The 144,179-nt window shown below is 43.4% G+C and overlaps 2 long non-coding RNA genes across 3 annotated transcripts; one reads left to right on the forward strand and one right to left on the reverse strand.

Moving 5' to 3' along the window:
- Positions 1-11,957: 11,957 nt before the first annotated feature.
- On the reverse strand, positions 11,958-112,388 carry LOC113628225 (uncharacterized). 2 transcript variants are annotated; one of them, XR_003435928.1, is made up of 3 exons: positions 112,235-112,388; positions 42,806-42,887; positions 11,958-12,986 (listed from the first exon to the last, which is right to left on the reverse strand). It is a non-coding gene; the product is annotated as an uncharacterized LOC113628225 (long non-coding RNA). The 2 variants fall into 2 exon arrangements; XR_003435927.1 differs by lacking the exon at positions 11,958-12,986 and adding an exon at positions 17,825-21,127.
- Positions 70,813-79,300, forward strand: LOC113628224 (uncharacterized). The gene is made up of 3 exons (XR_003435926.1): positions 70,813-71,224; positions 76,887-76,987; positions 77,617-79,300. It is a non-coding gene; the product is annotated as an uncharacterized LOC113628224 (long non-coding RNA).
- Positions 112,389-144,179: the final 31,791 nt, after the last annotated feature.

Consider the following 144,179-nt stretch of genomic DNA (forward strand, 5'->3'; position numbering starts at 1 on the left):
CAGGTCCTTTCTGCAGTGCCCATTGATCCAGCCCGTGAAAGGCTGTGCTTTCCCCACTGACAGGAGCAGTCATGCAGCATATGCAGAGTTTCCTGCAACGCCAGAATTACATGTAATTTGTCAACAGCTGACACTGCTAATAAAGGGTTTACACATATCATGTGCAACATCTACACACTGCTTAAATGCAAGCCAACTGTGTAAATTTAATGTTACAGCAATATATTTTGGAACTCTCCTTTGAGCTTTCCTGGGGTAAATTGGCCCTTAAATGAAAACATATGGACGGTAGAAATCCCAGGTGCTTTAGATCAACAGAGACTTGGCTAATCCCATGGATTTCGGCATATTTGACATAAGAAAGTTCATTAAACCTGGGGCCAACCTCATACCTGATGTCAGCAGGCTAACTGGAATATGTACTTATAATCCTCACACATGTCCACAACTGGCCCTCGACTGGGCTACTTTGATTTGTTCTCCTTCCTAAAATGCCTGGAATATCATGGGCTTCCAGGTTTACAGTCTTCAAGTTTTTCAGCTGGTAAGTTCAAATTCGGATCCAGCAAATGGAAAAAGAAACGTGTCCATTTTATGTATCAGGAATATATTTAGGTTCCTATGAATCTATATTAACAAAGACACACAATTTATTCTAATATGGTTGGATGTTTATTTTATGAGAGTCATTCCTGGAGATACAGTGAATGTAGGTTTGTTACGGTCAGCATCATTAAGTGGAAACCCTGAAACTACCAGGGAACTGGTGTTACAAACGAAGCTGTGAGATAAGAAGCAGCGAAAACAGAGACCTACAGCTTTTTCCTCACTAACTCAATGCTGTTTTTCCTGTTTCCTCTCAAAACATGAGAGGGTTTTTCTTTTCATGTATAATAGCTACAGTTAAATTTTGTTCCTATAGTGCCAATCTTGTAAAGCATCTCAGCGGATACCAAGTCTAAAGGAGACCACTTGATATTTTAAAGTGGGGAACCTAGATTCACATGGTATCAGAAAATCTACTCTTAGTATCCGAATCCTATGAAATTCATACATAATCCACACTTACAGTTCAGAATGCAGAAAATGTTTCTTAAATTAGAAATATATTCTGTAAATGCAGTAGTCTCTTCTTTTCCTTTCATTTTACTGGTAGGTTCTGCTTTAGTAATGCAAATTTAAAAATCAGGTTAAGGTGAAAAATCTAAATGAATGTTATTATGCACTGTGTATTATAGTTTTTTTCTTAAGAAAAAAATGAAATGAAAATGAAAATGCTTTCTCAAGAAAGTATCAGGCAAGAAAATCATCAGAATACATCTAAGTAAAAATCTAAATGAAAAAAAATATATATATATTCTTTATAGATATGGCAAAAGAATCACACAAATATTTATGTAAATGCTTTAAAGCAAGTTTTGGAAATGTTATTTTTTATAAAGATTTTTTAAAATTAATTTATTTTATTTTATTTATTTATTTTTGGCTGTGTTGGGTCTTTGTTGCTGCATGCAGGCTTTCTTCTATTGTGGCGAGCGTGGGCTACTCTTCGTTGCAGTGCGTGGATTTCTCATTGCGATGGCTTCTCTTGTGGAGCATGAGCCCTAGGCGCACGGGTTTCAGTAGTTGTGGCACGAGGACTTAGTTGCTCTGCAGCATGTGGGATCTTTCCGGACCAGGGCTCAAACCTGCGTCCCCTGCATTGGCAGGTGGATTCTTAACCACTGTGCCACCACGGAAGCCCAGGAAATGTTATTTTTTAAATTACGAAAACAACTGTTGTGCGTTATCCAAATGATGGACTTGCATATCACGACCTACAAAGATTCTGATTTAACATTTTTTCAATCGGAAGGAAATTGATGTAATTACTTTAAAAATACTGATGTTATATTGTAAGGCACAGCCATTTTAAACCTTATGTCTTGTAACTTCATTTCTCTTTAGGGCTTAATCTCAGCACTTCCACTGTAAGTAAATGCTTTGGAAGAAAAAGAAAACATTGCTCCCCAAATCCCATGACTCTTACATTCTTTTATTATTTCAAGTAATTTGAGGAAAAACCCAAAATCTTCCTTCTAACCTTGGTGGACCGTAACTCATTTTTTGTTCCAAATTCTTCTACTGATCCCCTTTCCTCACTGGTCTTTTTTGGAAAGGCAAAGATGAGGAAGAGAGGAAGAAGGAAATCCGCATCCAGTGGGGGTTTTGGAGAGCACCCATTCCAACACCTTCAATGGACCTAAACAAACTGTGTTTGCAGAGGGTAAGTGGACCTTGGAAAGGCAATGGCGAGAGAAGCGGGGGCCCAGGGTGGTTCTGCCCGGTGGGAGCTGCACCTCCCTGTGGACGTGAGCTGTGTGTGTGTGCCATGTGAGTTGGGCACATTGCTACATCTGCCTGCTCACTTCCCCAGCTCTATGGTGAGCATAACATGACCTGCTCAGAGGCTGCATGAGAGGACAGGCGAGACAAGACGTCATATGGTATCTATTTGTGGTCGCTCAGATTTCTAAGGAGGAGAAAACCTGAAGACAGGTTTGTGTGAGCTTAGGAAAGAGGGAATGAAGAAAAAACCACTAAACAACTGAAAATATCCTTGTTCTACCTCTCTGATCCTTCAAACACCCCCATATCATGCCTCAAATACTGAAATTAGGAGGGTGCCAAGGGAGTGAGGAGTGAGTGGGGCCGACCGGTCACCCCAGGAATTTGCAGAGCTCTGGAAGGAGGCTCAGACATGAGAGGAGTCCAGTGGGACAGGGATTTTTCTGGGGCCAGGTTGAACCAGCCAGGAAAGAGAATAAACAGTCATTGCCTGAATTTCCACTTTTAGAGACTCAACACCTTAGCTTAGGGTTTAATCTTTGACATAAATCGTAGCAATATTTTATTGGATCTGTCTCATAAGGCAAAAGAAATAAAAGCAAAAAGGAACAAATGAGACCTAATTAAACTTAAAAGCTTTTGACAGCAAAGAAAACCACCGATAAAATGAAAAGACAACCTATGGAATAGGAGTAAATATTTGCAAATGATGCAACCAACAAGGGATTAATATCCAAAATATACAAACAGATTATACAAATCAATAAAAAAACCCTGAACAATCCAATCAAAAACGGGCAGAAGACTTCAATAGACATTTTTCCAAAGAGGACACACAGATAGCCAACAGTCACATGAAAAGATGCTCAACGTCATTAATTATTAGAGAAATGCGAACCAAAGCTACAATGAGGTATTACCTCACACCTGTCTGAATGGCCATCATCAAAAAGCCTATAAATAACAAGTGTGGGGGAGGACGTGGAGAAAAGGGAGCCCTCCTGCACTGCTGGTGGGAATGTAAATTGGTTCAGCCACTATGGAGAACAATCCCGAAGTTTCTTAAAATACTAAAATTAGAACCATCTTACAACCCAGCAATTCCACTCCTGGGTTTACATCCAAAAAAAAAAAAAAACAAAACACACTAATTTGAAAAAATATATGCACCCCAACCCCAATGTTCATAGCAGTATTATTTACAATACCTAAGACATGGAAGCAACCCGAGTGTTCATCAATAGACGAATGGATAAAGAAGATGTTGTATATATACACGATGGAATATTACTCAGCCATAAGAAGAAAGAAATTCTGTCATTTGCAGCAATGTGGATGGACCTAGAGAATATTATGCTTAGTGAAATAAGTCAGTATGCTCTCTCTTATATGTGGAATCTAAAAAATAATACAAATGAATGTATATGCAAAACAGAAACAGACTCAACAGATATAGAAAACAAACTTACGGTTACCAAAAGGAAGAGGGATGGGGGAGGGACAAATTAGGGGTATGGGATTAACAGATACAAGCCACTATGTATAAAATAGATAAGTACACTGTATAGCACAGGATGTATTACCAGTACCTATAATAACCTATAATGGAATATAATCTGCAAAAATACTGAATCACTAACTGAATACTGAAATTAACATAATATTGTGAATCAACTATACTTCCATTAAGAAAAAAAGTCTTGTCTTTCAAAGTCTTAAGTCTGGTTCTTATCCTATCCGTGCAAGTTTTGTACATCTTCCTGACAGCAGCCCTCCTCTGGTTTTCCTGTTTCTGCTTCCTCTGCTCAGCACATCTGAGCATCTGGAGCTTTTGCTCTCCTCCTTCCCCCTTTGAATAACCTTCTCAATCCAACTCATTATTCAAGGATCAGCCCACACCCTGGGCAAACATTCTATCTTCTTGAAATCTTCAACAACTCCAGTCCAAACCTCTCTCTCATCTCTTACATACTGTTGGTATTTATTTTATGCACAATTTAGCATTGTATGTGGAAATATGAGGGGATTGATGACTCCAAAGAAAAAGGCCGTCTCATTTGCTCCTCTAGGTTTAGCTGTTGGTCTATGAACTGCGGAAGTCACATGCTAAAGTTGAAAAAGCAATTAGATTTTTTTTCTGTTTCCTGAGCACAAAAAATATGTTAGACCCTTAATAAATACTTCATTAGAAAAGAAAAAAAAATGAATGGATGGATAAGTGAATGAATGTAAGGCCTGTACCTAGGTACTCTGATTAATTAATTAAATCCAGTTCTTGTCTCAAGGAACTTGCATTATGAAAAGGAAGATAAACTCTTTGCAATTTTCTCTAATACAAAATAGAATGGCCACAATATCATAACTAATCTGGGAGATGACAGAAGAGAAAGACTAATTATGACAGCTTCAGAAAAGCCCTCATAAACAAGACAGAACTTGAGTTCATTTAGAAAGGAGTTAAAAGGTAGAGACAGTCTTGAAGAACATTCCAGAAGGACATTCTGGGAGGATACAAGTATGGGACTGAAGCAAAGACAAGGAGGGCTGGGAGTTCCCTGAAGTCTGAGTCTGTGTCCTCATGCTCACCTCAGTGCCTGGTGTGCCTGGAGCTGCTACACAAGCTGGCTCTATGTACGTGGGAGTGTTCTGAAAGGCAGGGGTTTGGTTATTAGAGCACTGGGGAGGTGGGGGTGAGTCTCAAACAGTAGGCTGAGGGCACAAGGTCTGGGATGCTCGTCTCAGGAAAACAAGACCTGATATGGTGGGAAGAGCACTGACTGACTCTGTTCAGGCTGCCATAACACAACACCGGGCAGCTTATAAACAATAGACATTTATTTCTCACAGTTCTGGAGGCTGGGAGGTCAAGATCAAGGCACCTGAATATTCAGTGTCTGGTGAGGACCTGCTTCCTGGTTCACAGACAGCATCTTCTCCCTGTGTCCTCATGTGGAGGAAGGGGTGAGGGAGTTCTCTGGGGTCTCCTTTAAAAGGGCACTGATCCCATCATGGGGTCTCCACCCTCATGGCCCCATCACCTTCCAAAGCCCCCACCTCCTGACACCATTCCCTTGGGGGTTAGGACTCAACATGTGAATTTGAGGGGGACACAGACACTCAGACCACAGCTGGCAGCTTTTCAATGTACACTTCACTGCATCTGATGTCTCGAGCTCCTGACTGCTTGAGCTCCTCTTGTAAACTGTTTATGTGCTGGCCATACGGGGCTGAAAGAGCATAGTTATGGCACCTGCTTTTAAGGAACTTATATCTGAATACACGAAGCTATGTTATGTGATTTACTGAGTAAATAGGCAAAGCACGAGACACATGCATAACTTCTGGAATGAGCAGGGTGTAACTGTAGAACTTCGAAGACTCTTGAGTTATTTGTTTCGGGGGAATGGCATGGCACCTGACAAGCAAAGGTAGACTGATGCTCAGGCAGCCCTGCTGAACCACCAATCCCAGTGGGAGGGTGTAGCTCCCACTGGCTTCAGTAAACTCATCCAAGCTGTGTGCATGTAGGGACGTGATGCAGCACCCAACTTACTGAGTCTGCTCCTTGGGCACATTTCTGCTTAAAATGTATTTTGGAAAATAAACGGTTGAGGCCCATGTGATTAGAGGTTTAGGAGGTGCCATAGGCAGCGAACGGTACAAACCAGATTTTAGAGAATCTGCTCCAAGTGTGACTATTCCACCTCATTTGTGCCCCTCAGTTGGGTTATACAAAATCAAGAGCTATTCTTTATCAAGTGACTCCTCTTAAGAGGGTGCAAGAGGAAAATGTTGCCTTTTGCATAAAAGCACTGGTGCTTCCAACTTATGGCAAATGCTGCTAAAAGCAGAGGTTCTATTTTTATTCCTCACATTCTGGCCACTGTGGTGTCATTTCCGCTGCCGAAACTGGGAGATGGGCGCCACATCTACACAGACACCCACCCCCAGCTGGAGGGTCTCAGCGCCCTTCCACGGGCATTTTCTCTATTGCTTTCTATCAGGTTATCCTTCCCCATAGAGGGTGTACAAAGGGCTTTTTTTTAATTCTGTGAAAATGTGCCTAACATACAATTTACCATTTTAAGTGTAAACTCCAGTTGCACACATTCACGGTGTTGTGTAGCATCACCACCATCCATCTCCAGAACTTTTTCATTTCCCAAGTGAAACTCCACGCTCATTAAACAACACCTCCCCACCCCCTCTCTCAGCCCCTGGCAACCCCCCTTCTACTTTCTGTCTCTATAGATTAGAATACTCTGGGTACCTCACGTAAGTGGAATCATATGGCATTTGTCCTTTGGTGACTGGCTTACTTCACTCAGCATAATGTCCTCAAGATTCATCCACACTGTAGCCTGTGTCAGAATCTCTTTCTTCTTTAAGGCTGAATAACATGCCACTGTATGGATGGACCACATTCTGTTTATCCATTCACCCACCTGTGGATACCTGGGTTGTTTCCATCTTTTGGCTGTTGTGAATCATGCTGCTATGAAATGGGGGTATAAATACCATCTTGAGATGCTGCTTTCAGTTCTTTTGGGCATCTACCCAGGAGTGGAGTTGCTGGATCATATGGTAGTTCTGTTTAGTTTTTGAGGAACCTCTGTACGGTTTCCCACAGCAGCTGCACCATTTTACATTCTCACCAACAGCACACAGTGGTTCCAATTTTCTACATCCTCACCAAAACTTATTATTTTCTATGTTTTTGATACTAGCCATCCTAATGGGTATGAGGTGGTATCTCACTGCAGTTTTGATTTGCATTTCCCCAGTGAGCAATTATGTGTGTCAGGATTTTTAACTCTGAGTCTCTGGTTTGAAAGTGGCCTTTTCCTGGACAGTTGAGGGTGGGCTGACATCCCGATGTGGAGCTGCAACCACACCCGGCCCGAGGAGCCCTGTCTCAGCTGCGGGGCAGGGTTCATCCCCCTGAGTTAAGGCCTCTTACAGCTGTGCTCACACTGTTTACCGGTGACCTCTCTGACGTGCTCTGCCCATGCAGGAAGTGGGTCAGAACCCCAGTCCTCTGAGGACTCTGATTAGGATCCCTGTGCTGTGGCAGCAATGTGCCATCATAACTGTAACATGCACGCCAGGAGCTGAGGGACTGGGGTCACCTAGACCATGGTTTGCGGACCTTCCAATCTTCTGTGCAAGCATCTTTCTAAATGAGATGGTGGCAGGACTGTGCTGGGTGGAGCAGGGATGGGACAGCTCTGCCGTGGTGAGGCTGGGGCTGGTTTGCTCCCTGCCTGCCGGCCACCGGGGCCCCAGGATGAGCTCCAGGGTCTCCATCAGGGAACCGCACTGCTGGAAACCACACCGCTGGACTACCTTTACAGATGGGCACCATCCTAGGCTAAGGTGACATGGCCCGTTAGTGACAGAGGGAGGACCAGAATCCACCTCCCAAATTCCCTCAGCTGTCAGCACCCAGGGCGACAAGAGTTGGCGGAGAGAGAGGGATTGCTACATTGTCCGTATTTTGAGAACAGGATCTACACAGCTGGTGATGCTGAAATGGTCTCCAGATGAAACCTGAATGAATCTGATGTTTATTTAGAAAGAACTAAGCACTAGGTATTCTGGAGAATATAAATGTTAATGAAATATAGATCTAACTGCATACATACTCACAGCAGGGGAAGGAAAACCGTATGTGAGTTCATAAAGGCTTGGGAGTATGGAGTGGAGTGGGCTCAGCGGGCCCTGGTGCACATGGCAACAGGGGCGCCTGGGAGGCTTCTGGGAGGAAAACGGCAGAGAACTCAAACCACCTGGGCTAACTGTTGAAGAAGGCCATGGTCTGCAGCGACAGGTGGTTGGAGTGAGAACAGAGGGGAATCTTGAGGCAGGAAGACCCGCCAAGACCTGATGAAGGTGGAGACTGAGGCAGGGGTGGGCACAAGGGATGTGGCCCCACCTGTGGGGAGAAAGACAAAAGTTCAAGACGAGAGTACTGCCAACTCGCTAAAAAATTCTCTACTAATATTACCAGTAATATTCTCTAGTAAACTAGGACTGCAGCCAAATGTCTCAGGCACCGGGCCATGGAGCAGATTACATTTACACACAGTTGACGGAGCTACTGCGCTGACTCCAGATCTGAGTTATGAAAACCCAAATGCTAGGACGAGCTCACATTCAAACAGCAGCACGGTTTCCCTGAAAACTGTCTCGCTAACGAACGGGATGGGGCTTGCTTCCTCCCCAACATCCTCTCTCCCTTCCCTCCAGCCTCCTCCAGGGTGGAAATCTTTAGTAGGGTGGAATTCTAAACAACCAGAAGTCTCCAGGGAAGTGTTAGGTTGGTGTTTACAATATCTGTGCTGCTCCTGTAGCATGGAGCCAGGATCAAGATCAGAGATGTAGAGATGAACTTCAAGGGACCCTGGGGTGAGAGAGGAGAGACCCCTTGACATCCACATGGAGTGAATTCTGAATGGACCAGTGGGTGATCAACGGAGAAAAGTGGAGAACATCTGTGCGTTGTGATCTGAACGCTCTGTGTACTCACGATGGTCCAGTAACAAGATTTTCCTGCTGGAAAAGGAGGTGCTTACATACCTTCCCAGGTGCTTATGGATGTTTTGAGTAAGTTCTAAGATACAATGGAGTGATTTGGGGCATTCCTGGCCAACGAACCAAGGAGAAGCAGTGATGGTCCAGGAAATGACAGTATCAGCATCCTACACCCAGTCATGACTATCGTAGAGAAATGTAATGTTTGACAGGGAAGAAAGTTTAAAAATCCTTTAACCCTATCCACCCCTCTGAAAGATGGAAAATCCCCACTATTCTGACAGATGAAAAGAGGGTTGTTTCTTGCTCCGGATCAAAGAGCTATCTACGGGCAGAGCTCCTGTTAAAATCCAGGCCACTGGAAATCCAGGCCATGACTCTTAGCCATTGCCTTTCCACTGTGCCACCGCTCGGTGGCCCGCCAGTGGGGTCAAGAAGCCTGTCTCCTCCTGTGATCGGTCAGCTCACGCCATGTTCCCTCCACATGAAGCACGCTTGAACCAGGCACCATCGGCTCTGCGTGATGTGGGGAAATGAATTAAGCACCACCAGCGCCTAGCCATCATTTACAAAAAAAATCACTGTTCAGATTTTGGGGTTCTCTAGGTGACCATGAATATATCTCAGTGCAGCTTATATTGGGTGATAATTTTCTTCTTGCACATTCAATGGTTCCTCCTAGATTCGCTTTACAATCTGGTGGATGTTAAGTTGTTATTACAGCAGGGCTTCCTCCACTTCATTTTATTTCACTACCATGGTTATGGGCTCAGTGTTGTAGTTACATTTAATTTCACTCACAATCAGAGTCTGTTTTGGTCATTTGTTGGCATCCTCCAGCTTTGCAGACCGGCTTCTTTACACAGGGCCAAGAGAGGACAGGCTGGCGTGCGGTAGCAGGCTCCGTGCCGTCTTTCCAGTGGAGGCGGCTCTCTGCTATTTCAGCAGTTCCCTGATACTCAGACCTACTAAAGGTGGACTAGTTATGTTCATACAGTCATCTTGCCTTGTTCCTTTCTCCGTACTCCCTAACAGCCGAGTGTCGATGCCATTGTGTTAACCGCGTGTCTAGCATTTGTCAACTTGGTGTTTTGACATCTGCCTTTAAAAAGCCTGATACTAAAAAGTTACTAGAAATTAAGAGGGAGTATTGGGTTTACTAGAAATGCATGTTTCCATCTACTGCAGGTTTGCTGTAAGAGGCGTACGCCCAATTTAGTGTGGAAACCTCTGCATTACAATGTGACGTCCAAAGCATATTCACCTACAGATCCGTGCATACGGGGCTTGTTCTGATGGACGTCGTGTCCCAATAGAATGTACACTCCACACTACAAAACTCAGATCAGTGAAATAAAAAACTTACTCCAAGGATTTCACTTTCTCCAAATATAGGTCTTGTTTAAAACAAGCCTTTTTAGAAGCACACGAAAGGAACATTTACAATTGGAGCACAGCAAATGCAGCCTTTTGTCTTGTTAGCAGCAACGGGGAGTGATGCCAAGGCTCTTGCCACAGAGACTTACCCACGAGGAACAGAGTATTTTACACCAGGTGAACTCCCACTGAAGTGGCAGTTCCCCTCTGCTCATTTACTTTCGGCTGCATTTGCTTGGGGAGGCTGCCCAGTGTCATCGTCTCCTGCATGTCAGTGAACTAACCAGCTAGACCAGTTCCTCCCCCTTTTCTCCTGAATCCTGATTTGGGACTAATGGCTGACCCAGAACATCCTGCGCACAGGGACATCACCATGTGGCTGGTCACGGGAGAGTAATGTGAATCCAGCAACCCTCCTCCAGCTCTTGCCCCTTTCTTTCCTTGCTGTGAAAAACCCCCATTTCCTCCACCAACTCAGCATCACCTGGAGCTACAGACACTGTGTGGGTCACCAGACCACCTCTAACGCGACCCACTCGGCGGACTCCACGTTCAGTCTGTCACGACAGCACACACCCCATAGCCTCTGAGATACTCCTCCATACATTCACGAGACAGTGAGAGTGAAAAGACAAAAGGAGTCTTGGGATCATTGTAAAAATGGTTTTAACCTGACAGGCCTCGTGAACATGTCTGAGGGATACCCAGGGGTCCCCACTGCTCCAGTCCAAGTCCCAAACTGACCAGCAAGTCATGGAGCAGTAGACTCAACACAGATTCCATCTCTCTGAGTCCCACCTCTAACCGGGTACCTTCCCCTCCATTACTCTGGGTGACAGACTAGAAGACACTCAGCAAATTCAGTTGATTTGTCCAACTGGTAAAAAGTTGGAGTTCAAAGACAGATTCTCTGAATCTCAGTCCTACCTCGTAGAGTTATAGGGATTATTTGTAAACTCTAAGTTGATAAAGTGCTTTAACATAACTGCCAAGTATTGCTATGTATAGTGTCTTAAAAATTCTTACCAGCTAGTCAGTTTAAAATGACAGACTCCACTGTGAAGGGCTGAGCAGAAAGAAAGGCACAGCCCTGCAAGAACTCGATGGAGAAGGATTGTGTTTTAATTCGCTGGGAGCACGTAAGACCCTGGGTAAGTGCCTGGAGCAAAGAGAACCCATGCCTGTACCTGAACCAGCACTGCAGGGGGAGACACGGCGATGGTCCGGCTGCTGGAGAGGGCAAAGCGTGGTAGAAAATCGGCTCTGGCCATGGAAGTAGAAAGCATGATGTTTTGGTTTTAGTAAAATTGAAGAATGTGAAATTTTGTTGGTTTGAAGCAAGATTATTCAGTTTATTATTCCAAAGCCAACTCTGGAATCAACACAGAGACCAAATCAGGAGAAATGGTAGCCAAGGTGCGGGTCATGGCTGTTCCAGGGAGCTTCTGCGTGAAGTCACTGCATAGTCAGGTGCCGTGGGGCAGCATGAGTGCAGCTGAGCCATAGCCCATTGGGCGGGCACACCTCTCCCTGGGTCACAGTTCATGCTCTTTGACTCCTTTGCTACAACTCTCTTTGGCTTAAGAGCTGGCTTCTTCCTCTCCCTTTCAATAAGTCTGCTTTGCCAAAGGGTAATGATTAACCCACCCTGTCTACTGGTGCATCAGACAGTCCTTCCAAAAGGAGAGAGTGAGGAAAGGTTTCAGATATGTCAAGCTAAATGGAAGGTGTAAGAATCATTTTAAAATTGTCAGACCCTGTGCTATGCTGTGTGTTAAATACCCAACAGAAGATTTCACCTCAAGGTTTCACACCCAGAACATGTCGAAATGACTGTTATGTTTCCAGAGCAACTAAAATTTAGGTTTGGCTATAATAGATATGTAAACACGTGATGTCACTGGTGATTTTGTCAGCTCTTGTTTGTGGTATTTTAACGATTTACCTTTCATTGGCACATATGGTCTATAACACAAGGTCTCCTGAAAAGTGGGACAGCTGTTTGAGTCAGAAAAGATAAATATATCCTGAAATGACTATTGTTTCCAGCCCCTGAATCATTTCAAAGGACATTTCCAGTGCAAATAGATGATGTAACTCCATGTGCCCTCAGTAATACACCTGCAAGTCATGTGATTTCCCAGGATCATATTAAGTCTGCAAACAATACTGTAAATGAGATCCAAATAGTCCATGTCCTATGAAAAGAACATTCACCTGTGTTTTGAGCTACAGTAATGTTTTCTTGAGGGAACACACCTCATTTTATTTCACTAAAGCTTTTATCACAAACTTCCCACACATAAAATGCACTAGTAAAAATTCTTTTGGTATACCAGCAGCCTGCATTACATAAAACCGATAAAAAATAGATTAAAAATTAAACATTTATGACCCAAGGAACTGCTGAACAGACTACAGTGAGAAGAACATCTGTAACCATAAAACCCAGAGTCTTGAAATCTGAAGTTGCCTGTTATGCTTACTTAATTATGGTGCAGAGTAACTTGTTGGGTCCCGATAGGGCAATGACTGGGCTGTGGAAATTATTATTCTCTCAGGGATCTTCCTGTGCAAATTCTAGAGGGAAAAATTCTCTTTCCAATATCCAAGAGTGACTCCCATTACTATTATATGGAGTTGTGTACACTCTGCACAAATCGTGAATCCCAGAGTAGAGAGACAAAACGACGGTACTAACCTCATGTATCATGTCAGTAGTATTCTTTAACTTTTAACTTCTTAACCTGCGAAAAAAGAACAAAACTTGATTCTACTAAGTGAATAATGCAGTTTGTAGGTACCTTCATTAATAGGAATGTAAATTTATGACTTGATGATAAGGTAGGGCTTCTTCCTCCCCAAACCCATCCCATCCACCCAGAATGCAAGTGTCTAGCAATTAGAAACCATGTTTCAGTCATTTCTGTGTCCCCCACGGCTTGGCACAGCAGGGAGCAGACTCTCAATACATGCTTACTAAAATGAACTGTGGAAGATTACCCAGCTTTTGCTTGATTCTGTTAGAATGTTTATGATTTCACTTCCCAGTGGCATATTCAAAATATTCAAGGATTGAAACTGCAAGTTTACCTAAGTTCTTGATTAGAGACAATGTAAGTCTTCCACATGTAAGTTTCCAGATGGCTGCCTTTAGTGGGTTTCTGGGCTCAGTGGGAAAAAGAAACCATCGTGATGGAAGAATAAGGAACAATGAGCCAGAAAAGCAGGTTTTAGTTCCACTCCTGACACCAAATATCTGCATTATCTCAAGTTCTCGACTGCAGTTCATTTTACTCATCTTGGGATTAAAATACTTATCTCAGAGGGTGTCATGAAGATGAAACAAGACAATAGGTACAAAACTGTTTTCAAAAGTTTAGTGCAGACTGCACACATTTGTAACATCTTTATTATTTGCATAAAGAAATATTTTCTTGTTGCTGAATTATGCATAAATTATATGAAATGCATCTGAGATAACAAATCTTATTCAGAGGTTGGAAATGACAGTCAAATAGTTCTCCTAGATTTGTTTCCAGAAATAAACAGAACTTCGCAAATAATATTAATACACTAAATAATAACCTGCCACATCAGTATAGTAACACAGGGACAGTAAAGTGAGTCAATCTCTAGTGCGAAGATAATGAAGATCATCATGAAATGGTACAGGGTAAGTTATTGGAATCTTACATAGAGCTGAATATGGAACATTATTAAACACCTTTACATTTATTCTCTCACTCCATCACGGAAACCACACTGGATTGTACAAGCTATTATTTGGAGTTATATACTGTTTTGTCCCATTCTCATTCATCAGAAAGTGGCATACTAATAATGGCATTTGATAGAGTAATTCCTGATTAAGCAGAGAGTACCTAGTTGATATAATTAGCTTATTTGTCCATCTTGCTCCATAACTGAGAGGTGCCTTTCAGGAAAGTTTCAGATGTGCTACAGGCTGCCACAATTCAGAATCGACTACAGGTAATCTGAGTTTGGGCCATATTGTACACTCATGAAATCTGGAGATTCAAGAAAAGCAGGGAAACCTTGTGAGGATGGCAGCCGTGGCCAACATGCCCGAAAAGATTGTGGGTGAAGTCATCTCAACTCTGGTTGCTAGAGAGCTAAACATAATGATCACCATTGTCCATGCAGAGATCATTATTCTTAGTCCATATTTATGCTCAAATTGGCTTTCATCATGTATGGTGTGTTATTTTGGACTCTTTCCCCTTATAGCCATCAACTGGATCACCTGAGGGGAAAACCAATGTGTTCTTTGAGGGCAGTGGTACTCCCAGAGCAACATCAGCACCACAGGGGGGCCTGCTAGACATGCAGATCCTGGTCCAGCCCAGATCTACTGAATCAGCGTTGTTCAGCAAGTTCTCCAGGTGATTCTGATGTAACATCAAGTTCAAATGATCTACTTGAGGTGACAGAAATGAGCAGTCTTCCTCCCTTCCCACCTTAGGAATGCATAGGACACTCCCTTTTTTCTTTCTGTGAAAATCAGAGAAGTGCAGGTAGGGAAAAAGAGAGGAAATCAAAACGAAATCAAACTCAAGTTCCTCAAAATCAATTTTTTTCTTTCATCAATGCTTCTCGAACATGCAACAGCATTAGAACCACCTGGAGGGGTTGTTGAAATATAGCTCCTGGGCTCCAGTTCACAGTATCTGATGCAGGCCTGGGTGGGGCCTGAGAATGTGCGTTTCTAGTAAGTTCTCATGTGAGGCTGGTCCAGGGAGCACACTTTGAGAACAAAAGTGTCTGGGAAGAATATGAAACTTTTAACTCAGCTCTTCTTAACTTCAGGATTGGGGAACACACTTTAATCAACAAACACAAAATGTGCTAAATGGTCTTATCAGGTGGGGAGCAATGGCTGGTGGAAAAAGGAGCAGAAATCTGAGAGGTGGGAGAGGGAAAGTAAACATCCTCAGGAGACAGAAGTGTGTGGAGAGTGAGAGTGCAGGCAGGACAGCTTTTCCTGAAGAAAGAGCATAAAAAAAAAAAGAAAGAAAAAGCAAAACTTCTGAGGGGCTAGAGAGCAGAGGTTTGGGGTTAGAAATGAGAGCAGGTGGAAATGTGAAAGCTGTTCATCAGGGGGTATCGGCCCTTTGAAATGTTGACTGGAGCCATGGACTGAATGTTTGTGTCCCCCCAAAATCCACATGTTGAAGAACTGACCCCCCAGTGGGATGATGTTTGGAGGTGGGGTCTTTGGGAGGTGATGAGGTTTAGATACGGTCATGAGGGTGGGGCCCCTAGATGGTATTAGTACACTTATAAGAAGAGGAAGAGACCAGAGCTCCCTCTCCCTCCACCAGGTGAGAACACAGGAGAAGATGCCATGTATGGACCAGGAGGGGGCCTCACCAGACAGTGTCAGTGCCTTGATCTCAGAATACTGCAGCCTCCAGAACTGTGAGGAATAAATATCTGTTGTTTAAGCTCCCGTCTGTGGTGTTTTGTTGCAGCCTGAACAGACTAAGATAAATGGTTTATTAACCATTATTCACAGATCAACCTGCTAATTCTTAATCTTTATAAATTGAGAATAAAGTTTTTGCTTAATCTTCCTCTTTAAAAAATAAAATGGACAGTGCCAGAGTGCACATAAAAAAGTATATTTTTATATGTATTTTTTTTCTATAAACCCTCCACACTAAAAGTGATTTAGATCATTTAAACTGTTTTTATACATTTATTTGTTTTCTATCAGGTCCTTAAATTCACACAGATTTTTACTTAGCAGAAAACAGATGTGACCACATTTTCCAATAAAATCTATTTCTATGAATATTGAGACATAATGAAGACACATACTTAGTGTGTATTTTATTGGCCTGTTGGAAACGCTCATCCAAAAAGTTCTCATCACTGACCCTGTACATTTCAATAGTTCTCTTTAGCTTCAATTGGTTCATGGAATTTTTCAATAGACAGGCTTAAGTCAGTTACTATATTCTATGTTAAAGTTGAAAAAATATATATTTATGTCTTGAATAAAGGAACAATTTGGGTGCTTCATGTTTCCACACTGGCCCTAGTATCAAAGGCGGGAACTGTCATTTAATGAAAAGAAACAACTATTGAACTACTGAAGAAAATGCATGCTATTCCAAACAAAATGCTTCCATCTGATATATACAGACAGGTTTTAATATTGTATTTTTTGCTTATTTAAATATTGACATGGCTGCTGCTGGCCTGGGTTGGTGCAGCCATCAGGGGTGGAGCCGTGGGCCAGAGGCCTCATGGCCTGGTCCAGGCACGGGCTAGAGGGACAAGCCACGGTTACTCGGGCTCCATTCTCCTGTCTGGGGCACTCACCTCACAGGGATGCCACCAGGACAAGTGTGCACATAGCACTGAGCGCACGAGTGATATGGGTGATGGAGACCACAGTGGTGATCAGTCACCAAGGCTGCCCTGTACCTTTAGGAGTCACGTACACCTGCATGGGTCTGGGTAACATCACCTGAGTCAGAAGGACAGCACCAGGCACAGAGCGGTGGAAAGGGTGACGGAAGCTTAGATCTGAGGTCTCACTTTGGCTGTGTAACCTTGTGCCTGGTGCCAAGGGTTACACTTGGTGGGGAGCGGCCATGTGTTGGGTTTAGATCCTGGGTCCTGCATTTGAGTTTCAGCTCTCATGAAACTGAAACTTGACGCCCATGACCTTGGGAAGTTTTGTAGGTGGGGGGGAAAGAGTTCCCTCTACCCTCCTATGTGTCTATGAAATAAACTGACAACAGGTAATTAACAGGAGAAATGTTATATGCAGTTATTCGTTTTTAGTATTATGTGCTTAGGGGCATCACAGGAAAAAACAAGTAAATATCCAAATGGTGGTAAAATTTGAGAGCTTATATACCATCTTAACAGGGGAAGGGGAGGGGGTGCCTCTCTGGGGATAGTACATGTTTTCCAGGGAAGATGAGTGGCCCTTAGAGGATGAATGGGAGGGTGGCAGTTGGTGACTGTCTGTCTGGGGGTGGGTTCCACTTCTAGGCTCCTCTCCTGGGACAAGAGTCAGTCTTCCTGGTGGTGAAGCTCCCAGGAGGGGACCTAAGACCCCGAGTTCCTGTGGAGGCTCTGTGTTCAGGCAGTTGAGGGGGTTGAGGGGAAGCTCCCCCTGCATCTGCTGCCCTTCAAATGCCTTCAGCTCAAAGTAATCAGTACATCTGAAATGGAACAGGACCCTATGGTCCCCACCCCCGCCCCAGCCATGTCCTCTGCCAGCCTTTTACCTGTGGAAAAACTTTAGCCAAAGAATAAGTTTAATCAAGAAGTGAGAAAATGCAGAAGCAGAGAAAAGCAGTCAAACAGGACAAAACAATAATAGTTTAGTCAGTAAGCAAAGTCAAGGACCTTTAGTTCCTTCTCAAGGGCTATAGATAATGTTCTGAGCCATATCCTGTGAGCTGTCTTATAGATACTGTAACCCCCACCAGGTGGAAGCAGTTAACTACATGATGACCAGATTGTAGCCGTGACATAAGCTGCCACAATTCTGAGAATTGGCTTCAAGAAAAATGGGAACAAACTGACCCTGGAACTGAAGATGAACTACACTTAAAACAATCAGGATGACGCTGATCAGACCACTGCATGACCAACATCAAGATGACTGTCAGAGCTGACTGGCCCTGCAGTAGCTCTGACCACTCTCCAAGTAGCCTGTGCTCCCAGGGCCCAGCAGTTTCCATCCTCTCTGCCCAGCTGGCTCAGCCCGTTTGCACCTTCACAAGAAATTACCGTAGACAGTGCAGCTTATGAACAGCAAGTATCTCTCACAGTTCTGGAGGCTGGAAGTCCAAGATTAAGGTGCCGGCAGATTGGGTGTCTGGTGAGGGCTCCTCCTGGTTCTTAGAAGGCATCTTCTCCCTGTGTCCCCACGTGGAGGAAGGGGCAAGGGAGCTCTCTGGAATCTCTTCTATAAGGACACTGATCCCATCGTGGGGGCTCCACCCTCATGACCTCATCACCTCCCAAAGGCCCCACCTCCTGACACCATCCCCTTGGGGGTTAGGACTCAACACAGGAATCTGGCGGGGCACACAGACATTCAGTCCATAGCACCTCCTTAGTCATCCATGCTTTCTTCCTGCCCTCTGGAGGCCATGATGCCTCTCCTGCTTCAACGGCTCTGCCCTGAAACAGGAAGATGAGCTGTCTCATCAGGGGGATGCCTGTTTCCAGTCAACACTACCCTCCCCAGTCCCTCCCCAATCCTTGGAAAGCAGGCACAGCTTAAGGCTCCTTGGAAAATTTGGGCAAAGTAGGAAAGTATATTTCCTAGTTACTGGGTAAAAGTTTGAGATAGAAGAAGAGTGATATTCACCCAAAATATAATCAGGGCTATTTTTCTTTCTCCCTTTTCCCTCCCCTCAGTCCCTGCTGCAAGGATCATATCCATCTGATCCTCAACTGCACCTTCTCTCTCACTGGAGCGGGGGCGTGGAGCCCTGAACTGGGGAGCTGAGTCCACGTCCCCACCTTTGTCTGCCTTTGCAAAGCATCGGTTGCCAGCACCCAAAATAAAAAACACTTTTGCTTCCACGAACCTTGCCTCTTTATTGGCTTTTGAGCGGTGAGCAGCCAGAACCCACTTTCGGTTACACAACAAAGTGGCACATTTGGGGTTGGCAGGTCCTGAACCCCTTCATTTACTTATCTCCTCCTTACTTCCCTCATCTCACAAATGACTATTAGATTAAATGACCTGAAGATCCCTTCCTGCTCTAAAATAAACATTTTAAAGGCACCATTCAACCAAATAATGAGAGTAAGTTCATAGCCTTTTAACTCTCCATAGATACAAATGGGAGCATGTCATGGAATGAAAAAACTCTAATAACTAAGTAGCCATCCAATATAAAAATTGTTTCCAGTGTCTTATTTTTTTAGAAGCGATATATGCCCAAGTGAAAAGAGTAACACAATACTCTTCTATATTTTTTTCTATGAAATAGATGGCAAATGTAAATAAAAGTGTTCTATATATTTTAAAAATAAATGGGAAAATCTCATCATAAAAAGAATATCCTCTCTCAGGCCAAGATCTTTTGAGATCTTTTTATGCTGATGTTGTCCTCAGCTGGTTCAAATATGCTTTACAGCTGATCACTTATGAGACATTTGTAATGGGGATGCTGAAAGCTCCATAAATGCTGTGATCCTGGTTGGCACTGCTGAAATCAAGGAGCCTTTAATCACTACCCGTGTAGAGATGCAAAGAGAAGGCTCTGCTGGTGTTTGGGATAGACAGACAGTATGGAAAATCCCTGGAGGAGAAACAAGCATTTTGGGGATATTGGCGAAGTATTTCACCAGTGACCTTTAGTCAGTACAGCCGTGTCCACAAAAACAAGAAGTCTGTTTTACGTGCGATAAATGGAGACCTGTTCTATACAGGTACATCTGTATTGCAGCAATTATTCCATACTGCATTAGTCCACACTTGTTAAGTTTACTGAGATAACAGTACTTTGTTATTTAATATGGATTTTCCTAATTGCAAAACACCTTATGATTTATATGCAGTCTATGATTAGACGAGGCTGAACCAGTCGATATTCTATTAATTACCAGTCGCTGTTTTACATGCGCTCTAAAAATACCTGACTTCAGAAAGCTGTTAAGTTATCTCAGCCAATGGCCAAAATTATACACATTTTTCTCAAGTACAAAAGGCTCATTTCATCTACAGAGGAAGCCATTATGCCAAGAAAAATTGAATGCTGTTTACACGAGAGCAGACAGATTACTCTGTGTTAAAGAGAAAATCATTCACTTTGCTGATCACATCCTGTTCTTGAGGAGCTTGGACAGAAACTGTTTGTGAGACCAGCACTTGCTCCCAGTAGATAATATTTCATAAAAATAAGCAGGGCCCGCTTTTCCTGAAGATGTCATTATTCAGTTGAACACCAATGTCTTCCAACTGATAAAACCAATACCAATAGGTCCCCTAGAATCGGACATGTGCATTCTGGTGGTCATATTAAATTATGCCCTCACTAGACAGGAGCAACTTGAGTCTTAGGAGTTTTAAAACAAATCTCTTTTAAGACAGATTATCCCCCCTAATGAGGCCAACTACAGTGGTGGGGATGGAGGGTTTTGTAGCTGTGAACTAATAATTCGACTTGCACTCAATTAAGCTAAGTGTCCGACTGGACAAATGAGGGGTGTGAGCTGCACTGCGTCTCTGGGAGGCTTTTGTAGGGGAGCCAATTTTGCCACCTGAAAGTGTGTCTCTTGGGCATATTAATTATTTTAAGCTGCCTATTTTCTAAGAAACAGCATACATGGGAAAAACTCTGAAAACCAAGCAGGAATTACTCTTTTGTAAGAAACATTTGCATTTAGAAGGGAAGGCTCTGTTTGTAAGGATATCTCCCCCTCCGCAGCAGGAAGAAGAGGATGTCCAAGCCTCTAGAAACTCTCATCACTGGAGAAGGCAGGACTTCAATCTGCATAAGAACCTCACCCAGTCGCCTCCCAAAACTGACTCTCCCCACCCTCAGCATCCTCTTCTGTCTTTAGCAGAAGGTGGTAGGTAAGGTGAGGGCTTCATGCATTTTGGTGATTTACTCAGTTTTCCTGGATCACTCCCATGTATATGTGTTATTAAACTTTTGTTTGCTTTTCTCCTGTTCATCTGTCTCATGTCAGTGCAATTCTTAGACCAGCCAGAAGAACCCGGAAGGCAGAGGAAAACGCCTTCCTCTCCGACACTTTGCAAAGGCAGACAAAGGTGGGGACGTGGACTCAGCTCCCCAGTTCAGGGCTCCACGCCCCTGCTCCAGTGAGAGAGAAGGTGCAGTTGAGGATCAGATGGATATGATCCTTGCAGCAGGGACTGAGGGGAGGGAAAAGGGAGAAAGAAAAGTAGTCCTGATTATATTTTGGGTGAATATCACTCTTCTTCTATCTCAAACTTTTACCCAGTAACTAGGAAATATACTTTCCTACTTTGCCCAAATTTTCCAAGGAGCCTTAAGCTGTGCCTGCTTTCCAAGGATTGGGGAGGGACTGGGGAGGGTAGTGTTGACTGGAAACAGGCATCCCCCTGATGAGACAGCTCATCTTCCTGTTTCAGGGCAGAGCCGTTGAAGCAGGAGAGGCATCATGGCCTCCAGAGGGCAGGAAGAAAGCATGGATGACTAAGGAGGTGCTATGGACTGAATGTCTGTGTGCCCCGCCAGATTCCTGTGTTGAGTCCTAACCCCCAAGGGGATGGTGTCAGGAGGTGGGGCCTTTGGGAGGTGATGAGGTCATGAGGGTGGAGCCCCCACGATGGGATCAGTGTCCTTATAGAAGAGATTCCAGAGAGCTCCCTTGCCCCTTTCTCCACGTGGGGACACAGGGAGAAGATGCCTTCTAGGAACCAGGAGGAGCCCTCACCAGACACCCAATCTGCTGGCACCTTAATCTTGGACTTCCAGCCTCCAGAACTGTGAGAGATACTTGCTGTTCATAAGCTGCACCGTCTACGGTAATTTCTTGTGAAGGTGCAAACGGGCTGAGCCAGCTGGGTAGAGAGGATGGAAACTGCTGGGCCCTGGGAGCACAGGTTACTTTGAGAGTGGTCAGAGCTATGCAAGGGGCAGTGCTCTCCAAGCTGGTTCAAGGTCCTTACTTTTGATGTTTCAGAAGGAGCTGAAAATGTAGATTTTCAGATGAAATTGTACGCTTTTAAAATGCTGTGTGAACCCAGTAAAATAAAACTACTGTGTTTACATGACCTATGGCTTCCTGGTTTTGAAACTGAGCAGGACTCTGTGGGGCCCTCCCAGGTACAAAAGCCTTTCCATGTCCCGCATTTCTTGTTTGTAGGCCTTCCCTGAGTTCCAAAGGTTACTTATTAGGAAAGTGAGGGAATGCTGAAACAAAGGAAAAGCAGTCAAGAAACAATAATGCAGCAATAAAGCAGAATCCTAGTTCCTCCCCAGTGGATATACATATTAATCTGATACAGGTCTCTGAGTTCTTCTACGGGAACTAAGGCCCCCACCCGGTGGAGGGTGGTAACTTCAGGCTGAACGCAAGATTCCTGAAACATCACCCTGTTACCTCACCACCAATCAGAAGAAAGCATGCATCCTGCAGCCCTCCGCCTAAAATTTACATTAAAAACTCTTCCCTGAAAACCATCAGGGAGTTTGGGTCCTTACAGCATGAGCTGCCTATACTCCTTGCTTGACCCTTGCAATAAAACTTTTCTCTGCTCCAAACTCTGAGGTTTCGGTTTGTTTGTCCTCACTGTGTGAGGGGCATAAGAACTTGGGTTCAACAACAGTTTTGCCATTCTTCAGCCACTATTATTATAGAACAATTCCACAGGTAGAGCCATAAAGGTATCAAATGCCTTACAATGATGAGGCATCTTGACTCCAGGAAAATGTATCTTCCCAACCCAGGACGTATTTCCATTCCCATGGCTTTGGGCCATCTGTCTCAGGAGACGGTGTACGGTTAACCCAGTGCTGCCCCTGCACCTGGCCAATGCTCTCTCTGCTGTTGCTGTCTTGAGATTCTTTATGATTCTTGAACAAAGGCCCTCCATTTTAATTTTACATTGGGCCCCACAAGATCTGTAGCTGGTCCTGGGTTAACAGGCTCACCAGTTAAAGGAAGCAGCATGGTGGCAGCCCACCACACTGAGAATATGAAAAAGGAGATCTTATCAGGTGACTCCCAACTTTTGGCCATGGGACCTGGACCTTCCTGGACAGCAGTGCCCAAGATTCCCAGAGTCAGTGAAGGGAATTCCGACCCCTGGAGACTCTGGTCCCTGTGGTGTCTCACAAGAGAATGAGAAGAAAGTGTATGCTGGGAGGCTGGAAGGAGGCTCCTGGGGTCACAGAGCTGCCTGGGCCTCAGGTCTCGGGTCTTGAGGAGGCCAGTGAGGTGGAAGGTGTGGCCTGCCTCTCATAGGTACAGCACAATCAGAAATGCAATGCCTGTGCTTTAGCCCTTTGCGGCTGGGAGAGGTTTGCTTGTTACACAGCCAGGACTCACCTACAGTGACCTGCGGGGATGGAAGGGTTTGCCCCACCCTGCTCCCCCCAGTGGTTGTGTGGACCAGTCTGCTGGCCCCGCAGCAGCCGGCTATGCCGCGCGTGTGTGGTGGGTGGCGTTGACCCTGGGCAGGGCGCCCGGGAGGTGAGCACAGAAGACAGTGGTTCCAAAGCTCCTGCTTGTTGCCAGAAGAAGCTGCCTCTGAGACAGAAGCAGGGAAGCAGGGACGTGCTGGCATCCGAGTGACGGTCCAGCAGGGACAGAAGAGAGAGATGGGGGATGCTGGGGCCTGTTCTCAGCTGGAGGGCATCCTCACAGCCTTCTGAAAGCAAGCCATGGCCTGCACCCTTCCCACATCCTCCCCCTCAAGAGGGGTCTCCCCGTGAGAGCAAACCCAAATCTCTAACAAAGCAGATGCCTAAGTCTTCTATTAATATTTTTCAAATGACCATAAAGCATACCAGTTTTTTTTTTTAACAGAAACATCTGGGAAAATAGATAAACTTGACTGTATTTTTTTTTTAACAGAATTTGAGGATAAGCATCAAGAAATGGGACCTTCAATGACTTGTTAATTATTAAGATTTAAGTAACCACAGTTTTTTTGGGTGGGAGTCTGCTTTTCAGTTTAATCACTTGGCTCTAAAATAGTTCTTTTTAAGTTTAAATTCTCTTAGAAAAAGAAAAAAAACCTCAAACCTTTAAATTATGTTTGCCTAACAGATTGAGTTATGGTTACGGGTGCCAAACAGAAGCATCATTTTCTATGAGAAAGTGTTTTTAGAGAATATTTTAGGCATTGCCATTCTCCAACTCCTCGTCCTCAGAACCTTGATATCATTGTTTAAATAAAGCACTGACTAGGGTGCTAATTTTAAGCTTAGAAAAGATTATGGTAAATGTGTCTTTTTTCTCAAAAATTATGCAGTCTTGTTGGTGAGCCTGATAACTAGTACTCTCCCGGGGAAAAGACCTAAAGTTTTGCTGGGAGATACATGCCAGAGAATATACAGAATTCTGTTAGGAAAGTTCATAAAACCCCAGAAGTGCTGGACTGCCCTGTGGGAATGAATATCCGAGCCCATCCCCTGGCAAGACCTGACCTGAGATGTGACCACACAGAAGGACCCTGGAGAGAAATAGCCCTGGGCCACCTGGACAGTGAGATGGGAAGACTGAGAGCAGGTTTTTTTGTTTGTTTGTTTTTTTAGTGTTTATTTATTTTTACTTGTTGACAGTTTGCTTTATTTATTTATTTATTTATGGTTGTGTTGGGTCTTCGTTTCTGTGTGAGGGCTTTCTCTAGTTGTGGCAAGCGGGGGCCACTCTTCATCGCGGTGCGCGGGCCTCTCACTATCGTGGCCTCTCTTGTTGCGGAGCACAGGCTCCAGACGCGCAGGCTCAGTAATTGTGGCTCACGGGCCTAGTTGCTCTGCGGCATGTGGGATCCTCCCAGACCAGGGCTTGAACCTGTGTGCCCTGCATTGGCAGGCAGATTCTCAACCACTGCACCACCAGGGAAGCCCCTGAGAGCAGGTTTGAGAATCCAGTGAGCACCAGCTGTTAACAGATGGGAAAAGCCGGGAGAGACAGGGGAGCCACAGGTGACAAGGATTGGGAGGGACCCGTGTGACTGGCGGCTGCCTGGGTAAGTGACTGGGCTCCTCGTGCCCAAAGGATCCTGCAGAGAGTCTGAGGGTAACTCAGCTCTGATCTCACAATTCTGTGTTTCCCTATATATTGTTTCAAATGAGTAAAGACATTTTTAGACCAAAAAAGAGAAAAGAAAAGAAAGACAAGGCAGGAAAGAAGGAAAGACAGACAGAAGATGTTCTACAACTCATAGACCTTTGCTGAAAGAACTACCAAAGGGAAAGCAATTGATTCCAGGAGAAAGAATAGGAATGAAAGGAAAAAAAAAAATGGTGATCAAAGATACTGCAAATACGTGACTAGAATTGAAATAAATATACTTTGACTCTTGTAAAAACAGTAAGTTCTGTTTCTGGGAGTTCTGCAATCAAGGTGGAAGCAAAATATGACCCAATCATAACATGTAAGAAAGGAGGAGGTAATTTTCTGAAGTCAGTCTATTTTAAGACTCTTGCATTGTTTTCTAAAAATGTAGGTAAACTGATTAAGGTTACATATTATTAAGTCAAGTGTGCATGGAGAAGGTTTAAGGGTACAGAAAATTAAAGCACTCATACGTTTTCGGTGGAATATAAAATGGTGGAGGTGCTTTGGAAAAGTTTTCATTTCCCCAAAATGTTAAGAGTTATGCTATGAGTCAGCAGTCATGCTCCTAGGTGTTTACACAAGAGAAATAAGAACATACGTCCACAGAAAAACTTGTAGACAAATGCTTTAGCAGAATTACTTGTAATGGTCCCCAAAGTGGAAACAATACAAATGCCCATCAATCTATGAATGGGTAAATAAAATATGGTATTTCCACATAGTGGAATGTAATTTGTCAATAAAAAGGAATGAGGGCTTCCCTGGTGGCGCAGTGGTTAAGAATCTGCCTGCCAATGCAGGGAACACGGGTTCGATCCCTGGTCCGGGAAGATCCCATACGCTGCTGAGCAACAGAGCCCGTGAGCCACAACTACTGTAGCCTGTGAGCCTAGAGCCCGTGCTCTGCACCAAGAGAAGCCACCGCAATGAGAAGCCCGTGCACGACAAGGAAGAGTAGCCTCCACTCGCCGAAACTAGAGAAAGCTCACGTGCAGCAATGAAGACCCAACGCACCCAAAGATAAATAAATGAAAAAAAAAAAAAAGGAATGAAGTACTGATACACACTACAACACAAATGAACTCTGAACACATGCTATGTGTAAAGAGCCAGACACAAAAGACCATGTGTTTTTATGTAATCCCATGTATGTGAAATGTCCAGGACAGGCAAATTTATAGAGACAGCAGGAAGGTAAGTAGTAACCTAGGGCTGCAGGAGGTGGAATGGGGAGTGACTGCTCATAGGAACAGGCTTTCTTTTGGGAGAAATAAAAATATTCTAAATTTAGATTGTGGTGATGGTTGCTCAACTCTGTGAATATAAGTTTAAAAACATTGCGCACTTTCAACCGGTAAGCTGAATGGTATGTGAATTACATTTCAGTAAAGCTCTTAAAGTGTTTGCTTTCTCAGCATATTCTTTCAACCCTCTTACTACATAACCTTTTGTGTCACGCCTGCGGTGTGTGCCTGGTGGACGGCAGGGCTGCGGGCTGCCTCTAGGAGCATGCTCCACTCTGGTCTCTGAGCAGTGGCTCTGAGACCCATCTGCTACTCCCTGCTCCCTGCGGGGCAGGTGCACCAGGGCAGGTCCATGCTGGGTGCTGGGGGTTGGTTGGGACGGAGGAATGCCCACAACCAGACTCCCCCAGAGCTGCGGTCTAAGATGCATTCCCCCAACCTCCCTCCTGCTTCCCTCACCTGCTGTCAGACCTGCCCCCAGAGCAGCTCTGCCAGCGCCACCCCTCCACCCAGCTCCTTCCTCCTTCCCCTTCATAGTCGTGGCCCCTGATGAATCTCTTCGTGGCTAACCCTGTCTCACCGCATGCTTTTAGGAGGTCCCCAACAAAACACGTACATAGGCAGATTTTTTTAATGTAACCTGAGAATGAATGTGATACATCTATTATAACTATACGGTTCTCTTCATATCTAACATCTATTTGAGGTTGCCTACCTATCATTTACAATGATCTATTCATGGTGATTTTTCTTTTTTTCTGCTTTTCTGCCTTTTTATGGATTGATGAAATATTCTTCATTTTCCTGTTTAATTCACACTGATTTGGAAGTTACATAATCTAATTCTTCGCTTTTTTTTGGCCAGGAGCAACTGGACCTAGTTAGTGAGAAGTGGCAAATGGTCTAGACTTTCTGGTAAGACATTTGCATGTCAGAGGATGGGAAATAAATCCAACAAAAATCCAGCAGCCTTGTACTTCAGTAAAATTTCTAGAGGCCCAGCGGCGTGGGGGCATGTCAAGATATCCCTTCGAAAGTGAAGGATCTGCTGCGGCATTCAATCACATTTCAGTGGTTGAATACTTTGAGTAGACATAGTACCTACCTGCGGGTAGGTAATGACCACCATTTGGGCAGTGTTCATTATTTAAATAGGCTTGGACCAAAATAAGGTTTGGCACAGGTATTGAGAAAGATGAGAGATAACACACCTGCTCCCGGGATATGTTAGGTTTCTCTCCAAACTTCTTATGAATTAATTCTTTGGTACATGCCATAGGTGACGGGGGTTAAAGAAAAATAGCCTGCTCAGGTCAGTTTAAGTGTCATGTTATAGTGAATTCAGCTGTCTGTAAACGGAGCCTCTGCTTTTGCTCAGCCATATGTTTTTGGCTCACTCCTACTGCATTTATCTGTTTCTAATACTGCATTTTCCCTCCAGCTCTCTATTGCTGCCAGGATACTGACAGTGGCTCCCTCTCCCAGGCTCTCTGTACTCACTCAGGCATTAACAGACTGTACATGTCAGTTTCCAGTGAGAAGGCGGGAGCCGCCCGCTGCTGGACCTGACACCCGAGCAAGGACTGTGTCTGCAACCAGGCCCTGCTGATCTAAGAAACGAGGACTTGCCTTTCCTCCTTTCAGACCTTGGGGCTGACTTTCTGTTCCTGGAAGTCTGGGTTACAAAAACAACACAGTTTTTGCTTGATGTTCTTTTAAATGAAGCAGAGAAAACAGATGAATAAGTTATAGGATATTTCCTGAGACAGTCTACGAACCTGTGGTTATCCTGCCTCTTCACCATTCTCCACGCTGACACACCCACACACACCCTTACACATACACACATGCACCCACCCTATACACATACTCACTCTCATAATTCAGAGGAGGTTTTCTTTGCAAATGAGCTCCTAAATCATACAAATAACAAGTCAACTTGCCCCTCCATTCTTTGGAGAGCTTGAAATAGATCATTTGAAAGGTTCTTCTTTAAAATAAGAATATAAAATTGCAAATAAAAATTAAGTATACATACAAATATAATCAATTAATAACAAATATAAATATATAAATATAATAAATTAAAAATGAAAAAGAATATATAATTAGTAATTTCTTAGCAATAAGAAAAAAAGACCCAGATCAAAATGGTCAAAAGACTGTAGACATTTCACAACAGAAGATCTATGAATGGCTAACAAACACATGGAAGATGCTTGGCATCACTGGTTATCAGAGAAATGCAAATGAAACCCCTAAGGAGATGCTGCTGTGCCCACTGAAACGGCTAAACATGAAAAGAATGGCAAATCCAAGTGCTGGTGAAGATGTGGAATAAATGTTAACACCCACTCATTGATGGTGGAAATGCAAAATGGTGTGGCTATTTGGAAAGAAGTGAGGCAGAATATTGTAAAGATAAATATGCACTTACTTACTTATGACCCAGCAATCTCACTCCTAGGTCTCTCCCCACGAGAAATGGAACACATGTCTACATAAAGCGTTACTCCTAATAGCCACATACTGGAAGCAACCCAAATACCCTTGGGCTGATGAATGGATAAGCACACTGTAATATCCATGCTACCACAGAATACTGTTCGGCCACAGAAAGGAGCAATATAGTAATACACACCACAACATGGATGAAAAATCAAACGGAAAACACTACAGACTGTATTGTTTCGTTCATACGAAACTCCATGAACAGCAAAGTGACAGTGACAGGAAGCAGGTCATTGTTGGTCTGGGGCAGGGGTTGGGGGAGGGAATCAGCCGCAAAAGGAAACAGGAAACATTTGGAACAATGGGACTGTTCTAGATCTTGACTGTGGTGGTGGTTATACAGCTGTATTCAATTACCCAAATATATCCAATCACGCACTTAAAAAAGCATAGTTGAGATTAAACCATTCAGAGGTATAACAATAGAATTCAAAAATATGCATAGAAGTCAGTTAGTCTTGGATACTAGCGGTTTCCTGAGTAACATTTTCTATCTCTAGGTCAGTCTAATGCTTTATAATATCATTCACATTATATTTTGGTTTGGAGAAAACACTGACCTTTGACAGGAGCTACAAATGCACCAAATCTTAAATCATAAACCACTAAGGAAGAATATAAGCTATTGACAATTGTCCTATTGGGGAGCAGTACACTTACTCTAAAAAATGAGTCAAAATATTTTGGAACTATTTTTTGAAACTGCTTTTAGGACTCTGAGTACATCTTCTGTTTCTTCTGAAGAATAGAAAGTCTTTGTATTGGAAATTGAGTTTAGTTTTTGCAAATAATTAAAAGTTATTTGGAGTTTAGTCTATTGAATGAAGTGGGTACTGACTATTTTAAGAGTGACACTCATCTGGAGGCTCAGGCTCTGAGATGCCTGTGATCAGCAGCCTCAGACTTTAGAGTTCCTCCTCATCTCCATGAGCTCCAGGTGTCCTCAAGATGCAGGCAGAGACAGGACGGCGTGCCCACACCTGTCCGTGGTATCTGTCTTTGCTTTGTTCATTGTGCACATATTTTCAGTGTGTACAGAGGAAGGACTGTTAGAGCAATGGTGAGTAACTGGATGTGGAAAGGGAACATCATTTAGGGGTTTTGAGGCTTTTGAAGATGATGCCATTGATAAACGGGGAATTTTAGGGTGAGACTTGGGTTCTGGAGATTAATCTTGAGTTTGGCTGTAGTCACTTTAGTAAAGTTCAATGGAAGAGTCAGGAAGGTGGTTAGAACCTGGATGTGATCTGGAATGAATTCAGTTCTGAAAATAGACATTTACCACATAGTAGTAAGAGCAGAGTAACTCTTCAAGGGAAAAGGCCATACAAAAAGAAAGAGGGTGCACACCGGATTCTAGGGAGACCCCCCACATTGCTCAGCCATCCTATTACCTGTCCTACCCAACAGCCCTAAAGTGGCAGCTGGAATTTGAAATAAAAACACTTTGATTTCATTTATATATTTTCTGGGAGAAAGGATGTTTATCTACCTAGGGACCACGTGAAAGTACAGTAAGAAAGATTGCCTTTGTCGGGTATTTGCCGCACACCCCTTGCTAGACTACAGACCGACTGCCTCATGTACAAAGTTGTCTATAGAGAGGACTACCCAACAGAGCTCTTACTATGGAGAAGCCCATGTCTGTGATCAGACACTAGACTCACATTTGGACCAAGTTAGTTTAAGACAGGAACCACAGGGATGCAATCAGCCAAACCCGGAGTGTGGGAAATTCCACAGGACAAATGAGCCAGTTTCTTCAAATGACCCAGCAAACAGATGCCAGGAAAATAAGGTGGGAGGGTCATGGGAGTGTTACAGACTAAAAGAGATAAAGGAAACCCACCAACCAAATGCACAGTGTGGTCTGTCTTTGGATCATGGTATAAACAAACCAACAATAAAAGGACATTCATTTGGACAATCAGTGAAAACTGAGCCCAGAATGGGCATTAGATATTAGTAAGGAATTATGGCCAAATTTATTGGGAGTGATAATGGAATTGCGGTTAAATACAAAAAATAAATAGTAAAGCGTTTATGGACGAAATGATGGGTTGAGACTTGCTTTAACGTTTTATAGTTAAAAAATGGTAGAGATTGAGGAAATAAGAAAATTGTCATAAATGGGTTAAGAGTGAATGGAAAATTACTACATTACTTTCCCTAATATATGTATCTTTAAAATGGTCTATAATAATGTGTTCTTTAAAATGGCAAATAAATCAAATGACGTCTGTCTGGTAACCGTAGTGCTCGGATGTGGTGGGAACCATTGCTCCAGGAGAGTGGGGACCAAGGGCAAGACCTTGGCGTCGGACTGACAGGAGGTCTAATCTCGGCTCTTCCAGGACAAGTTGCTGGGCCCGAATTGCGTTTCCTAACATCTCTGAACTTCTCCCAGCACCTCAAACCATGCCCAGAACACGGCAGGCACTCTGTACTTGTTGAATGAATGCATGAAGGAATGAATGTATAAAGGGATGGCTGAAATAATAGATAAAAGCTTTCAGCAAAATACTGGCAATAGTAGTATTTTGTAAATATTCACTTAGAACAAAAAAATGACAAAGGTGTGGAGCTAGGCTGGCCCTCTACACTCACGCCTCCGCCCTCACCGGCAAACCTTTATGTGAAAGCAGTCTGGGGTGAGTGGGAGATGAGGGGCAGGGTTCACCCCATATTCAATGAGACCTCCACGTGCCGATTACTGTTTAGACTGGGGAAATTGGGCCACATTTACATTAAGTGTATATTTTGAGCGTAAGGAAGGCCCTTCCCATTTGAAATTGACAGCAGGTGTCAGATATCCTCTGCAGGTGTCTGCGATATTTAGCTCAGTGCCTGGTGTTTAGTTGTCACAAAATACTGAACAGACCTTTTCTAATCCCTCTGATCGAAGATCCTCGGATTGCAGTTTGCTTCCAAGAAAGGTTCTCAAGGGGAGTGGGAGCTGCAAATCACTTGGGGGGCTTTTCAAAAGGCACCCCCATCATGATATACACACATGCATGCACACACACACATGCGGACACACACACAGGAACACGCATGGCTGACCTGGTGAACCACAATCGCTGAGAAACAGGCGCTCCACCCTCTGGAGCATCAGCCCATGAGGAAGGTTGGAGGCACAGCTTGTAGGGATTCCAGCTGAGGAACTCCCACTTCTATGTCACAAAACCTTGCACTGCTTCATTCCAGCCTTATGGCTCAAGAGCAAAGTCTGTGCAACACTTTTGAAGGCAGGCTGGATGTGTTAACGGTCTCTACGCCGATGCTTAACAAACACTGCTGCTCTGGGGGTTCAAACTTCTCAATGGTCCAGTGCTGAGGGCTCACGCTTGCTGGCTTCAGGAACACCATGACACCCACCCTGCCAGGTGCCCTGGCCTCCTGCTTTAGGTGTATGGGGAGAGCATCCACTTGGGGTTTATATGAGACCTAGGGGCACCCTAATGTGCCACCAGGAGGCATGGGGCACAATTCTACTCTTAAGGGTGGGAGTGGTAACTGGTAAGGTAGGCTGGGGTGTGTGTCCGGGATTCTAGAAGCTGCTGGGCATTTGAGCAAAGGTCGCCACCTCTGCCCTTCTGCCTGCATTTCCTTAGTATTTCCAGGTAGTGGCTTGTGCCGCCATTGCCATCTTCCTCAACACCAGCACCAGACTCTCTAAGACTCCACCTGGTCATTCCCTCACTTGCTCAGCCTGGCCTCTCCTGGTCCCGTCTCTGCTTACTCTATACCTCACTCAAGAAGTACCCTATTCCCTTCCTTCCTAATCCTTGACAGTGCAAAGTTAATGGCCCATAAAAGTTAGAGCTTCATACAACTCATTACCAAAAACAAACAATCCAACCAAAAAATGGGCAGAAGGCTTGAATAAACTTTCTTCCAAAGAAGACATACAGATGGCTAACAGGCACATGAGAAGATATTCAACATCACTAATTATTAGAGAAATGCAAATCAAAACCACAACGAGGTATCACCTCACACTTGTCAGAATGGCCATCGACAAAAAGTCTACAAAGAAAACCCAAATGTTGGACAGGATGTGGAGAAAAGGAAACCCTCATACACTGTTTGTGGTACTGTAAGTTGGTGCAGCCACTACGGAAAACAGTATGGAGGTTCCTTAAAAAAATAAAAATAGAGTTACCATATGATCTAGCAATCCTACTCCTGGGTTTATATCGGGAAAAAACAATACACTAATTTGAAAAGACACATGCACTCCAATGTTCATAGCAGCACTATTTACAATAGCCAAGACATGGAAGCAACCTAAGTGTCCATCAACAGATGAATGGATAAAGAAGATGTGGTACATATATACAATGGAATATTACTCAGCCATAAAAAGAAATGAAATAATGTCATTTGCAGCCATGTGGATGGACCTATAGATTATCATACTAAGCCAAGTAAGTCAGACGGAAAAAGATAAATATCATATGGTATCACTTATATGTGGAATCTAAAAATAATACAAATGAATGTATATGCAAAACAGAAACAGACTCACAGATATAGAAAACAAACCTACGGTTACCAAAGGGGAGGGGTGAAGGAGGGACAAATTAGGAGTATGGGATTAACAGATACAAATTACTACACATAAAATAGATAAGCAACAAGGATTTACTGTATAACACAGGGAATTATACCCAATATCTTGTAATAACCTATAATGGAATATAATCTGCAAAAAAACTGAATCACCACACTATACACCTGAAACAAACACATACTGTAAATAAATTATACTTCAATAGAAAAAGTCAGAGCTTAAATCTCCCATCAACAAGAGGAAAGGTTTCCCTTTCCCTAGAAGGCAGGCAGTCTGACCCCCTGAATTTTAGAAGAGGGAGGAAGAGCTGGGAGCCGATGGAGTGTGGGAATGGGGGTGGACTTTCCCAATCAAATAGGTTGACAACTTGCTCAAGGAACAGGAAGAAAGATGGTGGCATCCCTGGTACACTACTGCTTGCACAGCATGCTGAACTGAGCTTTTACCATCAACCTTCCCCAACTCATGGAGAGGCAGCTATACACGTGGAAAGCTCTGGCTCTCGTGCAAGTGAGAGGGGTAGAGAGGTAGCCAAAGGTGTTCAGGGGTGAGAGCACGACTACTTGAGGAGAGATTCCCTCATCTGGGTGCTGCCCTGATATCTCCAATGAGACTGTGTTTGCTGTCCCCCTGAATGATGCCAGACCACGTCCTAAAGAGGTTTCTGGAAGCCGTAAAGGGAACGGGTAACGGTGTGCTCTGTAGGGTCAGGCAGTCCTGGATTAAAATCCAGCTTCATTACCTTTTACATGTGGAACAATAGGTAAGTTATTTAACTTCTAAAAACCTCATTTTCCTCATCTTAAAAATGGCATTAACAACAGTATTTACTTTGTTCATAGTAATTGCTCCATATATGTTAAAGGAAGGAAGGGAGGGAAGGAGGGAAGGAGGAAGAAAAAAGAAAAGGGAATCAAAGCGAAGTCCACTACTGGCCTCCACGTGGGCCACACTTGGCAGGCAGTGAGCGTCTCCTGGTAAAATGCAACATGCAGAAGACACGTTCTCTCCAGCCTGTTATCAGAGAACATTTTGCGAGCAATCTTACAAGCATTCAGAGGGAAAGACTGGGCTCCATATTTCTACCACTCTGTAGAGCAACAATGGAAAATGATGCTTGTAAAGTGGGGAGATGGTAAACACTAAATATTGCTCATTAAATCTAGAGAGAGTGGAATGTGTACCAACAAATGCTTTACAAAGGCTATTCAGTGGCTCTCATTCACCTGCCTGATAATATAAGGACAAAAGGCAGCTGATTAGATGAGAAGGCATCCCATTTCGAACAGATAAAGGCAACATTGTATTGCTCACTCACCCCATAATTATCTTGTACAAGTTTTCACTACAGGACACTATTGTGACAGATAGTTTCAACTAAGGATTAGGCATTTATAATAAGGAGAACGTGCATCTTTACAATGTTCAAAGAGAACTGTAAGCCTGATCAAGCTGTAGGCTGCTGCATGGAAGTTGGGAAAGAAACTGGAAGAAGTGGGGAACACTTCCCAGACAAACCAAAGTCTGAGACTCCCCCGCTACTGTCCCCCAAACACTCATAGCTTAACTTCTGATGTGCAAGAAAAAATGTTTTGCTTGTGTGTGTTTTATTTTTTCTGTCCTGGATTATTTCCATTATGCGAAAACATAGGATTATATTCAGATGCAATCTTTCCCTAAGATTTTTGGCTAAATTAATTAATTCATGGGAGAACTGACAGCAGATAGCACAGTATGCATTAAACATGATCAAGCACTGTTGTATTGGTCACAGAATTGGATAATTTACTGTCCTAAGTACTTTGGTGGTAGTGAATGTTCCAGATTGATTGTTACTAAACTGCTATTTCTCCTTTTCTCATGTGGTACAGCCAGTAGAAATCGTATGCTTTCCTCTAAAACATCTGGATCTAGGTTTTATTAGGGATATGATGAAGCATTAGCCTATACTGGCTGACAGTTGGAATAAACATTTTTTCCCTGTAGTTTGCCTATAAACGATGCCAAAGTGGTGAGAATTTTAATCAGACCAGTTGCTTGACATTATAAAAACCACAGCAGTAACAGGCAAAATCCCAAATATTTGTTTTTGTAGAACTCAAGTCTGTTACACTCAATTAAATTAGTCAAAGCCCTTTGTAAATGTAGCTATAACTTCACCAAGCCTGGTATTCCTAAATCTTTGCATAAGTGCCTTATGTCAAGCAATAAAGTACCTTATTCGGAAAGAGCTTATGTAGTTGTGAATGGGAAATTTAAATGTACATATATAAATGTATTTGTTACGAAGTATAAATTTGCATGGTTCCTTCAAATCTAGTTTTAATATTGACCAAATGAAAATAGCATCTTTTTATCAGAAAGTTAATACCTTGCATTGCTATTTGAACATTGTTTTCCCTGTTAAATTGCATATAAACTAATTTCAAACAGTCACAGAAATAAACTGATTTTTTAAAAATTTAACACATTTTAAGTTGGCTCTATATCTTTAGGAATTGTGTTGGCTCTATAAGTGAACGGTTTGTCATGGATAAAATATTCTTTTTGTTTTCACAGATTTCAGAGAGGGAAAAGAACGAGAAAGCACTGTATTTCTATACTGGTTCAGCGAATATTTCTGAGTGGATTTAAAGCACTGCATTCTACCAGCTTTTTGGGGAATCACGGCTAACTTGAAGGACACACACACACGCACACACAATGCCTGACCCAGCGTGCTGCTCTCTGACACCAACAGGGGGGCATTCGTGGAGGTGAGAGGGCTGCTACCCCTTTATCAGTCTCTCCTGGCACTGAGTTCCAGTTGTCCTTCAAACTTGTCACTTCATTCTCAGGCTCATTCTTATCCTATTTGGGCAACTAATGTTGACTAAACTTCCAACCTTGAATCTTCTCCAGTTTTGCTTTGAAAGAAATGCAAATCCTACTAGACGAGGGACACAGAGAGGAACCTCGTGAATAGGCCTAGCTGTCCCACCAGTGCACCACCCTGAACTCAGACTCTTTGCCTATCACATCTTTCCATGACCCTCTACTCTTATCACACCCAGAATAAAAATTCTCTGGTTTAACCATTTCTTCAGGTCATCATTTCCTTATGAGTCACATAAAACTTATGTTAGACAAACATGTCTGCATTTTGTCTTTTGTTGCTGGGGTCCCAGCCCAACTCAACTGCAGCCCTGCTGTGGAGAACACTGACTATGACAAAGAAACAGGGAAAACAGTTGAAAGGATGCTCTTCATAAAGAGAATAGATGTAAGAGACACTGTCTGTCTAGAAACCCGTCTGTGTGAGGCTGTGCTGATCCGAGACTCACGAAGGTGCCTGATGCAAACCTCACACTGGATTCACTGCACAGACCGCCACCCAAGCACCCAAGTACACTGTGTACTTCCATGTAGAGTACTGGCCACCAAGATTCATAAACGATAAAGCAAATTCAGAAGTGCCACAAGGAAGGAAAGTACCAGAACCGCAGAGGCAAGTTCACAGAGTTCTCCAATGGTGATCACTTTTCAGGACACATCACTGCACCAATCCCACCCCTGGCAGGGATGGGGTAAATGTCGAAGAGCTCTGAAATCGTGTTCAGAGGAATGAGAGCTCATCTTTGAAAAGAAGTTCTTTCTTTTCATTAAAAATGTTCACACCAGTGGAAAGAGTTTATTCAAATACATCTCATTACGTCACCTCCAAAGCATCTCTGTCTGGCCAGCAAAGCCCTGTGAGCAGAAGCAGTTCAGTGTTGTAAACAAAGCGGTTTCCTGTTAGCGCCATTCAGAGCTGTGTGTGATCCAGACCCCTTGCGTGTTCAGGCCCATCCAGCAAGGGGAGGGGGCAGTGGAGGCAGGCAGAGGCACTGGGCTGCTTTGGGCTGTGCCTCCCTCTCTTTATTTTTGGTTTGCTAGGTTCAGAGATATGAGGCAAAGAGACTGTTCTTACCCTTGACCCCCAATTACACACTGAGGGAACTAAATTCCAACCACAGTGGATGTTAAGGTAGCAGGCCACTGCCCTGGGGACCAGATCCACTGATCCCTGGATCCCGTGGCTGCCCTTTACCTCACAGGCTCCACACCTCTCAAGGAGAGAGCCCATGGGGTGACTGTCCTTGGATTCATTTGAGTTGACAGTTACATCTCAGACAATTAAGTAACATCTCCTTCCAAACCCCAACCAAAAAAGTCACATTCACAACAAAAGTTGTAAGAAATTGGGCTTTGGTATCCACGCACTAAGAGTCTACATTTGTCCTTCAAAAATAACACCTAAGAAATACCATTTTTGAAAGAGATTCTATACTGTCTCTTGGGGAAAAGTTTAGATTACCAAATGGAAGTCCATTTGTCATCCTTCAGTTTAGCTGGAGCACACATATTTGGGGGACAGGGGGAGGGGTGGCTTGTAAACGTGGGCTTTATCCCCTCGTTCTGTAATCTCAGGCCCACCCAATGATACGTCTTCTTCCTCAGCCTTTGTAACCTTTGGAATCCTAAACTCTTTCTCCTCTTTACCTCACAAATCCTGCCTCAAGCTCAACTGGGGCATCCTAGATCTGGATGGCTGAAAGAGAAACCTGTTTGGCATTATTATTCTGTTATCCAAATAGAGGTTATAACATATGAATACACAACTCCTGAGCGAGTCTCATATATGACACACGATTATCCAAAGGAGAGTGGCCTCTGAGTGTGGGCTGCGTAGGGTGCCCCTCTGGAATGAGACTCTGGATCCTTCCGGTCTCCACTCTTGTGAGAGAACCTCCAGGGAAGGGTGACCGTACAGGGTGGGTGAGCCCTTCACTAATCATGGAAAGAAACTAGGCAGGAATCCCTTAGAGAGTATGCTATGTTCCACAGGGGTTTCCTTGGCTATGATTCTTTACGACACATAATAATGGGGTGACGATGATGGGAGTTTAAAAAGAAACATCTGTGAGATGTGAGAAAAGTACTCGGATGAGCTGAACCATAAAAAAGGAGGCAGCAGCCGTGTCCCCAGGAGCAGGATTTAGCTGTTCTTCAGGATCAGTTCTGAGTAGTGCCCTTGGGGAGGTCATGTAGCTTATCAATGCCTCAGGTTAGCATATAAAGAAACTCACCTCTCAGAGCTAGGATAAAGCTAAATAATTTAGCTTCTGTAAAGCCCTCAGAAATGAAAGGCACCATAGAAATGCAAATTATTACTTTATTAGGAGACACCATCAATAGAAGGGAAAGTAAAATTTTCCCTTTGATGGAAATCCACATCAGCGGACCGAGAGCTCTGTGCTTCTAGCCAGGGACCAGGGCATCTGACTGCCCAGATAACCGCTCACCCTCCCACTTGGTCTCATCTGTTCTACCTAAGAATTGTCCTTGGTAGTTTCTCTTTGGGGTTACCCCTCCTTTCAGTCTCACATTCCTCAGCAAATTGAACAAAATAAGTCGCCATAAATCCCCAAAGAGAAGCAATGCATCTTCATTACAGTAATTATGCTTTATGAGCAGACTTGTTCATAAAAAGAAATAGGCATCAACATTTTAATTTAAGTTCAAAAGGCAGTAAATTGCTTGTGGCAGTAACTTTAGCTGAAGCCCAGTTGTTAGGAAGGGAACTTGTCTTTTAACCTAGGACAACTTTTTCCGCAGGCTGACCTCTCTGGCAAACAAGATCAGAACCCCACAATGCAGTCCCCCCAACCAGGAAGCAGGTCCTTCAAATCAGCTGCAGGTCCACAGGCTCTGGTCAGCCAGTTACCAAATTAGGGAGAAAACCCAAGTGCTTTTCCACCTTTGAATGTGACCAAGTGGGAATCGACTTCACAACTTCTGCAGCTCGTAATTCTCACCTCTATCAATGATCACATTTTCTTTAAATCTGGATGATGGCTCGACAAAGAATCTTGATGATATTTCCTATACTAGGTAGTCTAGGGGAAAAATTTTACTTTTTTAAAATTGAATTTTCTGGATTATTTTTATTTATTTGGACAATAGAATAAATGTTTATTTTAGGACTATTTGGGAAAAAATATATGTGGCCCCATATATATAAGAATCCCAGGGAAAAAAACGATGAAGGTAACCCTGACAAGCATACTGAATAATACAAATTGTTTTAGTCTATTAAGGCTACTACAAAACAGGGCCACAGACTGACTGGCTTATAGACAATAGGAATTTCTCTCTCACAGCTCTGGAGGAGGGAAGTCCGAGACGCCAGGACCACATGGTCAGCTCTGCTGAGAGCCCTCCTCTGAGTTGCAGATGGTCACCTTGTCCTATGTCCTCTGTGTCCTCACATGCTGAAGAGCTCTTTGGGGTCCCCTTTATAAGGACACTAATCCCATCACGGGGGCTCCACCCTCATGACCTCATCACCTCCCAAACACCCACCTCCTGATAACCTCACATTGGGGTTTAGATTTCCATATATGAATTCTGGGCAGGGTGGAGGGCACACAGACATTTGGTCCATTACACAAATGCTATGACCCTGTGTAAATACTTGCTATTTTATGACATATATACTACTATGTATAAAATAGAGAACCTACTATATAGCTCAGGGAACTCTACTCAGTACTCTGTGGTGACCTAAATGAGAAGGAAATCCGAAAAAGAGGGGATATATGTATACATATAGCTGATTCACTTTGCTGTACAGCAGAAACTAACACAACATTGTAAAGCACCTATACTCCGATAAAAATTAATTAAAAAAAAAATAAGAATCTGCTTGTTCCTAGTCTTGGGAGGCAGAGTGGAATCCTGGCTGTCACTCTTCGTGGGCAGGGGCTGGGCCGATGACAGAGGCAGCCCAGCCTCAGTTTCCTCACTGCCAGACCTACAGGGTGTCCTGTGTGAAATGCACAGCGCCATACATGGCGCCAAGTGGACAGATGATAAATGCTACTGCCATCGCTTTTCTATCAGCACTAGAGAAGTAAAAATGCACACATTGTTAAATAGCCTGTGAATTATTTTATGAGGGAGATTTTGAAATTGAATGCCTCACATTTATCAGAGCATATATCAGTCTGTGGCACCCGAGGACATTTATTCCAGGCGTTTCTGAAGGTGGAAGTTTATGATCATCCAGAGGAATGTTATTAAGGTAATTGCCAGATATGGTATTTCATTAGGAAAGCTAGTTATTACACTCATGCTGTTTATAATATGGGTGATAAAAGCCAGAGAGCCAAGGAATTGGAGTTCTGCTCTTTGCTTATTGCTTGTAATATTGAAAATTTCTTTTACCTGGGTACCTTCTACCTAAGGGACACAAATATACCTAAAACTACCTTATGTCTGTATAGTTCTTACCATACGGTTTTTCAAAGTTTATAATTTAATTTAATTTTATCCTAACAACACCATTGTGATTTGAAGGGGCAATTTTATTCTTCTCTTGTTTGGAATGAGGAAAGGTCGATTCAGGAAAGTTAAATGATTTTCAAGAACTGCTGGGCAAGTTGGGGGCACAGCTGGACCCAAATCTATACCACGTCACTCCACTGCTGGTATGCTCTTCATTCTTCCAGGGATCCTGATTTAGAAAGCTGGCATGATGAGGAAGATGCATTTTACTCACGAAAAACTGCTAACTTCCACTGTGACTGCTATTCTAAACAGAATTTAGAATAGAATTGACATGTATGGGTTTACTGTAATGGATATTTGTATGTCTATGTACACATATATATATGGGCATTTTAACCCCTGCTTCTTGCTAAAATGGTTTTGAAATACAACATAATTAAACTGAGGACAATAAAGCTGTTAAGATAAGATAGATATAGGATATAACCTTGATTCTTGTTTAAAATAGATTGAATTATTAAGAAGGGCATCTGGGCTAGCAGGTCTGTGATCCAAGGATGATGATAAATTCTGTGTTTTAAGTTAGTGACATTGCTTGAGTTTGTGGGAGTTTGCAGTTGGGGACCCAAAACAATGAGCTTCAATCATGTGTGTGGTTAAATAGACCATCTTATGACATTACATTATGGTTGAATTTCTAAGTCGTTTGTGTTTTGGATCCTATGAAATGTGACCAACTTGTTGAGCACTGTATCAAATGTTTTCCATACATTATGTCATTTGTTTTCATTTTCATTGGCACCTTATGATATAGGAATAATCATTATTTTACTGACAAACATACCAAAGCTTCAACAGATCAATAACTTGTCAAGGATCAGAGCAGATAATTCAGAGCTGGAATTCTAATCCAGATCTTTCTGTATCCAAAGCCCTCTTCCCTCCTAAAAACACCCTCTTTGTCATCAGCTAGAAAGTAGGACCTTTTGAGATGTACACTGCAGGGGGGGAAAGACTTTCCCTCTGCCCTCTGAGGTTCCATGGCTCAGTCTACGAAACAAACTGACACCAGGCAGATTAACAGGAGAAAAGGTATATACATTTATCAAATTTTAATATTATGTGCATGAGGGCTTTACAGGACAAAAGGTGACTGCCCAAAGGGGCAGTGAGATTTGAGAGCTTGTCTACAGCCTCAGTTGGGGGAGGAGAGGGGGTGCAGGCCTCTTCGGGGAGAGAACATGGTTTCCAGGGAAGATGAGTGGCCCTTAGAGGACGGATGGGAGGGTGGCAGTTGGTGACAGGGTCTGTCTGGGGGTGGGGTCCACTTCTCGGCTCCTCTCCTGTGACTAGAGTCAGGCTTCCTGGTGGTGAAGCTCCTGAGAGGGGACCTGCGACCCCTGAGTTCCTGTGGAGGCTCTGTGTTCAGGCAGATGAGGGGGTTCAGAGGAAGCTCCCTCTGCATCTGCTGTTTCTCATGTGCCTTCGGGTAAATACAGAGAGCATGACTGCTGGGTCGTAGAGTAGGATTTGTAGTTTGCAGTTTGGTTAGAAACCACCAAACTGTCTCCCAAAGTGGCTGTACTATTTTGCATCCCACTAGCAAGGAATGAAGTTTCAACTGTCCTAAAAATCCTCTGTGCTCATCCTTCCCTCCCCACTACCTCTTGGCAACCACTCATCTTTTTACCGTCTCCATAGTTTTACCTTTTCCAGAATGTTCTAGAGTTGGAATAATGCACACGTGCATGTGTGTGTGTGTGTCTGTGACTGTGTGTGTTTTTATCCATGTGTGAGTATGTGCCTGTGTAGCTCCATTTACTTGCTGCAATCACTGAGGATGCAGGAGGCTTGGATGGTCATGGAACTCGCCACAGGCCGTGTGCACTGGCAGAACCAGGATGTGAAGCCAGCTGGTCACCCACACTCGTATTGGATGGAAAAATGACCCAGATGCCACTCATTTTTTTTTCCAGTTTGAGCAAGAGACATCGACACCCCTAACTAATCAATGAATGTGGCCCTCTTTCCTTATATCTTGGTAATATCACCAGTTAATAATATATGAAAAGACACTTTTTTTTCTATTATTGCAATCCACCTCTGTGCCCTATTTAGGAGGCAGCAGTTTTACCTTAGTGATGAAGAATCACATGCTGGTAAAGGTGAAGCCCACAGCGCGACTCCTCCAGGGCTGCCTCCTGAGCCTCCGGCATCTAAAGGAAGAACATGATCCATTCAGGGCCCCGTTCACAGGAAGTAGGCTTGGGCTTCGGTTAACTCTCCGCCTGGAATCCAGGACCACAGGGCGCCAGCTCAGCACAGATGGCCTCTGGGACACAGAGGACCTTGCACAGGGGCCAGTCGAGCTACGCTGGTCCCGAGCCCCTGCCCTCCCTGCCCCACCAAATGCCCAGCACAAAACGAGGACGAGGAGCTGACCAGCCACCCCGACGCCACCTGGGAGATTCGCTGCCGTGGCATCACCATGATGCCTCACAGCCTGGACCCTGAGGGCGACTCCATCTCCTCCCCAGCCCCAGGCTCCCCTCCTGTTGCCAGGAGGGGCCTCGCCCCTAGACTCCCTGTCACCCAGAAGGCTGAGTCCCCAGAGGCTGCCTCAGTGAGCTAAGCTGCTGTCCCAGAAACACAGACTTGTGTTTGCGGAGCTGTTTATAAACAGCAGATGTTGATTCCTCTCGGTTCTGGATGCTGGACGTCCAGGATCAAGACAGGCAGATTCTGTCCTCACCTGGAGGAAGGGGTGATGGGACTCTCTAATCCCATCGTGAGGGTCCACCCTCATGACCTCATCACCTCCCAGAGGACTCACTTCCTCATTCCATCACCTGGGGAGATGGGATTTCAATATAGGGAATTTGGGGGGACATAAAAACATCCAGTCAATAGCACTTGGGGAGCAGCTGACTCTCCATGGGAGGAAGGGGGTTCTAAACCACCCCACCATCTTCCTGTGGGGAGCATGTTCTAGCCCAGAGTGGGCCTGTCCAGGGTGAAAGTGCTTCAGGGAAATGCCTGGGTGACTCGGGGCCAGGGTGAAGAACTGGGGTGCAGGCGTGTGGGACCTGAGAGACCCCAGAGACTCTCCAGCCCCATCACCACAGCCTCCCACCTCGGGGCCCCCTGAGGGTACACCTGCAGGGAACAATGGATGAGGATGGCAAGACAGCATTCACACCACACAGGCCTGTGGCAGACACTACAGTTTATAAGTTCAAACTAGCTCTCCCATTTCACTGAGGAGAACACATGAGGACAGAACCATGCTCCTTATTACTCAGAAGAAAAACAAAAGCAAGCAGACTCAGGGGCAGAAAGTGTAAAGGATCTGCTTAGAATCACAAAGCTGGTGTAACATAATCATAACGCCAGACGGGCGTTGTGTGTGTGTGTGTGTGTGTGTGTGTGTGTGTGTGTGTGTGTGTGTGTGTGTGTGTGTGTGTGTGTGTTTGTCCTCCTGAAGGACTCTTCCCTCCCCCCACCCGACCTCTCCACTCCAGGCAACATCCACCTCTTTCCTTAAACTCTGAACCATGCAATCATGCCCTAACTAAAGAGGATCCTTGCATGAATCTCTGAATTGCTGGTGTGACTGTATGTGTAGATTTACATAATCAGCAAAATTACAATCTTTGGTACGTCACAGACCAAGTCGAGGTGATAAGCACCTTCTAAGCATTTAATAAATCAGTAATTGATCGTTCCTCAGTATGAAGTATGAAAAGCAACTGAATGCACCTTAAAGGAGATGAAAGTTCACTATCTTCACATCTCTGCCGTTTAGGGGGATATTTCTTTATAAAACGTATAACCTTTTTTCTTTTCTTGAAAAAAGCAATACCTCTCAACAATAAGAAGATTAAAAATGGGCCAAAGATCTTAACAGACGCCTCACCAGAGAAGATATACAGATGTATACAGATGGCAACTAAGCATATGAAAAGATGCTTCACACTATATGTCTTCAGGGAAATACAAATTAAAACAACAAGATACCACTACACTCCTATTAGAATGACACCGATAACACCAAATGCTGGTGAGGATGTAGAGCAACAAACACAGGCACAGACACCTCAGAAGGTGACGGTATTTGGTTGACAGGGTCTTTACAGAGGAGACTATGGTAAAATGAGGTCATGTAGGTGGGGCTCTAATCCCATAGAACTGGTGTCCTTATAAGAAGAGGAGATGCAGACACAGACACACACACAGGGACAACCACGTGAGGACACAGGGAGAAGATGGTGTCTACACCGCAAGGAAAGAGGCCTCAGGAGGCACCAGCCCTTGCTGGTGATGCCTTGATCATGGACTTCAGCCTCCAGGCCTGGGAGAGAATATACGTCTGTCGTTTAAGCCACCATCTGTGGTGCCTGTTACGCAGCTCGAGTTGACTAACACCCCTGGAATGGCACAAAGCTTGGGAGGTCTAGAGTAACCAGCAGGTGAGAGATCCCAACAGGCATGCTGGGTCCCCAGCTCCTTAGGGAAACAGACTGGCAGCCACAGCCTCCATGCCTCCCCTTCGATCAGAGCATGGACACCCCACCAGAGTGGGGTCAGGACCAGCTTCTCACAGAGCTGTGTGGCAGCAGGCAGCCAACCCTTCCTGTAGAGGAAACATAAGAAGCAGCCAAAGTGGCCGAGTCGAATGACGCTCTGCTCGATTCCTTCTCCCTCCATGGCGTGTCTTTCACTGCCTGGGCACTTGCAGCAGGAGACCACCATCCTCTGACCTGTGTTCGTTCCACACTGTTGAGGGTCAGTCACCTGGCCCTCCGGGGAGATAAGCGTTAGGCCCAACAGTGTGAAGGAAGGGGAAAGTAACTGACGCATCACCTGAGCAGAAGTGGTGCGTGGTGCGCTGTGAACCTCATGTCCACGCACATCTGATATGGAGCAGGGAGGGGAGAGGAGGACGTGGGAGGGGTGGGACACGATGTCTCCAGCCAGCAGGGAGGATGGCTCTGGAAGTGGTGGTCCAGCCTCAGCCGAGATGTCCCCATCATGGTGCCCTGGGGCCCAGCTATGGTGCATTGTCTGCTCTGCCAGGGCCTGGGGGCGCCTAATGGACGCACTGCAAACCCTGAGTGCGATTTCGTGCTTCCAAAATGAGGAATGGCTTGGATCAGGGTCTTTCAAACGGCATTCCAAGAAGTGCCAGGTTTTCCTGGGGGTGTCTGGGGAGAGCAGGGGGTGCCCAGAGGGTGCGGTCAGCTCGGGTGGCCATAACAAGGCTCCCCGACTGAGGGTTTCACCACCAGTCCTGGAGGCTTCAAACCCGAGGTCCGGGGGTCAGCAGGGCTGCCTTCCTCTGAGGCCTCTCTTGGGTGTGTAGACGCCATCTTCTCCCTGCATCCTCACGTGGTCATCCCTCTGCGTGTGTCTGTATCCTGATCTCCTCTTATAAGGGCCACCAGTCCTACGGGATCAGGGCCCATCCTAGTGGCCTCATTAATCACCTCCTTAAATCCAGTCATATTCTGAGCTCACAGGGGTTAGACTTCAGCTGATGAGTATGGGGAGGACACAATTCAGCCTCAAACATCCCCTTTTGTATCCTTCTCTTTAAAAAGAACCTCTGGGGACTTCCCTGGTGGCACAGTGGTTAAGAATCCACCTGCCAATGCAAGGGACACAGTGTGATCCCTGGCCCAGGAAGATTCCACATGCTGCAGAGCAACTAAGCCTGTGCACCACAACTACTGAGTCTGCATGCTACAACACTGAAGCCCGCTCGCCTACAGCCTGTGCACCGCAACAGAGTAGCCCCCGCTCGCTGCAACTAGAGAAAGCTGGCACACAGCAACGAAGACCCAATGCAGCCAAAAATAACTGAATGAATAAATAAATTTAAAAAAAATAAAAAGAAGCTCGTGTTTATCTGTGTTCACAGGCTGTGGTTTGGGGTGAAACTCTGCCTGTGAAAAAGGCTTGGCTCAGCACCAGCCTGTGAAGCAGTGAGATGAATGGACTCTGCATCTCCTGCAGGCCTTCAGCAAATGCTCCTCACCTTCCTCCACCCTCTGCCCCCTTCGACTGAGACTCAGGAGAACGGAGGTCTGGGGACAGGACATGTGGCATCTCCAGTAACCGCAGGGAGCCTGCCCTTGGGTGATTGGCTGGGGCCCCACCGGGAAACCCCGAGGCACCGGCCACACATGCCCACACAGACCTCTCCCAGCCTTGAACTCTGGGCGGTAGGAGACAGAGGCAATTTCCACTTTTCGTCTAATTCAGCCAGAGAATGAGGCTGTCTTCCCCTGATGTCGGTTTTGGCTTTTTGTAGCTATGACGGGACGGTTTCCTACACTCCTGAATTTCCTAATTCAGGAGAAGCGTGCATTTCAGAAGGCCAAGTTCACCCTCCAATTTGTTGGGTGCTGGGGGCCACGTGGGCTCTGCTTCTGCAAGGTTCTGAGCCACAGTGCGAGTAGGACTCAGTCACGGGAGTTGGGGGGCTGCCCTTAAAGGGGCCACGGAGGACTTGTGTCATCACCCTCAACAAGCTGCATCCCCTACCCAAACGACCTGCCGACCAGGGGCTGAGCTGGACAGCTGTGGCTGCAAGGCCCCCGGCAGGCCCTTATCAACCACCTCCTGGTTTTACCGAACAACAAAAAGAGGGGGAGGAGCCTCAGTCACCTTCATCATCTAAGCCCAGAAACCAGGGCTTCCCTCCCAGCACACGGGGAGGTTCTCCTGGCTGGACACATGGACAGGGAGTACCAGAAGACGACAGGAAACAAGGCCCACGTCCAGTCCACACGGCCTTGGGGACAGGCAAAATAAACAGAAATGCTATCAAGGCCACTCGCACGTTCTGCGTCTGTCCCGCTGCCTGGCCCCTCTCCCTTCCCCGGGTTCCCTGAGGGTGTGGCGCTGCTGAGACCCTCGACGCCTGGCAGCTGGGATGGCCTCCTGCTGGCCTCACCCGATCCATGTGGGCCCCACGCCCCGGACAGGTGCATGGCCAACAGCACATGCAGGGCGACAGACTCTGCCTCCGAGGCCAGGGGACACCAGTACCACCTTGGCACCTGAACCCCAGTAGTGGGGGCTTCTCTATTCCTACAGGGAAATTTCTTCCTAATCCCCTACTAGCCAGGACACTATTTGGGGTCTTATTTTAGAATCTGTTCTGTTTGAATTCGAGCCCTGATGCCCCCTAGGACTACAAGCAAAGACTCCTGAAGGGACAGACAGGCCCTTACAGGCCCATCTCAGGAATATCCCCTCCGCGTCTGTAAGAACTGATTATCATTCAGTTAATATCTCTTCATACAATTATTGTCTCTTCTAGTTTAATTTTCTTTCTTTTACTCTTTGCAGGAGGGACTAATCATGTTTTCCTTTAAAAATACGGTGTGTGAAGCACAGCCTTGTGCAGAGTCCCTGTGTGGAACAGAGACGGACCAGGCTCCCCAATCCAGGACACTGAATGTGGCTCTGTGGGGGAGGTGGGCCCTGCGTGAGGAGAACAGACGGACTGGACAGAGATTCTGAAGGTGAAGCCACAAAGGCTTTGTCACATGGAGAGAGAAGGACAAAATATGAGAAGTGAGGAAGGACTCCTACATTTGTGGCTTGAGCTGTGGGGTGAGTTCTGTCATCCTAAGGTCACATTTTGCATGTTTTCAGCTCAGTTTCTCACTGTGCCCTACTGTTTGTCACTTGGGAATGGAAGGCAGAAGCGGCAATGCCATGATAAGAGGTTATTGCCTTTTTGGAGAAGTTCTGAAATACAAAAACTGAAACGACAAGCGAAGTATCCCCCCTTCTCCGCACTGTGGATTTCTATTTCACACACAACAGATTTTCTAACTTCGTATATGTCAATTCTGAGTAGCTGGGCAAAGACACTGCTGGTCAAGGAATCTCATCTGAAATCTTGGTTGTTCTTATGGCCTTAAGTGGTAACTAAGTCCATAAGCTACTTTTCCAGCAGCTCATAAAGCATCTGAATATACCAGGGGTGTTGAGTTGAAACCCTTGGCAAGATGAGACTCCACTGATGGTTGGGCAGGAGGGCAATAGGTTTCATTATCTGGAAGCCTTCCTCTCCTGCTGCACAGAGGCTAAAAACCTAGTGATTTACTGCAGCAGTATTTATACTGCAGGAACACCATACCAGGCAAGCAAAAATTACGGTGGGTCAGAAAGACCAGCAAATAAATTAAAAGTTAAATTGGGGGGGGCTTCCCTGGTGGCACAGTGGTTGAGAATGTTCCTGCTAATGCAGGGGACACGGGTTCGAGCCCTGGTCTGGGAAGATCCCACATGCCACGGAGCAACTGGGCCCGTGAGCCACAACTACTGACCTGCGCGTCTGGAGCCTGTGCTCCGCAACAAGAGAGGCCGCGATAGTGAGAGGCCCACACATCGCGATGAAGAGTGGCCCCCACTTGCCACAATTAGAGAAAGCCCTCGCACAGAAACGAAGACCCAACACAGCAAAAATAAATAAATTAAAAAAAAAAAAAGTTAAATTGGGTTTTCACTGAAATTTAGAAAAAATTTTTACAATGTGCTTTTTCTGCCTTACTTTTTATTTTTTTAAATACTGAACAGTGTTTTCAAAATGATGCCAAATTAAAAAACAAAAAAACCCTGGCACTATCATTATTCTATTTTGCTTTATCTACTTTTGACATTTTTCAAGAATGTATCTAAACAGCTCCTATTTGAGGCCTGAGTCGTATCTTGTTAAAATGCAGATCTCCGTCCAGCAGGCCTGGAAGGAGGGCTGGGTCCGCATTTCTAACCAGCTTACAGGAGGTGTCCTGCTGCTGGTCCTCGGGCAACACTCAGGGCAGCAAAGAGGGGGGCCGTGGGCTCTGGGTAAGGGCACACATCCAGGCAGTGGGAGACAGCAGGTACAATGCAGTTGTCACTGCCCCCGGGGAGCCCATGGAGTGGGAGGGCCCTTCAGAGTTGTCCCCTGTCTCCAGTGCAGGTTGGGAGGGCTCCCCGGAGGGCAGTCCACTGGCTGAGCACGGCAGCTGCAGGTGGGTGCCTGGGTCCTGAGTGGGCTCCACACACCACTGGGTGAGGGCCTGGGGTGGAGGGCCACTGGGTGTCCCGTACCCGCTCACCCACAGCAGCAGGAGCCCTTCAGGGGGCGCTCCACGGGGACGGCTCTTCATGGACGTTGGAGTTACCAAGTTCTGTGCCCAAAGCTTAGCCCTTCACTTGACTGCTGTGCAGCCTTGTAGCAATCCCCAACTCTCGGAATCTCATTTCCTCACTGTAAATAAAATTCAGTATCGTAACAACTCCTGCCTCCTGGTCATGGGAAGACTGAATTACGATCTAGTCCCGGAAGTCAGCAATGAGGTTGCCTTTTCTGCCTTTCCCTTCCTGATTTCAGAGAGAAAGGGATCAGGAGGTCAAGAGGGAGATGCCGGCCAGGCCGAGGAAAGTGTGTGGTGCCCGCACGTGTGCTGGGACAGTGCGGCCCCACTGCCCACGGCACGCGGGTGGCATCGGGCTCTGGGATTGGGCTCTGCCCTGGGATCCAGGACCCTTAATCCCCGCGATTAGGGAACACCAGCCTCTCCTTGATGGGATCAGGACTCTTCAGCACTGAGCTTGGCCCTGTTCTATCCCACCAGCCATGCCCTCAGGGTCGGGGTGGGGGGCAGAGCCCCGCTCGCTCCTGGCGCTTTGCCCAGGGAGGCCTGGGAGCCAGAGGAGGACTCTCCTCCCCGGGCACGACGCCCGTGGGCCAGGGCCTGGGTCCAGGCTATGGCGGACCAGCACCCATTGCCTCAAAGACTTAACGAGCCACCTCTTCTCTCTCTTCCTGCTCAGCTTTCTGCCAGGAAGCTTTTGAGCCGGAATTATTTACACTGAAAAGTAAGAAAAGGAATGGCTTGGTCCTTAGTCCCAGAACAAATGAGTCTATTTGCGTGTTTGTTTTGTTTCCTCCTTTGAATTTGAAAGTAAATCGGTCACCAGCTACTATTTTGGTGTAAAAAGGGTCATTATTATCCAACTGTTGCATTAATACAATTCTTGAAAATTGATGAAAGGATGGTTAGGATAAGTGTTTTGTACTGAAAAAGCATTAATTTTAGTTGAGATGGAATTTTAAGTTTTAGAGAAGAGGGAAAAGAGAGATGGATAATGCCACAATGAGAATGCAAATACAGCTCTAAGCCAGCAGGACTAGACAACACAGGCCTGGCCCTCGGACAGTGAGCCAGCATCTCCACACGCAGGGCTGCCGAATTCCACCAGGACAGTGCTGATGAGCTCTCTGTGGAGGCTTTGTTCCTGCTGGGACCTCCCTTGCTGGTCACGTGTCCTAACATCCCTGGAAAAGCAGGGTGTACAAACCCATGCAGCAATGCCGTCCATGTTCACACTGATGTCCCAGACGACAGACAACCACCGGCTTTCAAACCTGCTCCAGATCCTTCCAGATCCCATTTGAAATATGTCCAGAGATAAATGGACTCGCCTAAGAAGTATGGTTTTTATGTTCCCTACCAACAGCACCGCCCTTGTTTTGTATTTGAAACATTTCCTGAGGTCACAGCTACATTTCAGAATTCACTATATCTGAATTATTTAGAGTGATTCTAGACTGTTGACCCCAGGGTCTAATGTAACTTGATATTTTGAGAAAATGAACAGCACGGTACAAGCAACTCCTACTTTTACTGATGGCCTGAGAATCAGTCAAGTAGTTCAGTCGAAGTCTGCGCAAGGAGAGCTCATGATGTTGCTCTTAGAGAGGGAACCAGAGGCCAAACACTTAAGCAGATCCCTAAGACATGGACTCAGCCCCCTCCATGGGGGGACATGACACGTGTCTGCACACACAGGGAGACATGGCGAATGAAATAACTCAGGGCTTTGCAAGTGGCCCAGGGCTTTGCAAGTGGCACAGGTCGTAAGCTCTCAGAGGTTCAGAGGAGAGATGGATGGAGGGCTCTGAGACCAGACCAGCTACGGGGAGAAGCAAGAGAGAGCAGGCCTGGAGAAAGCAGGAGAGTTCAGAGGGCAAGAGGGGAGCGGGGAGCTCCAGGAGGAGCAGGGGAGAGCCCAGCCGGGTAAAAGGAGGGCCAGGCATGCGACTGTGTGTCCTGATCTCGCCCTTGATTTTGGCCTGGGCACTCTCTGCTTGGTTTTTCACATATTGAAGGAGATGGTCATGAATAAGCGGACCTGCTTTCAGCTGCCTGTGTTGGGGCGGACGTGCTCCTGGAGGCAGAGAGTGATGTGTCTGTGAAGTCCTCCCTCCCTGGACTCACCAGCCCCGCCGTCTCCCCTGAGCCCTGTCCATCCATTACCGTCCATTACGGTAGCGGTCCAGCCCCCGAGTGGGCAGCGAGAGCACTAACGTCCACATGGCATAGAATGACTGACCATGAACTGAGGAAATGTATTTTCCTCTCCTTCCTCCTGTGATTGGACTGACTAATTAGAGCAACATGAAACTGAAATGATTTCAAGACTGAAACGCTTGGGGAAGGATCTCTTGAAGTCCATTTTTCATCACTGAGCTGAGACTAAATTATGCTGTCGAAATGCCATTATTATTTCAAATTAGCCAAATTAATTAACCTAATTCAGTCCTTGGCTGTATTAATCATCTGTTTTAGAATTTTATGAGAGAAAGAACGTGACTTTTTCAGGTTACTGTGTGCAGATGAACCTCACTGACAGGTGGCTTTTCTTCTGCTCTCAACTGGTATTTTAAAATCTCTGCAGTAATATCAGTAGAATTCCCTCAAATACACTAATACTGTTCACAGTTTCTCACTTTATTTTGTTTGAATTTGAAAAGATCTACCTTCTTGCTCTTAAGATTGTAGGAAGTATGTGGTGTTTTGTTTTTCTATTTTTTTTTAAAGCACTCAAATGTGGTAAAAAGACTGGCTTCTGAACATTCCATTTTTTTATAATTCTCTCTTAAATGCCAGAAATCCATAAGTATATGCTTAAGACGAGATTTCTGCTGAACTTGTTTATGGACCTTGGAATTCTGGGTTCTCCAGAGAGCGCCCAGAGCTGGATGAAGGCAACGTGAATTATACCAACTCCTCTCGAGTCCTCACTCATTGTCTCAAATGAACCCAGGACAACGGACTCTTCCTATCCTCATTTTGCATACTGCCCTGTATCCTCGATCTATTGCTCACAGTTTATCAGAAAATGCTATCCATGGAAAAATACCGCTGATTTATAATACCAACGATTTAACAGCAGTGGTGCTGTTGAGCAGGCACCTGCATAAAGTGGGTTCCATGATGATCACCATCTTACAGACTAGAAGACCGAGGCTACATGCCCGAGGTCATGGCACTCTCATCATGACTGAATGGCATAATAATAATGGAAAAAACAGAGAAGTCAAACATTTGCTATTGCTCCAAAAGTCTGAATTTCTAAGTGATCAGGTGAAACTGGATCTCCCCACACCTCTCACTTCCAGTAGGCGTGGTCCCTCACAGCATGTGGAACGAGGTCCTGTGCATCTCCCACTGCCTTCGACATCTAAGGAGACGGGTGTGAGGAGGGCAACAGAAGCAGCTGTGGGGACAGCCACAGGCTGAGCATCACCGCATGGCTCCGGCGGGGTCTGAGCCAGGAGCCCTGACCTCTTTCCCTGGCACAGCTGTGATCACGGTTCACTTCTATGGACCTCAGTTAACTCAAAATGAGAGGTTTTGACTTAGAAACCTGCCAAGTCCACAATTCTGGTCTTGTAGGACCTGAGGAGTTGGGGAGCGGGCACGTTTTCTCTGCTGTCACTTTCCCAGACATTCTCACTCACGTGACAAGGGCATAAAACCCAGGGACCGTTCTATTGCTGTGACTGCTAGTGAAGCTGAAGAGAACAGTGTGAATTCCTCTTGCACATTGCCTGGAAGGGGCCCTGCTTTTATTATTCTTGCTTATTTCTGCACTTCCATGTTCGGGCTGAGACCCAGCCAAGAAGTGGAAAAATACTGTGAGAAAGGTAGCACTTGTGGTCTTTCTGGCTTGACTGGATACAGGAAGTACAGCAATCGCAGGGAAAACATGTTTACGTAGTTTTCTGGGTAGGTATCTGTATCTCTCCCAGAGTTGGGAGGGTTGATGTTTACTGAAAGGTTTGAAATCAGCCTCAAATCCTCAAATGACTGACCCACATCAGGTTTCTCAAAATCGGTTGGGCTACCACCCAAGCAGTTCCTGTCTTATTTTGGGAGCCAGAAAAGATGGCCTGTGCCCCAGTCTCCAGAGGCCCTGGGAGGCTTTTCTGGGAGGCAGTGGGTAGGAACAGGGACCCAGCAGTCTTGCTGAGAAGCAAAGCTGGTGGTTCCCCCGCGGGTGGTCAATATTTGTCTAGGCAAGGACCGGATTATGAAATCTGTAAATATCAAAAAAGTATTCTGGGATTTTGTTTGGCTTATGCCAGGAAGAGCCTGAGAAGATGCCTTTTGAGGACTCACAGGCAGGTGGGACTTAGAGTGGCCACAGATGGAGTTATCCTAACGAAGCCCTACTTCTCTCTGCCCTCAGTTTCCTTTCACTCAGTAATCATGTTTTATTACACCTAGCTCAAAACTCCTACAAGTCTTCCTGGACCAATCCCACCTTTCCTTGGTTATTTCTGTTATTTATTCTGATCTTGACATATGAGTGACATTCTGTTCCCTGTTATCTTGTTCATAGTTGAATCATGGTTCAGGTATATTTTTGATGAAAACACCAGTTGCAAGATGTTGGTTTGGCATTAAGTATCTGCTCTGATAACTCTGCTTTATAACCAAGGCAAGCATTCCAGAGTTGTGCACAAAACACATGCTTCCTGAAGAAATGATGAACCACATAATTTTTTGGCGAAATCATGCTTTCACTGGAATCTTAATGATATCAATATTCTGAAAAAAAACATGTCAACAGTTTCAGAACTCTTTAGAGACTAGATCCCTCATATGGGCCACTCAGCTGAGGCCAAGATTGGCAGTAATAAGAGAGACACAAAAAGGGACTTTTTGTCTTTTTGTGCTTTTCTCTAAAGGTACTGGAATCACAGTAAATTTGGGCTACCTATGGTACGGTTACAAAAGAAAAACGTGACATTTCTGAAGCATTCCTGAAGCTGGCCCACACTTTTCACTGTCAAGCTCACATTTCAGTAGATGATGTTGCTTTATCTATTTTAATAGCTGTATGTTCAGTGGCTTCATCAATCTTATTCCTATGTATCTCACCGATTTCACCAACTATTGGTAAAAGGTAATTTAATGATGCCTGGGTTATGGGAATAAAGAACAAGTGTACCCACCATGAAGAATTTTACGTTAGATCACTCTTCTTTTACACAGCAATGCGTCTGAAAGCTAGGGTGATGTCTGCGCTGTACAAACACACACACACACTATACACAAGCTGGCGCACACAGACATAGGAAATTTCAGCTGTACAGGATCTTGACCCCTTCCCAAGGCTGAGGAACTCCCCACTGTGTGAACTTTGCGGACAGGAAAGCCAACCTTCCACTAAAGAAGACCCAAAGTCTGCATCTACCCTTTCTCCACGTCACCCTCCCCAAACTAGAGAACAGGCCAGGGATCATATAATCCCTGTTAGACACTTTGTATATGGAACTAGTGTTATGGGTTGTGGTCCCCCCAACCCAATTCATAGGCTGAGGTCCTAGGTTCACTATCTCAGAATGGGACCTTATTTGGAGGTAAGATCATTACAGAGGTAATTAATTACAGTGAGGTCATTACTATGGGCCTCAATTCAATATAATTGGCATCCTTATAAAAACGGAAATCTGGACACAGACAGGCACAGAGGGAAGAAATGCCTACAGCCATCCACAAGCCAAGGAGAGAGGCCTGGAACAGCTTCTCCCTCACAGCCTCAGACGGAACCAATCCTGCAGACATGTTGACCTCAGACATCTGCCTCCAAGTGTAGACAATAAATTACTGTTGTTCAAGCCCCCCAGTCCCCAGCATGGCCTCACGGCAGCCCCAGCTGCTAACACGGCAGGAGATGCAAAGAAGCCAGAGAAAGGAGAAGGGATTCAGTAGCTGCAGAGCGACACTCAGCCCCAGGGCCACCAGCACCACTGCAGCCTCCTGCGGCTGGTGTTCGTGATGCTGGATGACAAGCCAGGGCCCCGTGGACCGGTTCTGCAGGACACGTTTGTCTGAGGCTCTGGCTCCTAGCCTCTGGTTGCTCTTGCCCACTTTCTAACCACCCAATGGCCCTTCAAAAATTTATTTTCTTTTTAAACCATTGAGAGTTTGCTGGTTGCAACTAACCACTTTGACTGATAGAGAAATTGGTACCAAGGGTGGTTATTCCGGCAGCAGGCTCCAGGGAAATCTGGGGAGTCTGGGGTTGTTTTTCTGAGGCAGATGGCATAAAAATACAACTTGTATTAAGGGATTTTAAAGCAAAAAACGCTAGTTTCCTTTCCTCACAGAACACTTCTGACACCAAATGTGTGGGTTTTTCTTACACTGGAGACCAGTCCCCATCCTTAGGTGCTTCCAAAAGTCACCTCAGCACAAACTCAGATGTGGTTGAAAGGGGCTTGTTACGAATAACAGAAATACTCCTTTCACCTTTATCACCATGGAGCTATTTCAGGAACTGGGCACAAAAAGCAAATATAACCAAAGACGCTCTGACTGCTCTTACCACTTAGGCAATCACAAGGGTTTGAGAAGCTCTGGTCAGGAGCCAGGGACAAAGACCAAAATATGTATGTCTTATTACATCACAATACCCCAGGTATGAATTTGGCAACCCCTGACATGCAGTGACAGAACAGCTCAGTAATGATGTCTGGGTTTCACCTAGAAAAGAGTATCCCTGATGGTCTGGCTTTGGGGAACTCAGTTGCTGCTATTGTAGAATTGAATTAGGGCATAAGGAGTTCAAGGACACTTGGGTTGGATGGCTGACTACTTGCACTTGGAGACAGTGGGAAACAAGCCCAAATCTTTAAATCTTAACTTGAGGAAACTCATGAGATTCTGGTGTCTGTGCTAAAAGAGTATCTGTTCTCTTGTAGCTACAGAGCTACAATGACTGAAAACCAAAAGCACACTTTCATTTAGCATGCTATTACATTACAATGCTTGATAAATTCGCAACTGATCCATGTACTTTTTGTATAAGAGTGGTAACCCAGGAACTGGGGTGGAGCTACGTTTGCATAGTTGAGTGTTCTGTGCCCTCCAACTCCGCTGAGCCTGCCTTGCCAGCCACACCAGTCCTCCTCCCCTCCTCTGATGAGACTGAAAAAAACCAAATTATTTATTTTAATTATTTTTGGTTTCTATTTTTTTTTACATCTTTATTGGACTATAATTGCTTTACAATGGTGTGTTAGTTTCTGCTTTATAACAAAGTGAATCAGCTATACGTATACATATATCCCTATATCTCTTCCTTCATGCGTCTCCCTCCCTCCCACTCTCCCTATCCCACCCCTCTAGGTGGTCACAAAGCACTTTTTTAAAGAGCAGCTTTTGAGCAGCCCTTACCTGCCAATGGTGTGGAAGGCAAGGCCCCTAACATGGGCAGCAACACCAGGACCAGGGAGAAAGGCTTCACCCTCAGGGACTTTGGTGGTGGCTAATTAATTAAAGATGGACAGCCCCTGAAGTCACACTTTATCCGAAGAAATGAAAGTGCTTCTCTCTGACAAACTGATGCCTGATTCCAGGGACCATGCTCAACAGTGCTCATTCTCACCCAATCCTCAGGCTTGGATCAGGTCACAGACTCTGGGCCATGTGCCTGAGTGCCAAGTACACAATCCAGAAGCATCTGAGATAACATAACACGTACACCCAGAGAATACTGTTCCCAGCCTTCCCCTAGGCAGACCTGCAAGCATTCTCCAGGGTAATGCTGTCTGTGAAAGGGGGAGCTTCAGAGAACCACAGAGGCAGGTTCTAGTGAGTACGAATACCTGGGTACCCAGGACTCCACTGTGGTTCACCAGTCAGACTGGGGACCTGGTGACCATCTTGCCAAGGACTCACTAGAGTGAATTTGGTAAAAACACCCCCAGCCATCCTCAGAAACCCCACATTGGCTTTCTGACCTACAGCGTACACACTGCTATGGGAACAAGATAAATCAACATGTTCATGAAGAAAATCGGTTTAAAAAAGAGGGCAAAGAGCCAGGTTTGCTGCCGTGATGCACAGCTCTCCACCAGCCAACGTGACCCTTACACTGACGAGGAAAGACGGGGGAAGGGAAGATTAGTTGCTGTGACTTTTTCCTACTTGGAAGATCTTTACAGAGCTTGACTGGGATTCCAAAGTCTCTCTTGGCTTTTTTTTTTTTTTTTTTGGTTTTGGTCTCTTGCTCTGTTTCTCTGTGTTTTCTTAGGAGGAGGAGGAGGCAATCTAGTTAAAACTTGGTGATACAGTGAACCTTAAAAAGAGCTGCCTGGCATGGATTAAAGCCTGCGAAGCCCCGTGCCACAAGGAATTCCTCTGAGTTCTCAGAGCAGCATCCCCAGCTGAACCGGGTTATGTGGGGACTCATCATGGTAACTCCCTAAAGTCGCTCTCCCCTCTGATTTCTCAGGGTTTCACTAAGGATGTACTAGGTCATCTCCCACCTGGATGTGCAGAATCAATTTCAGGAAGTGATACCTGGCAGGTATTACCCTGTTGAGAAATGCAGCCACAGCCCATCTTCATGGCATTGTTCTGAGGACCAATGGAGGCCACGTTTATGAAAAAATGTTCTGGGTACATGGTAGACCTATAAGTATATTTATACATGCTCGCAGATGCTCATCTTTGTCTCAAGAGTGAGTGACAATAAACACTTTAAGACAAACAGGGACAGACCTGTTGGGGAGGATTTTAGTTTGATTACGTGTGTTCTGGAAAAGCCATCACGAGAAGAATAAGTATGCAGGATACCAGTTCCGAGGTGTCGTGTGCACGAGCAGCTGCAGTGGGGAGGAGATGGAGGTGGTTAGAACAGATGAGGCCAAGAAAGTGCTGGAGAGGGTGTTGGAGGGATTATCACTGAGAATTCAAGGGTCACCTCGAATCACCGAAGAATGAAATCAGGGGAAAAAGCAGAGAGGAAAATTATAATCCCGGCACTAAATTCATTGTGAAAATTAGAAGCATGCCCTACAGTTTCCAGCAAAAAGAACTGTGAGTGTCTGGTATCAGTGGGGTTTTGGACTTCAAAGAGGGCTGGAGTGCGCCCCGCATCAAAGCACTGCGGCCTCCACGACTCCGTCTCCACAGCGTCTCCATCCTGATGGCGCTGCTGAGCTACGGCTCTGGGTCTCCAAGGTCACTACAGAAACTCGGTGGCCCACCTGCACCTCAAGTCTAAGAGCTCCAAGCCGAACACATCACATAACCCCTACTCTGTTCACCCCATCAACCGTACTCGGTTTCTCATCAACCACTCAAGCCCCAGGGCTTCCTCTGGCTTTTCTACCACTCGTCTCCACAAGCCAGTCACTTGCTGAGTCCCGTACATTCGACTGCTACAACCTCTGTTCCATCTGCCTCTATTATTTTTTTTCCGTTAAGGCTCTCATAAGTCATGACTTTTTAGGTGGTGTCTTTTTCTCCCTCCTCTTCCTTCTCCTGTTTTACTTATATATAAATTATAGAATAATCTCCCAAAAAACAACTTAATAATGACCCTCAATTGCTGAAAATCTTTGAATGGCTCCCCATTCTTGAAAATAAAATACATACTCCTTTGCTCAGCATTTCAAAGTACTTCAAGATCGCACCCTGCCTAACTTTGTAATGACTTCCCTTCGTGTATTCCGTAGCACAGCTAAACTGAATTATTCATGTTTCTCCATATATGCACAGTGTTTTCTCCCTGCTCTAGGCCTCTGTTACTTGTGCAAGCTGGAATGCATGCTCTTTCCATCTTGCTTTCTACACGACTGAACATCTAACCTTTCTGCAAATAGAGCCCCAATACTGCCTCCTCTATAAGCCTGCCCTGATAGCTCCCTCCTATCAAGATGAGAGAGATTTCTTTTCTTCCTTTGAAGTACAAAACGCTGCATACAATGATCTCTTATAGCTCGCAACATTCATTAATCATCTACTTTTTGGTGTGGTTATTTCTATATAGTCCTCAAGAATTAAGGATTTTTATTTTTAGTATTTGACAAAGCGACTAGTTTGACACATCGCACATAGGAGATGTTAATTTAATGTTATAAAGCAAATAGCCCAGCAGCAGGTCACACATAATAAATGTTTATTCACATATAATCAAATGAATTTTAAAAATCTGTGGAATATACGAGATGCTGTTAAAGTAATGCATATCTAATACTATATAAATATAATTGAAGACATATTTTACCAAAGAAGGTACACCAATGGCCAAGAAGCACATATAAAGACACTCAACATCATTAGTTATCAGGAGAATGAAAATTACACCACAGTGAGGTACTACTGCACAACCACTAGAACAGCTACAATCAAAAAGTCAGACAGTAACAAATGTCAGTAAGGACACAGAGAAATGTGAACTTCTCATATGTTACTAATGGGAATGTGAATTGTACTGCCACTTCGGAAAACAGTTTGGCAGTTCCTTAATAAGTTAACATAAATATATCATAAGACCTAGTAATTCTAACCCTAGGAATCTATCAAAGAGAATTTAAAATATATGTTCATACCAAGACAGATATTCAGATGTTCACTGCAGCTTTCTTCATAATGGCCCCAAACTGGAAACAACCCAAATGTACAACTAGTGATTGGATAAACAAAATGAGCAATATCCATACAGTGAAACATTATTCAGCAATTAAAAAAAATGAACTACATATATATGCTACAACTTGGATGAACCTTAAAAACATTATGCCAAGGAAAAGAATCCAGAAACAAAAGATCGCATAGTATATGATTCCATTTATATGAAATATCCAAAAAAGGGCAAATCAATAGAGATAGAAAATAGATTCCCAAGAACAAAGCTGAAAGTATCATGCTCCCTGATTTCAAACTATACTACAAAGCTTCAGTAATCAAAACAATATGGTACCAGCACAAAAACAAACATACAGAACAATGGAACAGAATTGAGAGCCTGGAAATAAATCCACACATATTTAGATAATTAACTTACAACAAAGGAGCAAAGAACAAACAATGAAGATAACACAGTCTCTTCAATAAACAGTGTTGGGAAAACTCTACAGCCACATGAAAAAGAATGCAACTAGACCACTGTCATACACCATACACAAAAATTAACTCAAAATGGATTAAAGATTTGAATATCAGACCTGAAACCATAAAATTACTAGACAAAAACATGAGAAGTAACCTCATTGACATTGGTCTTAGCAATGTTTTTGTGCATCGGAATCCACAAAACAAAAGCAAAACTTAATGAATGTAATTAAAAATTACATCAAACTAAAAAAGCTCTTGCACACTGAAGAAAACCATCATCAAAACAAAAAAGCTGCTTACTGAATGGGAGAAGATATTTGCAAATCATTTCTCCAATAAGGGGATAATATCCAAAATATATAAAGAACTCAGACAACTCAACAGCAACAAAACAAACAACCTGATTTTAAAAAAATGGGCAGAGGACCTGAATAGACGTTTTTCCAAAGAAGACAGAGATGGCCAACAGATACGTGAAAAAGTGCTCAACCTCCCTAATCATCAGGGAAATGCAAATCAAACCACAATATCACCTCACACCTGTTAGAATGACTATCATCAAAAAGACTACAAACAAAGATTGGTGAAGATGCGGAGAAAAGGGAACCCTCATACACTGTTGGCAGGAATGTAAATTTGTGTAGCCACTATGGGAAACAGCATAGAGATTTCTCAAAAAATTAAGAAGAGAACTACTATTCGCCTCTGGGCATTTATGTGAAGAATACAAAAACACCGATTTGAAAAGATATATGCACCCCTATGCTCATTGCAGCATTATTAACAATAGCCAAGACACGGAAACAATCTAAGTGTCCAAAGATGGATGAATGGCTAAAGGAGATGTGGAGATATATATATACACACAAATATATATATATATATATATATATATATATATATATGTGTGTATATATATATAATGGAATATTACTCAGCCATAAAAAAGAATGAAATCCTGCCATTTGCAACAACATGGGTGAATCTTGAGGGTATTATGCTTAGTGAAATAAGTCAGATGGAGAAAGACAAATACCATATGATTTCACTCATATGTGGAATCTAAAAAAAAAAACCCCAAAACAAACAAAATAAAACAAAAACAAACTCATAGATACAGAGAAGAGATTAGTGGTTACCAGAGGGAGAGGGCTGGAGGATGGGTGAAATGGCTGAAGGGTGTGAACTGTATGGGCTGGAGGGCAACAAGACTTGTGGTGGTGATGACACTGCAGTGTGTACAGATGTTGAACTACAATGCTCTACACCTGAAACTTATATAAGAAAAAAAGAAAAAAAGCAGCGAGATGGCAAAGTTTATGTTATGTGTATTTTACCATGTTTAAAAATGTAAACATTTTTAAAAGGAAAAAAGATTCCTGGTGCATGGAGTTGCGGGTGGGAATGAGGAGTGAGATACTTCAGCAATTCTAAAACTGGACTGGGGATGGTTTCACAACTCTGTAAATTTATTAAAAATCATTGAACGGCAATGGGTGAATTTTATGGTATGTAAATTAGACCCCCATAAAACTGTTAAAAAATAACTGGACTTCCAGATTATACAATTTTTATCCATTGGAAGAATAAAATAAAACCTAAGTTGTTTTAAACAATATTCTAGCAGAAACAAGTACCACAAAGGGATGAAAAACAGAATCTGTATAATTCTAGTTTATTATGTTTTAATAAGACAGCCATTTGGACTAATGTAACAAAATAAAAAGAGTATCTTCTTTATACAAGCCATTGAAATAGAAATAAATTTTTAAAGAAAAATCACACAGAGTGTGATTATTTTTTTAAACAACAGTTTGTAGATATCTTAAATCTTTAACAATTAGGTTAGAAAAAATTGCTTTCACTGAGACTTTACTGGATCTGATCTATTAAACTGGTCACATAAATGTCAGTAACACAGCAGTCTTTTACTAATTAATTATTCACCCTAAAGTCTATTAACAAATATTTACCACTTATAGCCTAATTAAAATTGAACCCAGGTTACTATTAAATAGAGGTCATTCTAAAGCTCTTCTCAAGAGAAATATAGTGTTGTTAATAGGAGAATTGCCAAGAAAGTCCCACTCAAAGGGTAGTTATTCAGAGATCGATAAGAAATTCAGGGACACAGGTAACATTCAACAGGTCTATTGTTGTTCATTTTAATCAAGTATCAGATTCATTGAAGCTGGGTGATGACATATATCTGGCAAGAGAAAGGTGGGTTTTCAGGCAGTAATGAGTAAATCAACACTTCCACCATAAAGCAGCACTACTGTAAGTGTAAACGATGCCATTTTCTTTGGGGAGAGCATCTCTTCCCTGTTTAGCCTGGCTCCTTGAGAAAGTCATAGGCAAATAAGAGGGTAACTTTCTGATTTCACAATGCGAGGTCATCTGCCCCTGGGAACTGTAACCCGGACCTCTGGACTAAGCTCCCAGCTCTCTAAGGGAGAGCATCTCAACACCCGTCCTTTCACAGCTCAAGGAGACAAGAGGAGTCTTAATTGTTCTTTCTTCTACTTTACCATATAAATGCCTGCAATCCTGCCCAGACTTTGTCGTCACTTTTGTGCTGCCCTGCACGCCTGTAAATTTGATAATGAATTGTTCTATAATAAATTACACATCTATATTGGTGCAGAGCGTTCTTTCATTGGCAGGATTGTTTTATTTCCCCAACACTAAATGTCAACGTGTTTCTCGATGAAAGTAGCGACCCTTAATATTTTTTTCTGGTCAGATATTGAACTTTCCCCTAAATTCATACTGTCAGTCCTCCTAAAGCAGCTCTTTGGAGTGTGCCTACTGATCCCTCCAGGGCTGGCTTTCCCACCCTGCTGAGCATCAAGGGCTCTTATCTCTCAGTATCTCCCCACATGACCTCAGGGCATCTTCTTGGAGGGGGTCATCGGAGGTTGTACTTATATCCAAACAAAAGTTGTCATGTTGATGTGCTAAGGGAGGGGTGTCGAGATTTCCAAACTATTGGCCAATGATTATTTTCCTTCTTCCTTCCTGAAATGCAGTTTTATAAAGGCAAAGTCTTATTTTAAATTCTGACTCTTGTCTTACTTTGTACACTAGCCACTCATTGAAAAGGAGACTTAGAATTTAAAATGACCTTAAAAATCAAAATAAGCAGCACCGAAAACTTCTAAAAGCTCATAGACACGTCACTGTAGACAACGTGCATGGTGCAGGACTATTAGGTAGGTGGGTACAAGACAGGAAGAGATCCAGAGAACTTAGAGAGGAAGGGACATTTCCAGTAACTTTATAGTGTAGTAAACAGTGATCATGGGAGGAAATCAAGACAATTTGTCAATCAAGACAGAATGATCAACGCATTTTTTGCCTATCAAAGTTGAGCATGAAAAAATCTTAAGACATAGTTTTGGTGAGTGTGTTAGTTTTCCATTGCTACTGTAACAATTTACCACAAATTTAGTAGCTGAAAACAGTATACATTTACCATCACATGGTTCTGGAATTCAAAATCTGACACAGGTCTCATTGGGCTAAACTCAAGGTATCTGCAAGTCTGTGCTCTTTCTGGAGGCTCTAGAGAACACATTTCTTTACATCTTCCATTCATTTAAAATTGTGTTGCAAAAACGCATCCAAGGCAAGTTAAACACACACACACACACACACACACACACACACACACACACACATATATATATATTCACCATATGAATATCTAGTCACTAGCCCAGCTTCTGACTCTCTGAACCTGTCATTAACATATTATATATACAACCTAAGACCCCCTCCAAAGGGAAATAATTCAAGAATGGCAGATGACTATTTCCTCTGAGTGTGTGTGATCTGAAGTTTCTTCTTATTTGGCATTTTGCTAGTTTGCATTTTCTGATATTTTCATATTGAGTTTGATGTGAGGTGTATGACACTGCAATACAGAGCACCAGCTCTGGAGTCACGCCTCCTGGATGTGAAGTTCAACTTTGCACTTACTCACTGTGCAGACTTGGGAAAGTTAATTATCCTGCCTGTGCCTCAATTTTCTCACCTGCAAAATGGGCGCAATAATAGTACAATCTTCAAAAACCAGTAAAGCTGACTTCCACCCCCATACACTGTGATTCAGTCAGTGTAGGTTGCTGGCTGGACATCAGGACTCCTAGAGGCCCCCCAGGAGAGGCTTCCCCTCAGTTGAGTTTGGAAACTAGAGATGAGCGTCCTTCCCCACTTCTGCCTACCCACCCTCCCCCCACTACATCTGGGTTTCTTTAAATAGGTTGTGTTTTCATCCACGTGACACACATTGAATCTGAACTGGTGATTTTTAGTGGTCCTTTTCTTGCTAATTTTATAGAAAGAGAAAATAGCCACTTAGGACAAAAGTTAAACACCAATACATTATTGCAACGTATAAACCATTTATCTCTAATGCAACTGCCTCTAATAAGATTGTCATTGTTAGGCAAAGGCTCAACATCTGAAAAGTGTGTCTTCTGATGGGCTCCTCAGGACAGATAAATACGATGTACTACTATATGCTGATTTTATATTATAGGTATTTTGAAATTATGCTGTTGCTCTTGACCGACTAAAGTACATTCCAAATAAGATTTATATTTAAGTGAATGAGCACAGAACACAATACTGAGATTGACTTTGGACATTCCTAATTGTTTTGGGTTTAAATGTTGTAGAGAATTATTTGTGTACATTGGCTATGGAGCATATAAGCCTGGATGCTGAGCCTGTCTTGGGCATGACAGAATGTCCCTTTCTTTTGACAAGTCGTGATGAGGCTGCATAATCCTTACTGAGCAAAATGAAATAAAAGACACTCAGCACCACACCATAAAATCATGGAACTGTACCATTTTAGAGCTGGAAAATCCCTAAGAGATGATCTAGTTTAACTACTTAATTTTATGGATGAAGAATCCAGTAAAATACAGTTTCCATTTATCAGAAAATGTCTTTAACTGAGCAGAGCTGCCAGGAAATAGTCTCCCAGCTCAGCTTAGAGGGAGGGGGGTGAAAAACGTGTATCACCAGGCAAATAGCCACTCTTAGGTCTCGTGTATTAGAAGGACGTGTCTCTGGAACCCGCTCCAATTAGTCCTCTCCCAGGTAAGGTAAACCGAGGTAAACTGAGGTTCCTCTGGGGACAGGAGGCGTAGGTGGCTGGGGGCCCACAGCAGAACGTGTCTTCCCTGAGTGACAGTCATATGATTTCACTGGGACCCAACCGGAAGAAAAAACGGTCTGACAAAATGGATATGAAGTCAGAATTTTAAGAATATGTTCAAGTTTGCCTTTCCTGTAGTAATGCTTGACTGCTTGGAATTTTAAACAATTTCCTTTCCCTTTCCATTCTGGATTATTTTCCCAGGATGATATACAACTGTCCTCTAACCATTAGGAACCAACCCACAACTGATGAGTCATCTTACAGAGACGGAACAGATCCTACTGGCTGGGACCGTGGTGGGGCCTAAGAGAGAAGGTCCCAGGAGGAATGGTGGTAGGTCCCTTGGAGGTTTCCTAGGAGAAGAAAGTCACAGCGGGAGGCTGGAGGTGACTCCTGGGGAGTGTCTTCGCTGGAGTCCTGGAGGCTTATCTGAGGCCACGCACGGTTGACCCACCAACTGCCCCGTCTTGCTCAGAGTCTGTGTCAGCCAGACCTCCTGCTGACTGCTGTGCACATCTCCAAACACCAGCCCGCTGGGACCTGATGTCTTGTCCCACGGACGACACCACTGGCAGTAAGACAAGAATCCATCCCAACCCCTAGCAGTTAGGTTGATGAGTCTGCCCTTGAAGAAAGAAGCCTTCAGACAAATCAGGCATCTGATCCTGCCTGCAAAAGAGTAGCCCCAAGGGTGGAATGACTGAAGTGACAGTGCTCCAGGGCTCTCTGGGGACTTGGCTTTGCCTGTCTCACCCCAGAGGTGCCTGTTCCCATCTCACTTGTACAGTTTCTATGTAGGCCTGAGAGGGGAGGCAGGTAGACATGTAGGAGAGGCAGGAGAAAGGAGAAAGGCTGGCTTAGTGAGAATTTTGAGACTTCTGAGGGGAAGGATCAGAAGTGTAAAGGGACAAAAGTTTACCTCTGCCCTCATAGGGTTTTCACCTGGGCCTGAGAATTAAACTGACATAAGACAAATCAAGAGGGGAAAAGCATACAGGTTCATTTACTATAGGTTTAGGTAAGCCTTCACAGGCAGCAAAGACGCCAAGAAGCGACAAACCTGAATGCTTTTATACTGGGTTGAACAAAGAGAAGGAATTGCAGAAAAGTAACTAAAATACATGGGGAGGCTGAGAAATGTGAGAGTTATTTTTTAAAGGTCTGTTTGTACAGAGTGCTCTCAGCTTGACTCCCTGTCCTGCAGGATGAGAACGTTACTTCCCTCCAGGCACAGGGGGGTCATCTTCCACGTGGAGTCCTCTCTCGGGCTTCCAGGAAGAGCACCCTTCTTGCACCTGGTGTTATTTTAAGTGCATTTTGCTCAAAATAGTCCTTATGCTCAGGTGGCATATTGTGGGGTTGCATGTCCTGCTACCCTTCAGAAGAATATAAACAGTACTTCACACTTGCTTCATGGCTTATGCTTTTTCAGATACCTGAACACACATCTTTGCATTTGCTCTTCACAACTATCCCATTAGACTGACCAGGAACGTATCGCTATTTTCATTCTCCAGCTCAGAAAATGAGGCTTGCTGAGGTCAGAAAGTGGAGCTACACTGAGAGCCCAGCGCTGTCCCTACGACTAAGACAAACATTCCTTTTACAATATGCTGCAATAGAGCATAAAATAGTCATACCAGAGGTGTCTATCAAGGCTCAGTGAAGTGCACTCACTGATCTGAGTTGGATGAAAAGATGGAGAAGGCAGGATTCTAGTCCTCTGGGCCCGGTGTGCAGATGTGCTGATGCAGCACCCCGACGGTAGCACCAAGGTCCCTGTGGGAGGCGTCTACTGATCCAGAGGATGACCCATCAGAGGATGGATGAGCAAACCAGGGTGCCAGATGCCTCCACTTTCCACAGAGGCCCAAGGGCAGCTGGTTTCAAAGGTTACTCATTATTTACAAATGACTGTCTGCTCTTTAAACCCAGGCAGTCTGGGTTTCCTTTGGATCGTCTCACCCTCTTCCAGCAAGTTCTAGCCCTCCTGGGCTTTTAATGAGAGGGAATGGCCACTTGGGTACAAAGGATAAGAGAAATGATGAATAAGGGCTTGAGCACAGGATCGCCAAGGAAGTGACGGGAATGGACTTTCACAGCAGACTTTCTCACCACCTCTTTGACCCTTGGAAGAGAAGAACTCATTCTTTTTAAGTAGCCGAAACGTGTGACACTGTTGTTGCTCTAACAATAAACAAACATGACCCTCCCCAAACCCAAGATATTCCTCACTGGTAAAACAGGGCACGCCAGTATTAAACTTGCACTCCTAGAGTGCTTGGTACAGAATTCCAGGGAAGATGCTAACAGAATTCCAGGGAAGATGCTAACATCCTATGCGTGCCACGAGAAGGGGGCCTGTCATTTATTACAGGGATTCCCATTAACTGCTGCTGTCAACAGGACTCCAGCTGGCTCAGTGCTAATGCATTATTAGGAGACTTTGGACATTTCATAAACATTGTAAATAGGCTCAGTATAACTGATTGCTCTTCATAATGACATTATTAAAATTGAAAAAATCGCCTTTGATGGAAGAGGTTAATAGACAGCATTTGGTGGAGAACGTTCACTTGTCGGCTTGTGTTTTGGGCTCTGTAATTAGCAATTTCAGGTAAGAACTGCAGTGGAGCCCATGATGTGCTTAGCGTTCTGTGACTCCAGTGGTAACATCTGGACCTAAGCATCTTTGGGGTGCACTGCTGAGAAAAGCTGAAGGCTCCTGGTCAAATGATGTCTCCATTTGAAAGGAAGCATCAAGCTAATTATCCTCTTCCCTATAAAGGAAAAAAAGTTGCCCCCAATTCAATGAAAGGGTCACTAACCAACATCCAAGATTTCTTTATGTGCAGAAGCTTCAATTCATCCATTTTCTTGAAATACTGACTGCAGCTTACCTTTGGATTTTGCAGAACACTTTTTGTTGTAAAGCTTAAACTAAAACGGCAGATGGATGAGAAGCAGCAGCAGGAGAACCTATTCAGAAAGACTATTCCTGTATCTGCACAGAGATCCCTGATGGGTGACGGCCTGGAAAACAGGCAGCTTGGAAGGCACCAACCTCTCCTGGACAACTAGGAAACGTGTGCAACCATAAGGCCATCATATTTGGGGTGATTAAAAACCAGATTAATGATAATAGGGAAGGAATAAAGAAAACAGAAAAAAAAACCCCTAGGTCTTTTTATTCTAGGAAAGCTTTAGAGTGAGACTCTAAATCTCAGATAATCTTTATCATTATCAATTTATATGAAGCCCCACTGAATCACTGTCTGGCTACAGAATTCCAGGGAGACAGAAGGTTATGTGGTATCTATCCTAATCTCAGAACTACATTTTAGTTGATAATATAAAATTTTATCTCATCAAACCTTGGCTGGAGCTGTTAAGTGCAGCATATTTGGGTGGTTTAATGCTATCTTCCTCCTCAAGGTTGACCTTATATCTGCCTGGGGTTGAGGGATACTAAAAAGAAGTCTTCTTCAATCAAAGTTCTTTCTACATTTACCTGCCTCTCTTTTTCTGTTAAAAGTTCACCTGTGGACATTGGTTTTTTTTTTGTTTTTTTTTTTTTTTTAAGTTGCTGCAAGAGTGTACTGTTAAAAAATTATTCCTCTGGAAAGTATGCACTGTAAGACATTATTAGCAATTATAATATTTATTATTCTTGTTAATATGAATAGAAACAATGGTTAAAGTTGTGTGCCAATCAGTAGGCTAGAAGTATATATGTCACTTATCATACCATATAGATCATATATCACCATATATTATATATCATATTATGACTATATATATGATATGACTGTACATCATATCATATATATAGCAAATGATTATAATTTTCATTTTACTGATGAAGAAACCGAGACTAGAGAGAAGCTGTATAACTTGCTCAAACAGGTAGGAAGTGGCAGACATCCCCTCAAACTTCTTAAACACTCTTCACAGCCAGCTACCCTCCTTCTTCCTTTTCTTCCCTCTCTCCCTCTCTTCCTTTTCTCCTTCTTCCTTTCCTTCCTTCCTTCCTTCCTTTTTTTTCTCTTTCTGTTCTTTTCTTCTCTTTCCTTCCTCCCTTCTTTCCTTCTTTCTTTTCCTCCTTTCCTCCTTTCTTTCTTTGGACCCACAGCAGGCCCTCAGGTTAACAGAAGCCGGGGCTACACGCCTTGGAAGGGAGGGAGAAGTATGACCAGAAGACCGCCTGACGCTGAGCTCGGGCCTCGAGTCCGGGTCTGGTACACTGGTTCCCCAGGAATGTAAATGAACCATGAAACAAGTGTGCAGAATACAAAGACTTCCCGAACCTCCACATTAGTTTTTTCCATCACTCTCCCCTTGCGTCTCCATCTCTTTCCCCCTGAAGATGGATGACTCAATGAATCAACCTTTTCTTAACCTTGTTAATATCAATAGAATAGTTTTAAAAACTGGATTCAAATAATACTCCTTTTCTTTTTTTTCCAGTGTACTGTTGTCCCCAGACTAAGAAGGGACTGGAGGTCAACGTGCTCAGGTTCTTGGTTCATCACTAACCCCTGTGAGGAAGTCCCTGAGGTGCGGAGAGTTGAGACAGATCGTGGCTCATGTGGTCACTGCAAAGGCACAAGGTGGTGGAGCTAATGATGCTGGAGGTGCCGCATGTTCCTCAGGTGACAGTCACTGCAAAGGAGCATGGCATCATTACAGTAACCACAGCTTTAAGACACACACTTTTTCTCAGAGGATCACAAACTCATGACCTGAGTCACATCGTGGAGAACGGGATTAGCCTTATGAAGCTGGGCGGGGTGACTCATGGCATCCTCACATGCCCTAACTTTCCGGGATCCCGAGGAACAAAGAGCCGCGGGCAGGTTCCAGCAGCATCTCAGGGGATGGCTCTTCTTCCCGCGCCTCTTTGCAAAGACCCGCTGGGCCTTGAACATCGCTCAGTCCCCACAGCAAGGCTCCGCCGGGTGACACCTGCCTGGAGTCGTGCGACGGAACCGCACAGAGCGCAGTGGCCACAGGATACTCCAAATACTAGGAGGTTGCCCCTGTCCCTCCTCCTCCCCCCACCCCCTCCGTCCCAGTTCCATGTCTGCCTGTTTCCAGGCCACCAACTCTGGCTCAGAACTCACCCGACGCCCCAAGAGAACAGGGCTGGTCTGCGATCCCAGCAGAAGAGGTGAGTACTTGAAGAGGCTGCACCATGAAAAGCACAATAAATGGCCCACCCCCACCCCCAGCCCTCCCTCGCCTTGGGCTGCAGTGGGCTGTTTTCCGGGCTGTCATGTGATGAGCTGTGGATATGACAGAGTCACTCTCCGCACACAGAGTCTGGGCTGTGTCGCTTAGGGGCTTGAGCCCACCAGTAGGCACGCTGGCTGCCCACATAGAGCAGGGATTCCTGATGCTTCGCTCCACGTGCTCGCTGAGTTCTCCGGGGAAGCCCCCAACGTCCACCGTCCTCCCCTGTCGCCCTGCCCTCGTGTAGACACAGGACCCCCAGGGAATGAGCACCTGCTTTCCCGTTTATCAGCGAGGATGCTTAGCATACTTGACTTACAAAATCACGCTGGAAGATGTCGAGCTTCTGCTTGGTGGCTAAGCTGGCCCACTTTGAGGGGAGATCAAAGGGCTGGAGCTTTCCAAAGTGCAGTTAAATTTAACATTCCAAGAGTCAGGAGGGCAGATTAAAATAGGATTCTGCCTGCAATAACACTCAGGGCCTGTTTCGCATTACTAAGAGGGCTCAGCCAGGAAGGTGCTTTGCAGGGAGCTTCCGAGGCTCCTCTGCTTCCCCGCCTCATCTCAACAGCCACAGGCTTTTCTCTGTGGTGGGTGGTTGCCAGGCAGGGCCTGTTCCTTCCTTCCAGGAGGGAGCCCAGCTGCTGCAAATCAGCGCTTTATTCTCTGCAGCAATGGCTGCAGGACAATGAAAACACCCAGCTTTGGGAAAGGGATTTACAAACAAGTGTAACAGGATAATCTGAAGATGGCTGTAGAGAGAATCACCTCATTCAACACCAACTATTTGAGATATTTGTGTCATGTTGGCATCTCACTCCAATGAGGATCTTTGCTTTCTTCATCATAATTATTTTACTACTATTATCACTATTAATTTGCCATCTGTCACTGAGAAGGCCAGAAATGGTGAATTCATTAGAACTTGGGGAAAGAAGTGGCCCCGAGGCCATCCTGTCCCTGCCTGTGTTGGCAGGACCACTCCGCCAGAGAGGTGCCAGGGCCTCCTTTCCAAAGGTTTGGGAGTCTGTTATCTATAAACCAAATTTCTCTTTCTTTCGTGTGATCCAACATAATTTAAAGAAACTAGATACACGGTACTGTGTACGAACAAGAAACACAAAATGCTACTTCAAAGAGCTCTGGCTCCAGAAACAGTGTGTACTCTGACAGAAACAGTGTGTACTCTGACACCTCTGACCGGTGTCAACAGGATACCTTTCACTTCCAGCCAGAGGTTTGGACCTTGGCTATATACAGGGGCACATCTTACCTTTCCTAACCCCACCTTGATATCCTGAACAGACATTGATTAGTAACGCCCATTTGCCTGTGAGGAAACTGATTAAAAGATTGGCCCAAGGTCACACAGCTACTAGCTGGGAAGGTGAGGGTTAAATTCTGGTTAAGTCTAATTCTAAACCTAAAACCTGGGCTACTCATGGGCAGCCCTGACACCAAAACAAAAAGTTATATTCATGTCCAAACTCAAGGGCAGCAAAAACTAACCAGAATTTACATCATGTTCCTAGTAATCTATCTGTCATTTATTCTGAATATGAACACAATTAGGTACAAAAAAACTGTATTTTCAAAATAGAACACTGTCTCAGCCCCTGCTGGGGGTGTTATACAAAATATGATGAATATACCATATTACCTTCCTAAAATCAGACAAAAACGTACTTTGAAACATGTATCTCAGGGTTTTGCTCAGGGGGCGGTGGACCTTTTCAAGTAGAAGGTTCACAGCAGTGCCGTGTAATATCGTCTGTATGTTATGAAACGTGCATTAAATATCAGAACCTAGTAGAACTTTAAGTGAATGTAATTCAGTTTCCTACTCAACAGAAAAAGAACCTCCCTCTGCATCTTTGACAGCTGCTTGCTCAGCTGGTCTGGCCACCTCCACAAGTAGACTGTTCCTCTGACTGTCAGCAAGGTGGTTAGAGAATCCTTCCCGCTTCTCAGCCAAGCGTCCTTCTCCATGACGCCCCTTGGCTCCCCTTCTGTTTCATGGCCAAGCAGCACAAGGACCCCATACGTATACTCTTTCCAGTGCTGACGTTTTACAGCACCAACACTTCAAATGATTGTTTTAAAACATAACCACCTATCTAAACATTTTAAAGTGACTTGAGATCTTTGAATCAAAATTTTGGCCCCAAAATTCTATGCCATTCAATAGATGCTTTTAGTTTTTTGTAGCTCTGATGCCCCCTCAACAATTTTAGCGATGAAACTTTTAAAATACTCTACATATTTAAAAGAAAAATCACGAAGTAGATGCTGAATAAATTCAAGTGTTTTTCCTCCTTTACATCTCCATATGGGGGTTGGTGGGGGGGATTAAGCTTCTCTGGCAGAATGTAGAGAGTGTATCTTCCTCAATAATTGGGTTGAGAGTGGCGTTTACCATTCAGGGAACCGTTGCCCTGGGAGAAGCTGGATCTGGCTGCAAGTCTAGAGATGAACATTTTCAAAATATTCTTAGAACAAACTAAGCTATTCACATCTGAACTAGACTTTTATTTTTAATTTAAAGAAAGAAAATGGATTTAAGAAATGCAAGAGAGCTACATTAACAAGAAGCTGTAGAGCCTGAGACCCATGTCCTGGCAGCACTGGACCATGTAAATGCCCTGACGGCTCCGCGAGGGGATTGTGTCTCGGGGCATCTCTTCCTCTCGCCCACGGGCTTGAGGGGATCATTCCAGTGACGGGAAACACAGTCCAACCTGGTTGACAGGATGTCACACCATGACTCCCTAAATCGTGGCCAATTCTGAGACTTGAAAGCCCTGAACGGGGATCAGTCGCAGTCTCCTTCTGCCTTGTCCATCTGCCATTAGGTGACGTGTGTTTGTGTTTTCTGTGACTCCTGTGCTCACCACCCTGCCTCAGACTCAAACCTCACAGCTCTTTCCAGAGAGGAAGCAGGCACCAAACACCAGGCTTCTCCCTCACCTTGCTGTCACCTGCCACTATGGTATTTGCTCTTTACTTTCAACCTGTCACCTTCCTGCATCGTATGTCATTTTCCAAGTACATGAGGCAGTTTCACTGAGTACTAGGCTGCAGTTCTGTAATTCTTGAGCTTGAAACCTCCTACTTAACATTCCGCTTCTTTACTCCCGAAGTGCATTCACACATCGAGTTACTCAAGAGCTCCCCTGGCTGAAGGCTCCGCCCAGTTTCTCTGACACCCTCTGGGAGGTGCCCCTGAGAGGCCCTGGAAGATGACAGCCCACCCGACGCTCCTGCAGGGACCCGTCCTCAGCTCTCATGGGTGCTGAAGACACAGCACTCTCCTGACTTGATTCCAAACAGAACCGTCTTTGCCAAACTATCAGGTGCCTGTCCATACTGCACTCGCCCACAGCCCACTAACTCCTAAAGAATTCAGCCTGGTTGATGCTGCTTCTCCCTCTGAAGAAATGCCCAAAGAATTCCCTGAGTGAGGCCACAGACCAGGGCCGCCTGAACAGCCTCTTGGTCTCTGGTGACCCAACACCTTCTCTTTGTACAAGGTAATCTTCAGCGGGCAAGTCAGGGGTCTGTCAACTCCAGAGACAGCAAATGACTATGAGATTAAATTCCCAACCTTTTCCCATTTTCCTGGTATTTCCCTGCCATCTTCTCAGATACCACAGTTCCGTTTCTCCAGAGGTATCCTCTGTTCTTCCCTGCTCCAGGCTCCTATTGCTTAGGAGGCAGAAGCACGTGTATGTAAGTCTTGTCTCTGACACCTAGTAATCATCCTGTGTCTGTTTCTATTGGTAACGTGGGGTAACCACAGTGCATACTTCTCAGGTTTGCTGGGAAATCTCTACTTCATAGTGATAGACAATCTGATCAATGGCGATGCTGTGTTAGATTTGACAAAAATTAGGCAGTAGACTTAGGAAAACTTGAGCATCTTCCAGTTGTTATTTCCCATTCAAAGTTTCCCCTCAAAGTGACACTGGTAGGAATCTGTCGTGGTGAATGCTCATTGGTTCTGGAGATGCTAAAGGGGTGTTCATTGAAAGAGAGATGTATGCTTCGGTCTTAGTTACTCAGGACTGACGGTAATAGCTTCGACTTATAAATACACATGTCCTGGATCTGTTTTCTTAGCTGACGATAAGCTCACAGTTGTCTTATCTAGTGATTACACAAACTGGAAAGGGCCATAGTATAGCCAAAAATACCAAGACACATGAGCTGAATGTGATTTTTATATGCTGGCATAATATGATGTTTCTGACTTTGGAAAGTACCTACATGATTAAACCTCTTCACTTTTACTGAAGAAGGATAATTTGCTTCAGATTAGAGTCAAAACAATGAAACTGATTATAGAAAAATGACCTTTCTCATACCTACGCGTATCAAGTAGATTCTTGGGGAAGCAAGCCCAGCAGGTAATCCATTTAACTAACTGACTGAGTCCATGAGACTCTAAGAAGCCATTTTTACTTTTACTACCCTAAGCCAGTTCCATCACTGGGAGCCCACGAGTTTCCCTGGAGTCACCTCGGTGAGATAACATGTGTTGTATTTGGCCTGGAGACATCAGCCTTTTTTATTTTTGTTTTTACTCAAAGTTTGTATTTCCACATTTAACATTTAGCAAGATCCTTGTTCTGATGTAATGTCATCAGCATCTGATACTGTCGGGACTGAGAACTTGGTTTAGAATCTTGCTCCCACTCCTCAGATAAGGCTGAACACTCAGGGCCCGTGACGATATATCTTGGTCTGCTATTTGCTTCCTTCCGGAGAGAGGTGGTCCTGCAGCCATTCCAGGTTTTTAGTATTCCTGTGTATTTTTACACGTTCTTAGGTAAGTCCATGGTTAAGATGCATTATGGGTAAGCAAATTTTATTAACTTCTAAAGAACCATCTGGAATCATATGTGTGGCTGGTATACATAAAAGTGTAATAGAGAAATATAAATATGAAAATAATAGACTTAGTCTAAATAAGTAATCTTGGATAACTGGCTGCCTCTAAACCAAGAATATAGAGCAAGAAATATGTTTGCAACAAGGTTTGCTTCTCTGCCCTCATGTGAAGGAGGTGGATCTAGGCTCTTACATGAAAGGGTGCAGATAATAAATGTACTCATTGCATATTTATCCTAAAACTGGTGCAAGGCTAGTCTGGCTCTAGGTAACAATTAAAAAAAAAAAAAGATCTCCTTTCTCTGTCTCTTGTTTCTATTTCTGTGATGATTTCTTCTTGTCAAAAGCTATGAAAGGTCTGTGATTCTATCTTCCTTGCAAGCTAAAATGTTAGCCTCCCACAGTTTCATGGGTGCAGGCAGAAGATGTGAGATTCCTGGGTCAGAGGTAAAGGACAATCTATTACTCACAGAAATTGCAGTTGTCTGAATATCACCCATTTTTCTTGTGCTGGTTCCTTAAAGTTCCAGTCCCATGGAGCACCATGAAGTGGGTCAGGTGATACAGGCACATGCATCAGGTTGCTGGATTAGTCAGGGTTCTCTAATAAGTGATATCTATATCCATATCTGTATCTACATCACCTATATCAATAGATAGGTAGATCGATGATAGATTTATTATAGAAAAAGGCTTGTGTGATTGTGCAGGATGAAAAGCCCACCATCTGCCGCCTGCAAGCTGGAGACCCAGGAGAGCCGGAGGTGTGACAGTCTGAGTCCAAAGGCGCAAGAACCAGGGAGCTAATGGTGTAAGTCCCAGTCCCACTCCAAGGTCAGAAGAAGATGAGAGGACAGGTCCCAACTCAATCAGTCAGGCAGGATAAAAGGGGTGAATTTCTCCTTCCTGTGCCTTTTGTTCTATTCAGACCCTCAATGGATTGAATGGTGTGTACCCACATCGGGGAGGACCATCTACTCTACTCAGTCTATGAATTAAAATGCTAATCCCTTCCAGAAACACCCTCACAGACACAGTCAGAAATGATATTTAAAATGGACACTACGTGGCTAGTCAGGTCCAAACATAAGATTAACCAGCACAGCCAAAGCTTGGAATCCCTAATCTTTCATAAGGGGCATGCCTGCCCTGTGCTCCAGAGGGGGATCCCGTCCATGCTCCTGTAAGCAAACTTGCCCCTTTCTCAGAGAGAGACATTGTCACTGTCTCCCAAAGCTCTTCACTCTACAAACATCCATCAAGAGTGTCCAGAACAAATGCCCACAGGGCATGCAGAAACAGAAGGGGTGCACAAAGAATTGTCTCCCAGCATTTCTTTCTTCCCCTTTAAATCCATGGAATCACATCAAAACACAAAGCTAAAATAAGTTATTTGCACCATGATGAGAATTATTTCCTATCATTATCTCTCCTCTTCAGGCATGTCTGTATTTTAAAATCAGTATTGCTAACTGCAGAGCTGGAGACATCGTGTTGCTGTTACAGAAACCTCAAGCTTTATTGGGTAAGCTGGAAACAGCTTTGGGAGCCAGGAGAACTGCCTGTACCGGGGGTGCAGAGGCAGAAGTGAGAGCATCATCAACAGCGTCCGTCCATACTTCCTACCCACGTTAGGAGCTGCCCTTATTTGGGACCACATTTTCTAGCCCATCCTGCAGTCAGAGGCATCCATACTAGTGCAGTTGAGTAAGGAATACGAGCAGAACTGTACCCATAAGACCCTCCCCTGAGGCCCCTCCACACTTTTCCCTTTTGAAAAAATGAGGATGGTCAAAGGAGGACCTTAGAAGCTACACGCAAAAGATGGCGGAGTCTTTGTGTACAAGTTGGACAACTATGAACACACTCACTGACTTAGTTCTGCGTGTTCTTATGCTACTTTCTGTGTTGAAGCTATTACATATTTCAGGATATTACTTATATTTATTTTAGGGTTGCTTGTTATAGTAACTAGCCCACCCTATTACAAGTAAGTTGTATTGATTAGGAGTGATCTTAGAGAAATGTGGAACAGTTTCTCAGCTGCCCCAAAAGCATCCACTCTGACCTTTGTAATTTGGGTGACATCTTTTTTAGAGATTTTAGACTTCTATATTCTGTCTTATGGCAGAATATAAAGTTGATTAAAATGAAGAATACAAGGATGATGAAGATAACATAAATGCTATCACTCAAATGTCTTCCATACACTTGAAGGCATATAATTTATGCCATCCAAGACTGATGAATTACCTAAATATGCCCTTCATAGTAGAGATCCCACAGTTAGACTAATATCTCCAAAGACCTTAGACAGCAATATCTTTGTTTGCCAACTTGTTAAAACTAAAACATTTAGCAAAATTCAAGCTATAATAAAAAGAGCTGGTGGCAGCTTATTATGTTTAATGACAATCACAAACTTTTGGCTTACTGGAGGCAAAACTCCACTGCAAAGAAGAATGTATGGATACACTTTAACTAATAAATAAATACACAATTAGCTAAATATGGTCTAGAATTCTGTGTATTAATATAAAGCAAGGGCCAGCAAAGTTTTTCTATAAAGGGTCAAACAGGAAATATCTTAGGCTTTGTGGGCCAGACAGTCTCAGTAGAAACTGCCCAAATGTGCTGTGGCACCAAAAGCAGCCTCAGGTAGGACATAAATGAGCAGACATGGCTGGCTGCCAATAAAACATTATTTACGAAAACATCTCTGCACTGGATTTGGCCCATGTGCCTGAGTTTGCCAGTCCCTGATGTAAAGAATCTATATTCTTGTGTGTGTAGAGAAAGTTTTGTATCCTATAGAGCACATCCTTCAGGGTTATCAGATTCTAATTCTGTGCATTGTCTGAGGTTTTTTGTAATTCTTTGTAAGTTAGAAGTAACTGATTTAACTGGCTTCCTCCCCCCCCCATCCTCTCCAGTCTTGTGCCCACTTCCAATAGATCTCTACCTTCCCTTATTCCACGTGCATTTGTGCTGTTTAGACTTTTCCATTGAATGGGTCGTCACATCTGCCTGGTTTCCTCACAACATATGTGTTACATAAATTCTTATTTAGTTATTTATTTATTGGCTGCATTGGGTCTACATTGCTGCGTGCCGGCTTTCTCTAGTTGCGGCGAGCAGGGTTTACTCTTCATTGCAGTGCACAGGTTTCTCATTGTGGTGGCTTCTCTTGTTGCAGGGCACGGGGTCTAGGCACACAGGCTTCAGCAGTTGTGGCACGTGGGCTCAGTAGTTGTGGCTCTCGGGCTCTAGAGCGCAGGCTCAATAGTTGTGGTGCATGGGCTTAGCTGTTCCGCAGCATGTGGGATCTTCCTGGACCAGGGATCGAACCCATGTCCCCTGCATTGGCAGGTGGATTCTCAACCACTGTGTCACCAGGGAAGTCCCTACATAAATTCTTTAACATGTATTCTCTTTCAATCAGTGTAGAGTAATGATTTTAGCTTTTTCTGAAAAGTATTTCTTAATTGCATGCGTACTGTATGTGTTCGTGCACATGTGCGTGTTTAATGATCAAAAGTGATCAGTAGCTCGGACACAAAATTCTAAGTGAAGGTATTTCCAGACACGTGAAACCAGCCGCTCCCTCCCCAATCTCACAAATAGATGGTTACAGCATTGTATTTATATAGCTTCTCCCAAAAGTGCTTTCACAGCCATTAGCTCATTTGTTTCTTTCAACACCTTTCCAGGCTTTGTTAAGACAAATGATTATTAAAATCTCATCAAGGAGGAAAGAAAAGAACTTCACAAATGAATTTCTGTGTCTGCTTGGAAAGAAGAGCTAATTAAAGATCAGCACATAATCACTCATTCACTTTACTGTCCTTCATGCCCACTCAGAGGAATATTCCTCCCTCCTGTTCCACACCGGCTTTACAGTTTGCTTAACCCACCATCTTTTTCTAAGCAGCAGGAAGATTGTAATGACAGTTGAGTTCTGGAGTTAACTTGGATTGGTTTGTTTATCTGACTAGTATGGGATGCGTTCAAAAGTTAGCAAAGATTTACTTTTCAAATTCTAAGTTTCTGTCATCAGCAAAATGACATTATGAATATTATAGTCTTATGACTATCAAGCTGATATGCATTTTTAACAACCTCCTCCTGACAAACTTTCTCTTGGTCACACAGATAGAAGGCAATCTGACACTTAGAAGCTGCCACCAGACAGAAGTCCACTGAGAGAAAAGGAGCTGCCACTGGCCCGCGTGCAGAGCTTGCAGCAGCTGCTAATTTCAAGGCAGGAAGTCTTTTTCAATGTTGCTTGTAAAAATTTAATTTCAGCATTAAACAAACTTCAGAAATAGAAACTCAACAGGGGAGACATGAATGTATATAAATAGACGGGCTTGTAAAAGCCAATTAAAGCCTACACTAGAATCTGCACAGGAGATAAGAATGATAGAACACAAATGGGAAAATTCAGGGTCACTCCAGCTAACAGCATTGCTACAGAGTATTTGCATCTCCTCTGTTTTTAAGCAGGGAGGTAGCCAGAAGAGTATCTTCATCTTTCATAGGACTATGCTGCTATAACAATAGGTGACACGTCTGAGCATTTTCCAGAAAAATTATAGGGTGACTTATCAAGGAAAGCATACAGTGTTTCTATTTTAGATTTTAAGTTTGATGGAGGAAATTTCTAGAGTAGATGGTCTTGCTCATAAGGCTATATTTCAACTAATTTTAGTACTAACTTCCTTGGGGATTTGAAAGAAGAAGTAAGCAGATTTCAGACTCAAGACCAACTTCTTTGGGAGTTTCTATAGCATTCAATTTTATGTCATTGAGAGTCTGTGTTTGCATTTGTTTCTGTATTCAGAGACAACTAACTAACTAACTAACTAACTAACTATATATATATATATATACACACACATATATATACATATATATATGTATATATATATATAAAAATCTTTGAGGAGCCATTAGAGACTTTGCTCTTAAATATATAAAAATAACCACTTGTTTGCTGTTTTCCCTCTATGACTACTAAAGCATTATATTACATAGTAGGTATGTGATTATATATTCTACCATTTGTACATGGCTGAAGATATGAAATGAAAATTAAGATATTTAGGTTTCTATTGGCTTAAGTCATTTTAAATATAAGATATTTAATATAACTTTTTAGCTGTTCACAGACTATTAAATGTCAGACATTATTTTCCTACGTTCAACAATAAAATGAAATTCTTTATACACTTTTCCCCCTTCATGATAAAGAGATAAATAGTTAAAGGGAAACTGAGTGCATATAGTTTCAGATCCAGTGAGTCCAGCTGACAAAGAATCGTATTAAAAAAGCACAGCGTAAAAGACCCAAATAGCCAAACAAATCTTGAGAAAGAAGAAAAGCGCTGGAGGTGTCACTCTCCATGACTTCAGACTACGCTACAAAGTTATAGTAATCAAAACAGCATGGTACTGGCACAAAAACAGACACATAAATCAATGGAACAGAATAGAGAGCCCAGAAATAAACCCACACACTTATGGTCAATTAATCTACAACAAAGGAGGCAAGACTATACAATGGAGTAAAGACAGTCTGTTCCATAATCAGTGCTGGGAAAACTAGACAGCTACATGTAAAAGAATGAAATTAGGACATTCTCTAACACTATACACAAAGATAAACTCAAAATGGATAAAAGGCCTAAATGGAAAACCAGAAACCATAAAATTGCTAGAAGAAAACATAGGCAGGACACTCTCACTCTTTGATATAAATAGTAGCAAAATTTTTTTGGATCTGCCTACTAAGGCAAAGGAAACAAAACAAAAATAAACAAATGGGACCTGATTAAACTTAAAAGCCTTTACACAGCAAAGGAAACCGTCGACAAAATGAAAAGACAATCTAGTGCATGGGAGAAAATATTTGCAAATGATATGACAGATAAAGGGTTAATATCCAATATATGTAAACAGCTCATACAACTCAACATAAAAAAAGCAAACAACCTGATTTAAAAATGGGCAGAAGAACAGAATAGACATTATTCCAAAGAAGACATACAGATGGCCAATAGGCACATGAAAAGATGCTCAACATCACTAGATATTAGAGTAATGCAAATCAAAACCACAATGAGACACTACCTCATACTTGCCAGAATGGCCATCATTAAAAAGTCTGCAAATAACAAATGCTGAAGAGGGTGTGGAGAAAAGAGAACCCTCCTTCACTGTTGGTGGGAATGTAAATTGGTGCAGCCACTATGGAGAACAGTATGGAGGTTCCTCAGAAAACTAAAAATAGAACTACCATATGATTCAGCAATTCCACTCCTGGGGATATATCCAAAGAAAAGGAAACCATTAATTCAAAAAGATATATGCACCCCAATGTTCATAGCAGCACTATTTACAACAGCCAAAATACAGAAGCAACCTAAGTGTCCATCAACAGATGACTGGATAAAGAAGATGTGGTATATATATACAATGGAATACTACTCAGCTATAAAAAGAAATGAAATTTTACTGTTTGCAACAACATGGATGAACTTGAAGGATATTACGCTAAGTGAAATAAGTCAGACAGAGAAAGACAAATACTGTATGATATCATTTATATGTTGAATCTAAAAAATAAAACGAACTAGTGAATATAACAAAAAAGACTCACAGATATAGAGAACAAACTAGTGGTTACCAGTGGGGAGAGGGAAGGAGAAGGGGCAATAAGAGACACAAACTACTATTCATAAAATAAATAAGGTACAAGGATATATTGTACAGCACAGGTAATATAGGCAAGATTTGATAATGACTAGAAATGGAGTATAACCTTTAAAAATTGTGAGTCACTATGTTGTACACCAGAAACTTATATAATACTGTAAATCAATTATACCTCAATTTAAAAAAAAGAAAAAAAAGCACTATTTAGTTTTTATAAGGAGCCCGTTGAATGTCTTTCATAAATCCTTAGAGAAGTCAGAAATAGAAAGCTCCATATTTCCAGGAACATGGAAAACTTGACCCATAAAGGTAAAGTTACATCCTAGACTTGGAAAACAGGAAATTCTAGATGTTTTTTGGCAAAACACATGGTGCTCCGCCTCTCTCAGTGTGTGCGCTAAAGTTTTCCAAGTCTGTGCATTCCTTCTAACTTGGGAATTCTCTAAAGGCTGAAATTCCTGTTTCTGAAGAGGAATAGTGATATCAAGAGCAGCAACAAAACAACCTTCACAAGAACAAGCAGAGAGTATTGTCATTGTGGTTCCTTCGCAGAATCACACATTTCAAAACTCACCCTGTAGGACAGGACATCTCCCAGACACTGGGGAATCACCTCCCCACTGGGGAGGAAGGTAATTATTGTGCAGAAAAGGAAGTTGTGTGTGTGAATGAGCGCATTTGTGTCTTAGGCGTCATGGCTGGATAAACCACATCACTGGGTTGGGCAGGGCTGTGCATCTCGGAAATAGATGTTTCTTTGTTGTGATGGTTCCCCGAGAGATAAGAGAGAGCATGGAGCATCCCTCCTCTACAGACCAAGGAAAACACCCAAAGACAACATCAACATCAACAAGAAGGGCATAATGAGTGGGTTTGCTAGAAATTCCATCTGCATGAAGTGTGCTGGGAAAAGCCTGGCTGGTGAAAAACAGATTTGGCGCTTATTGTTTTGCTCAGTGAGTAAGCTGGCGAAGAAATGTGGGTGTGTGCTGCCGGGAAGAAAACAGACTGCAACAAAATATAGGAATCATTTTTTAATTAAGGAAAATGTATATAAAATGATGTTTGGCTCCTAAAATTAAAGCAAAATAAAAAAACAAGCACACATCCCTCCATCTCCCAATCCGTTTAAAACTGAAGCTGGCCAAACAGTGCATCCGGGTACAGTCAGCCAAGGAGGCGTGTGAATATAAAGACATAGTGGAGTGGTCCTGGGGGCTACTAAAAATGTAACCAACCCTCCCTGCAGCTTCCAATACGCCCCAGAGAGGGCTGCGGTAACCTGGCATTTGAGGAAGTTAGAACTTAACTGATGACCATCCCTGGCTTCTCCTCCTCCACAGTAGGGCCCGGTGAATCAGAGTTTTTGTGGTTATGCTATTCAAACAGGCAGACACTTGGTGGTTTGCCTTTTGTTTAATTTGTTACAAGATCACACAGATATTTTCAACAGAGTTTCAGAAAGCATCTTGGGAAATCCACAAAAACGAGCTGAATCATCTAACCCAAAACAGCCGGTACCACATCTGACTGGATCTTGCTCTTCTTTCTCTGGGGAGAAAGTTCTCAACCTCAGTTAGATGTAAGAGCAAGGATGCAGAGATTGATTTAGGGTCAAACAGGACAGCGTAAGCAGAAAGTGAGCCCTGGAAACCCGAGGACGTTTCCTTGTGAGGGAAATGCACATGTGACACAACTCTCTACACGCTCTAGGAGCCCTGGATGGTTATAGAAAGACTCAAACCCAAAGGGAGAAGCCCTGATGGAAAAGTGACTGTATTAGGTATTAGGCATCTGGGGCTAAAAACAACAAGGTGGCGGAGAGCTGCATTCCATCCATCTCCAGGTCAGCACATCACAAGGTACAGGCCAAGCCAGTTTTCCTCTTTTTTTTCTTTTCTTTTTTAAAGCTCAGGTTCAGTGCATTTCTATCTAAATCTGCAAAGCTAGTTGTGTTTCTTTTGGCCTGGGACCTGATCCTTAGCTTAGGGGAGGTGGTAAGTTGCTTGTTCATAGGCAAGCACAAAAAGAACTTGGCTTCTTGCTTTACAACTGGATTGGGTTTCAGGCTTCAAACAGTTAAAACTAGTCTTCAAAAGAGACTCAATCAGTAAGAATGAAAGGAACCCAGGAGTGGAGGAATTGTTTGGTGTTTTGACACTGTCTCTTTTCACTTGAGAGTCACATTTCAAGTAGGGAGGTGTTTCCCCTTTTTAAAATATGCTCGTGAAATGCATGACTCACTGTGCTATTGCAAACAGCCAAAAAAGTTCCGCGGAGTCTGGGGCTCGACCAACCTCAGTAGCCAAGGATTTTAGACATTGCTGAGCCAGCTTTTCCGACCCGGGCCAGAAGGGGTGGAAGCAGAGGGTCCTGCTTCTGTTCCCAAAGGCACTGGGCTATTCCCCATCTTGAACAGAAACGGGTCCAGCAGGGGATTCTACGCCACAGCTGCCGTTCGACTGTATCCCGCCTCTAACACTCTGGAAATGTTAAGTTTTACTGAGTCTGCCAACGTCTTTCTCTTCTTTGAAGAATTTGGCTCAGAGCATGATGTGGGCAGAGAAGGGGAGGAATACTACCAGCTCAATCACTGAGAGAAAAAGACAAACAGGCTTTCTATAGCAGTGAACCTGAAGTAAGGAAGGGCTTGTTTCTAGAGCCAAAAGAAAAAAAAGAGGCAAAGTCGACCTTTCTTTCCCACCACTGGACACCACCTTGAAAAGTGGGTGTGGGCCAAATGCAGTTCAGGTTTGGACATGAACAGATGGCTGCCCCGTGCTGTCAGGGACCTAGGTTTCCCTGTTTGAAACTCCCTGTTTTCCCTGGGTTTCACTGTGTCAACAGGGACGCGAGAGCCATCCCTCCTCAGAGTGACTGATGTAGCCCAGAACGGGAAGAGTAACTCAAATGCCCACAAAGCAGCGCCTGCCCTCATGGAAAGCTGGCTGCTGAAGGCCAGTCATAGCCACACGGTGATGGCTCTGCAGTAGGGACAAACCACGGCAGACCCCTGCCATTGGGATTTAGGTCCCAGCTGTGTACAAGGATCTGTTCTAGGAAAGCTCACACCTCTGGCAAGTAAAGCCAGAGAAAGGGGCTCCTGTCGCCTAGCCCCAGAACGGGGACCTCAGGAGCAACAGATCCTTGATGGTATTATTAGATTTTTTCTGGTTCAAGGTAGATAATGCGTTTCAAAGGGAATCTTTTTTTCTTTTACTGAACAACAAAAAAAATTTTTGGTGTGTGTGTGCGTGTGTGTGTGTGTAGTGAAAACTACAGAATAATTAACACGTGCATTTTAGAAACCTTGAATCTTAGAACCAAGGTACAAAACAACCTGACCAGGGCCCAGGACGACTCACCACTAAATGCCACCAACTGACCAAAACGGGGTCTTGTCTGTCTATAGGAGGCTTTCCCGGGGGGGAGTCCAGACTCCTCCAAGCTTGTCACCTCTGTTCTGTTTTCCACACCACATCACATGCCCCACATCGTGGTTTCCCCCTTTTCTAATGGATTCTCCACCAAGTCTCTTTTCTGATCAAAACATTTTTGATTATGTTCTTAGTCATTTTTAAAAAATTTTTCCAAAAATGTTCTGTTTACAGGCATGCCGCAGTATCTCAAAAACTATAAGGAGGCACCAGAAAGCTGGAAGCCTGCCCTCCTGCTGTTTCTACACAAAAATCCCTCTATGTGTCTCAGAGCTGCCATACCCCTTTCAAGGCACACACCAACATCGTTTTTTAAAAAAATTGGTTTGCTGTATTTAATTTCCATTCGTTATTAAAAACAGTACTTTTCTTCTTGTACTCCTGGATCCTCACTTCCCGGAGAGCATTTTTCTGTCTCTGCAAACAGCGGAAAGAAGTAAGTTGTTTTTACTTGGTATATTTCTGCTCTCCAACCTGAAAGTGTTCAATTGTGAGCTATACGCAGCATGCCCGCTCCAGGAAAACATTATAGTTATTAGGAGATGAAGCTGGCATTTTGCTTTTTAAGGTACTCAATAAACTCACCCTGAATATATTTATTAACCCACCACCAGGGCTGAAAATCCTCAGCACAAATTTCTGCCGGGAGTCAGGGTTGGGGGGATGTCTGAATATGGAAACTGTACACACACTGGCTTAGCTGGGGCTCCCTGGAGAGGGATGCCAAGCAGGCAGGCTCTGGAGGGAGAGAAGCACTGTGCTGGAATAGTGTTGGCGGAAAGAGGGCTGCTCGGTATGTGGTGGATTTCCACTGTTACTAGGGGTAGAAACAATGAGAGGTTTAGGAGGCTTGTTTACACACCAGAAAATACATCTAGCTTTCAGAAGCAGAGTGCTGTGGCACACGGCTGACATTCAGTGACTACCCCCAAATAGTTCCCCCTCAATGGCTCAGCATGTTCTGGAAGTCCTCCTTGGTTTCAAGGTACCAAGAGCCATAAATCCATATTTAATTAGCTCTGAATGAAATGCTGAAGATGATAGGATCTTTGTGCTAAAAATGAAACCCAAACGGGTCTGGTTGATTTATGTCTAATTCAGAGTTGTAATTTAATTAAAACTACATACTGAATTAAAAAAAAATACCCTCTCCTTCCCACGTGAAATTCAAATTCACTGTCTTATGGTTTAGGAACCTCATGTTCTATTTCATTGTAACATTGCTTAATATGTTTATTCACTCCTCTTCCAACAGCTTACTTTCTTAACTGGCTTGTTTCACATTAAATCACTGAATTTCTTAGTGAGTCAGAGTTATAAAGCTGAAGTTTGCATACAAACACATCTTTCTATCTTACTGCATGACTTATGTGACAGCTCTTTGAAGATTAACTCTCTTCTTCACCAGGCTTATATTTATGGGAGGTTAGTTTTGAGTTTAAGAACAGGATATTGAGGCAAAGTTACAAATAAAAGCTAAATAAAATGATGGATTTTGTGTGTGTGTCAGAGGGTGAAATTGAGAAATTAATATGAAAGTGAAATTTTACTAGTACATCTGGAAAATGAAAATTTCTCATCAAAACTTTAATTATGCCATTTTTAAAAGAAAAAAAAAGGAATTCCAATAAATTAAAGCTTCTTCTTCCTCCATTCTAGTGAGTGCAAAATGTTATAAGTAAAATTAAGTTACAAAATATCATAGCAGTTAATGAATTATTATTAAATAATTTGAAAAATTTACTTGTACTTTTATAGATACTCAACTTCCAGCTTCCAGGATGCCCAATACTTTGCTTTTATTGACATGTAAGTTACACTAGTGCTGTGTGAGGACCCTCTGGGCAGCCATCACTCCAAACAGCACACGGGACATTTCTATCTCCATGGAAAGTTCTCCTGTGCCCCTTTCCAGCGAATCCCTCCAAACCATCACTTCTGGCATTCTTCTTGTTGGCTTTCTTTGGCTGGGAGGGTGCTGAAGGCCCCGTGCTCCTGCGGCCTGGGGAGCGTATTCCCTCTCCCTGTGGTGTGGGGCTTGAGGCAGGACAGTGGCCAGTGGGCACAGCTGGGCTGGGTTCACCTGGGATTTGGACCTATCAGGCCAGTCCCCTCCGGCCACCTATGCAGGAGAAACCCAGCCAGTGGCTCCTCCTGCACGTGTAGGGTGGCTTCACCTCATCTCCCCTCTGTGCAGAAGAGAGCAGCCCACGTGGGGCAGGGCTTTTCACTTTCTGGAATCTTCTTTTAGGTTCTTCTGTGTCCTCAGTTCTCTAAAGGGTTTTAAAATCCTACGATTCTGTAGATGATGTGGCTATTTTTCGCTGAGGATGAATGTGACTCTCTTAGGACTCCCACATCCTCACCAGAAGGGGGCGTCCTCCCCCAATACGTCTGATTCCCCCGCCTCCAGCAAGTCTGTCGGCGCCATTTTTCCAACTGCATTTGCAAGCTTTTTAATTCTTACTATGTTTGTTATAGTGATGTGTGTTCAGTGATCTTTGACATTATTACTGAAACTTGAAGGCTCAGATGATGATTAGCATCAAACTTTAGTTGATCAAATTGTAAATATTCTCATTAAGAATTAATAATCAGGGCTTCCCTGGTGGTGCAGTGGTTGAGAGTTCGCCTGCCCATGCAGGGGACACGGGTTCATGCCCCGGTCCAGGAGGATCCCACATGCCGCGGAGCGGCTGGGCCCGTGAGCCATGGCCGCTGAGCCTGCGCGTCTGAGCCTTGTGCTCCGCAACGGGAGAGGCCACAACAGCGAGAGGCCCGCGTACCACACACACACAAAAAAAAGAATTAATAATCAACTTGTAAGGAAAATCAGGAGAATTTTGGTTTAAGGTTGGTTTCACAAAACTGTGATTTAAATTTTTCCTCTTGAGCCAAATTTTTTGTTTAATTTCTGTCCCAAGGAGTTTTTCAGCTTCACTTAGAGACCATTTTTCCTTTACTCCCAGCTGTAAAGAAAGGAAGTACATTCCTAGAATTGTAGGAAGTTGAGGCAGGAGTCCAAGAGGTCACTGCTTTGCCAGTCCAGTACTTTCCTCTAGGATTTGGGTCTTTCTCCCTCAGGCATCTCATCCTGTATTGGGTGACTCTGCTCCCCATCAACAAATCACCACATCAGAATGTTTGCTCTCAAGCTCTGAGGTCTGAAATCTTCCACCTGTGTCTGGCTAGACTGGGCATATCTGCTTCAAGCATAAAGTTTAAAGAGGTGGCAAGCAACTCAGTAATCTAGATAAATAATATTTTAATGCAATTTTTAAAAATCACAATTAATGCAAAAACATTCATGATGAATAAAATGTCAAAATTTTAACTAAAGACAGGATCATCACCCTGTCCTAGTTATGCTTCCAAATTCTCTAGTTCTAATAAATGTCAACATTTTATTCTGTTTTCTATTTCTATATTATGTATAAATTTTAATCTTACATCCTTAACTTTGTTCTTTTCTGTGTGTTTGTGCTGTGTGTGTGTGGTGTCTCCCTTTTACTTTTTCATCTTTTGCTACCAGTTGTGACCTTCAGCAAGTTTCACTGTCTTTCTGTTCCTCAATTTCTCCATCTATAAAATGGAGATAAGAATATTTGCCATGTAAGGTTGTTGAAAGAATCATTGAATTTATATGTATTAAGAACCTAGAACTATGCTTTGCAAAAGTCAGGGCTCTGTCTGTTGACTGTCACTGTGGCTGTTGTTTTGCTGCTGTTGTTTTTGTTGTCAGTTAAAGTGAAATTCCTCTGTGTGTCCATCACCCATGGTGTCTGCAGTGAGGATAAAGCCCATCACATATGATTGCCAGGTGCTCACCCCGCTTCTCTTCCCCCACCGTGACCGGAGTCCCAGTAGCTGTCATGTAAGTCACACAGGACCCACTCTGATTGAGCGTGGTCTCCAATGCTGTGGGAGTGCAGGCGGAACAAAGTAGCTGCCTCTAACCTGCGGCTGCCGCTCCACCCTCTCATGCTTCCCAGCTAAAGCCCCTTCAGGGAGCCAACTAAACTGAAAATCCAGAGATTCTAGAAAGCTGTCTCCAGGGTGGTGCTCACTTATCCAGAATTCCCTCTAGGCTAAGCATTACATTTTCCACCCAATTCTCCTTTCAAATGCCCAAACCAATGAGACTTTTACTGTTTTAATCTCTCGGCATGAAAACAGTGTACCAGGCGGCTTGGATCTGGGAGATTAACAGGCAGAGAGGGATCTAGGAGTTCAAGAGAATGATTATCCAACTATGGCACAAATATGTATTAAGCATCTACCAAATGCCCAGCACTGTACCAGCACCTGAAGATACAAAGAAACAGGCACTGTGACTCTCCCTCTCAGAGTCTAGTGGGTAAGACACCTGCGAGAAGTGACAGCAGCTGTGGGCTGAGCCGGTACGCGGGCTTTTCTGCACTCCGGGTTCTTGAAGACAGTGCCTGGAGCACATTAAGTCCTCAGGAAACCTAAGCTATTATTATTATCATTGTCTGAAGCAGAGGAAGGCTCTTACATGAGCAGGAAGCATGGAGACTCTCATAGCAGGTGGGTTTTGAAGAATAAGTAGGAGATTGCTAGGTAAATAGGAAGCAGGGGAGGGAAGAGAGCTCAGACAGAGGAAAGAGCAACAGCAGAAACCCAGCGGTGAACGGGATGGGGCGTCAGGAGCCACGGAGAGAAGGAGCCTGGGTTAACACCTTTGCGACTGCCCCTGACACACACAGGACGACCACAGGCCTCCGGACGCTCTGAGGAAGAGCCAGGGAGCCGCTCCCACCTGGGGCTTCAAAAGTAGCATTTAAGCAACCCTTCTCCTTTCCCCGTCTCTTCTGACTCTCCTCCTCACCCACTCTCCTCTTGCAGGAAGTAGGGGGTAATTCAGAAACAAACCCTGTTCTTCCCCATACACCAGACTGCAAGTCTCGTGAAGGTGGGGCTGTGTGTTTCTCAGTGTGGTCCCCATTGCATGTAGGACAACATCTCACATGGAACAAACACTAGAATCCTTTCATTTGCACAACAAACATCTATGGCTCAAGCACTGAGTGAGGCACTGTTCTAGTTCTTTGGCTACAACATCATACAAAGGAGTCAAAAATCCCTGTCTTCCCGAAGTTTATATTTCGTCAGGTAGAGTGAGGAAGCAATGGTGATGGAAGTAGATGAACAATAAACGTAATATATGAGTAAGTTATATGGTTTATGGCATGAGAGAAAACCTATTTACGTTTCCCAGTAACTATTTTATAAATACTATTTCAAAGGCTTGGTACAGAAGGGAGAAATTTTATGAGGGGCCTGAAGAGTAAAGCCAACATATATTTGTGATGTATATTTGCGCACCTTGAAAAATATTCCTTGAAATCAAATGATTCTCAAACTCTAAGCAGACATTTTGCCAACAGGCCCCATGTACGCAAAGGGTCTGGGGGTTGAGTGAGTGAGCCTCCTGACTTAATACCTGGGCAACAGCAGACAGAGGCCAGCGAATGCACTGACACAGAGAGCAGAGGAAGTACGCCCAGCCTCACAGGCAGGAGATGGTCTCACAAACTGCCGTCACCAGCTACAGACGTGACCTTTACAAATCCCTCACCCTGGATGGCGTCCGCCTCCATGGATTGGGAAGCACGGACGAACGTCTGCTCCCCGCTTCTTCACAAGCCCTCGTGTTGCCTGGCCGTCAGCCACTGCTTGCTTCCTCAGGAAACCTCCACAGACGTATGCTAGATGTGTTTTGACTAAAACACACATCACAACGTGTTTAATTAGCTAACCAAGGAACCAAGCCCCTGAGGGGTGCCAGGCGTGGTTAGAGAGGTGGAGATTCGGAAACCGATGCCCCTCGAGCTTTTATTCCAGTAGGAAATTTGTAGAACTCAGGTTCCTGCCGCTAACTCAAGGTTAGATGGTTACCTCTCTTCGCTGCCGCATGCCCTGCCGGCCGACTGTACTGAGAATCGGTTGTGTGGTTTTTCCCATTTGTCCACTCCCGCCCCTCATCCATCCTCCACGATCGCTGTCCTCATCCCTGTCCTGAGAGGCTGCCCTTAAGGTCAGTGTAGCCAGTGCAATTCCTGGAGATGGGAGGACGGGGAAAGGGAGCATGTGGACCCTCCCTGGGTTTAGCTCCCACTAGGGGCCCCTTCTCTGAGGCCGAGCTGGTAACAGTCTCCTGCTGCTGCTGCTTGTCTCCAGGGCCTCAATGTCCCTTTTGGTGTTTCTGTTGGTGTCGCTTTGGTACTCTTCACTCTGCCCACGTGTCTGCAGACAGCCTTTTCACTCAGACTTAGCTGAATGATCCAAGTGGAATTCCAGCGGAACCTCTGACCTATATTCCAGTTTTGTACCAAGTAATGAATCCTGGTGAAGAGAGGAGTGAACATGAGCTCTAAGCATCAGAATTGAAGTCGTGTCCATATATGTTGATACAGATGGTGTCAACAATTGAACATAGTAACAAGAACGCACACTGAGAATCTGTTCTGGGACACCATCTGCTCACGACCAAGTAGCCTCAGAGAGCTTCAATAGGGAAATGGGGGCTTCCCTGGTGGCGCAGTGGTTGAGAGTCCGCCTGCCGATGCAGGGGACACAGGTTCGTGCCCCGGTCCAGGAAGATCCCACATGCCGCGGAGCAGCTGGGCCCGTGAGCCATGGCCGCTGGGCCTGCGCATCTGGAGCCTGTGCTCTGCAACCGGAGAGGCCACAACAGTGAGAGGCCCGCGTACCGCAAAAAAAAAAAATAGAGAAATGGGCTTTTGGGAATTACTTGGTTAAATAAAGTCGAGGGCTCAGTAAGTCAGTATTCCACTGAAATGTTCAAAGTTCAGAGACAGAAAAAGTGACATCACTCAAAGCTTAAAGTGACCCGATTCCCCGGAGTGAAGATGAATACATATCCTACAGATTACAACCACGAAAGGAAGATTGAGGCTCATGCCACTTTGGTGGCAGACATGAGTTGTTCAGAATTTGGGACTTTATGAAAAGGGTGCATGAAAAGTCCGAGGGCCAGGAAAAGCAGCATCCTCTCAATTCTGTGGGTCTTACAAATAACTGATGCTACTGTCTGGCTGAGAAAGTGGCTGGAAGGAAACAGGGATGATCACGGCCCCTGGGCCACTCGGGCAAGGCCTTGAATGGGTCTAGAACAGCGTAAACGGGAAGGGCTGGACTTGAATAGCAGGTAAATGGAGATTAGGTGTGGCAACCCAGTGGATTCCAGAACAGGGGACAAAGTCACATTGTGGGAAGAGTCTCAGTGTCTCGTTGGGGAGGGGGTTTCCTAGTCATGTTAGTGGGCTCTTGGGATCAAGATGCATCGAGGAAGGCAGGGGATTACATCTGCCTCCAGCCTGTGGGCTCTCGGCCCTGAAGTGTATTTCCAAGAAGACTTGTGTGTAAGCTATTAGAAAGAACACAGGCGGTGAAGACAAATTATTTGAACATGTGATTTTGTTCCTTGAACTCTTCTAGAACCCATTGTATTTACAATGTCTTTCATTGGAAGAGCAAGGCCTTGAGGTCGCTTGGGCCCCAGGATGGCACAGTTCTGCCATGACCAGCCATGCAGCTCTGGGAAAGCTGCTGGGCTTTAGTTGACCAGGCTGTAAAGTAGGGATGTTACAGCAGCATCACAGAACAAATGCCATACGGTGAACCTCTGATGCAGAGCAGGTACCCCCAGGTATCAGTTTCACTCTGGAAACAAAATCCAAACTCTGAGTGCTTAGTGCATATGCTTTATTTTTGCTTCAACCCCCAATCCCCCATGAACTGTCCATATCTTAGGCTCCAAGGACATATTTGTTGGATTGGATCCAATTTACACTCATCAGCCTGGCACTCACAGAAGCTCGGCTGTTTGAGGAGACATGTAAAGCATCCTCTGAGTCCACTGGGAGCAGGTGGCTTCATTGGGATGGTCCTGAGCAGACATTCTCCACCATGGCTGTTCGTCAGAATTTCCCAGAGAGGGTTCAAGCATCCGACGCCCAGGCCTTCTCAAGAGTGGTCACATCAGGTTCTCTGGGGCAGAAGCTGGCATCAGCATTGCTACAGCTCCCGGGGATTTCAATCTGTAGCACGGCTGAGAACCAATGTCTAGTCGCCAGTATAACCAGGAGGAACACAGGAATTACGGCTTTGTCAGAACACCAACTGCCTTCCCATGAGGCCACTGACCACTGCCTTGTTGTAAGTCCCCAGTGACAGGAAGCACCCAGATGACTCCTCTGGGCAGAGAAGTAGACTGTGACTTCACTTTCAAGATCTCACTCATGAATTCTGTGAGTTGTAAAATAAATTCAGGGGACAGGGTGTCTTAGTCCATCTGAGCTGCCACCTCGGATACCACAGACCGGGTGGCTGATAAACAACACACACTGATACTGATTTCTACCAGTTCTGGAGGCTGGAAGCCTGAGGCCAAGGTTCAGCAGATTCCATGTCTGGTGAGGACCTGCTTCCTGGTTCATAGACAGCTGTGTCCTCACATGGAGGAAGGGGTAAGTAGGGGAAATAATGAATGAATGAATGAATGGATGAAAATGTCTGTAATAATGAAATTGGATAAGATTGTGAAAATTCATTTGGGACAGTTGTTAGATTCCGAAGAGAGCAGGTGTGAGGCAGAAATGATGGAAATTTCGTGAAGTCTGGAGTAAGCTGCCTTTATTCTTCACCCCTCTGTTCCTGGGAGAAGATATATGTCAGCACATCCCATGAGGAATTTGACAGGAGATAAGATCAAGGACAACTTTGTCACCTCCCAAAGACTTCAAAGGAGAAGAGTGATGGCCCATCTGCCCACCGTGTACAGAGGAGGACCCTCCTCTCCAATCAGCACTATCCAGGACGTCTGGGAACGAGCAGAAGAGCCAGCGGTTGTGTCCATTTACCCCTCCGAGTTCACACTGTCAGGCTGAGTGTGAGAAGAGCAATGGGAAACTCCGCTCACACCCTGGTGGCACCAAGACGTGTAAGAACACTGTGCTCACAGTCAGCCGCTTCTTAGTTATGATCGCACAAGGTCAGAAAAGTGTGTCCAGGTCTTGTCTGCAGGATTAATAACCTGCCACCACCTGCCTGTTTGTGCACTGCATTTGTAATTAGACCTTTGCGTCCAGAAACCTGAAAAACTTGCCGTGGATGATAAAGCACAAAAAGAAAAGTGATGTAAGAGAAATTTTATTAAAATATTACAGCACAGGGACTTGCCTGGTGGTGCAGTGGTTAAGAATCACCTGCCAATGCAGGGGACACAGGTTCAAGCCCTGGTCTGGGAAGATCCCACATGCCACGGAGCAACTAAGCCTGTGCGCAACAATTACTGAGCCTGTGCTCTAAAGCCTGTGAGCCGCAACTACTGAGCCTGGGTGCCACAACTACTGAAGCCTGCATGCCTAGAGCCCGTGCTCCAAAACAAGAGAAGCCACTGCAATGAGAAGCGCACCACCACAACAAAGAGTAGCCCCCACTCGGCACAACTAGAGAAAGCCTGTGCACAGCAACGAAGACCCAATGCAGCCAAAAATAAATAAATTTATTTTTAAAAAATTGCAGCACAATATTTATTTGAGATTATTTATTACATGACCCAGTCAAGAGAGGGAAGAAAACCCTCAGTGGGTTATGCTTCCTTTAAACCTAAGTCCCTGAATATCTTAGGTCCTCTTTTAAAAAAATCACATAATATCATCAACGAGAGTGCATATGGTTGCACTGTTGTTGCCCTGTCCTTGACTGTATAAATACTTGAGTCAGCACTTGCTCAGGAAATAACCATGTGCTTTACTTAATCGTGGTATATTTATGTAGTGAATTTATGGGCACATAAATTGTTGTAGAGCCACTAAGGTCATCCAAGAGCTTCCCATAGCCAAGTGACTGGAGATGAAAGGTGAGGTTACTCTACCAGCTCAGAAGCTTCCACGGCTCATTTATGATGGGTGAGTTAGAGATCCCTTGCTTATGAGATCGGAAATTAGGAGGCAAGCTGACAGTTAAGCAAACACTTACTAGTAGAAGTCAAGTTAATATAAAGAATTAGAGGTCTCCTTTTGGCATGGGGGGAGTTGATACTTGGGGCGGGTCAACTTGAATGCTGTGTGTGTAGGATTTCCAACAGGGAGCTGTGACACTGGGCATGCCATCCCCACGCCATGTATGGGGGTCCCTCAGGCAGAGAAGAAAAGTCCATGGAAAGCTCCAGAGCATCTACCACCCTGGTGCCATCGGGCCTTGGGGAACAGTCCTGCCTAGAAGGATCTCACGGAGGGATGACTGCCTCACTAACACTCTGCAGGTGAAGGGGCAATTCCCCTCTGAACCCCTGGCTCCAGCTCTTTCCTGAAAGTGTGTCTTCTTCCCAGTGGGCTGCTCTGCCAACATATAGACCCCCTTCAAGCTGTGGCGTGAGTGGCTTGGGAGGAGGCAAGTGGACTGTAAGGCTGTGTGTCCTGGACAAACTCGGACCTTGCTCTACTTTCTCCACCGGGACCACCAAGCAATCCCCTCCTGGCTCTGAGCCTCCCTTCTCTAGATCCTTCCTCTGCACACTCTACTGCTGAAGGTTCCAATGGGCCTATCATCTATACCCATAAAGCACTGCCTGCTGACATCAGCCACTACTTCATCAGACCCTCCCAATGCACGGCTAGGATTCAAATCCTGGATTCTCTGGCTCCAAACTCCAGCCTGTTTGAGTACAGCCCCCCACCCCCCACCAGCTCTGCTTTCCTCCACCTTCTGGTTTCTAATAAAACGAGTTCCAATCCTACTATCACCACGGTCAACGTTCGATTGAAACCACTGGCTGAGAGTCCCCGGGGCTCATACCCTCCACTGGTGCTCGTGATTATTCCAGATATATACCAGGAGAACGACAGAGAAACAGCACTGTGTGCTTATTTTTATAAAGATACTGCCACTCAGAGGCTGGTGGTCAGGGCTTAGGCCAGAATCTTAACCTGGGAAGCCTTCTTCCCTGCAGGAGGACAGTGAGGGCGCAGTTGTTTCCAGGAATTGCCCCAGGCAATAGCATTATGCAAATAATCCCAGAGGAGGTGGTGGGGCTCTGAGAACACTGGTAATTACAGTTCCAACCCCAGCATTTTCAGTGATCAAGGCTTTGGAATGTAATCTTTGCATGGCCTCCTTCAAACTCCTGAGGAATAAACAACCGTTTGTGATAACTGCAAATAGCAGCCATTCCTCTGTCTTGGAAAGGCTGTGTGGTACAAGTTCTGAGTTTTTGCCTCCAGGAAAAGGGTGGTTTGACCAAATCCCTTATCCGTCTTGGCCGCCATTTCTGCATCTGAGAAAAAAGACTCGGCCATCGCTGCCACCGCTCTGCACTGCTCAAAAGCTACCTTCCAGGACACACATTCCTCAAGGCTGAGCAGCATCTATTTTTGTTTCCTCTCTTCCTCTCAACACCCAGTCAATGTGATCCCACAAATACGGCTAGCTGTTTGCAATGATTTAAAGAACTGAACACTGAAGACAAGCTCCAACCTTCCCGGGCATATTTGGAGTATTTTACCAGAAATGTCAAGATTTTATGCATTACAGCATGCTCATGCTATCTTCCCTGGGTTTTATTTTGGGCATCATGAAATCTGCAGCAATTAGTTTCTCACAGGTCTATTCTGTGCTGAAGACTCTGTCATTTCCTGTTCCTGTGATTTCTTTGGTTCTACCTTTACCGTGACTGGCTTCACTCCCAGTCTGATCCGACCACTTTCAATTTGGCAGCTTCTTTCTGTTTCTGCCTTCTGGGCTCTGCTCAGCCCTTTAAATGCTATTTGGTAAGAAACCAAGTGCAAATTAGGCAGATGCCGTAAATTAGCGAGCTGTAAACATGACTTAAATAGAAAAGTGTTTCTACCTACAGGGAATGGGAGAATGTGTGTATAAAGATAACAATATTGTAATTTCATACTTTAATATTGTCTGAAATACGTGCATTTCTGTTGCAGGGGCCAGTGATAGAAACAAAAATAGGTAGATGAATTGGGAGATTGGGATTGATGTATATATGTCGTATTGACTAATATGTATAAAATGGATAACTAATAAGAATCTGCTGTATAAAAAAAGAAATAAAATAAAATAAAAAGAAATAGATATAGGTAGCAGGAGCCTCTAAGTAGATCCTGTTAATGAAGGAGAAAACGAATGATTTGTGTAGAGAAAGTGCCCAGAGGCAGCACCCTGCCTCCCTTCGCATCCTCCCCAATCCCTTAGTTTTACTCCATTCAGCCACTTTTAAAACCTTGGTCAGACTGTTGTTTGAGACATGAATCCCCTTTTAGGTATCTCTTATATAGAATTACAGAAAGGAAATAAACATTCTGTCCCTCTGAAATTAGGAAGAACAGGAGGAATATCAGGAGGGTTTAAGGTAGACAATCTAATGAGTGTGGAAAGGTTCCTTCTTCAAAAAGAGGCTGCATTAAAATTGTTGTGGTCTGGGCCTTAAAAAGCTGGTAATTTTACTTAGCTAAATAGGAGAGAAACATAGTAAGCTCTGGAAAGAAAGTCAGTCCATAGCTCCGTGGAGTTGCCCCCTCAGAGAGACCCTGGAGCTGCTGATGGAAGGTTTCTGTTTGCTATAATGAGCAGGAGGTTGTGACACTACAGGCTCTGGTTAGGAAGTGTTTCTGGCAAAGATTATCTTCCATGGCTAGAGGTGCTGTGGAGCTTTGGCCTTAAGCTCCCATGTGGGGGGCTGGTCCCTGCTTTCCTGAGTAATCACCCTGGTTGGGGGAACCTCAGGGTGGGGCCTCCTGCTCATTATCCAGAGATTCTGGAAGTACCTGCCCACGCTGAACACGGGAACATTCTCACACATCCCAATTCTGAGTTCCTCTTGTTCTTATCATGAGGCCAAATTATCATTGTCTGTACTCTTTCCTGCCTATTTTACTCTTCAAATTTTCGAATAAGTAGCATCTTGTGTCCTGCCCCCTGCAAAGTGGAGACCAGGTGGGGAAATCACCTGCTTAGCACGATGTCATCACAGCCACCTTCCACAGGAGTATCTCCACCTGCTTGGTCTGTGCTCAGACAGCAAAGCCACCTACAGCATGCGGCTGCCCTCCCTCACCCCGCAGATGGGAGGAGGCGCACAGGGCGACAAGGCCTTCCTCTCCATCCTGGACGTGGCTCGGGACACCTGGGTCCCACTTTCTTGCTTGAACACTGGCTTGTGGCCACATGGAGACATTGACAATGCTACTGTGCATGTTCCAGTCAGGCTGAGTTGCAGCTAGAGATGAATGTTAAATTCTCACTTGGTGTTGTCTAAATGCAGCAAACAAAAACCTGCTCTTCTGTTTACGTATAAACCATAGCCCATGCTCTTGCCAGTCTATTTGCATTTGTTCATCCCTACTCTTCCTACGTGATGAGGAATCTCACTGGCAAAAGTGCAGCCCTCAGTGGATGGTGGAATGGGGGTGAGTCCAGTCATGTTTTCTCTGAGCTAAAGTGAAGTTGGGGCCATTGCAGTGACAGCTCGAGGTTGCCCTCCCCAGCTTTGAGGTGGGTCAGGCCTTCAGAGCATAGATTTAGGAGGTGAATGAGTTTGAGATTCTTAATGCAAGATTCGGTGACAGTTCCTCATCAGGCTAACACTGGATTATTGACCTAAGTGGGTCCTTGTCCAAACAAAGATAGGAAAAATTTCAGATTAGATTCTTAAAAATATATTGCTTCCAACAAGCTATTGTTTACCACCTTTCTTTTAAGATAGTATTTAGCAGAGTTGTCTGGTGAACACAAAGGATACCCTTACTATTTAAAATGCCCTGATCATACTTATATCAAATCTCTATTTGAGAATGTTGTAAACACAGACATCTTAAGCAACAGATTGGGTTCTTACTTGATTAAAATGCAGAGTGACACCCATGTCAAAAACACCTTATATTTTTATTTCTTGGAGAGAAATGCATTTTTCTTCCTAGGAGAGTGGGATTTCTGACTGAGCAGTGAGCTCGGGATTTGGAAGCTCTCTGCATGATTCTGATTAAAATGAGTTCTGTTTAGGTATATTTTAAGGAAAGGGAATGGGGAAATGGTAAAAACCAACCAAGCAACCAACCAACCAACCAACCAAGAACAGTTGTATGTGGAGCAACAGAAACTTTCATCCACTGCTGGTGGAAATGCAAAATGGTAGCGCCTCTTTGCAAGACACTGTGGCAAAACTAAACGTACTTATACGGTCCAGCAATGAAGCTCCTTGGTATTTACTCAAATAAGGTGACTATTTATGTCCACATAAAAAACCTGCACATGGATATTTATAGCAGCTTTATTTGCAACTGCCAAAACCTGGAAGCAACCAAGATATCCTTCAGTAGGTGAAAGGATAAACTGTGGTCCATCAGATAATGGAATATCGTTCAGTGATAAAAAGAAATGAGTTACCAAACTATGAAAAGACATGGAGGAAACTTAAATGCATGTTACTAAGTGAAAGAAGCTAATCTGAAAAGGCTACACACTTTATGATTCCAACTATAAGACATTCTAGAAAAGGCAAAACTGTGGACATAGTAAAAAGATCAGTGGTTGCCAGGGTTTGGGGGGAAGGGATGCACAGGAGGAGCACAGAGGATTTTTAGGGCAGTGAAACTACCCTGCATGATACAATAATGGTAGATACATGTCATTATACATTTGTCCAAACCCATAGAAAGACAACACCAAGACTGAATCCTGATGTAAACTATGGACTCTGGGTGATGATGTAGGTCCATCAATGATAACAAATGGACCATCTGGTGGGGGTGTTGATAGTGGGGAGGCTGTGCATGTGGGGGATCGGGGGTACATGGGAAATCTCTGTACCTTTCCATCAATTTCGCTGTGACCCTTAAACTGCTCTAAAAAAATAAAATCTTTTTAAGAACAATTGTTACAGATGGGGCATGAAAGCAGGGCACTTAGATAGATGCGTTTGCTCATCTCCAAGCAGTACATCCCTGAGTTCGCCTACAGCCTGAGGGCAGTTTCTGGCCACACCATCTAGCCATGGCTCAGTGAGGTACTTGGGGCCTTTTTTTCATCAGATCAGCAAAAATAATTGATCACTGACGTCTCTGTAACTGGGCCACACTGGGAAGTGTCACAGCATCAACGACCTCAAAGTCCTACCCCCTGTGAGAAGGAGGCTCAGCAGCCAAGAAGGCAGCAGGAGGCCCCCCCTTGAACCATAACATCTGCAAGACCATTGCCCACTGCATTATAACCAGCTTTATAACCAGCTCAAGCTTGTACAGCCTGCCTACAGTGTGCTTATCCAGGTGAGGGACTTGGGTTCTTTGCATTTCTCATTAGGTATATATTTAAACCAATTTCCCTGTAGTTTACAAAAAACCAAAAAAAACGACAAAAAAAACGAAACAAGAAAGCAAAAAGCAAAACCAAATCCAACCCCTGCTGTCCAGCACCAAGATGGGGTCAGCCTGACTTTATCAGTTTAGAACTCCGTGGTCTGGAAATGAGGAGGAAGCTGATGGCAGCTGAAAAGCACCAGGTGCCCATCTCCATGGCAACAGTGGGGTTTCCCAGGTGGTTTCTGCATCACATCGGATTTGTGAGAAGAGCTGCCGACTGGAGGTTAAGGATCGTTCTTTTTATCTTGTTCTGACTTTTATGTGAGCCGAAGCCAGTGCTCTCCAGGTCGGCACCCAGGGCTACTTCTCTATGACACCCAAATTCCTGGGCTGACCCAGTTCATCCTCAGTTACTCAGAAAGGGGAAAGTGTATTTTTAAACAGGTACACTGCCAGATGTGACGTGTGAGCCTTTGGAAGGGAGCCAGAAAGGGGGCTTTGCCCTCCCAAAATTATGCCTTTGCAATGACATGACAGCAAAGACTGTCATGAAAAAACTGGTGGAAATGCACCAGTGGGCACATAGCCCCTGAGGACGGGGGTGGGGTGGGGGTGTGCAGAGGTGTGAGCTGCCTCACCGGCCCCGGCTGACAGACCTGGTCTTCTCCAGGTTCCCCACCCCCCAGAGATCAGCCCTTCCATCCTTGCAGCTGCTGCAAGCTGCAGAAAGGAAGCTCTGCCTGGTGAGAGGGACACCCCAGCCTTGCTGCACATTATAGCAAGGCCCCAGGTGGACCCACTTCCCTCGTGAAGTACTGATATGATGGAAAAATTCTGGGCTCAAATGTAGACAGGCTTATTCTGTGAAGGTGGAAACTTCATTCTGACAGAACTCAGGGTGATAGGCTGATACTCAGTTATGACCTAAGGGTGCTGTCAGGAGCCCAGATGCCTCCAGGGCCAGGCAGGAAACATAAATCTGGCAAGCATGAAGCCATTAGGATTGGTGTGGCCTGTGGTTAAGGGCACCTGCTCTCCTTCAATAATGATGATAGCTGACATTTATTGAGTGCATGTTCTGTGCCAAGCTCTATTCAAGAATTTTGCTTATTTTCTTACTTAATCCTCAGTACAAGTCTATGAGGTTGGTGCTCTTACTAGCCCCAATTTAAAGATGAAGACTCAGGCACAGAGAAGTGAAGTGATTTTCGAGAGTCACATGGCTGGCTGGTGGCAGAGCTAGGAGCCACAGCCAGGAGGTCTCCCTCCAGTGCCCACTGCTGTAGTCCACTGGTGGGGGGGCTGCTATGACAAAATACCATAGACTGTGGGGCTTACAAACAACAGACATTCATTTCTCACAGTTCTGGAGGCTGAAAGGCCAAGATCAGGGCATAGGTAGATCTGGTGTCCCATCTAGATCTGGAAACCCCACTTCCTGGTTCACAGATGGCATTTTCTTGCTGTGTCCTCACATGGAGGAAGGGGTGAGGGAGCTCTCTGGGGTCTCCCTTATATGGACACTAATCCCATCATGGGGCCCCACCCTCAAGACCTCATCACCTCCCAAAGTTCCTACCTCCTGACACCATCACACTGGGGGTTAGGTTTCCACATATGAATTTGGAGGGGACACACAGTCCATAGCACCCACTCCTATGTCTGAGCCACTTAGTTGAGAAAGTTGAACAATACAATCACAGAAGATTTTGATGAAGACAGATGAGGGGGTATCTCCAGGGACTGAGATGGCTTCTCAAGGACTCAGTGACACGTGGCGTTGACGATGACAGGGAAGGGGAAACACTGGCAAAGACAAAGCACAACAGTTGGAGCAGGGATGGAAGCTTAAGAACTGAATCGGGAGGGCTGAGGCCCATTGTTATTATTAAGAAAGGCAGAGATGGCGTCTACTAGCTGGATTCTAGTAGGAAAAGGATGCACCTCCCACTTCACTCCCCTTTTCCTCATCAAGGAAACACAACCTTCAATCTGGAAAGGGTAAAACTCATTCAGGATGAGGAAACTGAAGACCAAGATAAGGGAGGAGACAGGGAGCACATAGTCAATTATTTTTGAGTTACAGTCTCAGGATGCTGAAAGATGGTACACAAACGACAGTGACTCCTCTCACATCAAATCCTGGGAATTTGGAGAGAAAGGGCAAGGTGCCAGAAGCTGCAAGGTATTGATTTTCTCCTGCCTTGAACAGTGGGAAATTGGTGGAGATCCCCAAGTTTAATTTTATTTTAAAAATTTGGGAAAAAAGTAAAATACAGACCTCAATTTTACAGCAAGAGCTTATATTATTTTAATTGGATAAAAAGAGATGCATTATTCTGAGAAGAGAATTTGCACTGGGAGCCAGAAATTGGTTGTTACTAATTGTTATTGTCCAAGTAATAGTTTTGTGCTTTGAGCATCATAATGAAGAGTGACAAAATTACTTAGAATGTATAAGAAGCACCACATAAATGATCTCAGGGGTGGTGAGAATAAAGGAAAGGCTGCTCCCCATGAATAAAGCACCAATGTCATCAAATGTGGGATTTACTCAACGATGCTTAGGTTTAAATTATACATCCACAATGACTGAATCAGCCAACGACTAGAATGTCCTCTGACAAAAACAACTTTGCAGTTGTAAGCCTGATAAAATCTAACCTCTATCCCCCACTTTTATCACTGAAACAATAGTTTATAAAAGAATCTTTAACAGTGTAAGCTTCCCCAGAAACACAATTATCATGTTACAGCCAGAGTGGATCTGATTTGGTTGTTTTCAAAACCAAATATTGTTTCTAGGAATATAATGCAAGCAAACTCATATAAATAAATTTCAAGTAATTTCTACTTAGGTGCTGGGAACAGAATACAAACAAACACTACCTTAGATTGCAAGTACTAATTTTTCTTGATTAATTTCTTTTGGAAAAGCTATTTTCTGCACCAAATTCCATGAATGGCATCACTGCTTATAGTCGGTTGTGATTATCTTATAGTTGGTTGTGATTTAGAATTTTCAAAGTGCTTTCACAGAAAACATCTCATTTGGTCTTACAACAATGATGGTACCAGGACAGGTATCATTATCCTCATTTTCATGTTAGTAAATTAAAGCTTGGAGAAGTTAAGTGCCTGGCCTCAGGTCGTAGCATCTCTGGTGCCTCCACCCCTTAACACCTCTCTCTCCAAGCCTGTCATTACAGCTTTCAGCTCCGTGCTTATCTGTACATAGAAGAGGCTAATCTTTCTGGTCAATCCGAATGTCCATTTTCTTGCCTGGGAATGGATTACCTCTCACAGCACTTCAGTCACAGAGGAGGCAGTTACATAAAGCCACACTGTGAGTCCTCTGCCTCATGAAATAATCCACTCCAAAGCTCAGACTTTTCAAGACTCCAACTCATGTCCCAAAGCATGGATGACAAAATAATAGATAAGCATTATTGTCCCTGTTTCTGTTAACACTGGAAAATGGATCACATCCTGTTTGCAAGGAGTCAGAGTAGGTGCTGTGGATTGTCTTCTGTAATACAGCCATCAAATCATTCAGCTGGCTGGTCCATGGTTCTGTGTTTTCCACAGTCCTCATGCTTGTTCCTCGGCACTACTCTATCCAGACTTCTTTCAGCAACTGTGTGGAGCGTGAACTGTCTTGTTTCCTGTCAGAAGTACGTGAACATCAGAGAGAACTGGTGAATTCCAACTGGTGCATATATGGCAAAACTAGATTGTTCTCTCTGGCTTTGGATGAGTACCATCATGTTCTGTTTTGCTAAGTAAAAATATATTCTAAGTATTAACTATGGGATTTATCAGGGTGTTTTCCAATAAATGCACATTTTGTTTCAAGCCATGAGAAAGAAGGTTGTGGATGAAGCCACACTCGTGATTCTGACTCATGTGGTTTTTCCAGGTGGAGGAAGTGGTGAAAGGATGAACTGCAGGACAGTTGTTCTCAACACAGCCTTGCAGAGTTCCAAACGGGGAGTCAGAACAGGGAAAGTGGTTTCTTGTCTTTTTTGGGGCAGCTGTATTTCCTCAAGAAAGTGACCTTATCATGCTCTTCCACAGGGGAAAAAGCAAGCAGTCTCCAAATCAGCCTTACATGCTGTGCAATATTGAAGTCAAATCATGCTTGGCTCACAGATGAGTCATCACACTGGTCTGCTTTATGTTTATTCCTTTCCTACTTTCTTTAGGAGCTGAAGCCTGAGGGAGACAGTGGGGGAGGGGGAGGAGATGGAGACAGGAAGGAGGAGAGACCTGCGGAGCCGGAATGAGAGCAAGAAGGGGCTCTGAGCCCAGGAGTCAGGGATTTCGCCTCTGGGCCTCCACTTCCTTACCTATGACACGAGACCAATAAAAACTAATTTCCACTCAGTCCTCCCCACTGAGTCCATGTCCAGTAAATGTGGGCTGTGGATATTCGGGCTACTATAGCTCAGAGACATGTTTCATCTGGACAGACAGGGTAACTGCCGAAAGAATGGCTTTTTAATGCCCTGCCAATGGCTCGAGCATAAAATAACAGTATAGCTGTGACTCACTTATGAATCCACACAAATGAACCTCTGTAGACTGAAGACATGCTCAGCCACATTTCCTCTCTGCCATTTGGGGAAGTCAGCAGGGAGTTTGTTTACAACAAAGTTTACACCTTCTGTGCAGAAAGGCAACTCCATCCAACCCCATGCCCTTTAAATTAATTAAGTCTCGTGGGACAGATGCTAAAAAAATAAAAACCCACCCCTTTCTGAAATCAAGGAGAAATGAGATAAAAAAAAAAAAGAAGAGAAAGGACCAAGTATTAGAAATGAAAACTCTTGATTTAGACCCAAGATTAAAAAGCCAGAAGTACTGACCCTCCCTTCACCTCTACCCATGTGCAGTGTATGGACACGATTATCTCACTGTTAAACCCAGAGCAACACTAACTAAATGGAGTGTTCAGGTGTGGGATGCTCCAGGACAGCTGCGGCTTTCCAATCAGGCAAGGTGAACCCTCTAAGCACCTCCAAAAACAAGCTTCTCATGATAATATTCCACATCACAAATGCATCTTCTGTGTGCCTTTTTTTTTTACTGTTGGTTTTGTTTTTCTGATTATAAAGGTAATAAGTGATCAGTACATGTACAGGTTTATGTATAAAGTATAATGAGGAAATAAAAATGTCTTCATCCCATAACCCAGAATAACCACCCTTAACATTGTCTCCCAACTTGTTAAAGAGCACTCTGAACCTCCCTCCCAGATCCCCTCAACACCATCTTACTCTGGGTGAGAACAAAGGGTGTGGTCCCCACCTCCATGGAGCTCTCACTCCAGCAAAGGATGCAGACAATAGTTGGGAAATGGAAAATTTGAGTGTTGTTACAACCTGCAGTGATGGTCAGGAGGAAAGCATCCTTGGTCCTGAGATGAACAAAGGCAGAGGAGGGAGGCATTCCTGGACAGAAGGACCAGGGAGGGCCTTTCTAGGGAGACGGCATCCAAGTGGAGGATGAACAGTGGGGGAAGAGCTTTCGAGGCAGAGGGAATGCAGGTGTCACAGCCCAAGCCCAGAGAGAGGAGAGGGCAGGCCTCACCTGGGGAGCAGAGAGGGGCCTGTGGGGTCTGGAGCTACTGCAAAAAAGCAGAGCGACAGGACATGCCTGTGAGATGTGGGTGGGTATGGCCAGGTCTCACAAGGTTCTGCAGACCTCAGTTAGAAGTTCTTTTCTTTTTTCTTTTCCTTTTAAACAAAGGAGAAAATGAACCAAGGTTTGGCTTAAGTAACTAAGGAGATGATGATCTGACTTAGTGAGCTAAAGGTGGCTGTGAAAGAAAAGAGATGAGGTAGACATGGGGCTAAAAGGTTGGTTTTGCCTGTCTACACAAGGCACACAGTGATTTTAGGACACTGTAGGTTATTTGGTCAGAGACGGTGTGTGTGTGGGGGCAAGATTCTGGAGCTGAAGGAAGTGAGCAGGACCAGACATATACATTTATGAGTCATTAGCACGTGCGGGACACTTTAAGTGATGGAGATGGATACACTTAGGAACAGAGTGTAGACAAAGACAAAGAGAGAGGGTGCAGAATTACCCTCTGAAAAGTCAACAGCTGGAGGTCAAGTTGAGAAGCTGCTGCTGGAGAGACAGAGAAGAATGGACCAGGGAAGCAGAGGCCAAGAGAGCTTGCTATCCTTGTCACTGAGGGGAAGGTTCCAAGAGGGGCGCTGTCAAGGGTGTGTGGTGATGCGGAGGTGGAGGAAACTGAAGGTAGGTGGACAGGATGGATGCCTCATCCCCACATCATCCCAGACTGGCCACAATGGACTATGAACCACAGATGTCCCTGCATTAATACTAACAGTACGGTGCGCAACTGTCCCTTCTTGGCATGCCCTCTGCCTGTGTGTCAGACCCTGGGCTGCTTAAAGCCCAGTCTGGCCCCTCCAGTGCATCCCCATGCTGTGCCGAAGGGAGGGACTTTCAAACACGCCTGCTGATAATGTCATTCATGTGTTGGAAACCTGGCAATGACCCACCTACCCTACCCACTGTCTCAGGATAAAAGTCAGACTCTTTAATATGCAAGACCATTGATGGGCATTTAGGTTACTTCCTGTTTAAGGCTGCTGCACCAAGACCACCACGAGTTCTTACATTTACCTTTCAGTATTTTTGTACAGATGTTTCTTTGGATGTACAAATGGGCTGAAAATAAAGATCTAAGTAACCTATTTTATAAAACAGAAAAAGAAAATCCAACTAAAATGAGAAAAATTAGAAGTGAGGATTTAATAAAGATGAGAGAAGTTATCAAGGAAATATAAAGCAGGCAATAGAGGAAATCAGTAAATGCCATGTGGTCCTCTGAGTCAACTGACAAAAGAGACAAAACAGCAAAACTGACTGAGGAAAAATGGAAAAAGCCTAAGTGCATAATATCAGGAATGAAAAGGTGGGGGCATCGATGCTGATCCTAAAGACATTAAAAATAAGGGCAGGTTGTATCAGTTTCCTGTTGCTGATGTAACAAGTTGCCACAAACTTATGCTAAAAGCACAGTTTTTGTTTATCTGAAGGTCCAGGAGGTCTTACAGAACTAAAATCAAGGTGGTGGCCACATGTGTTCCTTCTGGAGGCTCTCAGGAGAGTCTGCTTCCTGCCTGTTCCAGCCTCCGGAGGCACCCAAATTCCCTGGATTGTGTCCCACTCTCAGGGATACCATCATCCATCCTCTGCTTCTTCTCTGACTCAAACCCTCCTGCCTCTCTCTTTCACTTAAAAGGATGCCATGATTACACTGGGTCCACCCAGATAATCCAGGATAATCTCTCCATCTCAAGGTCCTTAATTTAACCACATCTAGAAACCTCCTTTTGCCATGTAAAGTAACATATTCACAGTTCTGGGGAAAAAGAAACACAGGGTATTATGAACCCTGTATTGAAAATAACTTTGAAATTTAAGATGGCACGAACAAATTTTTTAAGAACAATTTTCCAGAACAAAAACAAGAAGAAACAACTATCTTTATAATTCTATTTCTCAGTGGAGTTGAATCTACAATTTAAACCATTCCCAATAAGAAAACTCAAGTCCCAGAGGACTGCAGCATTAAATCACTAAAAATACTTAAGGAAGAACTCACACTAATCTTACACAAACTCAACCAGAAAACAATAAAAGTGGGAACATTTCCAGACTCCTTCTGTGAGGCTAGTATAACTTCAAGGTCAAAATTTAGCAAGGACATTATAAGATAGGAAAATTACAGGCAAATCATTCTCATAAACACAGGCACAAAAATCCTGGACAAAATATTAACAAATGAAACTAATGATGTATAAAAAGAGTAATACATTATAACTATGTTGGGTTTATTCTAGGGATGTATGTTTGATTTAAAACTCAAAATTAAAACAATGTGACATCATATTAAAGGAAAAAAATCACATGAGATTCTCAAAAGATGCAAAATACGCCCTCTATATTTTCAGCACCCATTCATAATAGAACTTGTAGCAAACCATAAATAAAGGGAGATTTCCTTATACAGTAAAGGATGTTTACCAAAACCCCTGAAAATATTATACTAGAGAAAAAAATACTTTGAGAGCTTTCTGTTTCTGTCTGGGAATTCACTCTAACACTTTCTATTCAGTAGTAAACTGGAGCTCCTCTCCAGTGCAATAAGACAAGCAAGAGAAATAAAGATCCTGAGACTTAGAAAGAAAACTGTCATTTTGCATAGACAGCATAACTGTGCAGATAGAAAATTCAGAATATGCAGATAAACTGTGAGGATAAATGAGTTTAACAATGTTATCCAAGAGAAAAGTGTGCAGATATACACAAAAAGATATTTATGAGAATGTTCATAGTAGCTTTATTCACAACAGCCCCAAACTAGAAACAGCACAAAAGTCCCTTAACAACATAGCACTAAATAATTTGAGTTATACTGATACAATGGAATTCCTAAAGCTATGAAAAAGAACAAACTATGTATGCACACCCGTCAGACATACTACATGATTCCAATTATATGAACTACAAAGCTAGTAAAATAAATTTGTAATGGTAGCTGTGAGAACAGTGGTCACCTTTACAAAGGCTATGATTAGAAAATTCTGGGTGTTGGTAATGTTCTATAACTTGATCAGGATGGTGGTTATATGCATATGCTCATTTTTTTAAAAATGTAATGGACTGTACACTTATGATTTGTATACTTTACAACATGAATGTTGTACGTAAGAAAAAAGTTAAAATACTTTAAGGCTGAAATGAACTAAATAAATATATTAGCAAAAAAAATGCACTAAATAAATACATCGTATCTGTAAACAATTATATACTTATGTGGGCGTACTCATTTGATGTAACAGCTGTAACTTTAATCACTACAATGTTATTTTATTTTTTTCAATAGATTTCGAGTTTTTCTGGATTTTTCACTAAGGCTGTCTACACACGTAAACCAGGTACCTGAATTGGTACCAGGCAGGAGTTGGGAAAGCTAGGGACTATCTGACTGCCTCTTCATTCACTTTAAGATCAGTCATATGGGTACCAAGATTTTCTTAAAAAATGACAGCAGAATCTTAAATCTCCTGGAAACAGCTGTGACTTGGGATTCAGAAAACAAAAGCCATGATTCAAAATCCTGCTACTTGCTTTTGACTGGTGGTCCTTCTCAACCCTGCAAAGCTTCACTTTGTTCTGGCCTGTGTCCCAAGGTTGTCGTAATAACATGTACTGAAAGAACTGTTTGCTGGAGAGAGGACATGTAAAATATGAATGGAATTTTGCCGATAACATTTAATATGCTGGTTACCACAATCATTTACCAACAGGGAACCAAGCCTGCTCTGAAGTCCTCGAATGGAAATCACCCTTTGTTCCCTCAGGGACACACAAAGCCACTGTTCCCATAGCAACACTGTCATGTGATGTGAGAAATCAGGGCTAGGCCTTGAATGATAAAACAAAAGAGAGTGTTAGCTAGCTAGCAAGGAAAACATCATGGGAAGATAGTGCCAGGTCTCCAATAAAAGGAAGCAGTGTATGCATATGTACACCTTGTGTAATACTTTTTATTCTTGAGAACTGTAAATAACCTATCTTTTTCAAAAAGCTTTTATTTTTTTTAAAAGTCAGTATTTCATTTGATATGTCAGATCACTTAGAAAAATAAGGTTTTTCTTTGGCTTTCACTAACATCTATTTTTCTCTTGCATGTAGTCAAGAAGAAATTGAAGACAAAAGAATTCATTTGCCCAAATCCTTGAGATGTTGTGACTTTGGCCCTTAGGGAAGAAAGGAGAGGAGGAGTGAGGGGCTGAAGTAACGTTTACTAAAGATCTAGATGGAGTGAATGTGTAGATCTTTATAACATGCATAGATTTCTTATTATATGTTTTTGAGAATTCAAAATATGCAAGATGTTATAAATATATATTATGGATTTCTTTTTTAAGAGAAAATGTTTTGAGAAAATCCTAATTAGTACTCAGTGAAGTTTGACTTATCTTCCCACAGCTTCCAGGGAAAGTACCAGAAGGCCAAGATTCCTCTTTACCCTTTTCAAGTCCTCAGTAGACTCCCTCTGGCGACAGCACCAGAATCACAGCTAACTGCTGAACAATCATCGACGAAGACACTGGAACTCAACAAAAAAGATACGCCACATCCAAAGACAAAGGAGAAGCCACAATGAGACGGTAGGAGGGGTGCAATCACAATAAAATCAATTCCCAAAACTTCTGGGTGGGTGACTCACAAACTGGAGAACACTGATACCACAAAAGTCCACCCACTGGAGTGAAGGTTCTGAGCCCCAAGTCAGGCTTCCCAACCTGGGGGTCCGGCAACAGGAGGAGAAACACCCAAGAGAATCAAACTTTGAAGGCTAGTGAGATTTGATTGCAGGACTTCGACAGGACTGGGGGAAACAGAGACTCCACTACTGGAGGGCACACACAAAGTAGTGTGTGTATCGGGACCCAGGGGAAGGAGCAGTGATCCCACAGAAGACTGAACCAGACCTACCTGCTAGTGTTGGAGGGTCTCCTGCAGAGGTGGGGTGGGGCTGTGGCTCACAGTGAGAACAATGACACTGGCCGCAGAAGTTCTGGGAAGTACTCCTTGGTGAGAGCCCTCCCAGAGTCCACCATTTAGCCCCACCAAAGAGCCAGGTAGGCTCCAGTGTCGGGTCGCCTCAGGCCAAACAACCAACAGGGAGGGAACCCAGCCCCACCCATCAGCAAACAAGCGGATTAAAGTTTTACTGAGCTCTGCCCACCAGAGCAACACCCAGCTCTATGCACCACCAGTCCCTCCCATCAGGAAACTTGCACAAGCTTCTTAGATAGCCTCATCCACCTGAGGGCAAACAACAGAAGCAAGAAGAACTACAATCCTGCTGCCTGTGGAACAAAAACCACATTCACAGAAAAATAGACAAGATGAAAAGGCAGAGGGCTATGTACCAGATGAAGGAACAAGATAAAACCCCAGAAAACAACTAAATGAAGTGCAGACAGGAAACCTTCCAGAAAAAGAATTCAGAATAATGATAGTGAAGATGATCCAGGACCTCAGAAAGAAAATGGAGGCAAAGATCAAGAAGATGCAAGAAATGTTTTAAAAAGACCTAGAAGAATTAAAGAACAAACAAACAGAGATGAACAATACAATAACTGAAATGAAAAATACACTAGAAGCAATCAGTAGCAGAATAACTGAGGCAGAAGAATGGATAAGTGACCTGGTAGACAAAATGGTGGAATTCACTACCGAGGAACAGAATAAAGAAAAAAGAATGAAAAGAAATGAAGACAGCCTAAGAGACCTCTGGGACAACATTAAATGCAACAACATTCGCATTATAGGGGTCCCAGAAGGAGAAGAGAGAGAGAGATGACCCGAGAAAATATTTGAAGAGATTATAGTTGAAAACTTCCCTAACATGGGAAATGAAATAGCCATCCAAGTCCAGGAAGCACAGAGAGTCCCAGGCAGGATAAACCCAAGGAGAAACACACTGAGACACACAGTAATAAAATTGACAAAAATTAAAGACAAAGAAAAATGATTGAAAGTAACAAGGGAAAAACGACAAATAACATACAAGGGAACTCCCATAAGGTTAACAGCTGACTTCTCAGCAAAACCTCTCCAAGCCAGAAGGGAGTGGCATGATATATTTAAAGCAATGAAAGGAAAGAACCTACAACCAAGATTACTCTACCTGGCAAGAATCTCATTCAGATTCAATGTAGAAATCAAAAGCTTTACAGACAAGTAAAAGCTAAGAGAATTCAGCACCACCAAACCAGCTCTACAACAAATGCTAAAGGAACTTCTCTAAGTGGGAAACACAAGAGAAGAAAAGGATCTACAAAAACAAACCCAAAACAATTAAGAAAATGGTCACAGGAACATACATATCGATAATTACCTTAAACGTGAATGGATTAAATGCTCCAACCAAAAGACACAGGCTCACTGAGTGGACACAAAAACAAGACCCACATATATGCTGTCTACAAGAGACCCACTTCAGACCTAGGGACACATACAGACTGAAAGTGAGGGAATGGAAAAAGATATCCCACGCAAAAAAAATCAAAAGAAAGCTGGAGTAGCAATACTCATATCATATAAAATAGACTTTAAAATTAAGAATGTTACAAGAGACAAGGAAGGACACTACATAATGATCAAGGGATCAATCCAAGAAGAAGACGTAACAATTATAAATATATATGCACCCAAAATAGGAGCACTTCAATACATAAGGCAACTGCTAATAGCTATAAAACAGAAAATTGACTTCAACATAATAATAGTGGGGAACTTTAACACCTCACTTACACCAGTGGACAGATCATCCAAACAGAAAATTAATAAGGAAACACAAGCTTTAAAGGACACAACAGACCACATAGATTTAATTGATATTTATAGGACATTCATCCAAAAACAGCAAATTACACTTTCTTCTCAAGTGCACATGGAACATTCTCCAGGATAGATCACATCTTGGGTCACAAATCAAGCCTCAGTAAATTTAAGAAAATTGAAATCATATCAAGCATCTTTTCTGACCACAACGTTATAAGATTAGAAATCAATTACAGGGAAAAGAACGTAAAAAACACAAACACATGGAGGCTAAACAATATGTTACTAAATAACCAAGAGATCACTGAAGAAATCAAAGAGGAAATCAAAAAATACCTAGCGACAAATGACAATGAAAACATGACGATCCAAAACCTATGGGATGCAGCAAAAGCAGTTCTAAGAAGGAAGTTTATAGCACTACAAGCCTACCTCAAGAAACAAGAAAAATCTCAAATAATCAATCTAGCCATACACCTAAAGGAACTAGAGAAAGAAGAACAAACAAAACCCAGTTAGTAGAAGGAAAGAAATCACAAAGATCAGAGCAGAAATAAATGAAATAGAAACAAAGAAAACAATAGCAAAGATCAATAAAACTAAAAGCTGGTTCTTTGAGAAGATAAAAAAATTGATAAACCATTAGCCAGACTCATCAAGAAAAAGAGGGAGAGGACTCAAATCAATAAAATTAGAGATGCAAAAGGAGAAGTTACAACAGACGCCACAGAAATACAAAGCATCCTAAGAGACTACTACAGGCAACTCTATGCCAATAAAATGGACAACCTGTAAGAAATGGACAAATTCTTAGAAAAGTATAAACTTCCAAGACTGAACCAGGAAGAAAGAGAAAATATGAACAGACCAATCACAAGTAATGAAATTGAAACTGCGATTAAAAATCTTCCAACAAACAAAAGTCCAGGAAAAGATGGCTTCACAAGTGAATTCTATGAAACATTTAGAGAAGAGCTAACACCCATCCTTCTCAAACTCTTCCAAAAAATTGCAGAGGAAGGCACATCCCAAACTCATTCTATGAGGCCACCATCACCCTGATAGCAAAGCCAGACAAAGATACTACAAAAAAAGAAAATTACAGACCAATATCACTGATGAATATAGATACAAAATTCCTCAACAAAATACTAGCAAACAGAATACAACAACACATTAAAAGGATCATGCACTGTGATCAAGTGGGATTTATCCCAGGGATGCAAGGATTCTTCAATATATTCAAATCAATCAATGTGTTACACCATATTAACAAACTGAAGAATAAAAACCGTATGATCATCTCAATAGATGCAGAGAAAGCTTTTGACCAAAGTCAACACCCATTTATGATAAAACTCTCCAGAAAGTGGGCATAGAGGGAACCTACCTCAACATAATAAAGGCCATATACAACAAACCCACAGCAAACATCATTCTCAATGGTGAAAAACTGAAACCATTTCCTCTAAGATCAGGGACAAGACAAGGATGTTCACTCTCACGACTATTATTCAACGTAGTTTTGGAATTCCTAGCCACGGCAATCAGAGAAGATAAAAAAATAAAAGGAATACAAATTGGAAAAGAAGAAGTAAAACTGTCACTGTTTGCAGACGACTTGATACTATACACAGAGAATCCTAAAGATGCCACCAGAAAACTACTAGAGCTAATCAGTGAATTTGGTAAAGTTGCAGGATACAGAATTAATGCACAGAAATCTCTGGCATTCCTATACACTAATGATGAAAAATCTGGAAAAGAAATTAAGGAAACACTCCTATTTACCATTGCAAGAAAGAGAATAAAATACCTAGGAATGAACTTACCTAGGGAGACAAAAGACCTGCATACAGAAAACTATAAGACACTGATGAAAGAAATTAAAGATGATACAAACAGACGGAGAGATATACCATGTTCTTGGATTGGGAGAATAAATATTGTGAAAATGACTATACTACCCAAAGCAATCTACAGATTCAATGAAATCCCTAGCAAGCTACCAATGGCATTTTTTTACAGAACTAGAACAAAAAATCTTAAAATTTTTATGGAGACACAAAAGACCCCAAATAGCCAAAGCAGTCTTGAGGGGAAAAAAAACGGAGCTGGAAGAATCAGACTCCCTGACTTCAGACTATACTGCAAAGCTACAGTAATCAAGACAATATGGTACTGGCACAAAAACAGAAATAAAGATCAATGGAACAGGACAGATAGCCCAGAGATAAACCCACGCACCTATGGTCAACTAATCTATGACAAAGTAGGCAAGGATATACAATGGAGAAAAGACAGTCTCTTCAATAAGTGGTGCTGGGAAAACTGGACAGTTACATGTAGAAGAATGAAATTTGAACAGTCCATAACACCATACACAAAAATAAACTCAAAATGTATTAGAGACCTAAATATAAGACCCAACACTATAAAACTCTTAGAGGAAAACATAGGAAGAACACTCTTTGACATAAATCACAGCAAGATTTTTTTTGATCCACCTCCTAGAGTAATGGATATAAAAACAAAAATAAACAAATGGGACCTAATGAACGTTAAAAGCTTTTGCAAAGCAAAGGAAACTACAAACAAGATGGAAAGACAACCCTCAGAATGGGAGAAAATATTTGCAAACAAATCAACAGACAAAGGATTAAACTCCAAAATGTAGAAACAGCTCATGCAGTTCAATATTAAAAAAAAACAAACAACCCAATCAAAAAATGGGTAAAAGACCTAAATAGACATTTCTCCAAAGAACACATACAGATGGCCAAGAAGCACATGAAAAGCTGCTCAACATCACTAATTGTTAGAGAAATGAAAATCAAATGTACAGTGAGGTCTCTCCTCACACCAGTTAGAATGGGCATCATCAGAAAATCTACAAACAAAAAATGCTGGAGAGGGTGTGGAGAAAAGGGAACTCTCTTGCACTATTGGTGGGAATGTAAATTGATACAGCCACTATGGAGAACAGTATGGAGTTTCCTTAAAAAACTAAAAATAGAATTACCATATGACCCAGCAATCCCACTGCTGGGCATATACCTAGAGAAAACCATAATTCAAGAAGACACATGGACCCTAATGTTCCACTGCAGTACTATTACAATAGCCAGGTCATAGAAGCAACCTAAATGCCCATCAACAGACAAATGGATAAAGAAGATGTGGTACATATATACAATGGAATATTACTCAGCCATTAAAAAGGGACAAAGTTGGGTCATTTGTAGAGACGTGGATAGATCTAGAGACTGTCATACAGAGTGAAATAAGTCAGAAAGAGAAAAACAAATATCGCATGTTAACGCATGTATGTGGAACCTGTGGTTTGCAGGGCAGAAATAGAGACATAGATGTAGAGAACAAATGTATGGACACCAAGGGGGGAAAGTGGTGGGGGTTGGGGTGGTGGTGTGATGAACTGGGAGATTGGGATTGACATATATACACTAATATGTATAAATGGATAACTAATAACCTGCTGTATAAAAAAATAAAATTCTAAAATTCAAAAAAATATATGGGATCAATAAGAAAAAAAAATGGTTTAATAATAATATGTACTTACTTTTGTGGTTGTTATGAGGTTCAAATGATATGTTTATAGATATATGTCATAAAGGCAATATCAGAATAAAGCCAGTCACTCACACACACACACACACACACACACACACAGACACAAAAAGAAAAAAAAGTTTTCAGTAACTGAAACTTTTACACCTGATACCATTAATCAGAGAAACTGGTTCCTTGTTCTGCTTCTTAAAAACAGATTCCATAGAGAAAATGAACATTGATTAAGGGAAATCCTTAACCCAGAAGGGATTGAAATAGCTGTAGAATCTGCAGATTCTTCAGTTAAATTACTGTGAATGGTATGACTTCAGCCTACAAAAGATTTATCGTCAGTCCCATATTTGCTAAAATGGTATCTTTTGATACTGTAGTTTTGTTCATGTAATATATTTGTTTTTCAGAACACATGATATTGGAGAATCCAACATCAATGTATTTTGCCAAGTTCATTAAAATGACTAAATTCACATAAGAATATATACATGTAAACATATACAGATTATGTATAATGTACCAATGGTATAATATTTATTATTCCTATGATATATAAAACTTAGTAATAAATCTCAGTCCGCTTCAAAACCTATGAAACAATAACTGTTTCAAGCTGTATGAGCCAAGGGGAAATTGTTAAAATAATGCATTCACATTTTATATTTTAAAATGCTTTGAACTATCTGCTCACACTTACAAAACATGAAACTTAAACTACTGAGATAATTAAGATAAGTGTGTAACAATAACAGGAATGGCTATGCTTATTGACTGCTTGTACTATCTCAGGAGTTGCCTGGATCTGACCATCTGGAATCCTCACAGCGGCTCTGAGAGTGAGTGCTGTCACTCACTCCCCATTTATTGGGGCAGAGATGGGCTAAGTCTCTAGCTGAAACAGGCTGACCTGGGTGTCATACTCAGGTTTTGCTGATCCCAGAATTAAAGCTTTTTATTGATAACATCTCTCCAAATACTGCCTCTGGGATTAACGGCTGTCAAACACCCCAAAGACTAACAGACACATCCCACCTGAACCTCCACCACAGGCAATTTGATGCTTAAATGGTGACTAAACGTATCTTACAGGAACAGTAGCTACCGCTTAGGTGCAAGCTGTCTGTGACTAGAAAGAGAAAAAAAAACATGCTCAAGGTGAAATGTGATCATTACCCATTGTTTCTCAAGTGGCACAGCCTCTAAGCATAATAGTGAACTCCCCACTAAGGGCCAAAAATTGCCTTGGAAAATATTATTGTGACCTTTCTTTCGCTGTTGCCATAGAACATTGGCATCCTGACTGTTAGTAGAAGGTCAATACTTATATTTAAATGGAGTGAACCCCAAACATCTATAATGCATGCAGTCTACTATTATTTCTTTGTGGGAGGTTTATTATAGGGTTTGGTATGTAATCTAAATTAGATGTCTGAAGAAAAACAATGCTTTTAAATTTAGGAAATTCTAGAGAATTCTTTGAGTGAGATTCTCTTTTTAAGATTCCATGAATTTCCTTTGAAGATTTTTGTCTGAAACTGAGTCTTATTTTCTCCATTCTTTTAAGAAAACCTTTCCTTTCAACCATCCACAACAAAATGACTTTCTTTTATGTTTATGTGAAGTTGGATGCAATTATTTTATAATAAGTCCATCTCTGTAAACAACCCTATAATTTTAGACTTTTAAATGTCATTATCATAAACACAAATCTGCTTATTCTCCCCCTGGCTGGCTTTGAAATGGCATTTGGAATTTGCGTGACTCTGTAACCTCTGTCACCTGGATTACCTGGGTGAGTAAATCGTGCTAGCAAGTTACTACGAGTTCCACGGTACAGTTTTTCAAATTCTTGATACTGCTGATATGTGCAAGGAGCCCACTTTGAAAATGGAATGTGCCATTTCATCCTACTCCCAAGTGGGTAGAGAGAGATGCACATCTTACCGAGGGCATCTGTGCAGGCGGTCAGCGGGCTGCTGAAGCATTCACTGTGCTTGCATAGTGGTGGTCGGCTGCCAATTTTCCCAGCAATTGAAGCTTTAAAGACAAGGGTTTACTAGATAATATTTTAGTCCAAGGGACCTCCTAGATCATTTGGGTCCACATCCTGCCCTCTGAGTCCTAGAGAGATTACATGATGATGGGTAAGCCATTTTGCCCTCTCTGGACAACAGTGTTTTAATACGAGTCAGTTCAAGCACATGGTCTTTAAAGTATGATTGTCTCTGATTTGCTGCTCTCTTATGCTAGGAGGAAGGGCATCGGAGGTCTTGTTTCACTCCAACAACATGCAGGTGTAGGTTAGACAAGCTTTTCTGACTCCTTCCCACACCCACTCGATTGGATCCAGGGTCTGTCATTCCCGAGACAAGTCACTTCACCTCTCTAAGCCAAATAAGATCAAATACTGGTGACACTCTGTTGACAGATGTGAGGATTGGATGAAGTAATGTTTGTAAAGCACTCAATACAATACACAAAATATACCCCAAATAGTAGTGGACATCTGTTCAGTCCTGGCATGAGTGGGAGGTCATGATATTTGGGTAACATGCTGCAGTCTGCCTGTGATGGAAAGAGTGCATTCTGATGGAGGTGAAGCCTCAGCTGTCCTGGAGCTGAAGGGTCACATGGCAGGTGGACCTATCAACACATCTCCTGGCCCCAGGCGCACCTGTTGAAGGCCCTGCCTGGCTGGGGAGAAGACCTGAGAGGCCAGCCAAGGGCCTGCCCCAGGGCTAACCACGGTGAATGTGCCTGCTCTTTCTGGGACTCCTTATTTCTGATCACACGAGGTATGGGAATTATCAAGCTGTCTTTATGTGTATGTGTGCGTATGTTTAGTTCTAGAAAATATGACAATATCAATCCATTAGATTTAGACTACTACACCATGGGGGAAACCACATACATATGGGAAGTTACTAGGATTTATACGTTTTTCTTTATACACAAAGGCAGAGAAACAATGTACCGGGCTGAAGGAGAACTGAATTCTCTGGTCCTGCCCCTGCCATGAATAACTACCTACGCTTCTTAATCTCACTAAGCCTCTGTTTTCCCGTCTGTGAAATTAGTGCATTAGACCACATAATCTTTATAATCCCCTCCAATGATAATACTTTGAGATTGCAAAAAAATTCTTTATATACATTTGGGAGCTTAGAATGCCTGTCAGCATTTGTGGGACTATGTTAATGTCACTGCTCCTAACCTTTCAAGAGCTCGCCTTAGCAGTGACTGTGACGAGGAGTCTAGGGTGAGCTATAGTTTCTCCCACGTTCTCCTTTAATTTTATGGCAACTGAAGACTAGCGAGGACATTCTAGAACATGTGTACAGAATCACAGAGGTGCAAAGGAGACCCTACAGATACAGTCTTATGGGCGTAACTCTACTTCTTCTAGCTCTTACAGTCTCTTTTCTTAAATATGGAAATCCTTCACAAGTTTTCACATTCCCAGACATGAACAAAATTAATTGTTTAGTGATTAAAACAGTGGATTAGGTTATAAATTATATTTTGAGTTTGGCTTTAATGCATATTCTTCTGTTTCTGCATCTGTCTCTCCAGGTATAAATGGGAAGCTAATATTCGTCTTACATGACTTACATGAGACCTGAAATTCAAAACCAACGTAAAGCAAGGAAATGTGTTATGACCTGTTTGGCTAAACCATTAACTCAGAGCAGCAGAACAGATAGGAACTTAATTTTCTTTTAGATGAGCATATGTATTCTCTGATGTCTAGAAGTAGACTTTTTCACTTTTAGGAAAGTACCAAACTTTAGAAGAGTAATTTTTAAATAAATGTGCTCTACAAATGTTGGCCTTTGTTTTGTAGGAAGCTTCACCTTAGTCGCCTCCAGATCTTGAACTAAAAGCAGAAACAGTTTCTCAGTCTTTCCAGCCTCGAAGACCTGCAGAGAATTCTCTCCATATTATTTGTGGGTTTTGACCCACAAATGATCTTCTGAGTGTTCTTGATTTGGACTTGGATAACCCAGATTTGACTTAGTGAAAAAGTAGGAAGGGAAAATTCCAACAAGGCAGGCATAATGGAGCTTCTTATACACACTCTTCCTTGGTCTTGATTCATTATTTCTTAGGAAGAATGCCTCTGAGGGCAGAGCTGCAGGTCCAGCAGGAAGGCAGAGCCTCAAGCCATAGAGGATTATTCTGTTTAGTAATCCTAAAAATGTTTGTCCATTGGATTTTGGAATTATGTAGGACTGGTGGGGACTCCTTTTTTTCCTTTCTTGTTTACTTTTTTGAATGTGAATGTCTGCAACTGTTATCTTATGCCTGTTCTACCACTGTATTTTGGGAGCAGGTAACTTGTTTTTTGAGTTTCACAAGCTCTTAGATGGAGAAAGATTACAGCCTATGTTAGATCACACTGAGTCTCACCCGTACCTGACTTAGTTGATTTACATGATGAGATTTGGGACTTTTGAACTGATAAGAGATGATATTTTGGACTTGAGTTGATGCTGTAATGGGTTGAGACTTTTAGGGACCTTGGGATGGGGTGAATATATTCTGCATGTGAGAGACATGAATCTAAGGACCAGAGGGTCGCCTGTGGTCGGCTGAATAATGACCCCACAAACATGTGCATATCCTAATCTCCAGAACCTATATGTTATATATATTACATGGCAAAAGGGACTTCACAGTTGTGATTAAGTTCATGATCTTACGAGGGGGAGCTCATCCTGGCTTATCCCAGTGAGCCCGATGTAATCACAAGGGTCCTTAAAACTGGAAGAGGGAGATAGAAGTGGAAGAAACAGAGAGACGCCAGCATGAGGTAGACTCAGCCTGGCACAGCTGGCTTTGAAGATGGAGGAATAGGGCCATGAGCCAAGAAACGCAGGTGGCTTCTAGAAGCTGGAAAAGGCAAGGAAGCAGATTCTCCCCTGGAGTCTCCAGAAAGGAATGAACCCTGCTGACATCTTGATTTCAGCCCAGTGAGACCCATTTCACACTCTGACCTCCAGAACTGTAGGATAATAATTTTGGGTTGCTTTAACCCATTGAGCTTTTGTTAGGTCAACAACAGGGAAAAAGAACAGGGTTACTGTACTTAGGACTGTCAATAACCCTTACTGTTGGTTGGGCTCACGACTGTCCTGACTGCCCCCTTATTCGTCTGTAAAACAGATCTACTGACTCTGCTAAGGTTTATAAACAAGAAGCAATTCCTCTTTATAGGTGATTTTTTTGCCAACTAAAAGATTAGAAAGTATTTTGAGCAGGTTGATGGTAGCCATGGCAGCAGCTTTTCCATGACACTGCCAGAGACAAGAAACCACTTCTGGGTCAGTGTTGAGCTGCCCTGGGTGCCTGCATGTCCCTCAGCCCAGGCCTGAGGGCTGCCAGACAGAGAACCAGGAGACAAAAATGGTGAACGTAGTAGGATTTCGACACCAATGACTGAAAACAAATCAATCAGTGCAAGAAGCTATAGTAGCACACATTGCATGGGCAGGATCCTCTCACATATTCAATAAAGAAAATGGATTCATTTTCCTTATCTGACATATATACTCTACCATATCTAAAATTCTTGCCTATTTATTCAAAATTTCTTAGTATGAGAGAGTATCTTTTTTTAGCCTGACACAGCGTCAACAGCAAATTCAATGTACATAATATATTCTTGTTTGTGAAAGGGCAGAATAAATCTGCAGGATTAAATGTGAAAAGGCAAGTAAGAAAAATAACGTAGATATCTCAGAGCCTGTGCCATTTTTTAAACAACACGTGGCTCAGAAGATGATGATGATGCAGCTCTCAGGATGAGGCACCTATGCATAAGTGTGGCAGGTACAATGGCTGTGGGTTTTGGTTTAATGATGGAAAACTCACAAGTGTGAGATAGTTCCTTTAGAGAAAACTGTAGGGAAAAGGAATCTAAAAGCATCTGCTTGTGAAATGCTTCAGGCAGGTCCCTAGAAAATGGCCAACAAGGCTGTTCCTCTAGGTCAGGTGTCAGTGGTGAGCCTGGAGGTGATGTGTGTTTCCTTCCTGGACCTTCACAGGAAGGCACACAGCATATGTCACATGGCAAAGGACACACACAAACATCCAGGAAAGCCTTATGGTAAACACGCAGCACAGTGAGCTGTGGTTTTCTGTTTAGCTTTCGGGTTTGTTTTTTTTTTTTTAAACTTAAGATCCTATAAAACAAGACGAAAAGGCAGCATACCCATTCAATCATCCTTGTTAATTGCTCAGGAAAACCAAAAAAAAAAAAAAAAGGATTGTAGACTGTTAGCTCTTAAAGAGACCGAGGAGATGATCCTCAACCACCTTCTCACGTTGGAGGAAGCGAGATGAAGCAGCTTGCACAGGCTCATACTACAAGCTTACAGCTCAGGCCAGAGGCAGATGTTGGGTCTTCCATCTCCCGGACCAGTCACCTTCTCACTGTACCAAGGATCCCAGGATTCATAACCTGTGTTATACCTGATTAAAATTTTATCATATGACTGAACTTAAAAAAAATTACAGTGAAACCAGTGCACTATTCCCTGTTGTTCTACAACCCGAGGAACTCCAGGCAAATGTAAATGTGAAAGCTTAGGTAAAATATGTCCTATATTGACCTCCAAGAATTTGGCTCTACGTGCCTACGAAGTAAGCAAATATCCATGTGTGGTTTTCAACACCACTTCAGGTGCACTGTTATAATCCCAGTGACTCATCACAAAACAAGCCAGAAAACTAGAAGCAGATGACTGTCCCTTCACAGGCTGCTTGGCTTACTGGTCGTAGGATATGGCCCTGTGGAAATCTAAGCCTCCTCACGGCTTCCTCAATTCAATCCATCTTCCTAAATGACAGCAAATGGAGCTGGAGTTTCACCTCCATCCTGAAGCTCTTTAACGGTGGGGAAATGAGAGTTCTTGGCATCCACCGTGGATGCAGCAGCCCGTTGTTAAACTATTTCTCAATCTTTACTATGGATGTACCACCCTTAAAATCCATACCTGCCTGGTTGTGTCTTACCAACTATTTTAATGTTATTACAGACGTACTGTGGACTTCTTCATCCCATTTTGCCTAATACAACAATTGAATGATACTTTTCTTTTTATTATTATCATTATTACTACTTAGACAAATACCTTGGTAGTAACTCATGCATGGCCAGAAGTTTGCAGACCTGGGGCTGGAGCCTCTATTCCACAAGAACAGATTTATTTTCAGAAGAAAGACGCCTGAAGAGGTGATTCACCCGCAAGTAAAACACATTCGCATTCCCCCCGTCTTTCCTAAGAGCAGATATTAATAAGCTTTTAGGAGGGAAGGAACAAAGTGCTCTATAAAGAGTGGGTGAGGAAGATCAAAGATGTGTTTTGACCATTGACCATATGTAATAAAACGCTGACACTGCTCTTGTCTGCCCATTAGCAGCTACCAGCCGGCTCCTCATCCTCTATCCTGAGGTCTCTGCCATGGAACGGCATCCAATTATCAATTTACCTTCTGCCCTCTGCCCTGGCCTTCTGAAAGGAGCTTTTGTTGTCTCTGCCTGGGCTGGTGCACTAGCTAATTGAGATGAAAGGCACGAGGAGCTTCTTTTAGGACCAAAGCCATCATGTCTTACCAACCGGTCAAAGAGGAATGTTCTTGACTGATTTCTTTCCGTAAATATACATATATATTGTTTGGGACCCCATCAGGAGTGATTATTTCTGAAAGCAGCTAGTCCTATCGGCTGGGGCACTTCACTGTGATTTGCCATTAATATTTCTTTGCTTCAGGAACGGAAAGTAAAAAGCACTCTGAAAACAGCTGTTTGTGCATTGTATGATACTTTAATAAGGGAGCAACAGGCATGAGATGCGAGATGGTGATGCTAAAGCTTTGTTGTTCTTTCTTCAATTAGGGGAAACATCTACCTTGAGGTCATTAACAGGAAAAGGGCTTCAAACGCAAACAGAAAGTACAGCGGCATTAAAATGAAAAGCATTTCTTAACAAAGGATGAAAAGATTAGGAACCTAACATTCAAAGGCGTTTGCGGGCATGTCTGCCTGAATCCCTGAGCAGGAATGAGAAAAGATCTCATCGTCAGCGGCATGCGGCCAGGCCGTGGAGGACCAGGAGCCAGGCCAGGGGTCTGGGTTTTGGTAGTAAATGTGAAGACACTCCCAGCTTCTTGTTGCCTTGGTGGGATGGTGTTGGGTGAGGAGAAGGTTGTGTGTGAGAGAGATTAGATGTGGGGGATCCTGAGAGGCAGGGAGGCCAGTTGGAGGGCATAACCTGTGTTATTGAGCATTGCCAGGTGACAGGAGGTGTCTTCAGGCAGAAAGCAAGGGACGCATTTCACCAGAGCTGAGAAGGACACATCTGTGCTGTGGATGCCCATTTTTCTGCTGCCTTCTGCTATTAATAAGTTTCCTCTGTTACATCAGAAAACTAAACACAAACTTCTTTCAGGTGGTCATTTCATCCCTGTTTCTGACTGGTCCCAACCAAATTATCTTTACCTTATGCTATTATTACAGTTTTGCACGTGGATGGGTAATTGTGAAGGAGGCTCTAATTGTCACCCCATTTCTTTCCTCCTTTTTCCTTTTAATAACAGACCCTGTGTCCCATGTTCATCTGCACTCTGGGGGATTTTAGAAGGCACAGCTGGGGTGAGCCCGTGACTACCTTCCAGATAAAGGAGAGAGATCAAATGGCCGTGGACGGACTCACTGGGCTTCACTTCCTCCTTCCCCTCTTGTGGACAGAGGCCCGATTCACCTCTGCAGACCAGAGAAGGCATCCTGCAGGAGTGAAGCAACGAGAATGGACCTAGGTCCTTGGATGACCTCAAGGAACAGCTGCCTACATCCCAGACCCCCATTTGCCTCTGGACGGAGACCTCTGTCCCTGCCAGTGCCCCAGTGAACATGGTGGTCATTTAAGCAAGACACCCTAGGACATGAGATTCTAAGAAGGCGAACTTGCATTTGACCAGAATAAATGGCACAGTAGAGGAAGTTCTATCGCCCAGCCTGTGACCCCTGACAATTCTCCCGATTTAGATGTCTGTGATTCTATCTTCTGCTCTAATGTATCTGGGAGGTGGGGTTAGGGAGTCTCTCGGTGTTAAGTCTTCTACCATAGATTTCAAAGGGTGAAAACAAGTGTTAAGATAAGTAGCTGCCATGCTGGCCATGGGGCGCCCAGATTACACATTATTTCTGCATGTGTCTGTGAAGGTGTTTCTGGATGAGCCTGGCACTTGAATCAGCAGACTCTATAAAGTACATGATCCTCCCCAATGTGCGTGGACATCATCCAATCCGTTGAGGGCCTTAATAGAACAAAAAGTGTTGGAAGGAGGGTTTTGCCTTTTTTTCCTGCCTCACAGCTTGAATGGGACCTCTCATCTCATCTCCTGTCCTCGGGCTGGGAGTTACACCATGAGCTCCCTGATTCTCAGACCTTCGGACTTGGGCTGAATCACAACCCCAGGTTTCCTGGGTCTCTGGCTTGCAGACGGCAGATAGTAGGACTTTTCAGCCTCCATAATTGAAGAGCCAGCTCTTCAAAGTAAATCTCAACCTCTCTCTCTCTCTCTCTGTGTGTGTGTGTGTGTGTGTGTGTGAGTGTGTGTGTACACACATGCATACAGAACCAATATGATATTTTGCTCTTACCTGTGCAGAGAACCCTAATATTGTTAGCACATTTAAAGTACAAAAAGTAGGCATTTTTATAAATGAATCATTTGAATAATTTTGCTTCACAAAAATCTCTGACCCATTTAAAAGAAAAGATAACAGTACTTTTACTGACATCTCCTCCTGTTTATTCCATTTTCTCAGAAATCACTGAAGCACAATTATTTTCATTGTTTAAGTGAAAGAATAGAAATTTTACAGTACATTTTTCTAGTAGAAAGAGAAAAATAGTGCTGAATGGACAGGGAAGAAATAAAACTTGTGGTGAAAATGTAAGAAAAGAAAAACCTGAATGTTTACACTAGTACTGCCAGACGGGTCCGTGGAGAACAGGCTGGCAACACGCTGGGCAAAGTCAGCAACTCCGTGGGTGCAACTCGGTCCCAGGGACTCATGGGAGGGGCCTTCCTGACACTTGTCTGGACATCCTTCCAGCAAGAGGCAGCAGGGTCCACTGTCAGGAAAACAGCAGCTAGAATCCAGCGATATGCTAGCTCCCCCATTTCCAATGTGCTCCTCACCTGGCAGGTGCTTTCCGGAACCTTTAGGTTTGAACTTATTTAGTGAATTATCTCCGATTCTGTCTTTTAAGGGTATTTCTAGAGTTTTCCTGCTTTCCATTACATTTGAACTCACTGCTCCAAACCACCTGTACCTTCCCATCTCCCTGTCTCTCGTTAAGCATCAGGCATTCTGGAGTTGAGCCCTCTCATCCCTACCGTTTTCACCACATGGGAGAAACCTAGTCCCACTGGATTTTTTGTTATTTTCCTTTATTTACCACAACATAGCTACTTTCAAACACAAATGACAGTGATTGCTTCCAAACCATCTGATATTCTTTATAAAAGAAGACGTCATGAAAATACAATATCAAGTATTTTGCTAAAATAAACATATACAGCATCCACTGTCTTCCCCATTTCCACGAATCTTATAATTCTACCAGAAACAAAAATCAGGTTTGTCTACTGTGATTTCCCCCATCCATGTCAGGGCTCCCCTGGCCTCCATGCTGTTTCTCTGTTAGCTAGTCTCCGCTTACAGGCTGCGAGTGTAGCTGTAGCTGCAAGCTGGGCACAAAATAAAAGGGATTCACTTTAAACTCTCTCCAACTCCACTGTGTCAGCAGGAGCAGACATGCAACACACAATTCCAAGGGCTTGTTTTTCTTTTTGAGATACCTGCTCTTATCTCAAGGGTGGGCATTATTTTCCTCTAAAGAAGTGAATAGGTGGTTCTCATTCCCAGTTTCTACATGCATTTTAAGTTGATATAATTACCACACCATTTCTGTTAATAATCTTTGCATGGCCCATTCTGACTACATCTGGAACTCTGAAAATCCTGCATTCATTAATCTGTATTAACCCACTTACAAACTGTGATTTTGAAATTATCCCATTTCTGTGAAGGAGAAAATTCTACCTTCCTAAGGTATTGAGTGAGATAAAGCACATGGAAATAGTACAGCACACTACACTCTCATAAGTACTATTTCTACCTTCATTAAGATGGTGTACGTTTTCTACTGAGTTTTGGTGAAAGATCCAGTGAGGCACACTGGAGAGAGCGTAAGCTTTGGTGTGGAGGATCTAGCTTTACTGGATCTCCTATGTTCAATGTCATCCTGTGTGAAACTCCTTTGCAGAAAGCATCCATGCAAAACCCTGGCGTGCTGCCAGGCTCTCAGTCAATGCAGCTGTAACTCATAGTCCCTGACATGTTTCTCCACATCACCTAATTGTGTTTCTCTTTCCGAGATGTATTCAGAGCTAGATATCTTTACTATGTTGTATATGTCGGCATTCTAGATTAATTTCTGGTTCAATGTGGCTGAAAACCAGGCCCAGAATCATGGAAAATGTCCCCACAGCAAATCAATGCCTAACTCCGAGAAGGCCTCTTCTGCCGGAAGGCTCGCCCTGCTTGTCAGTCTCCAGCCTTGCTGGCCCTCCTCCCATTCAGGCTTCTGGGACTATCGCTTTACCATTCATTCAACCAACACTTGACTTCGATCAAGCCTTGAGGTAGACGCTATTTAGTAGGTAAGAGCACCCACCCTGCCTCACAGCCTACGTTGGAAGACGGCATACAGAACAAGCAAACATGCATAATGCCAGTAGCTGCACATGATAAAGGTTAACACTGCAAAGGACGGACTGTCATCCTGAATGCCAAAGGATCTGTGCATCACTCTGATTTTATAAGAGGAACGGACAAATACGATTGGAGTAGACGAAGAGGGCTTTCTAAACTATCCAGGAACTGAGTTGACCCAGAGAGGATGCAGGACCTCCCTGGGTGGCCACGTAGCTGGCACACCATGCAATTGGAGAGGGTGCCTTTGGATGAATGAGAAAAAAAATAATACAATGTCTGAGTCACTGAGAAAATACAAGAAACACTGGTTAAGTAATTGATTGAGAAGCAGAACAAAAGAAGAAATACACTCCACAATGAATTTTGTAATTTTTTGTTGGATCAGACACTTCCATTATGCTAAGGGACTTCTGCTCATTACAAGGCTCTCTGTGAGTCTTAGAGATGCTACATCTCAGAGCTGGAGAAGGTCTCAGAGATGGTCTAACTGAACTCTTTCATCTAACTGATGAGGAAACTGAGGCCCAAGGCCACACAGCTAGTGAACAACAGAGGCTGGGTACTAATAAGGAGAAAACCCACAGCAGGAAGGGGCACTGATGCTGGGCAAGAGCCCTACCCAGCGCTGGGCAGCTCTGTACACACGAGAAGACAACACCCACCGTGGGATAACGGCAAAAGAGGGAGCTGAACCAACTGTTTGCGAAACTTCCTTTCTTCCCGAAAATTCTGCTCTAGGTAGGAGACAAAGTCAAAAGTTTAGTCTCATTACAGATGGCGAAGTGATGGAGAAAACATTTAAACCAACTCAAAACACACCTGCTTTCAATAATCCAATCAGGTACACCCAATAAGATTATTATTTCTAACATAAATTAATCCTTCATTTTGCCATGAAAAATGTCTCTGGAAGAGAAAAGATATTCTCATATTCTGTGAGGCATTTGGAGCTATTCTGGGCATAGCATTTATCTATGAAACCATATAAATAGAGAGAACATGGAACCACTCATGTAGTTAATCTTCTAAATAAACTGGAACTCATCATATGTGATTTTCTTTGTGACTGAGCTATATTTATTTTTCCTTGGTGTTTATATTAGACACTCTGGATGCCCATATGATGAGGTGCCCTATAAATAGTGCTTTATTGCTAAGGGCCCATCTCCTCAAGCACAAAACTTCTGGACACTGTACTTACACCGTGGCTTGTGTACAGATTGATCAGTGCTAAAGCATCCTTTCTGAGAAATATCGTGTCATGAAGATGACACTGTACTGCAAAGGGTCGTACTTCAGAGCTCCTGGGAAATGGATAAAAAGGAAGAGAATGTTGCCCTATTGCCCATAAAGAGCAATTTGTCATGTTTCTATTGACTCTGAAGCCCAGTCTTCCAGAAGCATCTTCCCTCTTTCCTACGATATTTGTTTTCCATTATCTAAGATTCGAAAGAACCATATCAAACAGCAGGAGTATTCTGTGTGAGTTATGAAAACATGGTGGGTAATCCACCCATGTCCTCCCTTTAAAACACCCTACCATGTGTAAGAATCATCAGGGAAGAAGAGCTATCACTCAAGGCCACCCCTGAGTAATGTCCCTTCAATGCTCATTTCCACACCCAACATCAGGTGGAGGAGACACACAGATGCCACTGCTGCCTCTCGTCTTGCCTGGCTAGCTTCCCTTTTCAGTAAAGTGGTGGGTATGTGTCTCTAGGTGGAGTTCCAGGAATCCTTTCTCATGCTACAATGGGGGGCCACGTGGGGAAGACTTATAACCTTCTGCTGTTCACAAGTGCTCAGGCAGGGTGTGGGACACCAGGCACCCCAATCTCCAGAAGCAGTTACTTTGGAGCCCAGTCCTTGTCTTGGGGCCAGGGAGTACCCGTTTGCTACAAGGGTATTCCCTGGCCCCAAGGGGGCCAAGAACTCAAGAAAAGTCCTCAACTCAAGCAAAACGCATTCTAGACCTGGTTTTGTAGGCTGGATGGGTTGTGGGGCGAACAGTGTCAAAGGTCAGGACACCTACATCTTGGTCTGGGAGAGGGCATGATTCTGGCAGCACTGCAGCATTCTTTAGAATGTTCCAGAACATTCACTAGAATGTGGGGATACTTAGTACCTTTGACCTTGGCTTTTGAACGTTAAGAGGCAGTCCTAGTCATCAGGAAAAGTCTCATTCAAAAGCATTACTGTCTTTTAAAATGGGGAGATCGCAAGGGAAGAAAACATGACTGTCTGCACTTAAGTTGGTCATCGTCTAAAAGCGGGGGACAAGGTCTGGACCGATGGGTAAAGTGGGACAGTCATTGTGAGAACATTGAACCGCGGGTTCTGGTGGGAGATGGAAGGATGAGAGTGGGCTCTGGTTGGAGCTGTGTGTGTTTGTGTGGAGACAGAATTCTTTACATCCTTCAGGGAGCTTGTGATCACACAGAAACATGAATTCATTCAATAAATGTTAAATGTGCACCCACTATGTGCAAGTCACTGTTCCTGGCACTTGAGATCCATCAGCAAACAAAGGAGTAAAGATCTCCATGATGTGGCATCAACATTCTGATGGTGTAAGGTGTTCCTCACACAGGAGTTCACACCAGTCAATCACACTGTGTTACAGGGTAAGGGTGCAGGGGAGGGAAGGGAAGGAGAGCAGGGCGAGGCTGGGCAGAACTGAGGGGCTGGGCACGACAGTCTCAGGGGGAGATGGCATCTGGCCAGGATGCAGGTGTGGCTAGAGCAGAGTGAGCACTAACAGAGCAGCAGAGTCGTCTTTGAAGAGGCAACAGGCACCAGTGAATGCTGGGTGCTGCTGGTAGAACTTCACTCTGACTCAGTGAAATGGGAAGCTACTGAGCTAAGAGGTAACCTTTTTTAAAAAATTATTTTGGGCTGCTGCATTGGGTCTTCGTTGCTCTGCGTGGGTTTTCTCTAGTTGTGGTGAGTGGGGGCTGCTCTTTGTTGAGGTGTGCGGACTTCTCACTGTGGTGGCTTCTTTTGTTGCAGAGCATGGGCTCTAGGCGCTCAGGCTTCAGTAGCTGTGGTTGGGCTCAGTAGTTGTGGCTCATGGGCTTAGCTGCTCCACAGCATGTGGGATCTTCCCAGACCAGGGATCGAACCCGTGTCCCCTGCATGGGCAGGCGGATTCTTAACCACTGCACCACCAGGGAAGTCCTGAGGTGACTTTATTTGACTTATATTTTCAACCTAAAGAGTCTCTCTGGTTGCTGTGTCAAGAATAGACTGTAATAGAGCATGGGGCAGAGCACAAAGACCAGCTAGGAGACTACTGTGATAATTTGGGTCAGAAACTTGAACTGCTCACGTCTGTGTTGTCATGTGACAGTGAGAAGTGGTCACATATGGGTATATAATAGGGTTTGCTGGTGTATCGAACATGTGACATGAGGGAACGTGTCAAGGGGGACTCCAAGTTTCTGTCCCAAGCAACCAGAAGAACAGAATTGATATAGAGACAAGAGAGGCTGAATGATGAGGGGTTTGGCCGGAGAAAAGCATTAGCTTAGTTTTGGACGTGCTGGTTTTGAGATGCCAGTAGAGCACCCAAATGGGAATGTTGCATAGGTGGTTTGCTGCACTATCTGGAATGTAGGGGAGGTCTAGGATCCAAACATACATTGGGGAGTTATCCATATGAAGAGAGGCTTTACAGTGGAGACTGTATCCTATCACCAAGCAGAGGATCACAGTGAGAAAAGAGGAGAGCCAAAGTCCTGAACCCTCAACAGTCACTACTCTTGGGACAGTTTCATCCCTCCTGCTTTATCACCAGTTGATAAACATACTGCAAATATCCAATTAAACAACACCTCTCAGCACTGTAGACATTAGTAACCCATCCCCAGATTTCCCAGGGATTTAATGTGAATTCTTGATGAGACCTCCTGGAGAATGGGGTAAGGTGGCACTATCTTAGTGGGGTCCTGGCACCATCTAGAAGTTGGTCTCATAGATTGGATGCATGTTTCAAGTTGTTTGTTTACATAGCTGAGTTCTCTGCACTGTAACGATGCTCTATCCCAGGGGCTGAGAAATCAAACTGACTGGTCTTATACAAAACGAGGAAGAGTCCCCACTACACAGGTGGATTAGGAAACAGCACAATAAAATGTTTTTCATTGAGAATGATTTTTTTCCTGAGTCAATATTTCAGAAACAAAACTGACATATGTCTTTGTCTAGTTTCTGAATTTCCGGAAATCTGAATTCTGAGGAGAATGTCTAAAAAACATACCCAGTACACCATCAGAGAGCCCAGGGCATGCAGCTGGATGGGTGGCTGTCTCTCATTTCTACATTTAATCAGCACTCAGACATGACCACTAGCTCCAAATTCCACTTGGATCTGGTCTGGGTGGGTCATGTTATAGTCTTTATGTTAAGAAATTTGGAATTTCACATTTCTTATTTTATAGCTCTCATGACAAAACAATGTCCTAAGTACCTTCAGACATTCTTTAGCAAGTCCTAATGAGCAAAACATTTACTTAAGCCTCTGACAACTAAACAGATCCAAAATATACTAATATGCTCATATCTTAGCTGTGTGACAAAAAAACTAAAAATATAACTATCACATGATCCAGCAATTTCACTCCTGGGTATATATCCAAAGAAAACAAAAACACTAATTTGAAAAGATACATGCACCCCAATGTCACAGCAGCACTATTTACAATAGCAAAGGTATGAAAGCAACCTAAGTGTCTATTGACAGATGAATGGATAAGGAAGATGTGGTACATATATACAAACGGAATATTACTCAGCCATAAAAAGAGTGACATTTTGCCATTTGCAACAACACAGATGGAGCTAGAGAGTATTATGCTTAGTGAAATAAGTCTGATAGAGAAAGACAAATACTCTTATGTTACCACTTATACGTGGAATCTCAAAAATAAAACAAGCAAGTATATATTAAAAAAACAGAAGCAAACTCACAGATATATAGAACAAACCAGTGGTTACCAGTGGGGAGAGGAAAGGGGGAGGGGCAAGATAGGGGTCGGGGGTTAAGAGACACAAACTATGATGTATAAAATAAATAAGCTACAAGGATATATTCTACAGTATAGGGAATATAGCCATTATGTTGCAATAACTTTAAATGGAGTATAATCTATAAAAATTTTGAATCACTATGTTGTACACCTGAAACTAATATAATATTATAAATCAACTGTATTGCAATTTTAAAAAAAGCAATAGATTTTCTTTTTAAAGGAGAGAAAGATGGATTTTCTGCATGTGGGCTTTGTTTGGTGCCTTATCTGCCTTCTCATTGCCATGGCTGGACCCAGGAAAACGTTGAGGCCACTTGTCATTTGGGGGCAGATGTGGTGGGTGATCACAAGTCACAGACAGAAGCGGGGCAAGAGGGAAGCTGGGAGGGCAGGAGCGCTCCCGGAACGGTGAAGCCTGCCAGAGGCCTGGCCACATCTGGTTCTTCCATGGAAGGGTGACACTTCTCTGCATCCATTCCACAGAAAAATTGTATTACTCAGAAAGGAAAGAGGCAGGATGACCAGGCAACATACTTCTCAGGAAACCACAGCCCAGCCTCAGCCAAAAGTGTACTATTCTTGTAAAGTGGCAAGAGCTTTCCTCACCCTGGGCAGCGTCCCACGTTATTCCATCTGGCGAAAACGAGAGGCAGCTGGGGGAAGTGGGGGGACGTGGAGACTCCAGGTGCAGCTGAGGCTGACCCGTGTACACTCAATGAACTCCGCCTCCCTCTCCTCCGGTTCAAGTGGGGACTGGAGGACGTGGTAAGGGATGTTAAAGTCCACCCCAGCTCTGAAATTCTGATGTGGTGTTCTCCAGGGAACCACGTGTTCCTGGAGAATTGGAAGGAATTCAGGAGCAGGCTGCCTTGGGAGAACTTACAGCCCCAGCCCCAGAGCCTCCACAGTGCAGCCGAGCCACACCCCGGGCCCAGCCTTGAGGAGAGCAGGACAGGAGCTAAAGCCTCCAGCCCAGAATGGTCACTTCTGCACACCCCCTAAAAATGTCATCTGCTAAAGACATTCAACACTTTAAAAACTCCATGAACTTTACTATTTCTAAAAATATCATGCCAGCTTCACAGCTAAATAAAACTCCCCTTCCAACGATGAGTCAAATGCATTTTGCATCAGTGGCTCCACATACTTGAGAAACTAAGTTGTTTCTCCAATGGACTTATTTGTGGTGAAGTTATTTTTCCATATCATTGCTCCAGCAGAGCTCATTTCTAAGACATTTCTAATTTCCCTGGAGTAAAATGAATGCTTCAAAGATTTTTTTTTACTCCATCATGACTTCTGAATCCTTTTCAAAGCTGGCTTTTTGCCTTTGAGATCAAACTTTGCTCTATCCAGTCTCAAATAACTTTCCTTTTTTTCTATCTCTACACAGTTCTTGTTAACCGATGCAAACTTTGAGTATCAGTGAAAGCCACGAGTCCCCTTTTTATCCTTTAAAACACTTCTAACATTTCTATTTCTTTATCTCCCACCAACCATAAGTTGTTTTCAAAATGAGTCTGTCCTCCAATACCACAAAAACATTCTTGAGTTTATCATTATTATTAATTTCCTCCTGGCACTGTTAAGTCTCCCGGTGACTCCTGGGGCTCTGTTGGCTGACACGCGGCTTCCCCGTCTGACAGAGCAGAGTTGTTACCTGTTGGATGTTACATATGTGGCTTCTGTCATCTGAGCCTGGCATAATGCCATATGAAATAACTGTTAGCTTATAATATTTTGGGAATCTGCAGAGAGTTAATGCTGTTATTTAGATCCAAATTTGAAATGTCATGAAAAACACTAAAAATGAGAACATCAGAGGAAAAAAATAAGTATGAGAAGCTCTTTTCATTTTCAAAGGATTATTTAATAATTTAGTTCGCAGCTGGTCAAGTAACCAGGATCATTGTGACTTCACACCCATTTGAGAAACAGTTGGGGGCATAAATTATAAATGGAAACAAAAAAATTAATGATTTTCTTTCTCTTCTAGGACAATTTTTCCGGAAGACTGGGGTATAAGTAGGCGACGAATAAACGCATCATGACATTACACTAGCTTCACCCTTCATTCCTACAGCTCGAGATAACGAAAGGGAATCAAGGCAATTTCTAAAAAGCACATATATTCTAGGAAAATCTCTCTAGTAAAGTGTGACTAGTATGACGGTGTGTGTACATGTGAGCACTTCTGGGGTACTTCCATGCCTTTGGGGTTCCATAGGTTCCCCTTTAGAATTAGTAAGATGGGGATCTATCACCTCACATTGGGTATCCCGGTGGTTGGTTTTCCCATAGTTAAAAAGAAGTTATGAAACTAATACACTATTGTAAATCAACTATATTTCAATAAAAAGAAGCTACACCCTATTATTCCTGACACTGAGATCTTTCAAGTCCAAATGCAAATACACATTTAAAACCTATTTTTCTTTGCTTTCTTCACTTGAAAATTTTATTTCCATGAAATGTTCTGTTGGCTTTCTCTTTTTCCTTAGGTGTGCTATTTTTTTTTCTTTTTAACATGTGCAAGTGGATTTTCAGAAAAAGCCAGCACAATGGATGTTTTCCTTAATTTGCATTTTTGGTTTTTCTTTTCATACAGTATTTCTGTTGTTCTGAATACAAATGATTTTTTTTACATCTTTATTGGACTATAATTGCTTTACAATGGTGTGTTAGTTTCTGCTGTATAACAAAGTGAATCAGCTATACATAAACATATATCCCCATAAATCCGTCCTCTTACATCTCCCTCCCACCCTCTCTATCCCCCCCTCTAAGTGGACACAAAGCACCGAGCTGATCTCCCTATGCTATGTGGCTGCTTCCCACTAGCTATCTATTTTACATTTGGTAGTGTATATATGTCCATGCCACTCTCTCACTTCGTCCCAGGTTACGCTTCCCACTCTCCGTGTCCTCAAGTCCATTCTCTAAATCTGTGTCTTTATTCCTGTCCTGCCCCTAGGATCTTCAGAGCTATTTTTTTTTTTTTAGATTCCATATATATGTGTAGCATACAGTATTTGTTTTTCTCTTTCTGACTTACTTCACTCTGTATGACAGTCTCTAGGTCCATCCACCTCACTACAAATAACTCAATTTCATTTCTTTTTTATGGCTGAGTAACATTCCTTTGTATATATGTGCCACATCTTCTTTATCCATTCATCTGTCGATGGATGCTTAGGTTACTTCTGTGTCCTGGCTATTGTAAATAGAGCTGCAATGAACACTGTGGTACATGACTCTTTTTGAATTATGGTTTTCTCAGGGTATAGGCCCAGTAGTGGGATTGCTGGGTCGTACAGTAGTTCTGTTTTTAGTTTTTTAAGGAAACTCCATACTGTTCTCCATAGTGGCTGTATCAATTTACATTCCAACCAACAGGGCAGGAGGGTTCCCTTTTCTCCACACCCTCTCCAGCCTTTATTGTTGGTAGATTCTTTGATGACGGCCATTCTGACCAGTGTGAGGTGATAATTCATTATAGTTTTGATTTGCATTTCTCTAATGATTAGTGATGTTGAGCATCCTTTCATGTGCTGGCTGGCAATCTGTATATCTTCTTTAGAGAAATGTCTATTTAGATCTTCTGCCCATTTTTGGATTGGGTTGTTTTTCTGATATTGAGCTGCATGAACTGCCTGTATATTTTGGAGATTAATCCTTTCTCAGTTGCTTCATTTGCAAATATTTTCTCCCATTCTGAGGGTTGTCTTTTCATCTTGTTTATGGTTTCCTTTGCTTTGAAAAAGCTTTTAACTTTCATTAGGTCCCATTTTTTTTATTTTTGTTTTTATTTGCATTTCTCCAGGAGGTGGGTCTAAAAGGATCTTTCTGCGATGTATGTCATAGAGTGTTCTATGTTGTCCTCTAAGAGTTTTATAGTGTCTGGCCTTACATTTAGGTCTTTAATCCATTTTGAGTTTATTTTTGTGTATGGTGTTAGGGAGTGTTCTAATTTCATACTTTTACATGTAGCTGTCCAGTTTTCCCAGCACCACTTATTGAAGAGGCTGTCTTTTCTCCATTGTATATTCTTGCCTCCTGTATCAAAGATAAGGTGACCATATGTGTGTGGGTTTATCTCTGGGCTTTCTGTCCTGTTCCATTGATCTATATTTCTGTTTTTGTGCCAGTACCATATTGTCTTGATTACTGTAGCTATGTAGTATAGTCTACAGTCATGGACCCTGATTCTTCCAGCTCCATTTTTCTTTCTCAAGATTGCTTTGGCTACTCGGGGTCTTTTGTGTTTCCATACAAATTGTGAAATTTTTTGTTCTAGTTCTGTGAAAAGTGTCATTGGTAGTTTGATAGGGATTGCATTGAATCTGTAGATTGCTTTGGGTAGTAGAGTCATTTTCACAATGTTGATTCTTCCAAACCAAGAACATGGTATATCTCTCCAACTGTTTGTATCACCTTTAATTTCCTTCATCAGTGTCTTATAGTTTTCTGAATATAGGTCTTTGTCTCCTTGGGTAGGTTTATTCCTAGGTATTTTATTCTTTTTGTTGCAATGGTAAGTGGGAGTGTTTCCTTAATTTCCCTTTCAGATTTTTCATCATTAGTGTATAGGAATGCAAGAGATTTCTGTGCATTAATTTTATATCCTGCTACTTTACCAAATTCATTGATTAGCTCTAGTAGTTTTCTGGTAGCATCTTTGGGATTCTCTACATATATAATAACATGTCATCTACAAACAATGACAGTTTGACTTCTTCTTTTCCTTTTTGGATTCCTTTTATTTCTTTTTCTTCTCTGACTGCCGTGGCTAAAACTTCCAAAACTATGTTGAATAATAGTGGTGAGGGTGGGCGACCTTGTCTTGTCCCTGATCTTAGTGGAAATGATTTCAGTTTTTCACCATGGAGAACGATGTTGGCTGTGGGTTTGTCATATATGGCCTTTATTATGTTGAGGTAAGTTCCCTCTCTGTCCACTTTCTGGATGGTTTTTATCATAAATGGGTGTTGAATTTTAGCAAGAGCTTTTTCTGTATCTATTGAGATGATCATATGGTTTTTCTCCTTCAATTTATTAATATGGTTTATCACACTGACTGATTTGCATGTATTGAAGAATTCTTGCATTGCTGGGTGCTGCTGGATTCTGTTTGCTAGTATTTTGTTGAGGATTTTTGCATCTATGTTCATCAGTGGTATTGGTCTCTAGTTTTCTCTTTTTGTGACATATTTGTCTGGTTTTGGTATCAGGGTAATGATGGCCTTGTAGAATGAGTTTGGGAAGTGTTCCTCCTTCTGCTGTATTTTGAAAGAGTTTGAGAAGGATAGGTGTTAGCTCTTCTCTAAATGTTTGATAGAATTCGCCTGTGAAGGCATCTGGTCCTGGGCTTTCATTTGTTGGAAGATTTTTAATCACAGTTTCAATTTCAGTGCTTATGACTGATCTGTTTATATTTTCTATTTTTTCCTGGTTCAGTCTCGAGAGATTGTGCTTTTCTAAGAATTTGTCCATTTCTTCCAGGTTGTCCATTTTATTGGCATAGAGTTGCTTGTAGTAATCTCTCATGATCCTTTGTATTCTGCAGGGTCTGCTGTTACTTCTCCTTTTTCATTTCTAATTCTATTGATTTGAGTCTTCTCCCTTTTTTTCTTGATGAGTCTGCCTAATGGTTTATCAATTTTGTTAATCTTCTTAAAGAATCAGCTTTCAGTTTTATTGATCTTTGCTACTGTTTCCTTCATTTCTTTTTCATTTATTTCTGATCTGCTGATCTTTATGATTTCTTTCCTTCTGCTGACTTGGGGTTTTTTTGTTCTTCTTTCTCTAATTGTTTTAGGTGTATGGTTAGGTTGTTTATTTGAGATGTTTCTTGTTTCTTGAGGTAGGATTGTATTGCTATAAACTTCCCTCTTAGAACTGCTTTTGCTGCATCCCATAGGTTTTGGGTTGTTGTGTTTTCATTGTCAGTTGTTTCTAGGTATTTTTTGATTTTCTCTTTGATTTCTTCAGTGATCTCTTGGTTATTTAGTAGTTTATTGTTTAGCCTCCATGTGTTTGTATTTTTTACAGATTTTTTTCCTGTAACTGATATCTCATCTCATAGCGTTGGGGTTGGAAAAGATACTTGATACAATTTCCATTTTCTTAAATTTACCAAGGCTTGATTTGTTACCCAAGATATGATCTATCCTGGAGAATGTTCCATCAGCACTTGAGAAGAAAGTGTATTCTGTTGTTTTTGGATGGAATGTCCTGTAACTATCAATTAAGTCCATCTTGTTAAATGTGTCATTTAAAGCTTGTGTTTCCTTATTTATTTTCATTTTGGATGATCTGTCCATTGGTGAAAGTGGGGTGTTAAAGTCCCCTACTATGATTGTGTTGCTGTCCATTTCCCCTTTTATGGCTGTTAGCATTTGTCTTATGTATTGAGGTGCTCCTATGCTGGGTGCTTAAATATTTACAATTGTTATATCTTCTTCTTGGATTGATCCCTTGATCTTTATTTAGTGCCCTTCTTTGTCTATTGTAATAGTCTTTCTTTTAAAGTCTATTTTGTCTGATATAAGAATTGCTACTCCAGCTTTCTTTTGATTTCCATTTGCATGGAATATCTTTTTCCATCCCCTCACTTTCAGTCTGTATGCGTCCCTAGGTCTGATGTGGGTCTCTTGTAGACAGCATATATATGGATCTTGTTTTTGTATCCATTCAACCAGTCTATGTCTTTGCTTGGAGTGTTTAATCCATTTACATTTAAGGTAGTTATCGATATGTGTGTTCCTATTACCAGTGTCTTAATTGTTTTGGGTTTGTTATTGTAGGTCTTTTCCTTCTCTTGTGTTTCTTGCCTAGAGAAGTTCCTTTAGCATTTGTTTTAAAGCTGATTTGGTGGTGCTGAATTCTCTCAGCTTTTGCTTGTCTCTAAAGGTTTTAATTTCTCCATCAAATCTGAATGAGATCCTTGCTGGGTAGAGTAATCTTGGTTGTAGGTTTTTCTCTTTCATCACTTTAAATATGTCCTGCCACTCTCTTCTGGTTTGCAGAGTTTCTGCTGAAACATCAGCTGTTAACTTTATGGGGATTCCCTTGTGTGTTATTTGTTGTTTTTCCCTTGCTGCTTTTCATATTTTTTCTTTGTATTTAATTTTTAATAGTTTAATTAATATGTGTCTTGGCATGTTTCTCCTTGGATTTTTCCTGTATGGAACTCTGTGTGCTTTCTGGACTTGATTGACTATTTCCTTTCCCATATTAGGGAACTTTTCAACTATAATCTCTTCAAACATTTTCTCAGTCCCTTTCTTTTCCTCTTCTTCTTCTGGGACCCCTATAATTCGAAGTGTTGGTGCATTTAATGTTGTCCAGAGGTCTCTGAGACTGTCCTCTATTTTTTTCATTCTTTTTTCTTTATTCTGCTCTGCAGTAGTTATTTCCACTAGTTTATCTTCCAGGTCACTTATCTGTTCTTCTGCCTCATTTATTCTGCTATTGATTCCTTGTAGAGAATTTTTAACTTCATTTATTGTGTTGTTCATCATTGTTTGTTTGCTCTTTAGTTCTTCTAAGTCCTTGTCAAACGTTTCTTGTATTCTCTCCATTCTATTTCCAAGATTTTGATCATCTTTACTATCATTACTCTGAATTCTTTTTTCAGGTAGACTGCCTATTTGCTCTTCATTTGTTTGGTCTGGTGGGTTTTTACCTTGCTCTTTCATCTGCTGTGTGTGTCTCTGTCTTCTCATTTTGCTTAACTTACTATGTTTGGGGTCTCCTTTTCATAGGCTGCAGGTTTGTACTTCCCACTGTTTTCAGTGTCTGCCCACAGTGGCTAAGGTTGGTTCAGTGCGTTGTGTAGGCTTCCTGGTGGAGGGGACTAGTGCCTGTGTTCTGGTGGATGAGGCTGTATCTTGTCTTTCTGGTGGGCAGGACCGTGTCCGGTGGTGTGTTTTGGGGTGTCTGTGGCCTTATTATGATTTCAGGCAGTCTCTCTGCTGATGGGTGGAGTTGTGTTCCTGTCTTGCTACTTGTTTGGCATAGGGGGTCCAGCACTGTAGCTTGCTTGTCGTTGAGTGGAGCTGGGTCTTATCATTGAAATAGAGAGAGCTTTTGCTATTTGATATTATGTGGGGCCGGGAGGTCTCTGGTGGACCAATGCCCTGAACTTGGGTCTCCCACCTCAGAGGCACAGGCCTGATACCCGGCGGGAGCACCAAGACTCTGTCAGCTACCCGACCAGAAGAAAAGAGAGGGAAAAAAAAGAAAGAAAGAAAAATAAAATAAAATTTATTTTAAAAAATTATTAAAAATAAAAAAGGAATTTAAAAAAAAGGAAAGAGAGTAACGAAACCAAAAAACAAATCCACCGATGATAACAAGTGCTAAAAACTATACTAAAAAAAAAACCCCCAAAAAACTGGACAGACAGAGCCCTAGGACAAATGGTAAAAGCAAAGCTATACAGACAAAATCACACAAAAAAGCATACACATACACACTCACAAAGGGAGAAAAAGGAAAAATATATATATATATTAAAAAAAAAGGAAAAAAAAAAAAAAAAAAAAAGGAAAGAGAGCAACCAAATCAATAAACAAATCTACCAATGATAATAAGCTCTGAATACTAAACTAAGATAACATAAAACCAGAAACAAATTAGATGCAGAAAGCAAACCCCAGTCTACAGTTGATCCCAAAGGCCACCAAGTCAATTTTGGAATGATTCGTTTTCTATTCAGGTATTCCACAGATGCAGGGTACATCAATTTGATTGTGGAGATTTCATCTGCTGCTCCTGAGGCTGCATGGACAGATTTCCCTTTCTCTTCTTTGTTCGCACAGCTTCTGGGGTTCAGCTTTGAATTTGGCCCTGCCTCTGCGTGTAGGTTGCCTGAGGGCATCTGTTCCCCACCCAGACAGGACAGCGTTAAAGTAGCAGCAGATTTGGGGGTTCTGGCTCACTCAGGCCAGGGGGAGGGAGGGGTACGGAATGCAGGGCGAGCCTGCAGCGGCAGAGGCCAGTGTGACGTTGCAACAGCCTGAGGCGTGCCGTGTGTTCTCCTGGGGAAGTTGTCCCTGGATCACGGGGCCCTGGCAGTGGTGGGCTGCACAGGCTCCTGGAAGGGGAGGTGTGGATAGTGACCTGTGCTTGCACACAGTATTCTTGGTGGCTGCAGCAGCAGCCTTTGCCTCTCATGACAGTCTCTGGTGTCCACACTGATAGCCACGGCTTGCGCCTGTCTCTGGAGCTCATTTAGGCGGTGCTCTGAATCCCCTCTCCTCATACACCCTGAAACAATGGTGTCTTGCCTCTTAGGCAGTTCCAGACATTTTCTCGGACTCCCTCGTGGCTAGCTGTGGCGCACTAGCCCCTTCAGGCTGTGTTCACGCAACCAACCCCAGTCCTCTCCCTGGGATCCGACCTCCGAAGCCCGAAGCCTCAGCTCCCAGCCCCCACCCACCCCGGCGGGTGAGCAGACAAGCCTCTCAGGCTGGTGAGAGCTGGTCAGCACCCTTCCTCTGTGCTGGAATCTCTCCGCTTTTCCCTTTGCTCCCCTGTTGCTGTGCTCTCTGCTGTGGCTCCAAAGCCTCCCACCCCCACCCACTGTCTCCACCAGTGAAGGGGCTTCCTAGTGTGTGGAAGCTTTTCCTCCTTTACAGCTCCCTCCCAGGGGCTCAGGTCCCATCCCTAT

The sequence above is a fragment of the Aethalodelphis obliquidens genome, unplaced genomic scaffold (genome assembly GCF_003676395.1).
Source record: "Aethalodelphis obliquidens isolate GAN/ISIS:26980383/991018 unplaced genomic scaffold, ASM367639v1 scaffold23, whole genome shotgun sequence".
Classification (NCBI taxonomy): domain Eukaryota; kingdom Metazoa; phylum Chordata; class Mammalia; order Artiodactyla; family Delphinidae; genus Aethalodelphis; species Aethalodelphis obliquidens.